The 112,500-nt window shown below is 41.5% G+C and overlaps 3 protein-coding genes and 1 long non-coding RNA gene across 10 annotated transcripts; 1 reads left to right on the top strand and 3 right to left on the bottom strand.

The window, feature by feature from the left end:
• The first annotated feature begins 8,938 nt into the window (after positions 1-8,938).
• On the top strand, positions 8,939-47,519 carry Rim2 (replication in mitochondria 2). Of its 3 annotated transcripts, none has more exons than XM_076178209.1 (9): positions 8,968-9,090; positions 10,888-11,048; positions 11,134-11,412; positions 18,814-18,992; positions 40,307-40,431; positions 43,295-43,404; positions 43,536-43,636; positions 43,757-43,946; positions 44,362-47,519. In XM_076178209.1, the coding sequence occupies exons 2-9, from the start codon at positions 11,026-11,028 to the stop codon at positions 44,414-44,416; spliced, it is 1,062 nt and encodes a 353-aa protein (XP_076034324.1). In that variant the 5' UTR covers positions 8,968-9,090; positions 10,888-11,025; the 3' UTR covers positions 44,417-47,519. The 3 variants fall into 3 exon arrangements, with proteins under 3 accessions (XP_076034323.1, XP_076034324.1, XP_076034322.1); XM_076178207.1 differs by having other exon boundaries at positions 9,032-9,090; positions 11,019-11,048; XM_076178208.1 differs by lacking the exon at positions 10,888-11,048 and having other exon boundaries at positions 8,939-9,090.
• LOC143021032 (uncharacterized) lies at positions 11,441-18,796 on the bottom strand. The gene is made up of 3 exons (XR_012965967.1): positions 18,461-18,796; positions 15,138-15,343; positions 11,441-13,975 (listed from the first exon to the last, which is right to left on the bottom strand). It is a non-coding gene; the product is annotated as an uncharacterized LOC143021032 (long non-coding RNA).
• Positions 47,520-50,975: 3,456 nt separating the features above from the next.
• Positions 50,976-72,915, bottom strand: mor (SWI/SNF- related protein mor). 2 transcript variants are annotated; one of them, XM_076178201.1, is made up of 12 exons: positions 72,721-72,915; positions 64,192-64,311; positions 60,361-60,465; positions 59,465-59,633; positions 58,490-58,692; positions 57,548-57,616; positions 57,229-57,437; positions 55,120-55,330; positions 54,775-54,971; positions 52,672-52,894; positions 52,199-52,405; positions 50,976-52,051 (listed from the first exon to the last, which is right to left on the bottom strand). In XM_076178201.1, the coding sequence occupies exons 1-12, from the start codon at positions 72,832-72,834 to the stop codon at positions 50,981-50,983; spliced, it is 2,898 nt and encodes a 965-aa protein (XP_076034316.1). In that variant the 5' UTR covers positions 72,835-72,915; the 3' UTR covers positions 50,976-50,980. The 2 variants fall into 2 exon arrangements, with proteins under 2 accessions (XP_076034316.1, XP_076034317.1); XM_076178202.1 differs by lacking the exon at positions 57,548-57,616 and having other exon boundaries at positions 72,721-72,913.
• Positions 72,916-77,500: 4,585 nt separating this feature from the next.
• LOC143021029 (protein zer-1 homolog) lies at positions 77,501-105,008 on the bottom strand. 4 transcript variants are annotated; one of them, XM_076178204.1, is made up of 13 exons: positions 104,866-105,008; positions 99,791-100,678; positions 93,822-93,981; positions 91,172-91,360; positions 90,868-91,070; positions 90,551-90,722; positions 89,458-89,619; positions 88,123-88,284; positions 85,258-85,407; positions 83,345-83,499; positions 82,817-82,914; positions 82,533-82,666; positions 77,501-79,656 (listed from the first exon to the last, which is right to left on the bottom strand). In XM_076178204.1, the coding sequence occupies exons 2-13, from the start codon at positions 100,591-100,593 to the stop codon at positions 79,600-79,602; spliced, it is 2,445 nt and encodes an 814-aa protein (XP_076034319.1). In that variant the 5' UTR covers positions 100,594-100,678; positions 104,866-105,008; the 3' UTR covers positions 77,501-79,599. The 4 variants fall into 4 exon arrangements, with proteins under 4 accessions (XP_076034319.1, XP_076034318.1, XP_076034320.1 ...); XM_076178203.1 differs by having other exon boundaries at positions 104,792-104,934; XM_076178205.1 differs by having other exon boundaries at positions 104,824-104,924.
• Positions 105,009-112,500: the final 7,492 nt, after the last annotated feature.

Genomic DNA, 112,500 nt, shown 5'->3' with positions numbered 1-112,500 from the left:
GACCAGACTGTGGTCAGTGCTGTGACTTCACACACACAGTCCATCCCTTTGCTCAATGAGGACAGTAACGGTTTGTAATGTCAGTGAAATGTTCATACTCGAATAGGGCTAGACCTCGGACCTCCCACGTGACAGGAAAAGGCGTTGGCCACTACTTCAGTAAGCCGTGTGTGTGTGTGTGTGTGTGTATTTACCTAGTTGCATTATATGGGAAGAGAGCTATGCTCCTAGTAACCCGTCTTTGTATCTTTCAGCATTTAGTTTGTTCTTATATTCTTGTATATTTTTGCACACACTGTTGCCTCATCCAGTTTGTTCCAGATATCTACCACTGTGTGTGTGTGTGTGTGTGTGTGTGTGTGTGTGTGTGTGTGTGTGTGTGTGTGTGTGTGTGTGTGTGTGTGTGTGTGTGTGTGTGTGTGTGTGTGTGTGTGTGTGTGTGTGTGTGTGTGTGTGTGTGTGTGTGTGTGTGTGTGTGTGTACGTGTTTTCATGGGGGAACTCGTAGACGGTCTTGTTATCATGCGAGGGAAGAGAAGAAGGCTGCGCAGATTCTAAAGCACAGTTAGCAAACTTCCTCCTCCATCATCATCATCATTGTCGTCGTCATTGTCTTCATCATCATCATTATCATCATTATCACCACCACCAGCGACAACAATGGAGGAACATACGCCGAAGGGCGTGTCGCTTCATACACACGCGAACACACGCCCGTCACTTTCCTTCAATGCATCCACCCTTCCTATTCAGCACAGCTCTCGGCTGGATCGGTCGACTTGTCTCAGACATGACGCCTGAAGTCTTCTCCTTCGTTCCCCACACCAAAAAGTGTCTCTTGCGGAGATGACCCTGTGATTTTTTTTTCGCATCCGACCTAGATATGGATCAAAAGGTCTCCTGCCGGTATGCTCCGCCTTTGTAATCCTTTGCATCAGGAAGCGCGTCACATACTCAAATGATTTTAGTTCACATTCACGAATGATGCTGCTGGCAACGGGCCTCGACAGAACCTCACGGAGTTGTCGACGGTTTGATGAAGTCATGGCAGCGATACCCGATAGTTCCCCGAAGATATTTAGTATCAAGGACGCCTTTTCACCTGAGTGTTCTCGTGTCCATGGCTCACAGCCGTACACGAAGACACGAGAGGCGCAAACGACTTGAAGATTAGGATATTGATCCAACTTTAAGCAATATAGCATATCGATTAATTTTCTTTCGTTCTCATTTATCCATCTGCTCCCTATTTACAGCGAGTCATTCAATAAATCAAGTTCTTAGAACTGAACATCATCCTTGCCAGTCTCACAATGCTTATTGTTCCTGCTTCTACCGACATAATTACATATTATCACGTAAAATCTTACCCATACATTTGAATATTAATAAAACACGGCGAGATGAATATAAGAAGCAGGAAATGCCGTTGCTTATATGATAATTCCTAGCGTTTCACAACAAATTTCCGATAAACAGGTTATGTAAATAATTCTAAGATTCCTCATGGTGGCTTAAACAAAGCCCATAGTAGTGAACACTAACCATCGAAGAATCTGTATTATGTATATATATATATATATATATATATATATATATATATATATATATGCATATATATATATATATATATATATATATATATATATATATATATATATATATATATCCTTAAAAGTGGCAGTTTGCCGAAAAGATTGACGAGATAAACACCATATGAGGACGGAGCCTTTATTTATACGACGTTTCGCTTATTACAGCTTTTTCAAGTACAAGTTGTGATACAAATGCTTGAGATTAAATAAGGGGAAAGGAGGGAACGGGGAGAGAAAAAGGGGGAAGGAAGAGGAGGAGGAGAAGGGGGGGGGATTGGACACTGGGAAAGGATGAGAATGCTGGCCCAAACGTCCGAGGGCGAAATGTCCACAAAGGGTGGTTTAGATATTTAATATTTTGCTGGCCATGGGTATTAGGGGAATAATGTGAGGCGAGATGTTAAACATGCCCCTGTTTTGTTCAATAGTGTTCGTTCCTTGAATGCTTGATGCTTCTAAACCAGACAATATCCGCAGGAAGTGTTTAGAAGCATCAATCATTCAAGGAACGAACACTATTGAACCAAACAGGGGCATGTTTAACATCTCGCCTCACATTATTCCCCTAATACCCATGGCCAGCAAAATATTAAATATCTAAACCACCCTTTGTGGACATTTCGCCCACGGACGTTTGGGCCATTATTCTCATCCTTTCCCAGTGTCCAATACCCCCCCATCTCCTCCTCCTCCTTCCCCCTTTTTCTCTCCCCGTTCTCCCCTTTCCCCTTATTTAATCTCAAGCATTTGTATCTCAACTTGTACTTGAAAAAGCTGTAATAAGCGAAACGTCGTAAAAATAAAGGCTCCGTCCTCATATGGTGTTTATCTCGTCAATATATATATATATATATATGTATATATATATATATATATATATATATATATATATATATATATATATATTTCTAGGGCACAGGTTCTCACGGAGACAATTTTGATTAAAATCAACTGCGCTAAAAGATTTAACTATTTTCAGTTGTATCTTCGTAAGTTGATAGGAAGTCCTTCCTTAAACTTAAGAATATATATATATATATATATATATATATATATATAGATATATATATATATACATATGTATATATATATATACATATATATATACATATATATATATACATATACATATATATATATATATATATATATATATATTTATTTATTGTTGAAAGTAACACTTGCAATTGGAAATATGATATATTTGTCTTTTTTTTGCTAAGCCCGCTGTTCGCCGGGAGCAGATAACGGAATTGCCGAAATTTCGCGATAAAAAACGAGAGTGCTGTACTGAGCCGTTCTGCTCCAAGAAAGGTCTTTTATTTTACAATTAACAAAAGAAGTATGATATACTCCATCATCGTTGTTTGGAAAAGGTTCCGGGAAATCCTGTGGCAAGACGATAAGATACCTCAACAAGGAAGTCATGGAACGGGCGGGCACCCCAAGCCTGTATGCCTTGCTCACCCAGCGCAGTCTGAGACGACTGAGACGTCTGGCGCGTCGACGCATCCTCAAGGAGACTCGTTGCAAGGAGAACTGACCAATGGCAGTAGACCAGAGGATACACACCAGCCCTGCGGTGTAGAGATGTCAGCGAGACATCAGACCAGGAGTCTGGGGAGAGCTCCGGAGCATGTGCACAGTGGCTGGAGAAACTGTCAAGGCAGGTATGAGAAGCGGAGAGGAGGAAAAATTAGTCAGAAAATGAGAGAGAGAGAGAGCGAGAAAAAAAAGGTGGGCGAGGTCTGTAGGCCTCAACTCAGTCGCAGACAACATTAGGCCCACGCTGCAACAGTGTGCCGACCAGCAAAGGACTGACCTGCTCAGAGAAAGAGATGTCATAGAAATTATTGACTGTGAGAATTACTAGACACCTTCTAGAAGTGAGAATAGCCGTTTGTGTTGAATTAGACAGATGTATGAACACACACACACACACACACACACACACACACACACACACATATATATATATATATATATATATATATATATATATATATATATATATACCAAAGGCTTTCCCCCCCTTACAAGGGAGGTAGCCAAAAAAGAAGAAAAAGGCATAATAACCATTCCCACCCATTCCATCCCGAATACACTCCACTCCCCTCCACCTACCACCCTCCTTCTTATCTTGGCATCTCCTGGATGACGGGTCATCCCTGCATATTGTCCACTGCCCTGGGTCAGTGTGTGTGTGTGTGTGTGTGTGTGTGTGTGTGTGTGTGTGTATCCCAAAGAATATTTTTCTCTTTATAGGGTGGTCGAGTCAAAGCTCACACTCACCCCACACACATCCTACATTCATCCAAAACTCATCCCTCCCATCTTAGCATCCCGTGGATAAAGGGTCATCCCTGTGACCCGTCACACTGCTCGGACCAGAGGCAATGCAGCAGGAAACAGCTCTTCCGCAGCAGTTCCCGGGAGCAAGAGTTGGTTAACCACCGCCGATTCTTCATATGGCGGGAACCCCGTCCTCTAATCTTCTCGAAATCTTTACGGAGCAGACAAGGACGTTCCTTGAAGCAGCCCCATTTCCTCATCAGTTTACAATCACTCTCCATTCACTCCTATCTTTTGCATTCTCTCTACCTTGCTCGACAGACATTCCTCTTGCATCCATACCCCCTTCACCCCGTCCATCCACCTCATTCTTTGTATTTCAAGTATAGATGTGAATATAGGTAGATAAGTTTGTAAGTAGATATTCGTATGTAGAAGATCATATAAAGATCCACTCTACACTATTGTATAGCCACGGTGGTTTGGATGTGTGGAGAATCATCTTATCCCCATAGAAAACGGTTAAGGACATCCTCCCCTACGACTTGACTCTGACAATTTCATCCAGGTTAATGTCACGTTGTCTCATTCACCTTGAGTGACTAGTCCGCTGGAGGCACGAAAATGTGGAAGGAGGAGAAAGTGGAGGAACAGGAAGAGGTGGAGGAGCGAGAGGTAGAGTGGTTGTAGTGGAGCATCAGGCGGAGTTGCAGAATGAGAGTTTATCGTGGAGGGCGGGAGGGAGGGATTGTGGTGGGGAAGAGTTGAGGATCTGAGAAGCAATTGAGAGATAACCTGCCTACGTCATGTCGTCTCGCAATTTTGAATTTCCCGCCAACGGCTCCCACGGCAACAATTAAATCTTCACCATACAAAGAAAAAAAGTTGTTATCTTTAAATATTTGTCCTGGCTAACGATAGATGATTTCAATAAGTTTATAAGAATCCCTAGGCAGTAAATAGTTTGTGTATTATTCGTCGTTTTATATATCTATTTTGAACACCATCTTTACCTTGGCAGGGGTTTCGCCGAACAATATAATATCGTCTGGCTATAGAAAAGAATATTTAGATATCTGGGATTCGTTGAAATAAGCAGTAAAGCGATACTTGGGTGGCCGTGGCAAGTGACAGTCACTGATTGACTGGCAGGAGTCGAACGGAAGCCTTTGTAAACACGAGATGAGGTCAATGTCGACTGCAAACGGAAGACAGAGACATACGACCGGATTCCTAAACATTGACGATCTGAGGCGCCACTGAAACTTTCATTAGATATCGACCGAATTCTCTTTGAACATCCGGCCATTTGGAGTCACATTGTGTGAGTTCGGGCTCCACATTTTCGTTCAAGAATTGGATTCATTGTGAAAATGGGTTTAACTATAGATAATCTAACCATTTAAGAATGTAATTCTACCCCCACCCCAGATAAAATGGAAGTGCGTCATCGCACCAAATATGATAAACCAGAAGAACATCACATGGTGGTCGTGATGGTCAAGGCAAGTCATCAGAATGGCTATAAATGCACATCAGACATGCCATTCCAGCGAAGTATAAGAATGTTGTTTGTGGTAACCAACAGAATCGTCTGACAGCAAGAATGAAACGAAAGGCAACTTTCCCCTCGTTGTAAGAATTGATCAAGATAGGTTTGATACATTCGTTGCTGAAAATGACTTATATTGTTGTGGATAGCGCCAGGTGATTTTATTCAGATATATGTGGTAATATTTTGGAAAGAAAGGACTCGGCATTTCGAATGACGTCAAGTCGCCTGTTTGACTTGAATGAGAACACCCGTGGTCGCAGGAGCACCGTCGTCGTTGTTGTTTACGTTGATGATATTTGGTTCTTGTGATTCTGTTGAAGTACACGGGGTTGAGGGAGCGTGGACGTGACAGATACTGTCAAGGAGTTCTGAGGTCTTTTCTGATCGTGTTGTGATTTGGCCTCATAACTTTCAGGCACCTTGCGAGGTTGTGTAGGCTGGAAACGACGATATCTTGCAGACCGTGTTGATGAATTGTATGATAGATGTAACCCTTTTTTCCTTGATCCGTATTCGAGAAGGTCCCATTGATACGCGCTGGAATTACACGGAAAATAAGTGTAACTGCAGTGATGTGGTCGTTCATGTGAAGGGTGTAAATCATACGATCACCTTTCATAAGATTCCAGTATGACAGATGAGAGGAAGGATTATGGTGGTAATTTCAAGAGTGAAACATTTTCTTCCGGCTTGCACGAGACGACTTTGTTCAGCTTAGGAATCGCGGGTCATAGGATGCTCGATGAGATTTCAGGAGGGCAGAAGAAACGAAATCGGACGTTAAAAAAAATCATAATTTTTTTTTAGACTAGTCTTCAGTCATACGTGACTCTGGTCCATAAGGATGTCGCTTAAAGTCATTTGCGAAGAGGCTGAGGGCAGCCCCATGAACACAACTCTGTGTGCAATTCTTTGCTATTTTTGTCTTTGCTGATGCCTGACGACTTTATTCAGCTTCGGGGACGACGTTATCATCTGTAGGTGAATCTTGATAGACGCCAGACGATGAATGTAACTAAACACGAACTGGAATGGCTGAGTATCTAAAGTCGTCGTTGTTGACGAATGGCCGGATGCAGAGTTTTAAAAATATCTACTACGGAGGCGCGGTGTCTTCTCTTTCCGGTGTTTCATACATCTGTGACCATATCCGTGGACATCAGGGCAGCTGGCGATGGGACTGGGGAGTGTCCTGTATACCTGTAGTGCCACTGAATGCCTAAGTTTTATGCGGGTAATATTTTAGAAACTAGTGACATCCCTTCAGACCAAGTCACTTAGTATTATTTCATAATTGGAGACTAATCTCAACTAAAAAGAAATATACATAATAATAATAATAATAATAGTAATAATAATAATAATAATATTAATAGTAATAATAATAATAACAACAACAATAATGATAATAATAATAATGATAATAATAATAATAATAATAATAATAATAATAATAATGATAATAATAATAATAATAATGATAATAACAATGATAATAATAATAATAATAATAATAATAATAATAATAATAATAATAATAATAATAATAACAGTAGAAATTGTAATTGTAATAATAATAATGATAACATATATTATAATAACGGTAATAATAAAAATAATAATTATAATAGTAATGGTAATAATACATGTACCAAAGGCTTTTTCCCCCATATAAGGGAGGTAGCCAAAAAACAAAGGGATAAAAACCATTTCCACCCATTCCAACCCTATCACACTCCAGTCCCCTCCACCCTCTTCCCTCCCTCTTATCTTGGCACCTTGATAATAATAGTAATAATAATAATAATAATAATAATAATAATAATAATAATAATAATAATAATAATGATAATAATAACAATTAATAATGATAACAATAATGATAATAATAATAATGATTGATGATAATAGTAATGATAATAATAATGATAATGATAATAGTAATAATAATAATAATAATAATAATAATAACAATAATAATAATAATAATAATAATAACAGTAATAATAATAATAATCACTGCGTTTCAGCTGAGTATTTAGTGGAGCTGTCGCCAGGCCATATAATTTGCCTAACGGAGGACAACCCCCCCCCCTCCGCGCTATACATTGTACGTATTCATTCACTGTCGTTACTAAAATAGATGAGTGAAAATTGCACCCCAAGGATAATAATTATGCTTCCATCTGTCTTGAATTTTATCATAAAGATAGAAAAAATAGAAGCAATCTTGTATGAGAAGTGTTAGAATTGAAAATTGTGAATGGTGACTATCAACCATGAAATGCGCGTACCATGTTGCCATGATTGTCCAAAGATATCCATGGACGAAGGGTTACCTAACTTACCTAAGGCAGACCACCCACTCACGTGGTATAGGTGTCCGTGAAAGAGAGAGAAAATTCTATGAAAATGAGATGATAGTCGTATATAAATGGAGGTTCTTGCCATTGAGCACTTTTGAGGGACTGTTAGGGCATGTGTCTCGGCTCAGAAGGCAGGAGGCTTGGATGTCGAGAGCTGCTACCACTGAATTTTGTGAATGATGAATTATATATTAACCGTGAGAAGGCGCGTGCCTTGTGACAAAGATGTCCAAAGGTATCTAGCAAGGCCCGACTGAGAAAGGATGTTATATCAACGATGGAGGGCGGCAACAAAACTCTAAACTGAAACACACAAAGTAGCCTGACAACATGCAATATAAAATGTCAACCAACACAGGAAGTATAACGTTATAACCTTATTGCTATCGGAGGGTTACGACATAGATGATTCGAATGGCCTGGACGCAAGAATTAAAAGAAGACGCATATGGAATGTGTTCAGTAAGCACATGGACAGCTAGAGCCCGACAGGTAGAGTGGTACCACTTGGGAGTGATGCATACTGCAAAGATGAATGTCATCTATGGCCAACAGGAAATGAATCATATCTATTTCCTCTCCTTGTCCCACGAAGTATTTCTTTTCCAATTAGGCACCACCTACCATGTTTTCTACTTATGCAACTTGAGGTACTATCATGGACGGAACTGTGAAAGTTAATAACACGGAATAAGTGAATAAACATCAAACATGCGGGAACCTGTATTTATTTCTTATCACCCCCATTCTTGTTCTTATGTTCATTTAAAAAATAATTCCTTAAGCTTTATCTGATCTAGAATGGGTGCCGCATGCCAAAGAACTTATTTTAGTTGAACTTCAGCATGCCAGGGAACCAAGTCGGTAGGGTATGTATAGACGCTTTATCATAATCCGTGAATATAACACGGGTTGTACCGTAACAAAAGTTTATAAGGAAAAATTGTTCAGCATATTTGTCATAACACATTAGAGTTATTTCTGATTTTTGTGGGGTAAGTTCTCTGTATCGATGTTGAAACGTTCACGATGTAAACAATATCACGTGGACAGTTGGCTTGCACCCAATATTTTCACCAATGAGAGCCCTTCTCGGTTTCTCTTGACCAATCAGGAGCAAGTGATCACGTGATGGAAACGAACTCAAAACATTCACGTCTTCTCGAGTCAGTAATGTTGATACCAGTGTTGAGAGCGGTTCTGTGCACTACGAATGTCTTATAGTAACATTTTATTAAAATGAGCATAAACAGAGATACTTGCATCCACCTATTTGCAGGCGGGTGAGTTCATAGTTGTGAACATAACCACATATATGTGGTGTGGCATTTAGAAAAGAAAATGGGTATGCTATCACGACTGCAAGTATTGAACGCAACGAGGCTTGGTGAATCTTGCAGTCGATGCATTAAAACCTGGTGTTATTTTGATTGCATTCGTGACGTTTTCACCGTATTTGTTTTAGTTAAGAGAGAATATTAGGATATACTCGAAAGGATTAGGTTTAACATAAATTGTGATTTCTTCAAGAGGTGAGTGGGGTAGGAGAAGATTCAAGATCATAAGGGCCGGCCGGTTGTATGGCCTAGTGGGGATTAACCTCGTTTTCCATGGTTCAGACTACAGTCGTTGCATAATACCAACTATGGTAGTGCTAATGTACATATAAGATGGTGTCTGGTTTAATTTCAAGTGTTAGTGTTTTCGCATTGATATAGATCACCCCTGTCAAGTGGAAATATTTTTAAGCAATTTGCTGTTGTCACAGGTCAAAATAACACATTTTGTTTTGCAGTTGTGCCATAGTTAGATATTAATTCGTTTGCTTTCTCAGCTAACATTCATTTCTTGAAGTGCTATCCTTAAGTGCCTAATAAAAGAATCAAATTTTTACTTTTATCCTGATATAGTGATGGAAATCCTGATGTGTCAATAGAAAACATAATTCTACATGTCATTTTTTAGTGAAAATGGACTGATAAATTCTCAGGATGATGCATAGTTGTTTTTTAAACGAAATAAGTGTTTTTCTGAATTTGTTTGGGTGAAATAAAGTCATTTGTCTCTTAAGTCACAAAAGAATTTATGTTGCCATGTTTAGCACCTGAGGCGTAGGTGAGGAAATTATATTTGCAGAGAGGACCTCAGGGATTCCTTTGCCTATCTAAAAAATACCAATAAACTACTGTTCTGGTGAGGTCAGAAGTTGGATAGTTGCGTCAGGCCTGTGGCTAAGGGTGTGAATGAGTTAAGAGATGGGTTAAACTTTGTTGCATTTGGTTAGGCTGGGCATGGGCCCTGCTCTTGTAGCAGGAAATGTACTGTGTGTATTTGGTAGTTAATAAGGGACTGGGATGCAGTTGATGGCTAATTTCTATCTTACCATTATTAATTAAGTTGTTGCAAAATCTTTTGTTATGAACAGTTTTGTCATTAGTCAGTAAATGCTTAATTTGGTGAATATTGTGTTGTGGGTAAGAATGGATCTATAGGTAGACATAGGCAACACACTTGAATTATGTTAGGCACGTGTTTTTGAATGATACAAGTATTTTATATTCAGTGAATAGTAATAGAATAAGTTCTTTGTAGGGTTGTTAATTATTTGCTAGAATTTTGCTTTATTAGTGATCAGTCACTGTGACAGCACATTATCACACAAGCCTGTCCTTAGTTTTGAGGATCAACCCTGGCAAACTGTAAGACAGAATCAATATCTAGTTAGAACACTTAACTATTTCTAACCAAATCTCATGTTGTGACCTAAACCTGGCCAACAAATTAAGTTATTGGGCCAATTTGTAAAAAATTAATGTGTGTACTTATACAGTGATACCAAGCATTATGCAAAGATTTACTTTTATTTATAATATGTTATGCCAGGGTTATTTAAAGTTTCTCCAAGATTAAGTTTCAATATCATTGTTCTTGATAGGTTTGCTAATAGGATTTTATTTTGCCAAGTTAGTGAAATTGTATCTGCTTAACGTGACTGTCCTCAGTTTAGTTGTATTGTGTATCAATATAAGTGCACAGAAGTGAGTGTTTTTGTATGTACTCCTCAAAAATTGTACTTACAGTTCAAAACATCACTACTGAGGAAGGATATTAGGATTAGAATGCACTGAAAAAGAAAGATCTTGGAAAAGTGTATTCAGAGATATACAAGGTGGTTCCATGTGTGGGTGAGAAAGAAATTTCTATTATTCAGGAAAATAATGACCGTGGAGGAGAGAAGGAGGTATATACCTTATGTGAAGTGTTTGTGAAAGCAAATTGCAAGTGGTTTTCAAAATGGGGATAATGACATTGGTTCTGTGTTGTAGATGTGGAGGTACGATGGGGGCCATTGCGACGTGCCCCCTAGAGGTGATCAAGACGAGGCTCCAGTCCTCTTCGTGCATGATGGGTCCATTGCCTCCCCCTGCTGCCCGACATGGCACCTCCACTACTTGTCCAACCCTTCCTTCACATCCACGGGGCTTCAGCAATGCGCGGAGATTGTGCACGAGTGCACTGCGCAAAGGGTCACAAATTGTGCACCTGTCACAGCTTCCAGGCCCTGGCCAGCAACCTAATGCTGTTAGTATACTTCATTGTCTTAGGTAAGTGGTGAATGGTTTTATGTATTTATTTTGCATTTTAGCATTAATATTGGTAGCTATTAGTTTACATTCTTGTATTTCATTCAGTTATATGAATTACCAGTAGTAGTTGCAGTGTGTTCCTGGGAAGATTTAAGTAGATCGATAAATTAATCCATTGTCTTGGTTCTCTCAAAGGAAAGCCCCATAGCCCCCAGGTAAATTGGCCATGGCTATGGGTTTGACCCTTGGGTCACTCATTGAAGAAATTTTGTGGAACTGGAGTGAGTTAATGAGTGAGTGAGGGGAACGCTGTAATGTGCACTATGTCTGTGTCGGTTGCACCTAGAGTATTTGATGCCTGTTGTCAGACCAGTTCTCTGTTGGTAATGTTTCACTCTGGGGTTGTTGCCTCATAGGAGATTGGGTTTACTGTTACTACTGTAACTAGGGGATAGTGAGGTGCAATTTTGGGTGGATCATTGTTCTTTAGGCCTAGTCTTGTACTACATTGTGTGGGAAGTCAGGATCATGGGTGACTAATCTTGTAGTATTCTTCCAGTGATTGGTGTATGTATTTCAGTTGCTGTACCAAAAATGTTTCTTGGTGTGACTGATAGCTTAGTATCAATAAAAATGTGATAAAAGATGTAAAAAAATGTTTCTTGGTGTGACTGACGGGTTATAAGTATCAATATAAATGTGATACAAGATGTAATATATTGCTTACAAGGTGATTGAAGTGATGTTGGAAAAGGAAGTATTGCCATCACTTCAAAATTTTAAGAGAGGATGCATAAAGAGGTAGATTTATATAGATTTGTCAGAATCCAGTGATGACAAACATTCAAAATGTCTTCAGTAGGCAACGGGAACTGGAATAGTGGTCTCACTTGGTGCCCTCCTATTTCTACATAAGAATTATGTCGTGGTACACAGTGTTAGGACTAGGTGGTTTTAACATAAAAGTTATCACTTGTAATAGCCATTAGGATATCAGATAATGAAATATGAATTCAAACCAGAGAATTGATGGGCCTCTTGATGGTGGAGCAGCATATAATGGAATGGGCAGGGAATTTTGGATTGATCTGAGTATATGATTAATCAATTATTTCATTGCCTAAGGGCTGATGGCTCCCAGGTAACCAGATTGGCCCATAAGCCACTCAAGGAAGGAATATTGTAGTGTCTGGGTATCACAGTGTAAGATGAGGTGTTTGGTGTCCTTTGTGATTGCTCCATCTAGGGCCTTTTATTGCATTTTGAATAAGATTAGATTGGGTATTCATGCAAGAAGATTTTAGAAAAGAATGAGGATTGGGTATAGTTGCTTGTGGTGTCAATTCATTGCAGGAGACCTATAGTCTCCAGGAATCTGGTTATGTCCACTGGCCTGGCCCATAACTCACTCAGATGATTTGGTTATAGCTGATGGGGGTGGTGGAATATTGTTTGTATCTGGTATGGCAGTAGGAATACTTGGAAATTGTAACAGTTCCTTTTTTAAAAGGTTTTTGAATGGGTTGTGATTTGGTTATGTTGTGTTATTGTTTGTTTTAGTCATAGCTGGTTTACCAAACATAAATGATGGCCTTTACATGATATATATTTTTTTGTGTGTGTAATTAATAAGGGAATAGTAAGATAATTTGCTGTTTTTTGCATAGATATTATGCTGAAGTTTGACAAATTCTAAAGTGCATGTGGTTAAAGGGGTTACCAGTATTAGTAGTAGTAGTAGTGTGTCTGGTTTGGTGTACATTTGATGATATATTCATATAGGTGTTGTTGCATCCTTATAATATTGAATAACCATCATTTCTGAATTGTTCACCTAATGCTAGGGTAAGAAAATAGGAGGATTGATCAAATATTTTTGTTAGATTTCACATTACATACAAGGTGTCTTCAAATAAGCACAAGACACCTAGAGAGCACAAAAGTTCACAGTTATATCATGAACTAGGAAAATCAAAAGCTAGGATAACATAGAGGCTTGTTTCTGTCCAGTAATATAATAATAGTAATTGTTGCCCACTGGTGTAAGACAGATAGCAGTCCAAATATTCAGTGCATATATATTGTTACTTATTGTTAACTAGCACTTCCATTGTTGGTGACAACAATGTACCAAGGAGTCATAAAGATAGTAAAAGAGACATTCAAGTAGTAATAAATGTTAAAAGTGTTCAACATTTTTTTGGTGAATACTGATCTATAGTCCTTAAAGAATGGTGCTTGATTGATTTTTGAACACTGTCACTGCAGTCCCTAAAATATGCATCCACTGCCCTGCATGTGCTGATCAACACAACTTGAGGCAGCAGTTATTATTCTATGTGCACTAGCCCAGTCATTTGTTTTCCACCATGGGGTAATCGTTCCATAGTGTTTTACATCTATTGCTGTATTGTTTTCTTTACCATTGTGGCACCTTCTAATGCTTTTAAGCTGTGCCTACAAGTTTGTTCCTTCCGTGGCCAGTGTAGAATCAAGCCACAGATACATATATTCTTGTTTTCTCTCTTGCCATCTCCTCATACAGTAGGACCTTGGAAACTTGGTGCCAGTTTCTTGAGTGCTGCATCCATAGATGATGAAAGTTTTGACGAGATTTTAAGACAAACAATGGGGAGATTGTTTCAAATGATTGTCTAGCAGCACCACTACTAGGAAATACCTATTGATGGTCCCCAGATACAAACTAAAAGCGTGTGTACATGCACACACTCCCTCTTCCTCCTGTGTATGTGTTATTTTGTGTAAGTTTGAGGGGGATGCATGGAAGTGTATGCCTATCATTCTCGTGGGAAGGATTTTAGTATGCAAGTGTAGATGTTTTATTGATATTTTAGTGTATCCAGTTCTTATTCTTAATTGTTTGTTTTGTGTTGTTTGTAGATTGTCAGTTTATCTTTTTAATTGTGGGGTATCATGCTCTGGGTGTATAGTTTTAGTTCATGTTAATGGTTTATATACAGTGAGTAGTATTTATGCTGTCTAACTGCTGTGCCTGTTACTGGTCTGTGTATGTTTAGTTTTTCATTTGCCTTCACTTTAATGTCTATTTGTCTATCAAGTGTTGATCTTAATATTTTTGGATTTTTGACCAGTGTCAGAATATGACCATTACATGTGACCATAAGGTACTTCTTAGATTCATGGAAGTTAGATTTAAGCAGTGTCATTGAGGACTGATAGGATATAGGTATTTATTGTGGCAGTCATAGTTCTTTTGATATCGAAGAAAAATAAGATATATGTGTATGTCTGTTTGTGTATGGTGCCAGTGTACATGAAAGGAGTATTGCTTGTGGGTGTCCTATCTCATACTTTCCAGTTTATCATACTTAGCTTCAAATTCATAAAGGTTTTCAACTTGGTCTGTATCTGTTTATGTAGGTGGTGCACATTGATCTGGTTATTTCATCCCAGTTTGCAATTTGCTGTCCCTTATTTTCAGTACTGAATATTGTTTTATTTTCCTCTGCCATACTTAATCTGTAGTATTAGATGTACACCACCAATAGATCAATTTAAAATTGTATTATCTGATGGTGAATGAACAAATTGAAGAATAAATGCCAAGCAAAAATACATAAAATTTGATCTCATATTTATATAGTATTTGTGATCACTTTCTAAGATTCATGCTGGAATGACGAGAGTAAGGCTATCTAGTTTAGTTTTAGAATTTATATATACATATATATAGTCTACATACTAGTACCAATGAGAAATACCAGCAAGTGGTGGTCCTGGGAAGCAGATGTCCATTTTGCCTGTCTTCAGAATCCATGAACACCCTAACCTTCTGGAGGTGCAGTCAGTGGCTGATGCTTGGTCTTTAGACTGGGTTTAGGCTCTAACTTCAACTATATTTCCTCCATGTTCTCGCAAAAGGAGAGCTGGCAGCTGATGACATCTACCCTCCTACTAATACTATTAGCTGTTGACATAGAGAATCTTACATTAATATGTAATATGACACAGACAACAGTTCACAGTTGTTAGAGAGGGATCCTAAGCCCTGTCTGTTGATGAGTGTTAGACCATCATTTTGCACCTGATGGAGGTGAAGGGGTTCATGAGTTTTGAGAAGGGGGAGTTCTGCTTTCTTGCAAGACCACCACAAAGTCACCTACCATTGGTTCCTCAGCCTTAGTGTATATAAAAGGGTCAGACTTCAGTCGCTGTCTTGAAATAATGTATAATATTATTTATAAGCATCCCTTGTTCCATCATTGGGCAAATGTATTGCTCCAGTATATTTTAGATAATTTCAGCCACATTGGCACTTCCTCTTACTATCCAGGGAAGCCTGTAGAATTGAATAGATGTGCTTTCACTACATTAAACAAATGAAAATAGATAATAAAATAATAATTAATTGCCTTTAATCATGGATAGTTGGCTTTCAGTACATCCACAGTAATTGGTTTCATACACTACCTCAGTTATACTGAGGGTGCAATGGAGTGGATGAAATGGATAGAAGACCATATATGAATTTAATGATGTTTGAGTAGCTAATTTTCAGTGAATTCCAATCAGATTTTAACATTAATAAAATGCTATTAAACTTAGACCCAAGGTTATCCCAAGTTGAAAAAGATCAATAGTAAAATTTGGAACAGGTTTCCATAAGCTGGATAGAATTGTTCGTCATCTGTCAGAACGAGGCCAGTAGATGTGGCAAGTTGTTCTAGTACCCCAGAAGATGTTAATGATTGGGTGTTTTTAGGTTTAATACATCACCAACTGTATTGAATAATTTTTAGAATGATTTTGAGTACAACAATATAGAAGTCTTCAGTTTTAGTGCTTAGGGCATCCTTGAAATAGGTATAAACTAAGCTGGGTCAGGTTTAAAGTATCTGTAAATTGTTTGTCTTTCTTATGTAACATGGTATTGATGAGCCAAGATAAGAGGGAGGGAGGTGAATGGGAGTGGCGTATGTGGGGATGGAAAAGGTGGGAGAAGTTTTTATGCCTTTGTTTTTTTGGCTATCTCTTGTAAGCCTTTGGTATATGTATGTATGTATTGTATGTACAAATATTGACCTCGAGGTGGTGCATTTTTTTAGCTGTTCTGGGTCCTGGTTGGGTGTTTAAGTTAAGCTTATCCTGTGTGAGGATTAAATGGGAAGAGGATGACGAAAGTAGTGGCAGATTGAAGGAGGTTGGAGGAGGTATATTTCTCCAGTTAGACCATTAACCCCCCTCCCCACACATGAAGTTTGGGGTGTAGCTTTTGTTTCTCGGTTGCATCTTTTCAAGCTATTTTGTCAATTTGTAATATAAATGTTGCTTAGAAATACAGCTTTGATTTGGATAAGGGTAGGGATTGGCTGTATCACTGTACACAAATCTGGGGTTGACCAATGTTTTGGGTACATTATCAGGTAGCTTGGTAGTTGAAAGTTCGTCTTGAGCCAGATTTTTTCTCAGGTGATATAATTTTGAAGGTAAAAAATCGTTAATGTAGCTTATATAATATAAACCTGAATCGTGCATAAGGTCTCCATTATCAATTCATAGAGCCACCCTAAAAGATCGAGTGTGGTGTCTAAATTGATGATATCCTAATGTATAGGGCAAAAAGTACAGTGCTTTGCTTAAGTCTTCTTGCTCTCCGAAGCTGACACCATTCCAACCGAGGCTACCTAACCTGGATATGTGGTTTAAGTAGGCCTCATGATTGAGGAAGAACTTCGTGCACTTGTACCGAAACGGTCGTAGATTGGGCGGGTATCGCAGTTGTTTATACGGTTTTTTGTATTGATGAGAGGAATCGTCTCGTCTGCATTAAGGGATGTAGGATAAAGGTATTGCTTTGTAGAACTAGTCGAGTTCGTTTTAGTGTATCACTTTTTTTCGCCCCCCGGGCGCGTTTTGCTAGCGTCTGTGAATGCAATTTGATTGTTCATTTGATCTCCCTCACAAAGGTTATGCCCCAGGGGTCTTTAACGGTACTAGCCGAGGTTGTGTTCAATTTTAAGACCAGCTGCTTCCACTTGTAAACACGGTTGTTCTCCAGTAGCTGTTACTGACCAGGGTTGCCTGTAACGTTGCACTCGTAGTTCAGATTTGATGCGAACCATTAGGTGTGCTATTGTTTAATTTTGCCCGTTTCTACGAAGGAGACCAAGGCTTCTGAAGAAGAAGAACTTTTGTAGCGTAGGTAAGACCGGTCTGATAAGATTACAAAGTTGGACGTGTAAATAACTTACCTCGAGTTGGAACTCAAGGTAGATGCACAATGGAGATGTTGCAGACGGTTGCCAAAGTCATATGGAAGGCTTGCGCGTGGCGGCACTTCTTCGCAATTTTTGCCAAAGCCTTGAATGAAACCCGGTAAGCATGGCCTTATCACGTGAGAGGGTGTATGCGTACGCGCTCGCGCTAATACTGCGGTTGCAAGTGAAAGGTGGTGAAGTTACTGGTTGTCCAGGCAAACTCTTTCGTATTTTCGTAGTTAAATTGGTAGTTTATTGCATTAGCTGAGGGTACTAGGCAGCAAAAGTGCTGGGTGACTGGCTGGCACATCATGAAAGCGCAGCCAATCGTGCGTGGTGAGACAGCATTGCATAAGCATGGCGTTTCGGTCGTTTATGGGCGACATACACAGTTGAGATTCAACTTGACTGCATGGCTGAGAAAGTTGGGATATCTAGACACTGATGTTTATATATTATAAGATATATTTAGTTCCCCAAATAAACAGTGTTAGTAAAAGCAGCCATCTAAATTGCGTTTCGCAAACCAAATTCCTTAATGCTGCTTCACTTTCCTTCTATTCCCAACCCCATTCTCAACCTCCACTTGATAGATGATTCACGGAAGTACTATTAATGTAGGTCGTTAAGGAGTTAGCTGTGGATTGGGAGGTATCGTTGCAGTTTTACGTTTGGGAGGACAAAACAATCATCAGATCAGTCATGTGTTTACAATAGCGAGTGTTTGACGCAAAAATAAGATATTTTAAAATAAATGGGCGGCACAAGAATGAGAATACACACCGCTCGGCAGGATAGCAAAATTGTTAAGAAACGTGCCATTATACCTTGTGAGCCGTGCCAAGAAGATATTATAGTCTGTCTCGTTGATTAGCTGACATCCGTGTGTGTGACGTCACAAATGCAGTACAGCGAGGACGGTGGAGCCCGACCCGTTGCCAGAAATAGCCTGGGGCTGGCAGGCAAACTGACTAACAGGTGTACGCACGCACGCTTTGTGCTTCAAAGTGGATCACTTTAGGCAACCGAGATATGATTGGGATAGCCAAGAGAAAAACTGAATTGGTACAATGTAAGATTTTATTTTTTTGGGGGGGAGGGTTGTTTGGTGTAGTATATGTTATTAGAACCTGGGTGTTTAAATACAAGATAACCTAGAGTGTGTTACCTTTGATTTCAGGTACATTATACATGTTGAGGGTCCCCGGGCGTTGTGGCGAGGCTTGGGTCCTAACCTGGTGGGCGTGGCGCCTTCAAGAGCCATCTACTTTTGCTCCTACTCACAGATGAAAAAGTTCCTCAACAATGGCATTACTCCCGACACACCGCTCGTCCACGTCCTTTCAGCTTCTTGGGCCGGTAAGTAATCACAAGTGGATTGCCGGGTCACATGCTTGGATGCGTGTTGGAGCAAGTGGTTTCCGATATTTTTTTAGTGGCTAGTTCTGCGGGACACCTAAGGTTCGTTGGTTCCAGGACTGAATAGCCTCTCAATAAGAGGAGTGCACGCACGCACGCACGCACATACACATCGAAGTGTTTACCTGTCAGGTATTAGAGACCTGTTTTGCCCAGAGTAAAGGGGAGGGTGTAGAGGGGGATGGGGGCTGCCACAGGTTTGATGATTCATAAGCTATTTGCAGTGGGCGAACATACCAAGAAACCACTTATTGTGTTACAGAGTTGTAACAATTGTCTAGGAGGTCGTGTGTATCAACATTCGATCCTGTATTATTTGTCAGTTCGTGGTAGTGGTGGAAGGGATTGAAGATCAGGGCAAATAGAAAGTAGGTTACTGGAGATTAATGCACACAAACATCTAGGGGAGGACAAGTATAACAACACATGGCGGGATGGAAAGGTAGGCAGGCGTGAGGGGAGTGAAAGTAGTAGGGATTTAGAAATATTCGTTGAAGAGAGGTTGAAATCTGCCTCCCCCACACACACACACGCATACACTATCGGTATCACTGACTACCGTACCCTTTCAAGAGAACTATCCACTCTTCCATGTAACTGTATTTTTGCTTGTATGTTATCGCAGGAAAATCCACGAATTGTTCCATATAATCGTTTAAAAATTGTAGTCGCACCTTTAACTTCTGTTCGATTGAAGAGAAAATAATGGGAACTGTCAGACGTTTATACACCAGTGAATACCTCACGATGACCACAAAAATATACATCGAATGAAGTCAGCTGGCGATATATTTCGCGGGCGAGGTTGGTAACACTTGCTGCAAATGACATCATAATCGTACTCAAAAGCCCCCATAATCCCTAGTACAATGATGAACCGGTTGTTCTGTGGCCAAACTGTCCTCCACCGTTTGTTTGCTGGGCCAACCCGGCAACCTGCCTCTCCTCTTCTCACCCTCCAGCACCACCCACCACCATCCTGCGTGCCTGTGACCGCTTATATCCGGATTTTACCAGTTTGTGCTCTCGGGTTTGTTTCTACTTAGCAAACTCAGCACGTGGTCAGTGGATGCTTATGCCTGGGGGTGGAGGTGGTGGGTTATGTAGTGCTGAATAATTATAACGGTGAGGGAGACTAATGACATGCACTTATTGTTGTACTGGCTTAACTTGTGGCGTCAGCTATAGTTAAGGGTGTGCTATTTCAAGAGATAGTTTTAACGTAACGGCGTTGTTGTTTACATAGTCCAAAGAAGTTGCTTGGTTGTTACAGGTGTCTGGGCGAGGTTTTGCCACCTCCTAAAGTAGTCGTTTAAACGGTACCGGATGGACTTTGTGGGGCTTGAGTAATTTGCCAGTACAGTGTGTGTATTTTCTATTGAGGTTTCGTGTTAGATATTTAATCTCTTGGCCACGATGATGCATCAACCATATTTTATCCCGGTCAGTACCGCATTAGCGATGTTATGTTTATTTTGATGCATTAAACCATATTCAATTAATGACGATTGAATTATCCGAAGGGACCAAGCGTGTTTTGACGAACGTTACGATGACCCCTTTTAAAACCTTATCAGTAAGGAACGCCATGTTCCCGAGAAACTTACAGCATTGTCGTATTGACGGGGTTCTTAGTGATTGGGGGTGGGGTGTCTGTCTCACCTGAACAAAATCATGTGGAACGTCTCAAACCCCATGCAGGTGTGGTTGTTGACGTGGCCAAGGAGATATGTTTTCCTTTTTGCTTGAGGTTTTGTCATAGATCGTGGGGATCGGTCACTCACCGTTCGGTCACATGGCGCAGCGTAGGGAATGAGAAAGCCAGTGCGCGCGCGCAAAACACGTGAACCTTGTATATGTATTTTTTTTCTTCTTCTTCCTCTTCTCTCTCCATCCTCAACCGGCAGGGCGTTGCATAAGTGAGCTTTAGTCAAAATAATAATATATTATTTTGATACATAACCTCATGGTGTACATGGGAAAGTATATTGCGTTGTTTCTGTGGGGATTTGAAATGAACGCATCCGTCACATAGCACGTACGCTACAGCGGTATATCATAAAATCATCCCTGTGTAGTTGCGTGAAGAAATGTTTTATAATGGCGGATGGGAAATAATGGATTCAGTCAGTCAGGACGTATGTCTAAAGGTTAAATTATATTTTAACAATCGCATAGCCAGTGAATGAACAAGGCGATGGAATGTGATAAGCATCAAATTGGTATTTGTATAAGCATGCAATGCGCTGATGGCAGCCAAATTATTTTGCTAGTTTGCTTGTTGTGTTGACATTAGTTATATTCATTGTTCTACCTCGTGAAAGGTCATCGGTCACCATATTTTGCTATTGTGCTCCATTGTAAGGATCCGAGTATGAGCCAAGTATGTATAACAGCTTTGGGTATATTTGTCAGGAAGAATGTGTTAAGTAGATTTTGAGGTCGAAATGAATGTATTTGCCTATTTAGGACGCTCGGGGTTCCGTTTCAGTATTTCCATCGGTTAAAGTTGGCTATTACGTCTTGGTTCTACAGACCAGTAAGAGTGTACGGAAAACTGCATCCTTTATGCACTTCCCTTTGTATTTATTTTTTGATTTATTTATATGCTCCACTTTCATTGCACGCTTACGTCTGTCGATTAAGTCCACTCCTTTTATAGTTGTTTAAGGGGGATGGGGCACCGCATTGCTGTAACCATCCGACTTTAACCAGACCAAAATCCAATGTGCGTAATTAAGGGTGTACAGTATATATAGTTGTGGCATTAGTAGTAGAATGGAGGACCTTGTGTAAATAAAAAAAGTAGCATAGCGGCATCATATTCGCGGTTCATATAAATTAATTTTTGATTTGTAATTAAAAAAAGTAAAATGGCCTTAGATATCGGGAGTAAAAAACCCATTTCTTCATTGTCTCGTCAAAATGCGAAAGTTTGGTCGAGAGTGCTGGGGAGGGGGGAGTACATGTGTGCTCATAGAAATATATATAGACATTTCCTTCCCACACTGTCCAATGTGTTTACAGATAACCTTCACATGAAGATGGGCATCTCTTCGTTTTATATCAGTTGGTTTTGTACAGACATCCTTGTGTGACATTATGTAATAGGGGCCGCTGTATGTCAAGGCCTGTGCACCATAGCTGATGCCATGTAACCACGGGCTTTGTGTGTATTGTAATTTACAAGATAAGAGCAATACTCGTAGTCTTTTGTGCTTCAGTCGTGTGTTTATTTTGGTCTTTGGTTCTTTATTTCTTGACTGGTATTAGGCTATCCAGTGATTATTAGGTTCTTGCTTAGATTCCCTCCGTCTCTGACTTCAATAATGTCTCCGAGACTCGATTCTCAAATTATCTCATGGCAACGGATTAGCATTTTTCCACGTGCCAGGAATTGCTAACAGATTTGTGACACATTTTGAGCATTTGGTGAACAGTACAGCAGTATTACCAGAAAAACTCGGATATCCCATATAGTGGTATTGCAAAGAAAATGTGTATTGAAAATATAGATGATTAAGTTAAAGCAAGGGTATATGGTAAAATCGAGACGCTTAACAAACCATACTTTCTAGAACCTTCTTCCTCACCGGCAGACTCACTCGGAGGCCGGCTGTGGTCCACGAGTCTTCGCAGCCGGCTTCGACCGTTGTCTTTTCATCTTGTAGCTTCTCCACTTCTTTTATCGAACTGCAATTGACATAGGTAGTTCAGGCCTTCTGGTCATTTCCTTAATTGAATGACTCGACTGGCGACAAGAGCAAGTATGGAAGCCACTAGATGAAAGGAAAGGTCGTCTTGTTTCTTATTAAGGGTCCCGCGAAAGCAGGCGCGTGTATATATATGTATCTGTGTGTTTGTGTGTATGAAAGAGAGAGAGAGAGAGAGATTCACCATGGTCTTGGATCACATGTTGGAGTCGTGTGTGTGTATGCGCGCGCGCGTGTGTTTGGGGGTAGTTGCAGGTTGGCACCATAACTATTGTGGAATGTATGCGGATAGCTAGTGCAGATAGTAGACACAAGTACTTGTGCGCATTGTAGATTGTGTGTGTGCGAGAGATTCACCATGTGATCTTGGGTCACATGCTGGACTCATGACCGTCAGTTATTACCCTCATAAACTGCATAGCTCAATGTGTGTGTGTGTATTTACCTAGTTGTATTTTACGGGAAGGGGAGCTATGCTCGTGGTGTCCCGTCTTCATATCTCATTTTATCTGAACTTTTTAAATTAATGTATTGTTTTTGCACACACCACTTTCTCATCTAACTTTTTCCAAATATGTTTATGTGTGTGTGAGAGAGAAAGATTCACCATGTGATCTTGTGTTACGTGCTGGACTCGTGACCGTCAGTTATTACCCTTATAAATTGCATAGCTCAATGTGTGTGTGTGTGTGTGAGAGAGAGAGAGAGAGAGGGAGATTCAATGTGATCTTGGGTCACATGCTGGACTCGTGACCGTCAGTTATTACCCTCATAAATTGTATACCTCAATGTGTGTGTGTGTGTGTGTGTGTGTGTGCCGTTGCTGCTGCGGCTTGCGACGATTAGTTGTCATGGTTACCGTGCTGCGCAATAGCGGGCTGGTTCAAGGACACACCGGGCGGACGCAGACGTCGTCGTTCTCGGATACAATAATTAAGTGAGCCTACAGACTGGGATTGTTTTGTGTCATTACCGTGGGCACCGGACCAATTACATGCATTTATTTTCATGCAGTCACATGCGAGTACACTGTGTGTGTGTGTGTGTGTGTGTGTGTGTGTGAAGGAGGGAGAGAGAGAGAGGAAAATTGGGTTGTGGGTTGATGTCATCCAGTTCCCACTGTCATGGAAAAAGTAATGTATAAGGAAATTTGTTTGTAATGGGTTGATGTTACCTAGCTCCCACTATGGGGGAAAGTAATATATGTGTGGCTGTGTGTATATTCACATGACGGGTGAATTTGCCTAGTTATGAGGAAACCGTTACAAGGGTTATGGGGTCTGCCTCCACCGCGCCTCACAACTACCCTCCCGGTCAGTTTGCTTGTGCAGAGCGCGCCGTCGCCCTTGACACAAACGCAGGAGTTGTATCACAGTCGTTGTAACGCAGCTCTCCACATGGTGGGCGATGAGGTACAACACAACCTGTTAAGGAGGCATGCAGAGCTTAATATAATCGCCTTGCTGCAGGTAGAGAAAAAATACAAATACCACCCGATGCAGATGGGATTGTGGTGAAGTTTTCCATGCTAGATGTTTTAATGACCACGATTTGACCTGGTCAGTGCAAGCGTGTGTGTGTGTGGTGTGTGTGTGTGTGTGTGTGATTCACCATGGTCTTAGATCGCATGTTGGGCTCAGTGTAGGGGTGTGGGTGTTCATCATGGTCTTGGATCACATGTTAGACTCGTGTCCGTGCGTGTGTGTGTGTGTGAGAGAGAGAGAGAGAGAGAGAGTCTGTGTGTGTGTGTGTGTGTGTACACCTGTTATTAAGATATCTTGATCGAATCGCTCTGCCCCCCCCCCAGCTGAATGAAATTAAACGTCACTCCGAACTTCATCTACTATTGTGTCGAATAATCGAGGTATTGTAAACCTGTCTTAGGTACAATCTTTTTTACTCCTGTTAAACAAACTTAGTTAACCTGAACCGAAATCAATCCAGAAACACCGCGCATTCTTTCCCCCCAACTGAGTTCAATCTTTCGGCGATAGAACAAATATAAAAACAACCGTGAAAGGATCACTCGAGATGAATCCCCTTTTGGTGCGCAATACCCTTGACTGGAGTTCCAGATGCAAAGAGTCATGAGCAGGAGTGAGCGGTTGGCTGTGTCGAAGGGAGTGGGTGGAGTGTATCGTGCATATTTTTGGTTTCCTTGTTGTCAGACCTATTGCTTGCCACCCGTCTCTCTTCGTTAGCGAAGGGAAGGTAAAAGCAAAATATGGTGGTCGTAATGACAGGATGAATTCCACTTGATGCAGATGCCCGTAGTGGGACTTACGTTCTATTCATTCTTGCTGCGTCCAGAATTTTTGATTCAGTTGTGTGGGGGAATGGAGAAGGGATTGCGCGTAGGAAAACCTCACTTTCGTAGGGCAAAGTGTAAAGCTGTTGAACTGGAAACTGACCCACGGAAACCGGTGTGAGGTGAGTACGGGGGTGGGGGGGGGGTGATCGGTGATGAAGGGGTGGAGTTGGGCCTGCTCGTCAGAATTCCTCCCAGGAAGGGGTGCGGAAATTTGTATTGGGGTGCTCCATGCACGTCTTGGGGGTGAAGTTAGGATGACTTAGTCCATCGAGGTGCAAGTTCGCAACTCAGGCCCCAGGCCTCCGGTTAGACGGACAACAAAAGAGACACATTTCTATGGGTTTCTACAAACTTTTGAAGGTATTGTTTTAGAGAGATTTTTTCCCCCTTCAGCCATGGCTTGCCCGCAAAATTCTTCAGCTGTGGGGATCCATGGGTAGTATTGGAGTTTTGATCGGCCAGGCTGTCTGGACTCGGGCTGCATAAAAGATATGTGACGTGTGTAGTCAAAATCCATACGTTGCTGCACGATATACACAGACTCTTAAGTAAAATTGAGCAACACGGAGGACTGTTCGGCTGGAGAACGACATGAGGTCCACATGGACGCCATGTGTGTAAGGTCCTTCTGATGTCAGACGCCGGGGCGACCTTGGTTCTATTGGCGGGAATGCTTCTGCCTGTATAGGTCCTGCCATTGGCGTTGGGGGTAGGGAAAGGGGGGCACGTTAGCCCCAACCGTTGTCCTCTTTAACGGGACGGTCGTTATTTATACCTGGCGGCTCACTCTCCCGCGTCGCAGCATCGGTGGCTGCCGCCAGGTCGGTGTGTGTATGTGTTGGACCGTAGAGTTGAACACGTGGACAATGCATGATTCAGTTTGGGAGGAAGGGTGGTGAAGGTGGGGGGAGGGGAGGGGAGGGTGGGCGCAGCTCAGTTACGCGCGCCTGGCCGGCAAACAGGATCATGTTTGATGTTGGGTAGGTGGTGGACGGGGGGCGGGGGGAGGGCGAAGGGTTGAGCACGGGTGAAGTGCGTGGCCTGGTCACCCAATGTGGATAAACACATACCTTCCCAGTTTTTTTTTTTTGTTAAACAAAAGCCTCACTCAGACTAGTTCGTGAATCGTACAAATGCGCCAGCCTCTGCCACTCTACTCGTGCAAACGGATCACATGAAGAAATGTCTCGACAGGGTGACAATTCTTCATTGGGGCCATCCTGGGTTTACGATTCGTTTGTATAAGTTCATGATAAAAAGCATAACCTCATTCAACCCAACCTAACCTAATCTTCATTCCACCACTATATTCGGCGTACTGGGGTGACAATTCTTCAGAGGTAGGATCTCATGGGGTGACGATTGCTCACGTGTGCGTTCTGGGGTGACAATTCTTCATGGGATAGGGTGGGTGCAGATGGAAGCTTGACCCGACCTTATTTTGGGCCATCACGTCTATTCGGGGCTCATGCTTTTTATGTAACGGTTTTCGAAGCGTGAAGGGTTACGCAATCCAAGGTGCGAGACCGTGAGCTTGGCTTGTAGTGATCGTTCACGGCCAACGTCGTGATTGGTGTTGGCGTGAACCTTGGCCAGTGGGGATTCGCCTTTTTTAAGTATGGGTTCACCTATACATCTCCGAAAACTTGCCTGTACCTTTCCTTGAAGCGCTGAGAGAGAGAGAGAGAGAGAGAGAGAGCGAGGCTTTTGCTCATGTGGGCGGGAAGTTAGGTGGTAGAAGCCAGCCACTCAAAAACAATCACAAGTGGTTCCTTAACCATAATACAGTGTGGTTCAAAAAGATGTATCCATTTGTGATAAAGTAGCATTTATTATTGTAAGGAAAACTTGATCTTTTCATAGACCTGTCTTATGTACTTTTTGTTTATATCCCCCCCCCCCACCCGTATACCACCATTTTGCTAGCACAGCTCAATAGTTTATAATTTGCATGATTCGAGCTCCTTGGCGCTGAATCACTGTAGCTACTCTCGCACATTGACGTATACAATTTGACCCTGTCCAACATGTCATGGGGGAATTCTCTTAATCTCTGTTCGAATGTTGTTCTTGAGCGCAGCAATAGTTTGGGGACTGTTAGCGTAGACCCTCTCCTTTAGGTATCCCCACAGAAAATAATCCAAAGAGGATAGGTCAGGAGAATGGGCAGCCCAAATGGTGGTCCGCACGATGGGAGATGAGCCTGTCTTCAGGGAAGTAGCGATGGAGGTATTAGAGGGAATCATTGGAGCAGTGCGGTGTTGCTGATAAATCACAGTATCGAGACTCCCTTTTGGATTGTTTTCTGTGGGGATACCTAAAAGACAGGGTCTATGCTCACAGTCCCCAAGCTATTACTGCGCTCAAGAATAACATTCGAACAGAGATTAAGAGAATTCCCCCGTGACATGTTGGACAGGGTCAAATTACAAACTTCAATGTGCGAGAGTAGCTACAGTGATTCAGCGCCAAGGAGCTCTGATCGAGCACATTATAAACTATTGAACTGTGCTCGCGAAATGGTGGTATCCGAGGGGAAAATTACACCACAAAACTTACATGTCTGTAAGACAGGTCTATGAAAAAAGTAAAAAATTCCTTTCAATAATAAATGCTACTTTATCACGAATGGATGCATCATTTTGGACCACCCTGTATTTGGTTGCGACGTCATTTTCGTAGTGAGGATGCGTGTACACACACACACACACACACACACACACACACACACACACACACACACACACGTACAATAGGTTCCTGCTACTTTTCACTCGGGGGATATATAGCTAAAGACCGTAAGTGTAGTGGAAAAAACCCACCTCTAGGAGGGTAAGCCCGGCATGCGTCGTACATGCGTTTGTGTTTATAGACGAGCCTCGCCACATGGGGCGCCGCGTGACTGACACGACCGCAAGTTTGCCGTGCAGCGTGACACGGGGCTGATCGTCTAACAACGGACGGAAATAGACTTGTCGGGTGCCTTACTACGCCGCAGGATTCTGGTGTCTAGTTAGCGAGCTTTGAATGGATTAAGATGATTGCGCAATGTGGGCGGGCGGGTGGGTGGGGTCGGTTTTTGGCTTCACGTCTGTGTCGTGTACCTAGTTGCTGGAGGTTTCCGAGATCTTCGATTTGAAGTCAGTCTTTTCTCCCTCCCTTCCTCCCTCCCTTCCTCTCGTTCTTCGAGTTCAAGGGGAACGGTTTTGGGGCAGAAGTCCTCCCCTCCCCCCCCCTCCCTCCTCTATCGATTTTGATGCGAGGAATGAGAAACTATGTGTCTGGTGGTAGACTCCATTCCCTCACTCCCTTTCTTCGCCAGCGACATAATATAACCGCCTGGCGGTGGCCGGAACATCGTCACAGAACGCCGCGGGAACCGCGTCCTTGGGGGAAAGCACCTAGACTAAATAAAGGGGATCTTTTCCTTGAAGTCGTCGAGATTAAGGTCGTTCAGGAATTATGTCACAGTTGCCTCAGGCGTGTATAATGGGAGTGGGTGCGTGTGTACGTACGTACATGTGCACATGTGCTGTTGCGTGTGTGCACTCTTGCACATAGAGAGAGAGGAAGAGGAAGAACAACGGCGTAGCAGACAAATCCATCCTTCGGAAGTGTTGCATCTCCCGTGTCTCGCAGCCCCGAGGAACGTCGTAGTCGCGGATCGATGTCCCTCGCAGCCCCGAGGAACGTCGTAGTCGCGGATCGATGTCCCTCGCAGGCGCAAGAGGAACCATGTAGGTCGCCCTTGGCCGTCCTCCTCTGCCTGCCCCTCCTCCTCTTCCTCTTCCTCCTACGGGTCGTTCATCCTCATGCGATGAAAGATATCCAGATACAGCGCCTCTGCCTACCTCTCACGGATTACAGATTGTTCCGAAAGAAGCTTAGCGCTCTCTCTCTCTCTCTCTCTCTCTCTCTCTCTCTCTCTCTCTCTCTCTATATATATATATATATATATATATATATATATATATATATATATATATATATATATATTTTTTCCTATCGTCCTTTCTTTCATGGGGTATTGATTGCTATGTACAATTGATGGGGTTTCTTGGCTCCAGTGACCAGTGTCTTTCCGTTATATATCACCGGACACTAGTTTCTAATCAAAGAAGACCGCTGATTACGTTAAACTTCTATCCTTCCTGTCTGCTTGTTTAGATTTCCTTTACCGACTTGGTCACTCCACTTTATCGGCGCGGTGTTGTTTCCAAGGATAGAATCGCTAATTATATCACATTGCATACAGGCGTGATACATTTATGCGGGCCCCGTTTTTTTTTTTTTTTTTTTTTTTTTGTCGGAAGAAGGAGGGGAGATGTCTGCGTTGGAGGTGCCACCCATCTCCGTAGAGGTTCCTCAACTGCGTAGATTCTGAAGTTGGGTAGACGTTCTGCTGCGTAGGGGTTGAGTTGCTGGGTAGAGGTTCTTCGACTGCCTAGAGAGGGAGTTTTGGACAAGTTTACGACACGAGTTGGCCACGTGAGGTGCCAGGCAACTGCGTAGAGGTTCCTGAACTAAGTACATTCTTTGGTTGGGTAGACTTTCTACAACTGCGTAGGGGTTTATTTGTTGGGTAGAGGTTAGAGTTTCTCGCTAAGGGTTCCGAGAGAACAAGTGAGACAAGCTAATGCACTTTTTATTTATTTTTTATTTAATTTCATATACGTAATATAATTAAACTTGCACGACATATTCTTGATTATTGTAATAATGTAATATAGACATCGTCTTGTCTAACCTATTATTACGATGAAAATAAAATGAGAAAGATATGATATATATTATATATATATATATATATATATATATATATATATATAAAAAGGGGATATATATATATATATATATACATATATATATATGCAAAGTAGACCACTTGGAAAAAGAAACTAACGAAGCAGAGCGCTTTCGTGTATTACATCTTCAGTTGCACTGAAGATGTAATATACGAAAGCGCTCTGCTTCGTTAGTTTCTTTTTCCAAGTGGTCTACTTTGCATAAGTGAACACACGTACCCGTGTTCTTATTAGCATATATATATATATTTTCGCAGGGGTTCTTTTGAGACATGCAATTTATTTTAAAGGTTACACAAGGGTAAAAAGGTTGAGAAACGCTGTCTTAGAGATTACTCTATTGGGTAGTTTCTTAACTACGTATAGGTTCTTCAACATCGAAGAGGCTTAAAGCCGAATAAAATCGCCGGGTCATTGCTCTGGCTCCTTCAGAAGTGGTTGCGGCCGAAGCATACGTTAACACATATGGTTGTGATGGTGGGTTGGTTTGGCAGGTGTCGTTCGCGGCGGTGAAAGTGACGCTGGCGGTGGTTGTTATGTCAGCACCTGTGTTCCCGCAAACGTAATTTGTCCTGTTGGCGCAGTGGGGCATCCCTTTGTCGTCGCCGAAGGAGCCGCGCTCGTCTGAAAAAAAATCACTTGTCACTCAGGAAGGATGGTCACACGCAGCAATGCGTGGGGGGTGAGGGGGCGTTGTTGTTGTTGTTGTCGTTCCCTAGACTGTCTGTCCGAGCAGTCCCGTCTCCCCAAGGAAGGCCACAGCCGAAACTGTTGTTATTGTTATTATTATTGTTGTTAACACCAGGATGGAGGATTGCTGTTGTTCTGGGGTGTGTTTTACCAGCTCTTCTGCCTATCAGGATGGAACCTATACTATATATTCAAGAGATACAGTGGTTTACACTCGCACATTTATTGTCTCCAGTCGATTTTATTTAACGGAGAGAATCAGCTGTGCAACGAATGGGTTGAATACTGCAGTCGCGTCCGTTCGCTCTTCGCATAAACATTCACCGTAGTACCAGTGTGTGTGGGTAGGAAGGGGGCTCGGCGGTGCCCAGACCGTGCCAGCGACATCGTTCTTGGCAAGATGAATTCGGGGCGTGAGATCGAAGTGTCCATGGCGGTTTCGAGGAATAGCAGGCTGGGTTCTCGGAACGCTTGCCGACCGATGACCTTCAGGGGCTTGGGTCATCCTCCAGTGTATCGGAGACCCACCCGCTTGGGGTAAAAAATAGTCGAAATGCTGTGGACTACGCACACCGTGTGTGTGTGTGTGTGTGTGCGAGCGTGTGTTCGCGTGCGCACGGAAAATGAACGGGTACCTTGTTCAACGCAAGGTCTAAATATACAGGTCAGACCGTTTACATTCTTCTGCGCAGCTTCTGACGTCATTTGGCTGAGTCCATTTTCTCTTTGTGATACACTGAAGAAAACTGTGAAACGCCAAGGAAGACAGGAACTATAATATTTTATATATTATATATATATATAAATATCATACATCATATATATTCATATATATAGACAGGAACTATAATATTTTATATATATTTATATATATATTTTATATAATATTTGTCAGAATATAACTAATTGCGTGGAGCAGTGCGAGCGTAGGCGACGTCATTTTCGAACGACGGACCAGCTTCAACTGACAGCTATAGGACCCGCTAACCCCACTTTGAACAGCCAGGTGACGTTCACGGGCCCGCTGCGCCAACTCCCTCGAAATTCGGTCGGAAGTGGTTAGACCTTATATTCTTAGATCTTGGTTAAAGAAATTACGGAAACCAAGAAGGAGTGATAGTAGCTCACCCCGGGGGGTGGATGGTGGAGCAGAGAAAGAGTTCATGTATTTCAACAACCTTGATGTGGTTTGGTTATTTTGTTGGTGTTGTGGTGGACAATATGAAACAGTTTAAACGTACAGAGGAAGCTGACTGGTCAAATATAGACACCCCTTGTTGTTGTTCTTCTTCTTCTTCTTTTCTTCTTTTTCTGGGCCAAGAAAAAACGATAAGAAACGAGGGTTGTTGAGTCAGGATCAGAGGGTCATGTGTACATGCGGTGAAGTTCTGAGAGGAAAAAGTGATTCAATGAGTATGCGGTAATGTCTCTCTCTCTCTCTCTCTTAAATATACACACTATCTCTCTCTCTCTCTCTCTCTCTCTCTCTCTCTCTCTTAAATATACACACTATCTCTCTCGCACACACACGTATTGACTGTGCCGTACTTGAGTTAATACTGAATCAACCACAAGTGCTCGAGCCCACGAGTGCACTGTTAGACGACCGCCCACCCATCCATCTCCAGTTGCTGCTGCCATAGTGATTTTGGCGGCGGCGGTGGTGGTGGTGAGTAGGGTGGGGCCGAGGAGCCGACCTTGTGTGGCCTTCGCCAGGCGGGCCATCCGCGGCTGCCCGCCGCCGGCTGCGGTGTGGGGCTTGGTGTGTCGCCTGCACCATGCCCTCCCCTCCCTCCTCTTCCTCTTCCTCTTCCCACGTCGTTCCCCTTTCTTCATGGCTCCTCTGACGTCGTAGGTTTATACTCCACGAGGGAGGCCTGTGTCTGCAGATTCTGCAAAAGTTGACAAAGCGTAGGGGAGGGAGGGAGGTTGACCTACAGACCATACCTAATCGGAAAAGACGTCCGGAGCAGAAGAAAGTGTCCGTAGTAGCGGCAGGTCCGGTTTTCGAGAGACGTGGTGACGTGGCGGGGTGATCATGTGATCAGGGCGTGAAGGTGAAGGTGGGAGGTGGAGGAGGTGGGATGGGAGATGAGAGTGGAGGGCGTGTGGAGGTGGGGGGCCCGCATAGTCTGCGGGAAACGTAAGACTAGTTTCGTGTTCGTGTATATATATATTTTTTTTCTGTTCTGCTCATGGTCGTGGAGTGTCTTAGTAATGTTGGTGAGTCATGGCTTGCGTTTTCTGTGGATGAACTGAGATGTCTTCAGGGAACTTATCGTGGCCGTTGCTACTGAAGTCCGTGCCAACTCTTTGGCAGTGTGTGCATGGACAAGCCCCACGTCATAGACTGACATATATATATGTATTACATTATATTATATACTGGTTTGGTCCACGTGAATCGTGGAAGGCTGGCGTCCTTCAGTAACACGTGCGCATGGACCCAGAATTTTGAATTCTGCTCAGCCTCGACTGTTATGGAATACTGTCTCTCGGGGAAGACTGTTGTACATTCAACCCTACGAAGGTTCACGGAGTTTGTGGGGCTTGGTGTAACAGCTGTTGAAAAAGAATCGCAGGACTGAATAGAATTGTCTGGCAGAAGCAGAATACTTCTGGTTGACCTCCGGAGGAGGCTTTAAGCTACGGCAGTTGGCAACAGCCCTCGGGGCCCAACCGTAAGGAAGAAACTGGTCAGCTCTCCTGCGTTGCTTGGATATGGAGCCGTTTCCGTGTCACCGGCTTGTGTGAAGAGGAAGGGGGGTAGAGAGGAGGAAGAGGAAGGGGGGCAGAGGAGGGGAGGGATGGCCATAGTGGTCAGCTCTCCTGTCAGTCATAGTGTTGGGAAAATGGTTGATAGATTTTTTTGAGGCCTTGTCTGGGTAGTGTCTACGCTTTTGGATAGTAGGGATTGGGAGTCGGGCACTGGTCTGTCCATTTCTTTGAACCACCTCGTGCAGGCTGGCTCCCATCGTTGGGGGTAGGAAGAGGGTAAATCATTGTTAAAAATTAACACCATTCTTCTTTCTCGAGCAGTGAGTTTGTTCCTAAAATAATGATGTGAGACTCTGGGCCGTAGGGGCGTCATCAAAGTCCTTAGAATGCTAAGATGGTCATGGCTGTAACGCACGCACACTGTCTGACGTGTGTATCGGGTGTAAGCCCTTTTGTGTTGTATTTCGCACAATCTTCCGCGACCTATGAGTCAACAACAATAACATTGATAATAATGATCACATAACTACCCGTTCATCGTTTTCTTTACACGAGTGTACGGAAGTACAGTACAGTACACATCTCGTGCGGTCCCCTAACCCCCTCCCATGAGCGTCTACGGAAGTCGTGACCTTGCAAAGCTGCGCAGCGATGGTGTTGCAGAACCCTACTCCACCTCTTCCTCTCCTCCTCGGCTGAGTCGAGTCTTCCTGTTCTTAGCCGGAACGAAAGGGTTGGTTCTGGGTTGACGGGGGTTGGGGCGTTCCATGGTGGGAATCACTACTGCTGAGCCTAAGTCAAGGCAGTCGCGAAGCCCATGTCTTCATGGACTTAACTTGCAAGTATTAATGAACTTGTTTATCTATTTTTCATTGCGAATAGGCTGGGGAATAACTGGAGAAGTCTTTGTTTTTCCTGCGAGGGTGACGTTAGCCTCGTGCGTGTTTGGGGGAACAAGCGGCGAGTGTCGTGTCTCGTTATTCGCGTGCGATGTAGGAAGAGGTGACCTCGGCTGGCTGAGATCCACGGAGATGTCGCGACCTGAAATTTACCGAGTTGGCGTGTCATACAGCTCACGGTAGGTTCTTGTCTGGAAAAGGGAGAGAGAGAGATATGCGCAGACCCCTTTAATCGGTGTGCTGGTTTAGTGTATATATTTAGACGCTGACGCGTGTTTTTATTCAGTATGGGGAAACTTAGGGGACCTATGGCGGATTCTTACTTTACGCGAAGTTGAAGGGGAACCGTCGCTGGTATATGACCTTCGTCGGTCCAGCCGGAAGTCGATCCTCATTTGAATAATATAGCCCTGTCGTAGCCAGAACAAATACTCTTATGTAAGTCACAATACTTCGCCTTCGTCACCCTTCAGCCCTTGGGAGGGGGAGGCAGAGGTGGAAGATGGTGCTTCTTTGGGGGTAGCCAGAAGGAAGTGCGCAAGGTGTTCCTCAATAAGCTAAATAAAATCGCCTTCAGAGGTATTTCTGGAGTCGTTATGGGATTTTTTTTGTGTGTGTGTGTGTTATTGGTTGAGGGTCATTAGCCTACGGGGTCTTGGGGGGTATTAGTGAAGAGTCGTTAAGAGTCTTGGGGTATTTGGCAAGGGTCGTCAGGGGGTCTCGGGGGGGGGGGTATTAGTTAAGAGTCGTTAAGGGTCTTGGGGTATTTGGCGAGGGTCGTCACGGGGTTTAGTGAATTTTCGTCGAGGGTCGTTTCGTAGTTTTAGGGGGTATTAGTCGACGATTGAAGCCGCAGGGTCGCGGGATACGAGTTTACTGTTGTAGCCCGTGGAAACTGTACAATTAGATTACTTTGGACTCCGCATGTCACACCAGACACAGCCTGGATTCGGCTTCCGGCTGGGTCTCGGGGGGTAAGTGACCTTTCGACAAGAGAACGACCGACTTCGGCTTGGTCTGGCCGAGGGCAGGGATCAGCACAGCACCTTTAAGGCGCTGGCAATCCTCGCTGCTTTCCTTCTGGCTCACGTCAGACGATCCGCAGGGGGTAGGGTGGGGTTGCTTCTCTGAATCGGGTCGTGGTGGTGAACTTCGGTGACCTGACCAACAGTCGTCGTGTGATTTTATTCACTTGAAGATGTGACTGTGAGCTTAAAGTTGTGTTTTAGTGCCGAGGGTTGAGCGGGGTTTTGATTATGTTTCTGACAGTTCTCCAGCGCCTCTGTTCAAACGATCAGTGTGTCACGTCATTCTCCTCCGCTCTTCCCTACCGTAAGGTCCTCGCACATGATGTCGAATAACGCTAGCCACCTCAGAGAAGAGATTCCGGCAAGGAAGAACAAGCAGAATAGATCAAACCATTACGAAACACTAACCCCCCCTCCTCCATCCCAGGTACGAGAGGGTAGAATGGAAATGAATCTTGTTACTGAGCATTTTCTTCCCCTTCCTCTTCTGTAGGACGGGAACCTCTGGACGTGGTATCATTCGAGGGGAGCGTGGAGGCCAACTTGGGATGAGGAGCAGGTGGTGACCACCTGTCCCTTGTTTGGCCTGCTGGGTTTGCATCACCAAAGGAGGTGTCTTTTTTACGTCCTCTATCCTCGTGGGGCTCCCACCGCAACTGAATCGAGATGGGCAGTTGTCGGGTCGAAATGTAAAACTGGTTTAGGGAGGATAATCGGAAAAAATGACAATCCATCATGCTCGATGCAGTATACCAACTTGTCAAAATCGTTGAACGTGAAGTTGGACGTAATGTATATGGTTTACCACATTGCTGGAAGGGGGGTTCGGGATTCAGATTTGTTCCTGTGCCTTGTATATGTGTTAGTTGAGAGCGCATGTACCCACCAACAGTGACTGGGTTAATGGACATGGGTCAGTTAATCCTCATCCCTCAGCTGATGAAAATCGCGTAGGGACAAGTTGCGAAAGGAGCTGAATTCCCGAATCCCACGGAACGGAACGGAACAAAGGACCGGACAGGTCCCTTCCTGTTTACGTTCAGGTTGTAGAACGTCCGCTTCCTGCGGTCCTTGACAGCTGGGTTGGAGGTGATGGCAGACCCGTTTGGAGTGGTGAGAGGGAAGGACATTGCGGGTCGTCTCGATTTCCGGTTACCCGGATGACAACACGTTTCACGCGACAGATCCTGCCAGTGGTGCCCCAGCGAGACGGACGTCGTCGAGGATTATCTCCCTATTCCAAAGCTTATCGATACCCTCGCATCTGGAGGTGCAGCCCCAAGGGGCTGGCCCTTTGTTCCTGGACCGGGTCCAGGATCATCTTCAATATTTCGACCTCCTCTCCCCCCTTCTCACACACACTGTTTAAAATAAGGAGGGGATTAAAACAGCAATTAACACACACACACACACACACACACACACACACACACACACACACACACACACACACACACACACACACACACACACACACTCACTCACTCACTCACTCACTCACTATTACTTACTTACTCTTTCCAAAGCCTGGAAGGGCAGGAGGACTGATGGTAGTGAGGATATCCAGTACAATTGTTTTATTGAAAATGCCAGTGGCTTCGTGCTCGTAAGAAATTGTAAAACAGAAGTAACTTCACACACACACACACGCACATACATACGCACGCACCTACACACGCGCACGCACATACACGCACCTACACACACACACGCACCTACACACACACACACTCACACACGCTGAGCACAGAAATAATTTTCTTACAGGGAGCTTTAAAAAAAAACCCAGGACGTCAGATTTCCTTGTAGAGGGAAAAAAATCCTGATAGTGGAAGAGATCTGAAGATCCCGAGGTTGGTAAATACTCTTGCAAGAAAGGCTTTATCGTCGGCAAACTTCGGAGTTCCTTGGAATCCCTGTTCGCCTCGTTGGCCTCCCGATCTTTGCCAAGAATTGAGGTGGTGGTGGTGGAGGGCTGGGCGGGCTTGGCAAGAGACTGTGGGCGTGGCAGGAAGACCGTGGGCGGTGGGCGATGGGCGGCCGACGGCGGATCATCAACCCGTCCCCAGTTCGGTTAAACTGGTATTGACCAGTTATTTGCGTTAACGTAATCTTGATGGCGTCACCAGTTGGAAAATATTCGCAGAGAAGTTTAACCCTGTATGTAGTGAGTGACATTCATTTGTTTTATTTTTGTTCTGACTCGACAGAGTGTTTTATTCAGTCGCACGTGAACCCCCCCCCCTATAGACAGCTTTGTATTGTGACAGAGAAACTCCAACAATTTGGTGTAATTACAGGAAAGGTATTGCTTGATTTGGCCTCTTGTGTACTGAAGTTCATACCTGTGAACAGGGTTGTGGTGAAACCACGTCCGTAATTAAGCATCGAAGCACAAGAATGGTAAAACATTATGACCCCAGTACGTAGGGGAGTGAAATACTCTTGCCCCACATAAGCAGTTGATTAAATATTTACGAGTAAAACATGGCCCCCCCGCGTGTGTGTTTCGTACTTTTGTTTAACCTTGTGTAAATACACCCCCCCCCCCCCAGCTCTCCTCAGCCGAGTGCCACGGAATGCCACAGCAGGGACGCCGCAGGTGCCAAAGGGGTCATGCCGTGTTATGATGTGTGTTGAGGGGAAAGCTGCCAGCTCTCATATCTCTCTCGTGACGTCATGTTACTGGCGCTGGTATCTCGTTATCGTCGCACGGTCAGCCAACCGGCCCATCACAAGTACCACAACGGATAACGATTCATAACAATAACTGCTTCAGGTTCACTGTCCGGGGACGGAGTGCCAGCCTATTGGGGCAAAGCCTTTAAGTCGGGTTTAGGGTCCTGAGATTTTTTTAGACAGGTGCCGGGAGGGGGTGATGAATTTGTCCTTGGTCCAAAGTGTAGATTCTCCTTCTTTAAATGCCATTCGTGTGTTGTTTATTGTAAGACTTCAAACGGGACTTTGAGATTTGGCAATGTCAAGTTCTAAAAACGACTTGTTTTCGTCCTAACTTTAACTGTAGGCCCTTATTTTATTTTATATGTGTGTGTGTATATGTATATTGTTTTCTCCGAGTTGTGTGAATACAGTGGGAAACTAAACCAGACTCCAGGAGACATTTTAGTACACACGAGTCGGACTGCTAAAGAAGTAGACCACATCGTTAAGGGATCTCTTCACACCTTGACCCATTCACCGAAATACTGACTAAAATCGCCTGGCGACAGCCGCGAGTACCACCGGGTACGTAAGGGCCTGGGATAGTCCCTTTCGCTTCCGTGGAAGTTGGGTTCCAGGGGGCACCCCCACAATCGAGAGGAAAAAGTGACACCCGGTAGGGAAGGGGTCGAGGCAACACGACTTCGCGGGGGAATCTGACCCTTTTGCTGATCCTAAGTGACACAAGAAGCGAAGAAGTAATTATAGTAACGGAGCTGTGTCCAAGTATTGTAAGTCTCTCCCCCTCTCTCTATCTCTTTCCCCCAACGGTAGCGCCTTTCTTTTGTCAGTGTCGGGTATCATGATTTCATGTTTGTGTGTTGAGGTGAGAAAAAGATAGAAAACTTAATTAGTGTAAGTTCTCTTGCCAGTGTTGTAACAACGTGTTCATGGGATGCCTTGAGAGTAAGCACGTCGGCTGGGCATCCGACGAAAGATATAAGAGTTGTCGCCGGTGCTGGGATGAGGGGGCAGTCGTGCCAAGAATCGGTAGAGATGATGCTGGGCGTGTGTGGGGGTGGGGGTGGGTCGACCTTGAAAAAGGAGACTACGGCGGCGGCGATTGCAGTTGGCTGGCGCTGCTAAGGTGTGTTGCCGAGCTGTACAGAGGCAATCCCATTGCATGAAACACACAAACACACACACACACACGGGACAAATTATCAGAATTAACCAACGGGAATGCACCCAGAGACTGAGGATAGCACTTATCCTGTGTATTGCAACTAAATAGATAAAATTATTTATACAAATTCTTGGTAACTACTTTGGCCTTCGCTGTACGCCCTGGCCAAAAATCTGTAACGAACAAGAGTTTGCGAACTCACCAGCAAGTCATGACCCTGCATAAAAAAAGCACAACACACAATCTTGCTCATCGGGTAACTATTAACACGATACACGTCGCAGGTACTCGAGTCGGAACATTCTAGAATATAATCGAGTAAAAGTAAACTGATCGGGTGTCTTTTACGGTGAAAAATCTCAGTGAGCGTATGTAGAGCAAATTGATTATAATTAGGGGTGTGTCAGCGAGAATGAAGTTTTGTGGACCAACTATTCTTTCTGCCGAAAAGTTGCGTTAACGCGTTTGAATCGGTTGATCTTTCCTGTCGTGATAATCGTCATGCCTTTGCAGAAAGATCACCATGGGCATGTTTGTGACAAACGGTGTGTCTATATATTTGACAGTTATTTACGTAGCAAATATTTCGAGTCTGCAATATTTTTTGTCTCTTAATAAATACCATTTCTCGGCCTTGAATCGTTCCATATGACAGGTTGTGCTGAAACAATAAGCACGCGCACGTACACACACACACACACATAATCTTACCTCGTACACATGTCAGCATGCATAAGTGTGTACATGTTTATATCCACATGAAATTAGAGTGGAATGAGTTAATAGTATGCTACCAGATTAAAAGTTAAATAGATAAGGAGTGGAAAGAATTCCAATATGATAAAATGGTGGAGGTAAACCATGTGAGGTTGTCCGGCCCTGTTGTGGGAATGCTGTGCCATGCTGCATTGCCTTCAACCTGAACAGTGGCAGGGGACAAGGATGACCTTCATCCTCAAGAGCTAGGATAAGAGCAGTAAATGAGTTTTAGTGTGTATGAAGTGGGCATGTGCTCCAACTCAGCCATCCCCTTTCCAAGGGTGAAGGCCCTTTGGTATGTGTATATTTTTATTTGAATGTTATTTTTGAATGTTACTCAAAACAGATTGAATGCCTTGTGATGGAGGGGCACTCCACTATATTGATAGAATAATTGCATGAAGACAAAAATATTTGAACAATGCCACTGTGTTGAACAGGGGTACGAGGTTATACTTTATGGTTTGCTTTTTCTGTTTTGCAGGGTTTACTGCTTGTACACTTACGAACCCAATTTGGTTTGTCAAGACACGCCTGCAACTCGACCAGGCTCGAACTGGCCAACACCTGACTGCCTTCCAGTGCATCAGAAGGGTCTACAGTGAACATGTAAGTAGCATTTCTTCAAACATGGATACCTTGTTACTGTGTTGGGACATCAGTGAGAATAAATGGTGGGTCAGCTCGAGTGTCACAATGACTGAGTTTTGTTTATCAAGAGATGGAAATCTATCCATGGTGAGCTGTATAGAATAGGTCTTGCATGAAAGAAGAGGCATAGATAAGCTTGCATGCTTTCACAGTTGCAGGACCCTTAACTAACTGGCATGACCCTGGTGGCAAAAGGGAATCTCATAGTCATATCATATTGATGACCAGAAGATACCCTTTTGTTGTACAAGGGGTTACCTTCAGCTGAATAAAACCATTTGGCAGAAGCAGGAACAAATGTGCATGTCAGTAGGAAAATGGTTAAATTGTTTTCTGTGAGAAAGAAGTACTCCTTGGTACTGGAAGTGATATATTGTATTCATTAACTTTTTTGCTGTGGTGGTGTTCTCAAACTGAGTGAAATAGTGTGGTATCTGCTTTAACAAGATTGTAAAGGATGTCACCGGAGTTGAAAGTAAAAATGTTTGTGGTAGGTACTGTGATGTCATTGGCTTTTGTCTGCATCTCTCAGTCCCTCTCCACCTTTCCCCCCTCCCCTCTTCTCTCTCTCTTTTGCTATGTTCTGTTGCTTAGACTGAATTTGGCCAGTATAACCACAGTCCAACTTAGAGCTAAGTTGCATATTTTGCTCAGGTAGAATTTCATTTTGGCAACTATTCACACTCGGCTTGTACTCCGTCAGAATTTGAGTAAGGTTGTGCTAAATCAGGGTTAGTGACTGAAAAGTGCTTGATTTTAAGAATCTTTTTATGTCCGTATTACTATAGAATTATATCTTCTCACATTACTTTAACAATGTATCCTCATTGTGTACACATCCTCCACTCATGTTACACTCTTTTACTCTCCTCTTCTTCAGCTTCCATTCTTTCTTTTCCCACATTGTCACTATCTTTCTTACTCTTCTCTCTCCTTTCTTCCCCACCTCTCAATCTCTTCTATTACCTTTTCAATACCATCCTATATCTCTCTTTCCTACCTTTCATTATCCCTCCAAGTCTCTTTGTATCATCCTACTTTGTAGTTCCAGCTTCTTTCCCTATCTGTGTTGGTACACAGTTGGCTTAAAGACAGATTGAAGTGGATTAGAAAGTAGATTTTGGTGTTTGACTGTCCTCATAACTAATCAGTACATACAAACAAATGTAGTTGGTATTTTGCCAACTTGGGTCTTCTGGTGATAAAAAAAAAAAAGGAATGTTGTTTACCGGTCCCTCTTGGATCCCATTCAGCTTGGCTTTGCACACGGCACATATAAGTTAAATGTTAATGCAGCACATTCTTTTTTTATATTCTAGCTGTATATTTGTAGATGAGGCATATGTGATGTTCATTTTAAAACAGCTGTTTACAAATGTTTGATCTAAATTCAGCCATTGTAACTTGGTGTTGTATTTGTTTGAAAACCACCTTATATATTGGAAGTAGAAGGTAGGATGATTTTAAGACATGTTTTGGGTCTTTCATCATGTGAAATTGATGTGATGGTGGCTTTGGATGCCAGACTGTCTGTGCCATCACATGCCAAGTTGAGAGGGAGGGAGAGAGAGAGAGGGGGCTGGGGGTAAAGACACCAATTATATATATGAATTACACATCTCCTGTTCTTTTCCATGTTAAGTTCTTTCCTGTTTCACGAGATTTTAACACACTTTCCCTTTGAGTTAACTTAGGAATAGGTATGGAAGGAAAATGTTTGTCTCTTGGTCCTGCTTAATGCCCAACTTTTGTATGGGCATCAAGTGTAAATTTATGTTGTACGGAATGCTGGTATACCCTGTAGTCCAAGGGACTGACCTTCATTAAGATTAATCCCAGAGTATGCCTGGCCCTCAGCTCAACATGTCTTGCATTAATCAGTTAGTCCATTGCCCCAGATCTCTTGCAGGAGACCCAAGGTAACTAACAGCTACATGATTGGCCCATAAGTCAGTGAAGAAATTTTTTGTTGTTGCCTGCGTATGGTTAGGGTGGGGCAATGTGATGACGAGTTATTCTGCGTTTGTCTTGTATTGAGATCCCAATTAGTACAGGGAGGTCAGTGAACTGAACAAATTAGTTGTTTTTATGCAAAAAAAAAATAAACAAAATAAAATAAAAATAATTATAATTTTATTCTGATACTGTCACAAGCCTCTTCCAATACCACAAGGGCCCAAAAAACATCCTTATGTTTTCCTAAAACTTTCTTGCATATCTGCCCCACCACAAAAATCTGATCCGCACAACCTCCACCTGTCCCAAACCCACACAGCTCCCCACCAACTATTCCCTCCGTCCCTCTTCCAATCCTCTCAACCAAAACCCTCCCCAACCACACTCAACAAACTGATCCCCCAAAACCACCACACTTACACCCGTCCCCAGCAGAATGGAACTACATAGGCACTCCTCTGGTACTCCCCCAGACAAACATCAAACAACCTCACCAGCCAGTCCACACCACTGCACCTCCCCCCTAGACACACTGCATGACACCATCCAACCCAGGTGCCCCCACCTGTTCCCATCATTTCAATAACCACTCTCATCCTCGCTTATACTTTCCTCATCCATCACTGTCACCTTCCCAGTGCCACCACCACAACCCCCCCACCTTCATACCCAGCAACTCCCCAAAATACTTCGCCCATTGTCCACCACCATCATCCCTCCAACTACGCTCTCCTCCACCTGATTTGACTCCCCATCCTCTGCAACCAACCTGTGATTGCTAGCCTCCCCCTCCCCCACTTATCCTCCCTGCTCCATACACCATATAAAAATATAATTATTAACGAATGTATATCTTTTCTTACAGGGTTTCTTTGCATTCTACAAAGGGATCACTGCTTCATATTATGGCATTTCTGAAACTGTTATTCACTTTGTTATATATGAAGCAATCAAAGCTAAGCTTCAGGCACGAAGGTGAGATGAAATTATATTTTATTTTTACAAAGTAATGAATGGATCCAGTATCTGTGTGTTTCTCCTTTCCATTTGTGCAAAAATCCTTCTTTTTCACCAAATTTCAACACAATTGTGTATTCTTATTGCAGGCAAGCTAACCCTGAGAACCGTTCCTACCGAGATTTCTTGGAGTTCATGCTCGCAGGTGCCACTTCCAAAACTGTTGCCTCGTCCATATGCTACCCCCATGGTAAGTCAAGGAAATCTGTGTCCATAATAGAGAATGAGTGTATTATTACAAAGTTTGAATATGTGAAACAACTACCTTTCTTCATTTGAGTATGTAATCATGTGATGTTCCATTTTGCAGAGGTGGCAAGAACACGGTTGCGAGAGGAAGGTAGCAAGTACCGTGGGTTCTGGCAAACCCTGAGTGTTGTGTTGAAGGAGGAAGGCTGGGCTGGACTCTACCGGGGACTTGGCACACAACTTATTCGACAAATTCCCAATACCGCAATCATGATGGCGACCTATGAGGGAGTTGTCTATTTGCTCACCCGGTAAGTATAAATTGATATTTGTCCCTTTCATCATGATATTTTTGATTGATTCTGTTTTGTTTAATGTGGAGTGCTAGATCCTATATAGTTGATTGGCATGCTGAGTAAAGTTGTCAAGACTACTAGAACAGAATTACAAAAGTACCATCATGTTAAAGGGACAAAGTAGTGTTTAGTCTGTTCTTGTACAAAATATTTCATTGTAATGTGCATCGTTTCCATTTCTAGATATGTCATGTATTTTATGAAATTTGTCACAAATTATGAATTTGTTAGTTTGCATTCTCTTTAATGATCTACAAGTTTGTTTTTCTTTTACAAAAGTATTAGTCAAGAAAATTTAATTACAATTTTATATTTTTAATAAGGTTGAAATGCAACCAAATTAAGACTGAAGGAAACATCATCTTTTCAGGTATTATGGTGAAAGTGAGTTTTACGAAGACGATTTCGATGATGATGAAGATTAAGAGCACAGATCAATGGGTTACATATTTTTTTTCATTCTGTTTTCATCCATTTTGCCAAGGAGACAAATTGGTGCCCTAAATAGCTGTGGAAATGCGATTGTGGCATTGGTCAATACATAAACAACAATTTCAATACAGTTGTTTGCCAATTAGTCACCCATTTGTCACAGCTCAAAGATTTTACATCCTCTAAGAGGAATTCAGACACACCTAGGAAGTCAGCACATTTTTAATAGGTGGCATTCAGTGTCTTGACTGTGAGTATGGTTGTCCTACTGTGGTAGTAATTGCCATTGCTTTCATTTGAGATGGTCACCTTGTGAAAGTTGTGAGAAACATGTTTTGACTTCACGACAACTAGGGTGCACATCATCAGACCCATGTATAGGTGCTCAAGGCTTTGTTCCTAGTGAGATTAGGTTACTCAGGTTTTGGGTTGGATACTGGCTGCTGCATCGGCACTGGGTTGATATGCAATGTCCTGTTATTGAAACCCCTGTATAGTAGGTAGTATGGAAGGTAATGGATAGTCTCCAGTGAATCCAGTACCCAATTCTGAAAATAGTCTTTTTGTTAAGTGGATAAAATATGCAGTGCCTTTGTCCATGCAACCTCTTGTAGTCAATTCCTTAACCATTTAATGTTTTAGGAACCAAGAATATCAAAGCTTTTTAGCATATGGAAGCTTTGGGTGTAGCTGTTTTGAGGAACAGGCTTTGTCAGGAAATATTTTGGTAGATAAAGAAAAAAAAATCCATGCCAGGCTTGTGGAACTGTTCCAGGTTTGGTCTTTGTATTATTAAATTTTGTTTTTTTATGACAATATTTCTGATTTTGTCTTAATGAGAGATGGTGAAAGGTTATTAATGTGTCAGCTAGTTTATGTTCTGCAGTGTTGCTGTCGTATTTAAATACCAGCTCTGTACTGTCTAGTCGCATGTACAGTTGTCAGGTTGGCTGTGAACATTTGAGTCAACAAACTCGGTAAGGTTGAAGTAAACATACATTCGTCATGTTCTCAAAGCTCATTTAGAGTATTTCTGTTGGTTGTGGATGTAGTTTGAATGGTGCAGGCCCAAATGTTTGATAACGTGAACATGTTGTAGTGATACAGATGGTAAACTATGGAGTATATTCAATAATTTTCAGATTTATTCAGATGTCATTTGAAAATTAAAATTTCTCCCCCCCCCCTCCTTTTTTTTTTCTGAGGTGGAAAATTTAGTATGAATCACGAAAAGTTTGTGGTGCTTCCGTTTTGAAATGATTTGCTCAACTTTGGTAGTTAGAATTCCACATTTATGCTGACTGTATTGTTTAGATTGATCATTTCATTTTTTCATCTGGATTTGTTTTCAATTTTATTAAATGGTCCAGGATAGTGATATGACTAAGTTTCACATTTTTTCAGATGGCTGTGTATTAATTTTCTCCAGGATGCTTGGTGGAGGGCAGTTCTTTTCTTGATCTATTCCGGTGAAAATTATTAAGGGTCCTTATTCCTTGCTAATCTATGCTCTAACAACAACCAGAACAAACCAGTTGTAATATTTTCCTTTCTTTGTTTTGGTGGAAATTATTACTAACCCCCATCACTCTTTGGCCGTACCTCCAAATGAAGCTGTGGTTAAACTACAACAAAAGCTTGTATGGAGCAAGATAAGGACAGATGGGTGAATCAAGAGCCAAACCTGGTTCTTCTCCCCCTCAATATAATCATCAGTTATCAGCCAAAACAGGGTCAGAGGGATAAACATGGAAGGTGAAGTTTTGTATTATTTTAAATGCGGAAAAAAAGCAACTTTGATGCAACTCCTCTATGCCTTAGTAGGAGTTTCTATCTCACCATGCCCTCGTTGAGCTAGTCTTTTGGTATTTGTTGAAGCTTCTTGTGGGGATGGTATTCAAAGTAAATAACCTTTACTACTGTAGTATGAAAATGCATACCCTTTATGTGCAACTTTACATCAATTCCTGTGGCTTACAGGAGCTTCACTTTCGCATTTAACATTTGAGATTTCATGTTCCTCGCAATCTAGTAGTCGAGCATCTCCCCCCCCCCCTTTTGAGGCACAAATATCAATATCCAGCACAGAAACCATTCATGTATTTGCCAATGAAAACAGCAGAAGGCATGTTTGTACTCCCAACTGCCTAGGTAGAGGGTAGAAACCTACGTAGCTTTTAATTCGTGTTGCAATGCTCCGCAAATGGTTTGCTCGTCTACAGTAAAGCATTCTATTATTCACATTCAATCATGAATCTTTTGTAAGTAGAGCAGGTTGGGAGACAACAATTTCAATTCATTGATCTGCAGAGCATAAACATTTTATGTTAACATTTTATGTCAGTTTGCAATACATGATATACTTGAAGGTGAAGCCTAACTTTGTATATTAGGTATGTATTCTATCCGATGAAGTGTGTTACTGTGCTCATTGCTTTGCCATGAACTTCTAAATGCTTATTGAAATGTATGCCAGTCTACGCTCATGGAAATGTGAGCTGAACTGAATAAGGTGCAGCTTTGCCCTCCAAGTGCACCATCCCACCATTACCATACTCCAGTCATCCTTTCTTGTTTGGCCAACGGTGTCACTAAACTTTGTCACTTCTCCCAATGTCAACTTTGACATGTTATCTTTAGGAACATTACTGTGATTAGTATTACTGTAATTAATATTGGCCTTGTTGTATTTAAAACATGTGGAAGAGTAGAACTGTGTTTGCTTATGACTTTCCAAAAAGTCTGTCCTTGTGAGATTGTCTGTATTGAGGAATTATAGCTGAAAAGAAAACTAAATTTCTGCCCAGATATTTTTTTTTTTGGCAGTTACTACTCAAACTTCTTGCTTCGTAATGTGCATAAAATTTTACTGAATGGGATTATTGGAATTCTTTTGGGCAATATATAAATTTTGTCAAAGTAAAGTTGCATCATGTTCTTAAGGTATTACTTATAAATTCTGTACCTGAATACTTACAAAATTTATGGCTATTTTATGTTATGCATGTACATATTTGATTGTAAATATGTTTATATTATTTGTTGAAGATGTAGCTTATTTGTAAAGATATTACAAAATAAATATTAAAAATATAATTATTTTCATTGTCCTGAATATGTTATACTTTGACACGTGTTGTCATTACCTTTGTTGCTCTTGCTACTGTTGTGGCATTTCTTTTGAACTAATGCAATGCAACTAACATGGGCTAAGCGTGAGGGCCCAGAGAAGGAAGTGGAGGCCTACAGATCCTGCAATCACATAAATGACTAGTTTCACAATTGGCCTTCTCAAAGAAATAATGCTTCAGTTAGTCTTCCCCAAGAAGGTAAGATTGAAATTGTTTAGCGGCCCCTCCCCACCAGTCTAGTTCTCACCCTGCAGCATTATTCCTTCGAAAAAGATAATAATTGTGAAACTAATCAGGAGTAAACTTCATTTCAACTCTTCTTTCCATTCCCAAACCTCACAGATACATGTGTTATGCAAAACACATTAGGATCACAAATCAATAAAATATCCACTGCTGCCAGTTACCTGGAAGCCAGGTATCTCCTGCAAGACCTGGATTGGACCGAATGATAACACACAAGCATATCTGTGAAGTTAAGAAGACTAGAGTTCATCTGAGTTTATTCACAGTCATTGTTTCAACTTGGCCATCCTCCTCAAATGGAAGATTATAATTACTTCAGATGTGTGCTAAACAGGATCATGAAAGTGAAATAAAGGCATATCACAATTGGCTGGAAAATCATAAATGTATGAACATCACAAAGGGCTTCCTACTTCATCTGAAATGCACCCTACAATTGGGGTACAATCTGAAATTGACTGACTGAGACAAAGCTATGGAGGAGAATGGAGATCAATGCTGGGAATATATACATGTAGGGACTGTGGGAGGTTTTGCAGATATATGTGATTGGGAAAAAGCTGTTAAGAGCAGTCAAGAGTTTTTATGATAGTAGAGCCTCTGTTACAATGGGAAATGGAGAAAGGTAGTGGTTTGAGGTAAAGGTGGGACTGTGTCAGGGATGTGTCATGTCACCACGGCTGTTCAATGTGTACATGGATGGGGTGATGCAAGGGTAATGGGTAGGGGACTGGAGATGGTTAAAGAAAAGGAGAAAAGTGGGGGGTAAGCCAGTTGTTGTTTGCTGATGACTATTTGTGGCAGGATCAGAGGAAGACTTAAAGGAGTGACAGAGTCTGAGGAGAAGTTGTGGGTAAAAGTAAAGTGATGTTATGTACAAGGGTAGCGGGTGGCAGTGAATTGGAAGCAAGTCTGAAAGGAGCGAGGCGGGGGTTAAAAAGTGGGAATGGATGCAAAGAGATTGTACTGACAGCATTGCATGAAGCAGAGACTTGGAATTTAAGAGAGGCAGATAGAAAAGTTTAAATGTTTGAGATGAAATGTCTGAAAAGTATGGTGCAGGTTACTAGGTTGGATAGAGAGAAACAAGGTGGTGAGGAGAGCAGGAGTGGGAAAGGAGATGGCAGATTGAGCTGATGAAAGATTATTAGGATGGTTTGGACACAGAAAGAATGAGTGATGAAAGATTATTAAAAGAGATGTTGATGGCAGAGGTGGATGGAGTGAACTTGTGGGGATGACCTAGGACGAGATGGATGAAACCGTTGTTAAAAGGATGAGGGTGGCAGGTGTATATGTGAATGATACTTTGATGTGTCCCCTTCTTTTTTTTTCTGCATGAAGTCACAGAGGGGGGTCGCCAATTAAGTGAAGCCACCTTGCTGTGGATGTACTGTCTTGCTGCATTGCATTTAACCCAGGGCAGATGCAGGGATGACCTGTCATCCACAAGGAGCTGAGATAAGAGGGTTGGTGGGAGTGAAATGGGTGGGAATAGGTACATGCCTCTAACTTGGCTACCTCCCTTATAAGAGGGAAAAGTTCTCAGTAAACAGATATGTAACACAATTCAGTAAACCCCATGAATGTAAGATTTCGCAGAAAACCACTCGGGAAATAAGATACTACGATCCAAACATTTTCATCTATTTAGACTTCTTTGGGGGTCTGAATAGACAAAATCGTTTGGATCATAGTTTCTTGTTTCCTGAGTGTTTTCCTGCAAGATAGGTATGTATATGTAAACTTGCCATCATGCAGTAGGAAGTGAAAAATCCCTGGTCAAACAAAGCCTTGTCATTCAGTAACACCCCCCCCCCTCTGATTTTGGATCACCTCCTCACCTGGCATTGGCTGTCAGGAACCAATGAGACATAATATAGGCATGCTGAATGGGAGAACAAACTGTGAGATATTGTAGATATGAGAAAGGACTGGAAGTGGAATCGGGCAGGGAAGGACAGGAGCCATGGAAAATAAAAGACCAGACAGGTGGAGAGATGATAGAAATTTGTACAAATGACATGACAGATGTTAAGGCAGTCATACAACTTCCAGAAGTGTTTGGGAGGCCTTTGTTCAGCAGTGGACTTGGAAGGGCTGATTGATCTCACGGAGTTGGTACAACTTACCCAAGCATTATTTATGTTATTTTTTGTTCTGAAGTTATATATATAAACACTGCACTTGGATAAATAAAATAATTATAAAGATTTAGTACAAAATTTTTCTTAATAAAATGAGACGATAATACAACTACAGCAATGGAGATTAAGTGATGAAATTGACAATGCTTAAGTCCATCAGAGATGACTATAATAATGGAAAAGAAAAAAAAAAAAAAAAAAAAAGGTAAAAGAAAAGAAAAGAAAGTGTGAATTCTCTTAGACCTGGAACCAGACTTCACTCTTTGGCAATATAAACTTGGACACATAGACAACAGTACACAGACCAGCGTAAGCTAGTGGTACTGATATACGCAAGAGGTGCAAACACAAGCCTAAATGCACAGGTGGAGCCTGCCAGACATGCAACACTGAGTCTTGCTTCCTCTTGACCGTTTACAAAATAAGTTGCTGCCTTCAGTGTCAATAGTACTTTCTACATTTCTGAAGAGCTACACTTCTACTATTTACAACTTGGGGTAAGGAACCAGGCACATTCATAGCCTTTCAATTATTTTTTTTTTCAATTGCTTTTTAAGTTCAAAATTGGTCAATATTTAGATCCAAGAAAGCACTTCTGCTTCCCTTGGATAAATTTTGTGCATGTATATCCTCATGAAAAATATGGGGTCATTTGTTAGATAGACTTGACTTAAGGAAAGCCTGCCTATTTGTGTCACTTTGTCACTTATATCTAGAAATGATGACTTCTGAATGTTATGCACCTTCCTGGTGCCAAATGCACTGGTACTTCCTGAAGTGGTAGGTACTATATCTGGCTGCCATTCATACACATGGGATATGGTCACTGAATGTCATCCATACACCCGTTTTGCTATGTTCTGCAGTTATGGGCTTCTGGTCCTGGGACTAACCTGATATGGAATGAGGAGCTGAACACAATCTGCTTGTCACTTGTCAGGTTGTGAAACCAGTTTGCCCCACCAACAGGTCACTTGTCCAACCACTCCTCTCCTAAATAAATCATATCAGTCTTTCACAGTTCTGACAATTTTTAATGTGCCATGGGCGGTGGTGCAGGTGAGTGTATGGGTGAAGGGCTTGCTCCTTGTTGTGACAGCTGCATCAATGCATGATGCCTTGCTCTGACTTCCGCAGCTTTAAGCTGTTCCAAATGGAACTGCTGTCTCTCCTGCAACAACTGCTGTCGTTGCATCTCTAAACTTTCCCTTTCCCTGTCCATAATGGTCTCCAGTTCTTCAAAGTGCCTCAACTTAATCTCAAGCTTTTTCATTTGAGTTTCAACAAGTAAGGCTACCAGGGACTTGATCTTTCTTTCCTCCACAGCTGCTAAATGTTTGGCCTTGACTGCTGCAGCTCCTAATGCAGCACTGGCAGCTTGTTGCAGTGAGGCATCTTTTCTTAGCCTCTCCCGCTCTGCATCCATTTTCTTCTCTTCAGGTGTTTCTTCCTTCTTTTCCTCTTTATTTTCACTTTTCTCCTCCTTTTTCTCTTCTTCACCTCCTCCTCCTCCTCCTTCCTTCTTCTCTTCTAGTTTCTTTTCTTCTGCTTTCTTGGCTTCAATGGCAGCAGTAGCAGCTGCTTCTTCTTTCTTCTCCTCTTCATTCTCCTTTTTCTCCTCTTCTTTCTCAGTTTCTTTAGACTCTTCCTTCTTCTGTGCATCTTCTTCTTTCTTCTCTTCCTCTTCTGGTTCAGTACCAGCAATGCCTGACTTCCCTAACCCAGCATTAGGGTCATACTTACCTTGATTTGTGGCAGCATGGTCAGCAACATTCTTTATATGTGAATCCAACAATGCTGAAGGTACTTCATCTTTGATTCTGCAGAACTCATCCATAGCAGCTTTGGCAGCTGATGATGCAATTCTGGGGTCTACAACTGAGGCCAAGAAGGCCACTGTAGACATGATGGGGTTGCCAGCTTTGCTGAATGGAATGGGCTGATAAGCAAGTGGTCCAAGGCAGGAAGGATTTGGACCTGAGCCAGCATCTGGATCCTCCAAGTACGGATCCTCGATAGGCAAACGAAGGAACTGTAGAATGCACTCGTCCTGTGTCCGTGTCCCGACATGCTCACAAACTTTGTTCCAATCATCCTTGTACATCTGAAAAAAATAGTCATATGCATCATTTAACCTCATTGAGGAAGTAATAACAATACATCAAGAATCCTAAATAAAGCAAATAAAAAATAAATCACATAAATATGTTACAAATCAAACGCATTTGTTAATGACTGGAGCTAAGCCTACCTCCAAAGCCTCTAGAAGCAAAAGGGTTTCCTGTTCTGTCCATTCACGTGCTTGACTAGCAGCAGATTTGTTCTTCAGGGCTCCAGTTTTCTTGGAATACTGGTCAAGTTTTAGCCCAAAATCTGTACCTATGTTGAATTCTGGCTTCTTTTCAGTCGTTTTCTTGTCCAAGTCTACTATGTGTTTAGCAGCAGATGGTTGATTCACCTAGAGATGGAGAAAATAGCATGACATGACCTCATACTTTAAATATTATAGATCACACACACACACACACACACACACACACACACACACACACACACACACACACACACACACACACACACACACACAGAGGGGAAATATAGAAAGGAGAAAGGGTGACAAAGAGAAAGAGGGGGGAGGGAGAGAGAGAGAGAGAGAGAGAAAAGAGGAAGTGAGAGAGGGAGAAAAGGGGGAGTGAGAGAGAATGAACTGAATTGCTTGCGCACCTTTGGTGGATTGATAGACTGAAGCCCAGCGGGTGTGTCTGCAAGTATGTGGAAATGAGAGGTTGGTGGGGGGCCCATGGGTGTGGGTCTGGCATCAGCATCCACCTGGTAATTGATGAGGCCCCACTGCTCTAAGAAGGCATGCACTCGCATAATAGCACAAACATCTCCTGCAAGGTTTCGTCTGCATGCTGTTGATGTCAAGTACTCAGTTGGATTCAGCCTGTAAAGAGAGAAGCAATTTTCTAAAAATTCATTGTACTTACTCCATTACACTTCTATTCTATCTATATACTGAGAGTTTCCCCCCCCCTTAAAATATAGGGCAGTGCACAAGGTGCAGGGATGACCCGTTATCTAGGAGATGCTAAGATAAGAGGGAGGGTGGAGGGGTGTGGAGTGTGTTCAGGGATGGTACGGGTGAGAATGATTTTATGCCTTTTCAAAGGCTACCTCCCTTGTAAGGGGGAAAAAGCCTTGGTATATGTATGTAAAATATAGGGAGGTAGCAAAGTCAGAGGCACATACCTATTCCCACCCATTTCACTCCCTTCCACCACCCCTCACATCTCAACTCCTCATGGACAATGAGTCATCCCTGTATGCACCAACTGCCCTGGGTCAAACACAATGCAGCTAGACATGCATATATCAAGGGGTTTTTCCCTCTTACAAGGGAGGTTGCCAGAATCAAAAGGCATAATTTTATTCCCATCCATTTCATTCCCACATCCTCCACTCCCTCTTTTCTTGGTTCCTCCTGGATGATGGGTCATCCCTGCATCTCACCCATTGCCCTGGGTCAGAAGCAATGCAGCAATACACAGGTAAGGATGCACTTTGAGTAAACTTTTTAAATGAGAGGGAAAAGGAGCAGGAGTACATAGAGACACTAACAGAAGTGTGGGAGGTGGTGATGGATGGAGGTAGGAGTGAAAGAGGAATAGGGGTGTGTTAAGAAGTTGCCCTCACTTCTAGTCCTCACTCCTCGGTCCTCATCGCTCATCCTGTCCTCACCTCTTCTCTGGCCATCCCACAACTTTTGACCCCCGAGGCTTCCAATTTGTTTATGTTGTTTGACAGGATTATTTCTTCAAAATCATTATATAAAAATCTGTATGGAAAGGCTACAGGAATGACCTGTCATCCACATGGAGTGAGGAATGACCTGCCATCCACATGGAGCGAGGAATGACCTGTCATCCACATGGAGTGAGGAATGACCTGCCATCCACATGGAGCGAGGAATGACCTGTCATCCACATAGAGCTAAGATGAGGTGGAAAGGGTAGATGGGAGTGGAATGGGTGGGAGTATTTATGTGTCTTTTGACTTGGTTACCTCCCTTATATGGAGGAAAAAGCCCTTGGCAAAGATATAGATGGATAGTATATAAAACTGTATTTATTTGTTCTTCCAACACCTTGTCCAATTTTTTCCCAGTGTGTTTCCGTGATTGCGTAGGGATGACCCGTCATCCAGGAGGTGCTCAGATGAGAGGGAGGGTGGGAGGGGTGTGGAGTGTATTTAGGGATGAAATGGGTGGGAGTGTTTTTATGCCTTTCCCTTTTTGGCTACCTCCCTTGAAAGGGGGAAAAAGCCTTGGTATATGTATGTATGTATGTGTTTCCGTGACCATTTTTCTGACCTGAGCTAAATCATGGTCAATGTCCAATTCCTTCGTAAATTTGACTGGACCAATGATGGGAGCCCTTGATGGATGTCGGAGAGAATCATCTCCCTATTACCTGTTTTCAAATTTCAACATCCTCGCCTTTATCTACAGGTGCAGCCTCACAAGTCTCGTATTTGATCTCTAGACCACATTAAAGAATTTTCTCGAGTTTAAAATTATTTTTCCTCTACTTTCTCACATATGGATATGACAATTAATCAATGTCTGTCCACCCTTCTCCCCCTATTAATGGATCACAAACATTCCCAAACTCACGTGGTACAGAAAACAGTCCACTATTTCTCTAGGGAGAAATATGTGGGAGGGCGCCACAGACTATTAGTGACTACTGTGGGGCTGTAGACTTCCAGTCAGTGAAACTTACAGCAACAACAATAGTAATAACCATGAGTTGTGTGTGATCTTACCTGTATGTATCAATCATGAAATTTCTGTAAGCCAAGTAAATCTCCGGTGTCTTTGACTTGTTCTTCCCATTGAAGAATTCTGGAAGTCCACGTTTTTCAATGGCATGGATAGCATTATAGTCGAACCAAGCTGAGTAACTTGGAACAATGATGTGGTGTGTTTGGTCAGTGGCAGTGTCCTCACTCTCCTGTGGTTGCTGTGATGACAATAAAAAAACAATGAATATATGGAAATCTTAAAGCTGGAGTACATTTCACGTACAGATCTGTACTAAAAAGATATGACTACATACATGGGGATTGTTCTATTTTTTAACATGACAACTTCATTCTGGTGTCCCTTACCTGTACTTCTGCTTTGCTGTCACTCCGTTCATGAGGATCCTCCTCTAATTCCATATAACTTCCTCCTTTCCCTGGTTGTACTTTTGAGTTACCACACACTTCTGTTACATTTGGTTCAGGTGCTGGGTCCTCCATGTCTCGTGTCAGATCATCCTCCTCTTCATCTACTTTAGGTTTCTTGCCTGGTTTAGCTGGTGTTGCACCCCGACCACTACATGAAAATGGAATTTCATTATTTCAAAGACAGTAAGTTAAGGTTCAGTGGACTTCACTAATATAATGAGTGCAAAAACATGTATACATAATTACAATGCAAAAAATGTGTACATAATTATAATGTTATATGTATAAACAGCACTTTACAGGGCAGAAACATGGAACATAAAAGAGGAAAATTTAAATGTTTTTGAGATGAAATGCTTGAGAAGTATGGTACGGGGTACTAGGCTGGATAATGTGAGAAACAAGGTGAGGAGAGTGGGGGTGGAAAGGGAGTTACGAGACAGGATAGATGTAAGAGTATTGGGATGGTCTGGACACATGGAAAGAACGAGTGAAGAAGAATTGATAAAAGAGGCGTGGAGAGCAGAAGTGGAGGAAGTGAACATGAGGGGGGAACCAAGGATGGACGGATGGGGTAAAAGTTGCAATGGGAAGGTGGTGAGAAGACAGAAGATAGGGGTGAGTGGAAAATGGCTGTGTGATGATGCTGTGATACATGGAAGGGGCATGGATGGGGGATGGGGGGTGAGGGAGTATGTGTCGATGATATTTTGACATAGCCTAAAGGGATTTCTCAGTCTTCTGTTTTTCTGCACTAGGGGACAGGGGGTCACCAATTAAATGAAGCAGCCTTGCTGTGGATGTACTGTGTCTTGCTGCATTGCTTCTGACCCAGGGCAGTGGACAAGATGCTGAGATGACCCATCATTCAAGAGGAGCTAAGAAAAGAGGAGGGAGGAAGGGAGGGAGGGAGGGATGATGAATGGGAGTAGAGTATATGGGGATGAAATGGGTGGGAGTGGATTTATATCTTTGACTTTGGCTACCTCCCTTGTCTAGGGGAAAAAGCCCTTGTATATACGAGGAGGTGAGGAGGAAAGTGGGAGTGGAAAAGGAGTTGGGAGATAGGGCTGAGGAAAGAGTATTGGGATAGTTTGGACACATGAAAAGAATGAATAAAGAAAGATTAGTAAAAGAAGTGTAGAAAGAAAGGTGGATGGAGTGAACGGGAGGGGGCAACTGAGGGTGAAAGGGATGGATGGGGTAAAAGGAAGGGAGAAGACAGAAGATAGGGGTGAATGAGAATGATTGAATATGGATGATACTGTGATGCATGAAAGGAAGTGGTTATGTGTGAATGATATTTTGATGCAGCCTGAACGGATTTCTCCTTGTCTTTTCTTTCTCCGCAGGAGGGAATGTAGGGGTTGCCGATTAAATGAAGTGGCCTTGCTATAGTTGTGCTTTGTCTTGCTGCATTGCTTCTGACCCAATGCAATGGGTGAGATGCAGGGATGACCTGTCATCCAGGATGAGCCAAGAAAAGAGGGAGGGTTGGTGAACGGAAGTGGAGTGGGTGGGGATGAATTGGGTGGGAGTGGATTTACGCCTTTTCACTTTGGCTACCTCCCTTGTAAGGGAGAAAAAGCCATTGGTATATGTATGCATGTATTAACTACAAATCCTCCATTCAGAGAAAAGAAACACTGTTGAAGGCAATCTGTATATTACAATCACTGTCTATTACCCTGAGCAGGTGGATGTGAATATGTAGGATTGTATCAGGAAGTTTTATGCTTTTGGTGCTTTAGGGACCTAGTGACACCTGTACAGACCTGAGACACAATAGGCTTTATTTTATAATTACAAAATAATCTCAACTCAAACAAGAATGCTCTTCACTTTTAATTTCATCCACAAGAAGCTAAAATGGAAGGGATGGGTGAAGGGTGCATATGATTTGACTGCCACCACCCTCGCAAGGGGGAAAGGGTGTTTTGGTACATGTATGTATTGTACATATGTGTATATATAACCATACATAGACACACACACATACATAACAACAGGATGCTAGTACATAAGCTAATCATTTCAAATGCCTACCTCTTCCTTTTGTTCGTCCGTGGCGATGGCGGTGATCTTGGTCGTTTCTTTGCTTTTTTCTTTTTGTCTGGATCACTGAGAGCCATAGAGTCATCCACACTCATACAATTTTTGTGCCGCTTTTTGGTTCCATTTTCATCCACCTCATAATCCTCTTCATTCATCCATTCATTGTAGGACTCCAGGTCTTGTAGCCAATTTGCACATACCTGCAATATGTTCAAAAAGTTTTTTTTAGAATATGACCTCAGTATAAATTAAATCATGAGTACATTTAGTAATTTTCAATAGAACATACAATTCATCAATGAATTTTTACCCTTTTTAGCACTGCTTCCGACCCAGGGCAGTGGACAGGGTGCAGGGATGACCCGTCATCTAGGAGGTGCTAAGATGGGAGGGAGAGTGGAGGGGTGTGGAGTGTTTTCAGGAATGGAATGGGTGGGAATGATTTTATGCCTTTTCCTTTTTTGGCTACCTCCCTAGTAAGGGGGAAAAAGCCTTGGTATATGTATGTATGTATATAGTAATTCGTTGTGTCTATCTTAACAAACAATTTAACTCAGTTGAAAGCTGGACAATAAATTCAGTATTTAGCTTGAGACTCCTCTTCAGTCTGAACTGTACTTCAATTGTATATGCATGTTTACTACAAGCCCTTTCCTTTTATATACAGGGGTAGACAAGTCAAAGCACACATCCACTTTATACATATTAAAATCCAGTTATCCCTCCCATCTTAGTACCTCATGGATGAAGGGTCATCCTTAAACTCTGCCACATTGCTATCAGAAGGCAATGCAGTTAGGCACAATATTTCCACAGGTGGGGCTAATGGCCAGAGCTGGGTTACCTTCACTACTGTATGTACATCTATTTGTCTAAATACCAAGGGCTTTTTCCCCCCTTGTAAAGAGGGTAGCCAAGTCAAAGTCATGCACAAATACCCACCCATTCCAGCCCCATCCACCACCCGTTTCTCTCTCATCCTAGGCCCTTGTGGATGAAACGTCATCGCTCTCTTATGCATATACCAATAGGCCCCATTTCCCTTGTATGTGGAACAGCAAATGCCTCACAAAATAAAAAAATATCATGAGAAATAGGCACCTGGGAATGGATGTAAATAGATTATATGAATGGTTGATTGTGCTGAAGACAACGTATGGGGTGGAGACTTGGAATTAACGAGAAGCAGAGTTTACACTCTACCTCTCACAAAATCTAAAATATACAGCAAATAATAGTCACGAGAGGTTACCTTAAAGGTTCCTTCATAAAACTGTGGTGATTCAGGTGGTTCATAGTCTAGCTCCACATTAGGCACCCATGTGTCATATGAGTCTGGCATGTAGAAGAAGTGGAACAGGGTCTGCTTATCTCTTCTCATGACTGGTCGCACAAATTCATCATCCAGTGGGTCATTCTCATCAGTCACAATATGTGTGGCTTCTTCTTCTTCCTCTGTGGAAAACAATATAATGTCAACTCAGACAATAAAATCATAACTCTAGTCTGATTTAAGGTACACATTCAAAACCACCCATTCCATATACCAAGGGCTTCTTCCGCCTTATAAGGAAAGTAGCCACCCAAGGCATATACCGACATCCCCCCAAAAAAATCCACTCCCATTCATTTCCTTATCATGGGTGGGGTGTTTTAGTGAAGGCTGTGGCAGGTGTTTCTGTGCCTCTGTTGTAGTAGGTATCAGACAATTTTATTTAATAAGGCCATCCATCTCAGTTGGTCTAAAATCTATTCTGGGTGGGGTATACCTAAACATGGGTAGGGCAATCTGCATTTGTCACAACAAAATCTAGTGTGCCAGTGCTGATTGGGTGAAAAGAAATTGGAGCATTCACAATCAAGCTTGGCAAAGGCTAAATTTACCTCTAGTACTCTATGTACCAAAAAGCTTCTTCCCCCTTATAAAGAAAATACCATCCAAGGCATGCACTCAGCCCTACCCATCCCAATCCCATCAGTTACCTATTCATTTCCCTTTTATCCTACTTCCTTGTGGATGAAGGAGCATCCTTGCCCCCTGCCTACTGAATAAGTTTATGCAACTGTAGTTTTCTATAACAAAAAAACTAAGGTACATCCAGAGTAATTAAATACATGCATCCACTAAACTGGCCATCCCATACAGTCCAAAACTGTTATCTTTATTTCAAAGGAGCACACTAAATTTACAAATAATTCCACATTAGGAAATTGAGAACACACGTACTGGTAACTTTGCCGTTGTGTCGTTCAATAATTTCAAGTAGTTCTTCCCGCAACTCCTTGTCAACATCATTGTGTATGTAGACAATGGGCTTTGTCCAGCACTTGCTGGCTATAAGAGCCTTCTCCACTTCTTTGAACAAATCTACATTGGCATCCTTCTTTGATGGGGACTGAAACAATGAAATACATTTTCAAAACATATGCACATCAGCATCTGTTAACATATCAGTCAAACCTGTTATCTTAAGGCTAATGTATAATACATCTTTCATAACATAAAGACAATTCAACAAAATGTACTTAGCCAATGGAGGAAAGTATAATGAAAAGAGTGTAAAACAGAAATGGTATGATGAAGGGAAACATTCCTTTCCCATTCATGCCACAGCTATAACTAGTAACAATACATGCATACCAAAGAACCATCTTCCCAATATAAGAGGAATGGTTAAATCAAAGCATACACCCATCTCACACCAATTATAATCACCAAAGCAGGTCAATAATAATATGAACAAATATTTAAGGCACACTTCTGCCAATGTGCTTGCACTCTTGTAACAATACATCTAGTATGAGGAATGAACAATTGCAAAGCTTTTATTCCTAGGGTGAGGTTTTGCTCATTAAAGCTTGATAAAGCACTAAGGGTAAATGCTTCTTTCTTACATGGGTTTCTTCTGACTCATGTACACCATAAAGCTCAAATGAGCAAAACACACCAGGAATAAAGAATTCATTCCCACATGGCCTTGACCAAGTTCCTACAAGAAACATTGTACCAGGGATAAGGGCTTCCATCTCAAAATGAGTTTCTTTTGACATGCACTTGATAAAACTAAAAGTGCCACACTAGGAATAAAGAGACCCAGGGCAAGTTAATATTACTTTGCATACCTGGAAATCAAAGCGGCGCCATCCATGATCACTTTTGAACCTGTACACTGTGCTTAGAATCTGACACAACCCTCCACCAGGCTTAAAGTCCAGAAAACATTTCACCTGAAAAATAACAAATACATTAATGTTATCTAATCTCCTCATAAATTCCTAATGACAACAAAGCTGAATGAAAAGGTACTCATGAGTAATATATGTGGTATAGTGTTCTCATGGGCCCTGGCGCTCAACTCGACGAGCAGGGCACCATAGGTTTACAAGGACTCTTAGGGCACAAGGCCCTCATTGATAAATATGTAGGACGTGGCATAGATTTCCCTCTGCGTAGGGAATACGACGTTACACCCAAGTCAGTCTAGAACTGTCCGTCCCACTGAGAGCATGTAGCTCTCCTATTGTGACTCACCTCTGTACGCATAACCCACTTGTTAATAAAGACTCCAAACGTCCTCCCCGCGTTTCTGTTGCACACGAAGATGGCGCAGTGAGTAGGATTGCTTGCAGTGTGCAACAATGAAACATGGGACAATACGTGGATCAGTGGTGCGTACTGACGGAACTAGACCGATAGGCGACAGTGAACACGCTGGACCGTGAGTGCAGTGCCGATACAGTGAGCATGCACGGGACCGTGCAAAATCGTGTGATAGTGATAGTGGCGTGCGTTCGCGCACGTAGTGGGGCAAACAAGGAGGCCTTTGTCTCACTGCTCCGCCCTGCTAGCCGAGGACGCCACCCCGCACGCGGCCCAGGCCAAAGTAGGCTGCGCGAACAAGGAGGCCTTTGTCCTACTTCGCCGTGCTCACCGCAAGTGCCACCCGCCCAGCTGACTCACACAGGCCACACCCACCCAGCTTAGGAACTGCCACACTGCCTCTGCACACCCGTGGCAATTACGTCACCACAGGTGGAGGTGACACCACTGCCGCCCACCGGAGGCATTGAAGGGGACCGTCTCAGACGCCCAGTAGGACCTGCACGCATGCACCGTGTCACTACGCAAGGGGTCCCCTGCCAGATGCATGCACTCTCCTCCCCTTCTCCCTGGAGGACTGGCACCCGCCGTCCTAATGACTTCCGGGCTATCGCCCTCCACCACCTGTCAGCGCTCGCAATGTGCTGCCCATTGCAGGTGTGTAAATCATGGGGATAGGCCCACGTGGTCGACGTATCTCACGTGACCCCCCCCCCCCCAACGGGACACTCCTGGGTGACAGCCCTCCACCACCTGTCAGCGCCCGTGCTGTATTACCTGACAACACAGGTGCGGAATCACAGGGATAGGCACTCGGCACGTTGAAGATATCCGGAGCCAGCCTACAGACGCCGCTCTTGGCGTCGACGACGCGCTCGACGTATCTCCCGTGAACCCCCGAAACGAACGCTTCCTGGACCCTGTCCTGGCGATGACATACGCAAACAGGTGCGCCGAGCTGACATTGCCCATGGACAGCTCCCGGCCGCCACACGCGACTGCTTCCTACGGTACTTTAGTGACGTGCTGGTCTCCAAGGATGACCCCAGCATCCCCTGCCCTAGGAAAGACCATGGTTCTCCCCTCCTTTTTGTGTGAACCCACCTGCAACCCGACGTGACGCCCCATGCCACCCACATGCCCAGGCCGATACCGCTCGCATTTCAGGTTCAAGCGAAGGAAGACTTGACTCAATGGTGCAGCAAGGTATCGTCACGCCCATCATGAGGCGAGCTCTGTCGCCACCGCCCATGCTGGCGCCCTTCGAGCACCAGGCTGACCTCTCCACTCGACAAAGGATTTGTCGTCCCTGTGCGTGGACCCCCTTCGGTTCCGCCCCCGACGCAGTTTATATGCGTGACTGAAATACTGCGCACTTCCGCCTCGTCCAGTGTGGCTTACGGTTTCCGACGGATGCCGAAACCTGATATGCCACTACCACTGTAGACGCTTGCTGCCATCTGGGCCGCACCCAATTGCAAGCCATGCCCGTTTGGATGGGCCCACTTCTTGTGGATGACGGACCATCGTTCGCTCATCCCCTTCCTCACGTCAGGAACTCCGTCACCGGCAATACCGGCGCTCCGCAGTGACGACCTGTTGCCAGCCGCCGACACCAACGGAGCGCTCTGAAGACTACGCCGCGGCACGGATAAGCCCCGCCTATGGTCACCCGCTGACCTGCGTGACCTCCGGGCTCCCGTCCAACTACCGCCCCCTACCCAACTCCATCCCTCCGTATTGGAAGTTCCGCACCACCCCTTCCGCTGACGAGGACCGGCGCTGTCCGACGGCGTGTTGACGCCCCGCCATCTCCAGGAGCGACCACAGGTCTTGAAAGAAGCCGCCCCGTCGCGTCCCTTCCTTTGGTGGAGGACATGTAGTCCTCATGCACGGATCCCCCACTTCCGCTTCCGCCGCTCGCCCAGGCTTGCGAGTAAGCATTCCCCTCGCCGTGGTCGTGCGAGCGCGGAGGGTGGGGAGGTGTGGTATAGTGTTATCATGGGCCCTGGCGCTCGACTCGATGAGCAGGGCACCATAGGTTTACAAGGACTCTTTGGGCACAAGGCCCTCATTGATAAATATGTAGGATGTGGCATAGATTTCCCTCTGCGTAGGGAATACAACGTTACACCCAAGTCAGTCTAGAACTGTCCGTCCCACTGGGAGCATATAGCTCTCCTATTGTGACTCACCTCTGTACGCATAACCCACTTATTAATAAAGACTCCAAACGTCCCCCCCGCGTTTCTGTTGCACACAAAGAATATATATACATATACCAAAAAGTTTTCCCTTTACAGGGAGATGGCAACGTCCCAACTTGCACCTATTTGACATCCCTCCCATCTTAGCTCCTTGTGAATGGAGGCAATGCAGCACCTCCACATCAGGGCCTTACAACCAAAATTGGTTTACTTCTAATACTTCATTAAATGGCAACCCCACCCCATCCAGTTGAGAAATACACAGAGCAAACAAGAAGACATTTATTCAAGCAAAATCATTTCCTCATCTATCTATAACTATTCTCCATTCACACTTATCTTTTGCCCTCTCCTTTCATTGCTCAACAGACATTCCTCTTACAACCAAAGCCTACTCCACCCAATCCATCCACCTCATTCTTCATCTTCCTCTCAAATCCCTTCCATCTACTTATGGTATCCATATCCTTTCTTTTTTTCTACTCTCTTCACTCATTCCTTCCACATGCCCAAACCAATCCAGTATTCTATGAATAACTCTATCTGCCAATTCTCTTGCCACACTCACTCTGCCTCACCTCTACATTTCTCACTCTATCCATCCTCATAATCCCCACCATCCTTCTTAAGCACTTCATCTTCCACACATTATAGCAGTTCCTTTTTTACTGCCTTCAAATCCCAAGTTTCTTTTCCATATATTACTATGGACACAATCACCCTCCATGAGCACAACACCCATGTAGTTTTCTCTTTGCATTCCTTCCCAGATATTATTTTTCATGACACTTTTCATTTCTTCCAAACATTTACTTGCTTCAATTCACCTCCATTCTCACTGCTCCATTCCCCTGCTATAACTGATCCCAAATACTTAAAGCCTCTTCACTTCCTCCAGCCTCTCATCCATAGAACTCACCTTCAACCCTATGCCACCCTCACCTTTTGTACATATCATTACCTTACTTTTTGCCTTCATTTACCATCACACACATACACATCTACCTATATATCAAGGACTTCTTTCCCTTTATAAGGTAGGTAGCCAGTCAATGCATGCACCCACCCACACTCATGACCCAAATTTGAATATACACACACAACAAAATATAATAATGATAATAATAAATAAATTACTTCACTTACCGGTAGCTTTGTAAGAGGAGCTTTAACTGCTTTTGGTCCAAAGTTTTCCTCCATAAACTGTAACATCTGGATAACCAGCTGCGACAAACTTTTGTTTGTCGGAGGATCTGTAGCAACATGCTGCAAAGGAAAATATTGATGTGTTACATCTAACTGCTTAATTACCCATATCATTTATACAAGACACAGACACACACACAGGTATAGGGGAAGGCAAATTATGGTTACTAAATGAAGATGTTTCTGCTTGGAAAGAATGCCAAAATTGAAACAGCAAATTACCTTGATTTTAAGGGGAAACTAAAATCATATTAACACCATAGTTTCATAGAGAATAGGCATTCACCTTAGCTTATATACAATATGTACAGGGAGGTCTTGGCTTAAGACAGTCTTGACTTCCGCTATTTTGTGGTTACGACAATGGCAGTATGTCCTTGTACAATCCCCTTTGCTGATGGTCTTACTTTTTTTTTTATAATACAAAGAACTACTTGGTAAACACAGAGGAGGAATAAATTGTTGTGCAATGATAGACTGAGGAAAGAAGCACAATTCTGGATGACTATTGTCACTGGCTTTCTCTCTTCTTTTGTGTGTGTGGTTTGCCCTTCATTGTGGCTCCCAAGTGTAAAATAGAATAGACTTTTCTGGTGGCAGTGCATTGAAGAATAAGAAAGCAATCGCCATTGAAGGTTCTTACTTAGACTGGTTCCGTCCTACACCAAAAATTGGTTTACAGCACTGAATAGGAAAAGAACTCCATTGTAACTCAAGGATCCCCTGTACATATAAAAATAAACAAACAAAAGGAATAATAATAATATTTTTAGAGTTTGGTTCCCTCAACTCTTGGCATATGATAAACCTGATGTTGGTGTCATGAGGCAAGGGTGGGTAAACAAGGATGCTAGCATCGGCATCCTGATTAAATTTATTTTGTAGTTGTTGCCGAGTGACCCCAATATTTTGTGAACTAGCTTGATCATATTTTCTATGGCTATCAATATTCAGGGTGAAAGAGAATGACTATTACAGTTGTAACTATCTTTCATAATGCAGATATTGTGATCCATTATCAAATCATTGTACATCAGTCAACCTAACAGTGCGTGTGAGTATTGGACTTGTATTAAAGAGGTTAAATACTGTATATCTGCTAAATATATATGCCCATGCAATTAGGTGCAAGAACACTGAAAATCATTGCAGACACATTACTTTAGGTCTACCACTATCCATCCACAACATCTTATACCATGGATCATGGGGAGTCCTGACAACCCTAGAGCCAGCAGCATCCTCACCCATAAACAGCATGATAAAGCCCATGGATATCTAAGTTTCTTTCTGTTGGTATGGTAAAAAAAACATACCATAAATTAAAAGAAAATAAATAAACAAATAATAGTGCCCTAGGTTTAGATGGCAGGTGAATGCTGCCATGAACAGAGAGAAACTCAGCCCCTTTAGCAAAGCTGGTGCTTTTTGCCACTGTTGGGTATCTACATGGTAAGACCATTCTCCACAAACTGCAATAATATCCCAAGGTAACACCAAAACAGCTCAATCTGGGCATATTCTCAAATTAAAGGGGGATGAGAAGGAGGGAAGGAGGGAAGGGAGGAAGGAGAGAAGGGAGGAAGGAGGGAAGGGAGGGAGGAAGGTGGGGTGGGGTGGGGAGGGGAGGGAAGGAGAGAGAAAAAGAGAAATATTATATATATATATATATATATATATATAAAATACACACACACACACACTCTAAACAATTAGAATTTAATAAAATCTTACCTCCTCCCCTTATATTGACATTATTCACGAGAGGAAAGGCTAAATAAGCATGAGAAAAATTCTATACTGATAAAGTTACAAAGCTCAATATAAACACATTTGTTTATGGTTGTATTTTGATGATATTCACTTCATTTAAAGGCACAAATCCACAACAGAAGTAATCCAGCATATAAGCAATGCATATGTTATTAGGTGCCTGGACATTTGGGCCACAGAATACAATATTGTATTATCTTGTGTGTGTGCATTTGTCCCACGACCCAAATGTCCTACTCCCCATGTCCAAAACATCCTACATTCAAGTTATTTGAAATGATTGGCACCTGAAAACAAAGTTGGACCAAGTAAACTTCAAACCAACAGTTTTCTGCTCAACCACTCACTGTACTACCAAGTTACTGCTATTTTTCATGTTATGAAATATATATACATACATACCTATACCAAAGGCTTTTTCCCCCTTGCAAGTGAGGTAGCCAACATACAAAGGACAAAGGCATAAAATCCACTCCTACCCATTCCATATATACACATTAAAAGAAGTTTGCCATTTCTGGCCTGATGGAATTAGGGGTAAAACTCCAGAATCACATAAACCCAGATATCCAACATGAGACTCACACTGTCCAGCTCCTAACCCAATGTAACCTAATCTAACATAACCATTACATAGATACAACAGTCTTTCAAATATAAAAAAAGAAAATGAAAAATGCATATGCATGATGCATACATACATACAAATACCAAAGGCTTTTTCCCCCTTACAAGGGAGGTAGCCCCCCTATAAAAAAAAAACATAAAATCTACTTCCACTGGAATAGAACCCTGGATTGATGCATTATCATATACAGTGGATGTTTTAAAAACATACACCAGTTAGAGATATGGCAGCTGTACTCTGAATTTCCATGGCTAGAAGTATGGCACATTCCTATGCATGATCAAACTTAATTCCACTTCCATGGCTCCGCCCACCTTTAGAAATTCAAAATGGCTGAAGCTGATGAGCCACTTACACTTAGATGACTTCTGTCGGTGATCGACGCAGCTAAACTGGGGTCCCACTGTGACCAGGCAGCTCCCTCACATCAGTGGTCCAATCGATAAGTTGATTGGCGTTGGGGCTGGTGTATCCTGGTGTTGGCGGCTGGTCTGGTATTTTGGCCAACCATACATCCAGATGTTTTTTGAAGGTGTCTGGAGACACCCCTGTTATGTTTCTCAGTTGAGGCGGGATGCAGTTGAACAATCTTGGCCCACTGAACGAGAAGCTGTTATGTATTCTGGACTTGATGCTCAGTGTTGATCCGGGAGTGGTCCTCACATAACACAACCTCCCTCTTCTTTGGTGGACTGTTACTTGAATACCAGTGTTGGGCACCCTCTTTTCTAACACCTTCCAGATGTAGATGATGATGTAGCGTTCCCTGCGCCGTTGAAGAGAAAACAGCTGCAACTCCTTCAGCATCTCCCAGTATTTCAGTTCCTGGAGCCCATGTATTTTGCTGGTGAAGGTCCTTAGGGGCCCTTCAATCTCCGTGATTTCTGATATTTTCTGGGGAGACCAGAGTTGGCAGCAGTATTCTAGGTGTGGTAAAACTAATGATTTCCACAGGGTCAGCATACATCTTGGACTTCTTGTCTGGAAGGTACGTAGGATCCACCCTGATAGATGCCTTGCTTTTAATGTTGTTTGGTTTATGTGATGATAGAAGGAGGCATCACTGCTCATACTCACTCCCAGATCTTTCACTACATCCTTTGCAATGATCTCTTGTTGGCCACAATAGTAATTTGTTGAGTTCTTGAGATCCAAATGGTGGCCATAGCGTAAAAGTTCAAACTTGTCTCCGTTCAGTGCCATGTTGTTCTCCTCTGCCCACCTCAGGATTTCATTAAGGTCTTGCTGCAGGTCATCGGCGAAGGATGTAGCTGTAGAGTGTTTAAGGTCTCTGTCTATGTCCCCTATCATGATGAGGAACAGTAAGGGACCCAGTACAGTACCTTGGGGAACACCGCTAATAACACTGCTTGCCTGTGAAGGATTTCCCTGTACGTTGACTCGCTGTTTCCTATCAGATAAGAAGCTGTGTAGCCATTTACCTAGGACTCCGCATATTCCAAGCGCTCGTATTTTGTGTAAAAGGATCCCATGGTCCACCTTATCAAACGCTTTTGCAAAGTCAAGGTATATGACATTGACGTTGTTCCCATCTTTGGTGTTATCCAGTATTCTGTCATAGTGGACAAGTAGTTGCAAGAGGCATGAGCGTCCTTGTCTGAATCCATGTTGGCCATTGTTAAATGCCTCTATGGTTTCCAGATATTTAATGATTGCTTTCTGCACTACTCTTTCCATTATTTTTATTAAATGGGATGGTTGTATATGGATGATGTTGTGATAGCATGAGGTGGAATGGGCGGGTGGATGGGGGGTGAGGTAGTATGTGTGAGCAAAATTTGACGCAGCCCGAAGGAATTTCTCCCCGTCCTCTCATTTTATGCAATGGGGGGACGGAGAGGGGGGGTCGCCGATTTAATGAAGCGGCCTTGCTGTGGATGTGCTGTGTCTTGCGACATTGCTTCTGACCCAGGGCAGTGGACAAGGTGCAGGGATGACCCGTTATTCAGGAGGTGCTAAGATAAGAGGGAGTGTGGAGGGGTGTGGAGTGTATTCAGGGATGGAATGGGTGGGAATGATTTTATGCCTTTTTCTTTTTGGCTACCCCCCTTGTAAGGGGGAAAAAGCCTTGGTATATGTATGTATGGATGTTAGTACCACTGGTCTGTAGTTTTTGGCAATGCCCTTGCTACCCCCTTTGTGTATTGGGGTGATTGTGCCATATTTGAGGGCTTGTGGCACATGTCCTGCTTGTAGAGACATATTCCATAGCAGTTTCAGGGGTAGAGCTAGCTGATGTTTGCAGTTCTTTAGCAATTGGGAATGGAAGCCATCTGGTCCTGCTGCTGCATTTGGTGCGATCTTGTTGATGGTCACTATTGTTTCTTCTGTAGAGATCTCTACTGAAGATAATTGGTGTGGCGTCACCTGGGGTTCGTTGAAGAAGGTGTGTGGATCAATTACCTTCATATGGTCTTTCGGTTGGCTAAACACACTCTTGTATTGCAGTTTGAACAACTCTGCCATTTTAGTTGGGTCGCTCTCGAGTTCCCAAGCTGGATTTATAAGTGGTCCTATGGTTGGTGTACTCTTTAGTTTCTTTAGCATATGAGTAAAAGAACTTGCTATTTATTTGAATATTAGAGATAGCTCGTAGTTCTTCTTGAGCCCTCTGGTCTTTGTGGGACTGAATGAGTTTTCTCTCGATTTCCTCTAGTTCTCTTTGGATGTTGGTGGTGGTTGGCAGATGGATGGTCTTTTGGAGTTTGACTCTTAGCTTTGTTCTCCTCTTCATCAAGTTTTTCCTGTCTCTTCGGATAATTCTTCTTTGTTTCTTGGTATTTGTTGGTTTGGGAGGCACCATAGTTTTACAGATTTCAAAGCATCTTCTCTGTAAGATGTCTAGGGCTCCTTCAGTGTCTTTGTCTTGGAAAAGAGTTACCCAGTCGGACTGGCCTATTTCTTTTCTAATCTCGTCCCAATCAATATCTTTGTTGAAGAAGTTCAGGTCATGGAGAGAGGAACAAGAGAAGTGTGCCTTTTGTTGAGCTATTTGTTGTTTAGTAAAATGTGTTGTCATAACTTTGATAAGACCGTGGTCAGACATTGTTGTCTTGGTAACTTCATATGAATGTACTAGGTCGTAGTTGTTACTGAATAATAGATCAAGTATGTTGTTGCCTCTTGTTGGATCCTCAATGAATTGCTTGAGATAGGCTAGATCAGCTAGGCTGATCAACTCCATTGCTTGCCTCTGTTCATTTGTTGTTCCTCCTCGTATATTCCTAGAGGGCCAGGTTATTATTGGTAAGTTTAAATCACCTGCAAGTATGACTTCAGTGTAGGGGGATGGCAGGTGATGAAGAAGTGATTGTAATTTCCCTGAAACTTCTTTGAACATTTCCTCTGTGGTGTTTGGGGGTCGATACAGGGTTGCAATGAATAGGTCAAGCTTCTTTACATGTACAGCTAGTAACTCTGTTGTGTTGATAGAGAAAGCAGTAAGAACTGCTGTGTTTGCTGCTAAGTCCTCCCTTAAGTATAATGCTAACCCTCCATGACTTCTATCTACCCTATCGGCTCTGGATAGTGTGAAATTCTGGATATTAATTTCTGCATCTAGGATAGCATTATTAAGGTGAGTCTCTGTGAGGGCAATGAAGATAGTGCTATCTTCTGCTGCTAACTCTTCGAGCATTGGTACTTTACACTGGTTGCTTTGTGGGTAAAGCCCTCTTATGTTACCCACAAAGAAACAGTTTAGTGGCAGTTCCACCTCCCCAACGGCTTCCGTTCACGTTTGTCCGCTTGGGCTAGTAGCCTTGTCATCATTAATTGTGACTGCTTTTCTAGTGCTATCATTCTTTCCATGAGTCGCTCTAAAAAAGCGCAAAATTTTAAGTTAATTCCAAATTTGTTTCATTTTGAAGTGTTGCTAAATGCAGTTCAAGCCTATGAACAAGAATACCAGAGACTTAGAATGATTGAATCTGCATTAAAACATGCTCAGAAAAGGTGGTTCAATCACTGGTAGAAATTTTCTAAGCAGGAGTTCCATTGCATTCATTGGATTACAATGCACTGCATTGTATAGTAGTGTTCTGAGCTTACATAAATATAGAACCAGACTTCTGTTTACACCATTGGCATTGCCCTTTTCTTAGCGATATCTGGTCATTTCACTACCAACCATTTTAATACATTGTTTGGTTGTTTTGCTACATTGTTCCGGTTGTTTTGCTACATTTGGCTACACCATTTTTTTTGCGTTTGAGTCGAATATGATAAAAAATACAATGTGTGCAGGTTTATAAGTAATTTTGTAGGTGACAGAAAAAGTATTTGCCTAATAAGGCGATAGGCAAAATTGTTCTTACTGGGCCTTGTTTTATGCAATCATCAGGCAGATTATCCGGCAGATAATTATAAAACAGTGACTTATCATGCACATTACTATTCAAATGCCCATTCATTTCATGTACGAAATGTAGCAAAACGAATGAACAATGTAGCAAAATGCCCTGTAACCTTACTTAGCTTATCACAATAGCAAATATGGCACAATTGATATAATGCCATATTTGCTATTATGATCGGCTATGAATACAGCACTAACATAAGCAGTGATGTTGCATTTATGGGTAAATCTTTAGTTTCGACCATGGAAGGAATATAGCAATAGAAAATTAAATATTAATTTTGTAAATTAAAATGTATCAACATAATATGCAATTTTGTGTGCGGAAATGAAAATAAAAATACCTCGCTACAAACTAAATATGCTAATGAACGAAGTCGGTAGCATAGGATCGGGACGCCATGTTTGTTATGGTAGATGCCAGCGTCGAAGAAATGAAAGGATGATAAATTTATCTAAGGCAAGGTAAGGTAAACTAAACTAAACTAACCTAACCTGTAAATCTTTAGTTTCGACCATGGGAAGAATATAGCAATAGAAAATTAAATATCAATTTGTATACTCCGCAAGCTGAGAGAGTGGTTGAAAAGCCCGCCAACGTCTCTCACTACGACGACGAGGACGAGCCGGATGACATCTAATTTGCAGGTAATGATTAATTAAACACAGGTCAGGAGGTGCTCAGATGAGAGGGAGGGTGGGAGGGGTGTGGAGTGTATTTAGGGATGAAATGGGTGGGAGTGTTTTTAAGCCTTTCCCTTTTTGGCTACCTCCCTTGGAAAGGGGAAAAAGCCTTGGTATATGTATGTAGGTTAGGTTAGTTTAGTTTACCTTAGACGAATTTATCATCCTTTCATTTCTTCGATGTCGGCATCTACCATAACAAACATGGCATACCATTCATCGTACACGACTTTGTTATTAAAGAAATCTGTTTTAGCACCTTTTTTTTTTGTTAGTCAATTCCGCACACAAAATTGCATATTACGTTGATACATTTTAATCTACAAAATTAATATTTAATTTTCTATTGCTATATTCCTCCCATGGTCGAAACTAAAGATTTACCCATTTATGAATGCTCAGAACAGTGTTGTACTAAAAGCTTTTTTCACTTTTCTGGAATTGTTAGGTTAGGAACTATTGGACAACATAAGTTTGATGTCAAATATCCATGTCATGATTCTAGAATTTTCCCTTTTCCTACACAATATTCCAGTATTACCCTTGCATTTTTCGATTAAGCTGAAATGATTCCAGGCAATTTCTTATTCTTCTTGGATGGTTCCCCATACTTGCTTACAGTGAGGTAGTTAAATTAATGCTGTCTCATGAGATATTAAATATTATGGGTTACAGATGAAGTTAAGGACAACATCTACGTATATATATTGTGAGTTAATCGAGTTACCGGTTGTGTGCAAGTAGTAAAATTGAACATATCAGGCACATTGCCCCCATCATTTTGGCTAATAAACAGACTTAAGGAATACCTTTCAAAACAATGACAATCTATTGTTTTTTGAAACTTCTGAATCTCTACAAATTATATGTAGATGAATGATAAGCGTGTATAGTACATATCTATCTTTATTTGTTGCTTATGAACAGTTGCGGTGAGTGGTCGGGAAATCTTGCCCATTTTTAATTACTTATATCTATGATAATACGAATAAGAAACACTACATACCTTTTTCGCATTCTTCATAAGCCATGTCCTGACCGAATCAAACTGAGAAATAGTTTCGGGGGACTCGTAGTACTTAGTATTTGGTCCCCCATCTTTTCTTGGATTGATGGCCATCTTATTTTGAAACTAGACGCTATCACAAAACAAAGATGGCGAAGAGCGTCGAGTTGTTGTATGAAATGCATAGTACTACTATGGCATTGGTAATGTATCAATTGAAGTATACAATTAAAATGAACAGAAAATAAAAAATAATTCATTTATATAGTAAATACGACCTCCAAATATTAAGTGAAATAACTCATAACAGACCACCACTTTCCCTCTGAAATGCACCTCACAGAAAATGTAAAGGCGGGTGACTTTAAATTAAAATCGGAAGTAATATTAATGTAATATTTTTAATCAACTGGTTTATAGTATTGTCAACATATAATACAGTTGATTATAATTTACTTTTTTTCTGATGGGTATCTATATTAATGTTCTCCCACCCCCCTTTTTGTTAAATTTCATACTATGCCTTCTCGTATTTCAGTCTGAAAAACTGTTGACGTTGTGGTCTGAAATTCAGACCACAACAGTTGTAGTTACTGGATGTGGTCAAGTTGGTCGAAGAACTAGTATTTTACGGGAAGGGGAGCTACGCTCGTAATGTCCCGCCTTTGTATCTCGCAGTGTCTAGTTTGCTCTTAAACTCATGACTGGTTTTTGCGCACACTATTTTTTCGTCCAGTTTGTTCAAAGTGTCCACCACTCTATGTGGAAAACTGCTTTTCTTCAAATCTCTTCTATAACTGTTTTTTTCTTTTTCTTTCCATGTCCTCTTGTCCCAGTTTAACAAGTCCTTTCTATCAAGTATTTCTGTAGATGGTCAGTAGGTCACCTCTCTTCTTTGCTCCTGTTTAGCCAGTCTCTTCTCATATGACAAGTTTGCAAGTGCAGGGGGCATTTTTGTGACTGCTCTCTGGATTCTATTTTCTTTATATTCTTTTTGGTACTGGGTGACCACAATGTCGCCCCATGTTCTGGTCTAAGCCTTATCAGTGTGACCAATATTTTTTTAATAATTTCTTCATCCAAATATGTGCTAACAAACATTTGAAATATTCTTGAAGTAGGTTATCAAAAATTATAAAACATTCTTGTTCTTGTATCAATAACATTACCACTCACACCAAAGTATTTTACACTGAAATGTCGATTTGGGGTCATTTTGATCACCTTATCCGATTTACCCACCCTCTCGCCCACAGGTCAAGGGCGGCCAGGGCTCCTCTGGAGTCTTGTCTTACTTTTCATAGATTTAGGTGACCTCACCATGGCCAGTCTGGTACCCATCACTTCCACACTTCTGCTCGCACTTCAGGTATTGAAGCTGATCAATGATGAAGATTGATGCAGCTCCCCATGAAGTCAGGCCGTGTGGTATGGGAGGCTCATCGGGTAATGATGTCAACAACTTGTCTTGTCTCCTCTTGAAAGCCTTGGTGCCGACTCCTGTTTAGGTCTCTTATGTCTCTGGGTAGACAGTTGAAGAGACATGGTCCAGCAGCAAAAAAGTTCTCTGCCTGGATCGTTTTTATGTGTTGAGAGTAACTGCTTACAGCTTTCCTTGCACAGGTCTTACCAAATCTGGGGTGGTGTTGTGCACTGAAGACCCCGGCGATGGGTTTGGTACAGTGCCCTCAAGTATCTTCCAGGCATATATAATGATGTAATGCTCTCTGCGTCTTTGGAGAGAGTATAACTGGAGGTTTTTCAGCCTCTCCCAGTAGTTATTTGAGTCTCTGTCAATCCACTCTTTCAACCTGTTACAGCTCTTGGATCTCATTGATCCACTCGGACACCGCTCAGGCCAACAGTATGGGCACCAGAGGCCCAAAAATTAAAAAGGGGGGGGGGGAAAGACCCAACTTTGGAGGGGCACCACCGCCATGCCCTTGGGCCCAGGCTCCTCCTCGCATCTACCTCATCGTGCACTGTGCCCAACTACCTGTAGGTTGAGTTTGGGCGAAATTGGTGACCTTCGGATTTTTGGCAAAATGCATGGGAACACCCCTGGATTTTTTTTTTCGATTTGGGAGTGGAATGGGTGGGAATGGGTACATGGCTTTTGGCTCGGCTACCTCCCTTGTAAGAGGGAAAAAGTCCTTGGATTATTGATAGATTTCATTTACATTCAGGGTCACAATTATCACTATAGGTGTGTCATTTTGTGTAATAAGTTAGAAGATAATTATATGGCTGGGCACCAACATTAATGGATATAAGGCAAAGTTTGATCAAGAGAGATAAAAGATGAAAACCCATGAGCACAACCCTGACCTTACACACCGCAAATGGGTAAATACCTAGGCAATGACGTAACAATGGCAGGGGGGGGGGGGGCACTCCAAGGCACAACCCAGTGGTGTAGCCTTTCCAGTCCCCAGCCACTAGACATGTCACTTACCTGATTTCAGCAGGAAGTTGCCTGAATACCTTTGTTATGTCACTAGTTTGGTTTACACAGTCTGTTCCTGAGTGGCAAAGGACCTGTTTGGGCAATCACAATCAACTGTTGCCCCAACTTTCACTAAGGGGAAAACTTACGGAACCACAGTGGTTGGCAACGGTCCTCAGAACCTACCTCAGATCTCTCTGGGAAGAAACTCTGGACTGCTATCTGAATTGGATCAGTGTGGGACTTTTTTATTATGTTATCAGCTGTCAAGTAGTGGGAAGAGGAAAGCAGTTGCTGGTTGTTAGCTCTCCGTGTGTGAAAAAGTGCATTACAATTGAAGTTAGCCAAGAGAGATCTTAGGCCCAATCTAGAGTGTCACTCCCTCAAGGCTACACCTCCTGATAGAGGTGAGGGGACTGACAGGTTTTGGAAATGGGCGGCTTTGCTCTCCGTCTTCCAGGACCATCACATGCATATGTATGTACTCGTCATTTGTCTCGGCAATTATAATAACTTCCACCACTTGCAGTAGCTTTCCTCTTGCATCATTCATCTTTAACCACTTCAGCACAACTCAAATTCTCGCTTGCAGCATCGACTGCCATATGTAATTTCCATCACACTACTCGCATTATAAAATATAAAGTCACTGCTGTATTACTCATTCTCTTTTACTCTGAGTAATAATAAACAATTTTTTTTTATCAAACCAGTTTACAGTATCTGAGGGTAACACATGTACAACTACAAAAAATATAATCAAGATGCTGATGCTAGCATCCTAGTGTACCCATTTGCGCCTCATGATGCCTATGTAGGCGTCATCATACCAAAGTGGTTAACATTCTCAACATCCACTCCAAACAAAACCAACACACAAATAACATTCTACATGAGGGACATTACACTAAAAACATGTCACAACTGCACAACTGCAGACAGAGATTCATGGACTATGACCGAGATCGCCAGAGTGCCTCTCTGGCACCTCTTGTTTACTGCTAAAATAGAAATAACATTTGTCATCACTTCCAGTATATATTTACATTGTATGGATACAACAATATTTCATATTCTCTAACCTTATGTGAAAATTTAATTAATCTAACCACGTAGTAAATGGTGTATTGATAGAAGTACTTGTAAAACTCACACTGTAATAGTGAGGAGCACTATCCAAGTCCACAGTCACTTCTCCCATGGGTGAAAACCATCAACCTTAAGTTGAACTGAACAACATACATGTTCCATGCAGACACACCAGACAGAGTATTATTCATTACACAAGATATTTCTCGTGAGACAGAACCAGGATGGGAAGGAAGTTGTTGGATAGGATAAGTTAGAATACTAAGATGGTTTGAGAATATACATACATATACCAAAGGCTTTTTTCCCCCCTTACATGAGAGGTAGCCAAAAGACAAAGGCATAGAAACCACTCCCACCCATTCCATCCCCCACATACTCCACTCTACCACCTTCCCTCCCTCTTATCTTGGCACCTCCTCGATGACGGGTCATCCCTGCATCCTGTCCACTGCCCTGGGTCAGAAACAGTGTTGCAAGACAAAGCACGTCCACAGCAAGGCCACTTCATTAATTTGGGGACCCCCCCTCTCTGTCCCCTCATGTAGAAAAGGAGAAGACGGGGGGAAATCCCTTCGGGTTTGAGAATATAGGAGGAATAAACAATGAAAATGAACAAAAAGTGTGTGGAGAGCAGGAGTGGATGGAGTGAGCTTGAGAGGAAGACCAAAAATCATATGGATGAATGGATGGATGAGGTGAAGGGACCTTTAGGTACATGTGGAATGTCTGTTGAGTCGTAAGCATGCAGAAGATAAGAGTGAATGAATAGAGGGATGATGTAGCCCAAAAGGATGTTCTCATCTATTTCATAAATTATGGTGTTCCTCTGAGACTCACTCCATCCATTTCCGTTTCCCATATCCTGTCAGTCTTTCAATATGCCCAAACCATCTCAGCACTCTGAGCTACCCTGTCTGATAGTTTCCTTTCCACCTCAGTTCTCTAGCTCATTCTTATAAGACCTCTCAAACACTTCACCTGAAAAAGTATACAATCTTTTCCTCTACGCCTACCTTATATTCATCTCAGTTTCACACAGTGCCACAGTTATAGGTGCTCTATACAATGTTCTCTGCTTATGTCCCCAAATATATCAGTATCTTCCCTTCCTTGGCATCACCTTGTACGAAGCAGTGCTTTCACTTTCCTTATTTCCATTGCACAGTTAATCAGACTTACTGGAGCGATATTATCGTCTTCGTTACAAAATTTTCCTTTTTATTTGGGGAAAAGAAATGCCACTTCAAAATCAATCCTATCAGATATTTTATATTCTTCTTTGCAGCAATAGGGTCAACACATTCTTATAGGATCAAACGCCACATGACTCTGATGCTGATTTGTTAAAGTTTTATACAGATGTATGAGAGGTAATCTAACCTACTCATGTATATCAATACATTCAGAATAAAAAGCTAAGGCAATTGGAGCACTGTTAAATGTACAACAAATAAACAAAGTAAAGAACAAGGACAGAGGGAAGAGGAAAAGTTATACATAAGCTCAAGGTAGCAGCAACCTGCTTCTTGCCACCATATGTGTTCACTGCCAAAGTTATAGTAGAGAAATGAAAGCTCACCAACCTAATGTTTCAGTTCCCCTTTAAAATACATATCTACAGTTTGATTTGAGTTTTACTTAATGAATTTACTGTATGAAAAATCAGAAATTTCACCCCGGACTGATACAAGATTTTCACTCATCAGCTTACAGTATAAAAAGGAAAACTGAAACTGTAACAGAAGTTATTAAATAATTTATTGGAAGGTAAAAGAGATTGCCCATGCTTTGTAAATATATATGTATATAAATATACATATATATGAATATATGAACAGCCCTTTCCTCCTTATATAGGGGGTGGCTTAAGGGAATACATCAGCTACAGGCAAAAACCCATTCTACTTTGCCCTCTATCTTCACTCAAAAGAATTTGTCACAAAAATAGGTACCTGTACTGATAATAGCTGCAAATTTGGGTGGCTAAATAAATATATAAACATTTGTTTCATAAACAAAATGAGCTGGTGTTAAACTTTAGTACAATACAAATATCGAAAACAGCAAAGTTGAAGACACTACGTGCACTGGAAAACACCGTAATACACAATGCCTGCTCACTTAAATTTCTTTACTTTTTTTTCTTCTTCTACTCTGCATCTAACATTTCAATCAAATCAATCATCATTGCCTCGAGTTTCACCAAGTGGAAAACCCGCAGCCCCACAGTGGCTGGTAATGGTAGCTGGAACTTCCCACAGATCTCTCTGGGAAGAAACTTTGGCCTGTTGTCTGTGTTGTATCAGTGTGAGAGTGTTTCTATGTCACCAGCTGAAAAAGGTAGAGAGAGGAGAGCAGTTGCCAGTTGTCAGCTCTCCATGTGTGAAAAAGTGTAAGAAATATAGTTGAAGTTGATAAAGAGAGACCTTGGGGCCCAATTGGGAGACTGAGAGTCAGCCCCTCAAGAGCTGCACCTCCTGACGGAGGCAAGGGAATTGACGGGTTTTCGAAAATGGGCAGCTCGACTGTCCATCTTGCAGGACCACTGCATGCTGGTACCCGTCATTGGTCCCTCCGATATTTCACTCGTGGCTAAACCGACAAATTTATATAAGGATTTCTATCCTCCTACTTCACCTCTCTGCTTACCTCCAGTCATGTCTTTGGGTTGTGGCAACTTCATCCTCTAAATGCCTTACATTCCAACTCACTTTTCCACTAAACAGTTTCCGTTATGTTTGTCCCCCCACATTCATTTTCCACCACCAGTTCATTCAGAAATGATAAGTGGAGGTTACAAAATATGCAGAAAACTGAAAAGAAACCCTTAGGTCAATTTGGACAATGCCTTGGCTTTCAGACAAAGCTGGCTTGTCAATATTAAGCAGAGCTTGCAAGATCACTGCAGCTGATGATGCTGACAACTGTGTAGGCAGCTGAAAACCTCAACTATAACATTTGTAAGTCATACACAAAACACACAAGCCTATATATATATTTTTAACATTTCACTAATGGACTATAGGCCAATTTGACAAGGCCATACAATAAAGAATTATAAGTTTGTTGAAGTGACATATACTTCTGCAGTACAAACTAAAATAATAATCTCCCTTTAGCTGTGTTTTATGACTTTAGAACTTGTTCCAGCTGTTTCTAGAACATTTTATTTCGCAGGGGGAAACCCGCTTCACAGCAAAAGGGGGGGGGGGGAAATAATATTTCTTTGTGAAAGAAAGACACTAAGAAAGAAGACCACACATTCCTGCACATTTCTGTCCTTAGGAGAAGCCATGGTTTTCAATGTGCCTTGACTATTCACTCATGCTAAGTCCTGGTAGTCAGTCTCCCATGCTGCTCATACTTGTCCAGTCCATGTCTTCTAAGGTGCCGTACTCCTGCAAATTAAAAAAGAATCACTTAAGTCAATTAAGCAGCTATAAAATAAGTATTAGTGCAATACTACTCTTCAGCCCCATTGCCCATTCTAATGATATAATGATTACCCTCAGGCTGACGCATTCTACTTTTTTCCCAATCGCATCTAAACTCATATGAAAGCAAACATTAGCATCAGGAACAAAGAAAACCCATTCAACCACCCTTTCCATTTCAGGAAACTATAATATTAATTGTGAAAATGTATAAAAATGAGTAACCTATCTATCTCTATACAAAAGGCTTCTTCCCCCCTTACAAGGGAAAGGGTGATCCATAACAATATCCCTAAACTTTGAGTTACGTTATCCTCAGGAAAAGAAGTTATGCTATAAATTCCATCTATCCAACTATCTATATACCAATGGGAGGTAGCCAACTCAAAAGGCATATACCCACTCTCACCCACCCATCACCCTTTCCTCCCTCTCATCTTAGCTCCTCATGGATGACGGGTCATCCCTGTATCCCAACCACTGCCCTGGGTCAGAGGCAATGTATCAAGACACATCACATCCATAGCATGGCTGCTTCACTTAATTGGCGACCCTCTCTGCCCCCTCTTGCAGAAAAAAAGGAAGACAGGGAGAAATCACTTTGGTTGCATCAAAATATCATTCACACACAACCACTTCCTAGCCCCCTCTCTTCCTTTCATCACAGTATCATATATACACAGCCATTCTCCACTCACCACAATCTCCTGCCTCCTCCCTTCCTTGCTCAACCGACTTTCTCTTCTTGCTCAGCACCCCCTTTCACCCTACCCATCCAGCCCATCCTCTCATATTCACTTCATCCACCTCTGCCTTCAACACCTCTTTTACTAATCTTTCTTCACTCATTCTTTTCATGTGTCCTGATCATCCCAAAACTCTTGCATCAGTCCTATCTGCCATCTCCTTTTCCACCCCAACTCTCTCCCTCACCTCCTCATTTCTCATCTTATCCAACCTTGTAACCCTTACCATACTTCTCAGACATTTCACCTCAAACACATTTAAACTTTTCCTCTCTGGCTCTCTTAAATTCCGATTCTCTGTCCCATACAGTGCCACTGGCACAATCACTCCTTCATATAATCTCCTCTTTGCATCCATTTCCAAATGTCTATTTCTTATGACATTTTTTAATCCCTCAAGTTATTTACTTGCTTCTCTCAGTCTACAATATATCTCCACTTCTACTTCTCTCTTTCTTGCCACATGCAACACCAAATACATAAAGCTATCCACTTCCTCCAGCCTCTCTCCTTTAAGACTTAATTCCATCTCTCTGCCATCCTCTTCCCTTGTACATCTCATCCCCTTACTTTTACCCACATTTACTTTCAACTTTCTTCTACCACATACCTTCCCACGCTTCATCAGTGAGTTCCTTAATCCCCCCTCTGACCCTGCTACAAGCGGTGTCATCGGCAAACAACAACTGGCTCCCCTCCCATTTTTCTTTGTTTTCTTTAATTATCTCTAGTCCCCAGCCCATTACCCTCACATTTACCTCCCACATTACCTCATCCATGTAAACACTGAACAGCCATGGTGACATGACACATCCCAGATGCAACCCCACCTTTACCTGAAACCACTCACTCTCTCCATTTCCAATTCTAACACAGGCTCTATTACTCTCATAAAAATGCTTGACTGTCCTTAGCAGCTTTTTCCGAATCCCATATAATTGTGAAATCTCCCACAGTGCTTTCCTGTCTACCTTGTCATAAGCCTTTTCTAAATCCATAAAGGCCCAAAGAACATCCTTACCTTTTGCTGAAGCTTCCTCAGATATATTTTACTACAAAAATCTTATCCACACAACCACTATCTTTCCTAAACCCACATGGTTGTTTACCAATTACTCCCTCTGTTTCTCTCCTAATCTTCTCAATTAAAACCCTCCCATAAATCTTTCCAACTATGCTCAATAAACTGATCCTCCTGAAACTACTACACTCACATTTCTCCCCTTTTCCCTCATAAAGCAGAGCTATACAGGCACTCCTCTGGCACTCTACCCTCCCTCAGACACACTAAACAACCTCACTAGCCAGTCCACTATTACCGTACCTTTCTTCTTCATACATTCTGCATGACACCTAACTCAGGTGCCTTATCTGCTCTCCTCATTTCCAAAACTACTTGCACTTCGTCTTTTCCTATTTCTCCCCTATTTTCCTCACCCATCACTGTCATTTTCTTAGTACCTCCCACTGCTACCACCAATCCCTCCCAATCCTTCTCCATATTTAACATATACATAAGCAGTGTCGCAAGACACAGCACATCCACAGCAAGGCCGCTTCATAAATATTCTGCCCATTTTCCCCTTACTGCCTCCTCTGTCCATCTGCACCTTTTATCTTTTCTTCTTTACTTGACTCGCCTCCTCTTCCTCTCTTTACTTCCTTCCAAAACATATTTTTATTAATTTCAAGTTTTTCTGTCATACTCCTTCCCCATTTCACATCTGCTCTTCTTTTTGCTTCCTTTATCTTATATTTTCCTTCTCTTTTTTTCTTTGTATCTCTCATATGTTTTTTGTCCTATTTTGCAACCAGTTCCCAAATGCTTGCTTCCCTTCTACAATCTTCTTTAAATCATCATCCCACCACTCTCATCATCCTTGTTTCACCCACCATTTTTGCACACCTTGTCATACCTTCCTTGAAACATCCCCATTCCTCTTCCTCTTTGTTTTACATTCCAATTCAGGAAAAATAAATCTAGATTTGTTACAAATTCCCTGTAAAAACTAAGAAATCTATTTTCCTCATTTAAAGGCTACTATTCAATTCAACTGTTTAAATCATATCCATAAAAATGGCCTCTTTCCTTACCTTAAATATTTCGCACTGTTTGATGACTATGCTAGCCAAGTCCTTGATACGCTGGTATGAGTTCACAAAGAGCTCCTGATTACGTAGCAAGTCCAAGCCATGTTCCTCTTCCACAAGTGAACAATACTTATCGGCTGAAATCAATTGCTTCATTATGATCTTTGACATTAATGCTTTTAACATTAACAAAATATCTGTGCATCAACTAAATCATAACCAAAAGTATTCAGATATCAAAATATTAACTCAAGAGTAACAAAAGTGTCTCGTATTGCACAACTTACGGTATACACGGGTGAGGTTAGCAAGAGCCCATACAGCCCAATGCTGGCACTGAGGTGTGTGTGTCACTTTAAGCAGCCGCAAGATTGGTTCAAAGGATCTGGAAACACAATGATCAGTTTAAAGTATCTAGATTACATACATATGTATACCAAAGGCTTTTTTCCCCCTTACACAGGAGGTAGCCAGAATCTAGATTACATGATGAAAATGACACAAAGGCATTTACTTTGTTTTTCTGTCACAATCTCTACCTTCCCTTTTACACTGACCTTGATCTTTGCTCTTAAGACCTTCCTTACTTGGTAGCACTTGTTTTGACCAATACACGACTACCTTGTGTGTGCAATCTTCAGCAGCAAAGGGTTAGACTCTGAACAACTTATCTTATACTGATTCACCCTAACCATACCCAAAACAAAAACGCAATATTTCATCCTTGAGAGATTCATAGGCCAATCCAATGGATATTGCTGGTTACCCAGTAAAGTAAGAGAAGCAAGGGGAGGTGCTTCCACAATATGACCTACCTGTAATTAATATTTCTTTTGGCTGAAAGATTCCATCGCTCAATGGCTGCCACCATGCGTTCCAGTACTTCCTCACGTGTTGGTGACTCAATGGTCCACGTATGATGACCATCACTAGCAATGTGTGACAGGACACCAGCTGCATTATAGCTCACCTAAAAGAAAAAGTATGTATCAGTATCCCAACACCTATATAACACCTATAATTCATCTAACTCTACCAGAGTCCGAGTATTACCAATTCCTGACATTCATAAGTTCAATATTCACTAGCTTGACTTTTTTTTTCAATTAATCATAAAATCATTATATTTCCTGCAATTCTTAGAAATAGTTAGACAACTTTATGGATGGGGATGACAGGTGGTAACAGACATGGAACTGTCTAGCGTAGGGCTTATGGTCTCTTGCAGTCTCCTTCATTCTTATGTTCTTGTGTATTCACAGTTCTCTAATTGCATGTTTTAAGTGAAAATTACAATAGCATGATTATAGTGTGCAGCTGCTTTGAAGATGTGCTCTAGTAACAAGAAAAATGAGTTACAAGGTTTGTGATGTCCTGCCTACTCCATACATTGTGAAATAGGGCAATAAGACCCAGATGTTTAGGGGCCCATGTTTTGGCATGGCCATTTGGATGCTAGTTAATTTGGTGCCAGCCATTTGGTGACAAACATTTTGAAGAGATGAAAGAAAATAAGAAACAAAGGGAAAAAATGTGTATTTTGCTTCATCATCAGTTCAACATATAAATATGTGAATTTCTTAAAGTTTAAAATATATTTATTGAAAAATAAAATCAGTGATGTAGCATTTTCAAAGGTACTTATATTTATTTATTTATTTTTTTATCTTATTTATTTTCTAAATACCATGGCTAAATATGGGTTTAGAGTAAAGGGTGGTGGACTGGAGTGGAATGGATGGGAGTGAAATAGGTTGAAGTGGGTGCTTGCCTTTTGATCTCGCTACCTCCATTGTTAAGGGGAAAACCCTTGGTATATACATACATACATATACCAATTTACTTTTTCCCTCTTACAGGGAGGTAACCAAAGTCAAAGGCATAAATCCACTCCCACCCATTTCATCCCCACATACTCCATTCCCATTCACCACCCCTCCCTTCCTCTTTTCTTGGCTCCTCCTGGATGATGGGTCATCCCTGCATACATACACACATAGAAATAATATATAAATGTACATACATGACGCAGCCCTAAGGGATTTCTCCGTGTCTTCTCCTTTTCTGCATGGGGGGACGGAGAGAGGGGGGTAGCCGAATTTATGAAGCGGCCTTGCTGTGGATGTGCTGTGTCTTGTGACACTGCTTCTGACCCTGGGCAGTGGACAGGATGCAGGGATGACCCATCATCCAGGAGGTGCCAAGATAAGAGGGAGGGAGGAGGGTGGAGGGGAGTGGAATATATAGGAAATGGAATGGGTGGGAGTGGTTTCTATGCCTTTTTCTCTCTGGCTACCACCCGTGTAGGGGGAAAAAGCCTTTGGTATATGTTTGTATGTACATACATGCATACATATACCAAGGGCTTTTTTCCCCCCTTACAAGGGAGGTAGTGAAATTAAAAAGGCATAATTCCATTCCCACCCATTCCATCCCTTCCTCCCTCCCTCTCATCTTGGTTTCTGGATGACAGGTCATCCCTGTATCTTGCCTATCACCCTGGGTCAGAAGCAATGTAACATGACACAGCACATCCACAGCAAGGCCACTTCATTCAATCAGCAACCCACCCTCTCTGCCCCCTCATACAGTAACACTAAAGATGGGGAGAATTCCCTTTGGGATGTATCAAATTATCATTCACACATAACCAATAGATAAATTTACTATATTGAAATGTTCAAAGGTATTCCTCTTCCTGTCAAAAAGCTGATATATATATATATACCTCAATTCCATCAGATGGGGAGTCTAGTAAATCGGCAAATGTTGTAATAAGAGTCGTAGTCATAAGTCGACCTCGTAAAGATGACACCTCCGCTACGTTGCCAAGCAAACCCATCATGTTACGAAGGAGTTCAGGCTTGTCTTCAAATTTCTGCAAAAATTAAAAACAAAAAATTTAATACAGGGCTAATGATTTACCAGAAATTAAACTGTCAGAGTGGTATTGTCTTGTATATCTATTGCAATCCACCACTTGATTTCTTGGGTAAAGCCCACATTAAACAGTATATACAAGTACACACACACACACACATATATATACATATTTATATAAGATACACATAGACCTCCAAGATGCACTGTACAAAAACATGATGATGATATGGTTTTACATCACAAACTCCCCCCTATTGGGAGTCTAGGACGGTGCCCCTTATAGGACTTTGTAGCATAGAATTAATGAACCATGCCTTTGGTTCAACTTTGCCAGTGGCAGGGTTCGAACTGCCATCCCCTTGACATCATCTGCAAGTAAAGACGCCCTAACCAGCTCAGCCAGCGAGCTTTCCAGTACAAAAACAAAGGAGCAGAATCAGATTGCGGAAAGATTCTGGCCAGCATCCTCCTTACTAGGGTTATCACTGGCATTGCTGAGAACAACTTGCCTGAAGCCTTGTGTGACTTCTGTCCTAGTTGGAGTACCACAGACATGGTGTTTGCTCTGTGGCAAGTTCAGGAGAAGTGCCCTGAGCAACAGATGTACCTGTACAAAATTTTCTTAAGACATAACACAGGCATTTGACACTATGAACAGAGAAGTCTCATGGATGATTTTCATGTAGCCAGGCTGCCCGCACAAGTTCACCACCTTGGTAAGGTTCATGCAGGTACTACTCCACACTGTGAAAGATCTTGACTTTGGTGTGTATATATATATATATATATATCAAATACCAATCAGATGGGTCTGTCCTTGACCTCTACTCTCTCTCTCTGCTAAGACAAAAACAATGTAAAACTTTTCCTTGATGCCCTATTTCTGGACAACTGTGCCTTCATGGCACACATGGAACATCATCTGCAGGTAACTGCTGATTGTTTTGCAGAGGCATCAAAGTTTTTTGGTCCGACAAATAGTATAAGGAAGACTGAATTCTTGGTCCAAACAGCTCTGAACACAACTCCTCCCCAGCCAAACATCACCACTGATGGGGGCCAGGCTTAAGTGTGTAGAGAGCTTCAAATACCTAGGAAGCACAACCTTTGCAGACAAATCACTGGACATTGAGATCACATCAAGAATCCAGAAAGCTAGCCAAACACTAGGAATACTGAAAATGAAGGTCCTCCTACAGAAAGGCATTAGAGTGACTACAAACCTCAAGATTTACAAAGCCATAGCTGTTTCTTCACTACTGTATGGATGTAAAACCAACTGTAGGCACATCACACAACTAGAACAGTTCCACATGAGAATGCTTCACATGATCATAAAATCCACTGGCAGGAGAGTCACCACTCAAGAAGTGCTTGACACTGCGGACTTGAAAAACAATGAGTCTATGTTGCAATACAAAAAGTAGCATCATTCCTATAGGTGTTTTTCTCTAACATAGACAAAATAAGTGAGGCTCTAGTTTGTTGGGATACCCCAAAACAGTCCTTAGAGTATTAGCTGCATGGTACATACATATACCAAGGCTTTTTCCCCCTTACAAGGGAGGTAGCCATAAAGGAAAAGGCATAAAATCATTCCCACCCATTCCATCCCTGAATACACTCCACACCCCTCCACCCTCCCTCTCATCTTAGCACCTCCTGGATGATGGGTCATCCCTGCACCTTGTCCACTGCCCTGGGTCAGAAGCAGTGTCGCAAGACAGCATATCAACAGCAAGGCCGCTTCATTAAATTGGCAACCCCCTCTCTCCGTCCCCCCATGTATAAAGGAGAAGACGGGGAGAAATCCCTTCGGGCTGCGTCAAAATTTGCTCAAACATACTACCTCACCCCCCCATCCCCCCCGCCCATTCCACCTCATGCATCACAACATCATCCATATACAACCGTTCTCTATTCACCCTTCTTCTGTCCTCTCCCGTCCTTCCTCAACAGACATTCCCCTCTTCCCCAAAGCCCCCTTCACCCCATCCATCCATCTCATCCTAAGATGTCCCTTCATGTTTACTCCCTTCACATCTGCCTTCCCTACCTCTTTTACTAGTCTTTCTTCACTTATTCTTTCCTTGTGTCCAAACCATCCTAATACTTTTTCATCAACCCTAACTCCCAACTCCCTTTCCACCCCTGTTCTCCTCCCTATGCTGAATAAAACTGCTTTGTACAAGCCAAAACAAAATCAATAAATGACAAGATAACATTGTTGTTTAGCTTCTGTCCTTATGGATAATCCCATGCATTAGGTCAAAGGGGTTGATTATAGAGAATGCCCTATCAGTTCTGTGATCAAACAGTAAGGAAAAAGTACCTACATACATACATATACCAAGGCTTTTTCCCCCTTACAAGGGGGGTAGCCAAAAAGAAAAAGGCATAAAATCATTCCCACCCATTCCATCCCTGAATACACTCCACACCCCTCCACCCTCCCTTTTATCTTAGCACCTCCTGAATGACGGGTCATCCCTGCACCTTGTCCACTGCCCTGGGTCAGAAGCAGTGTCGCAAGACACAGCACATCCACAGCAAGGCCGCTTCATTAAATTGGCGACCCCCCCTCTCCGTCCCCCCATTGCATAAAATGAGAGGACGGAAAAAGTAAGGAAAAAGTAAAGAAAGAAAAGGAAAAGAAATAAAAAATTGCTTTGAATGGTTATAGTTAACACTAGTCTATATCAAGTAATACCTTGAGGCACTGCTGGAAGTAGGTCATGCCTTTGCCATCCAGGAACCGTTTGCAGTTGACAGGAGTTTCATCCGTGACATTCCACATGGCTGACCAGGCAATCTCCAGCACATCATCACAAACATGCTGATCTAGTCGTCCCTTGATCAACTTCAGCATCGTCTACAGTAAATTTAAAGTGTGATTAAACACCTAGCATGGCAGTTAAAAATGTATGCAATACTAAAAATCATTCTTTCTACTACCATGATGATATATCTGCTGGCAGATGATATTTGCAAATACAATTGGCTATCACTATCCCTTACAACACTGTCACTTATAATAATAATAATATTAATAATAATAATAACAACAATAACACATACATATACCAATGGCTTTTTCCCCCTTACAGGGAGGTAGCCAAAGTCACAGGCATAAATCCACTCCCACCCATTTTATCCCCACACACCACTCCTTACTCTCTCTTTTCTTGGCTCCTCCTGGATGATGGGTCATCCCTGCATCTCACCCACTACCCTGGGTCAGAAGCAATGCAGATAACAATAATAATGATATTAATAATAATAATACATATATACATATACTAAGGTCCTCTTCCACCTTACAAGGGAGGTAGCCAAAGTCAAAGGCATAAATCCACTCCCATCCATTTCATCCCCACACACTCCACTCCCATTTACCATCCCCATCCTTCTTTTCTTGGCTCCTTCTGGATGATGGGTCATCCCTGCATCTTACCCACTGCCCTGGGTTAGACACAATGCAATAAGACACAGCACATCCACAGCAAGGTCACTTCACTTAATTGGCAACCCCCACTCTCTGTCCCCTCATGCAGAAAAGAGAGGACAGGGAGAAACCCCTTTAGAGTGCATCAAAATATCATTCACACATACTCCCTCACACCCCCCATCCCCAACCCACTCCTTTCCATGCATCACAGCATAATAATAATAGTAATACATATATATATCAAGGGTTTTTTCCCCTTTACAAGGGAGGTAGCCAAAGTCAAAGGAATAAATCCACTCACACCATTATCATTATTTATATTTTATTATCATCATTATTATTATAAGATAATAATAATAAAAAAAATATCTGTTAACATTACTTCCGAATAGATTTGATCAAAATTTTACCCTAAAATAGAAAGTAGTACAAGATAAGAGGAAGGGAGGGGGGTGGATGGGAGTAGAGTATGTGGGGATGGAATGGGTGGGAGAGGATTTTATGTATTTGTTTTTTGGCTACCTCCCTTGCAAAGGGGAAAAACCCTTTGGTACATAAAATTCATCTGAACATCTTTCTGGCTTTTTCAGCCCATACCTGAATGGCTCCCAAGTCTCCGACTAGTTCCTTCTGGTCACCATCCACTTGACAAGCAAGGGAATTCAACAAGTAGATGGCAACTTTACGAACAAAATCTTCTCCTTCAGTGCCTCCCACAAGCTTCAGCAGCAGTTGCACAAGCCGTCGGTATTCAAACAGCTGAGGAACAATTACAGACAGGAAATAAGCTCAACTGTTTACATCAAGGGAAGAGAAAATGATGGTAAAGACTACTCAGTAAATAAATTAATAACTTTAATTGTGTTTTATCTGTGCGGAAGAGTTCCTATGTTAATGGCTTATGGTTGAAGAAGGAGAGGGAAACAAATGCCCTCATGTGAAAAGAATAAAGAAATACTTTTCAAGTTGATACAGAATGATCTTGGGCCTGATTCATATACAGAGTGTCAGCTCCTTAGGTGTTTCTCCAGATGGAGGTTAGGGTATTGACAGGTTTAGAAGATGAGCAGGACCTCCACTTAAAGCGGGCCCTACACGATCAATATTATTGCGCAATATTCCGTATTGTACAATATTATTAACGGTGTAGGGATAGTATTGAAGAATGATACAATATATTGAATACTTCAAAGAATGATACAATATGCTGAAGACATCAAATACATTCCCTACACCGTCAATATCATTCAATAAAGAATATTGCGCAATATTATTGATCGTGTAGGGCACGCTTAAGGTACCTGTCATTGGCCCTATGTGGCAGAAAGCTACTGTCAGACAGACAGTACTCCTCCATTCCCTTAGGAGTAGATAGAATTTCAGTCCCTTCTCCTTCAAAGGGCAGACACTTGGTACAGATGTTAACTAAACACATGAAAAACATCTACATAATTTCAAGAAGCTGAAAGTTCAATAGATTTCGAATTCAATATTGACCAAAGTCCTCAGATCAATTCTCTCTCACATATTGTTTACAAACAATGACTTCAGTTCCTACTCAGGTTTTGATCTGGGCAATTTACATTGTGATATTTTATAATGAAAAGTAAAAGATAACAAAATGCATGAACTACCAGATAACAGAAAAAATAATCAGTCATGGAACAAACAAAAGCAAATTTCCTCTTACAACATCTTGTGGTATTCTGAAGTGGCAGAGGGTGAGGCATCCATTACGCATCATGGTCGAGTCACTCAAGTGCGTCTCCATGGCGTCAAGAAGGACAGAAATCATCTTCTGTCTTGCCCGCACATTCAAACCACCCTTGTCTTCACTCTTGGCAATGTAGAACAATGACGCACTGACAACAAAAAGTTTAGCATTATCCGGATGCGTGATCAAAAGCTACCCCCCATGTAGGGGGAAATAGCCTTTGGTGTATGTTATATGTGATCAAAATCATGGTTATCCTCAAAATCTAACTCCACCAATCTCAAATGTTTTACCTGCCAGAGATCTGAATGTGCTTTTCATGACGATGGCTGAGCATTGCTTTGATAATAAGATTGAGGGCACGATGTTGGTCACGGCAAGTTTCAAACCGAAAAATTTGAAAAAGCTCATTGAGTGCATTGACCAACATTTCAGGTCTATCAATGTACGCTGAAGTTGCAGCAAGAATCTGGGCTTCATTAGCATCTCCTGTAATCTATAATAAAAACCAAAAGAATTATTTTTACATAACAATACCTTTGAACCCCATTTTAATAAACACTTTTTTTTCAATAAGACCCTGAAAATATTACTTACCTCTACAGCTGGAATATGATGTCTAAGACAAGCATCATGTGCAGTATTATACAGACCCAGGAACTCGAGATGATTGTCTGCCCTACTTCGAAGGCCTGGGATATCACAATTGGGCCTCTCAGGTAAGACAGGTAAGACTGGTATGGGCTCCAGCCCTTTGGCCTTCACAGAGTCAGGGTATCTCTCCATCTGGACAGGAAGGTGGAGAGGTCCTTGGATTAAAGATTTTGAACCAGAAGGAAAAGGAACACCAGGAAAAACTGAGAAGTGTGGGAGGTGGTGCAAAAATGGAAAAGACGAGGTGTGCAAAGATGGTCTTTGGAATGAGGAGGATGGAGGGAATAGAAGGAAGGGGTCACATGAAGAATTGTCACCCCAGAATGCCCACATGAAGAATCGTCACCCCATGAGATCCCACCTGAAGAATTGTCACCCCAGTACACTGAATATCAACAGTGGAATAAAGATTACGTTTGGTTAGGTAAGGGTTAGGTTATATTGGATTAGGTTATGTTAGGTTAGGTTAGGTTAGATTTGATTTGGTTTGGTTAGGTTAGGGTTATGCTTATTGTTATCAAATTATACAACCGAAGAATTGTAAACCCAGGATGGCCCACATGAATAATTGTCACCCTAGGATAGCTAACATGAAGAATGTCACCCTAGAATAGCCCACATGAAGAATTATCACCCTGGAATAGCCCACATGAAGAATTATCACCCTGGGATAGCCCACATGAAGAATTGTCACCCTGTCAAAGACTGGAGTGACAATTCTTCATGTGATCCACAGGAAGAGTAGTGAATGGTGGATGATGAGGTGAAGATGGTAGTATAAGAGAAGTGAGCACATGTGGTTTAGTTGCACAGTAGGACTCAAGAAGCATATGAGAGGTACAAGTAAAAGAGAGGAGAAGCATGTAAGAGTATGGAGGCAAAGAGGAGAATAGATGTAAAATAGGGTAAGAGTATGAAAGAAATTTTTGAAAAGAATGAAAAAAAATTGAATAAAGTTAAGAGATTCAACGGGGTGAGTCAGGTAGAGAGGAAAAGGTAAATGACGCAGATGGACAGATGTTAATGAAAGTAAAGTTGGAAAGAGGAAGATGGATAGAGTATTTTTGAGACTTGTGGAAGAGGATAGGGAGGGATTGATTGTGGCAGTGGGAGAAACTAAGAAAATGACTGTGATGAGAGAGGTAATGAAAGAGATATAGGAAAAGATGATGTACAAAGAGCTTCAAAAATTATGAGAGCTGGTAAGGCACCTGGGTTAGATGGGTGTTATGTTGATTATCTAAAAATGGGAAATACAGTTAATTGGTTAGTGAGGTTGTTTAATGTGTGTTTCATGTGGGAGGGGAAAATGCTGGAGGACTGGAGGAGTACCTGTATAATTCCACTTTACAAAGGAAAAGGGGACAAATGTGGATGTAATAGTTTTAGAGGGATCAGCTTGTTGAGGGTAGTTGGAAAGTCTTATGGGAGGGCTTTAACTGAGAGGATTTGTAGGGAAACAGACGAAAAAATTGGTGTGGTGCAGTGTGGTTTTAGGAAAGGTATAGGGTAGCATAGATTAAATTTTTGTGGTAAGGCAGATTTGAGAGAAGGCTTTGGCAAAAAGGTAAGGATGTTTTTTGGGGTTTTTATGGATTTGGAGAAGGCTGATGACAGGGTAGACAGGAAGGCACTATGGGAGATATTGCATGAACATGGGATTGGGAGGAAGCTGTTAAGGGCAGTCATGAGTTTCTATGATAATAGAGCTTGTGCTAAGATTAGGAATGGAGAGAGCAAGTGGTTTGAAGTGAGGGTGGGGCTGCATCAGGGCTGTGTCATATCGCCATGGTTGTTCAATGCATACATGGATGGAGTGGTATGGGAGGTAAATGTGTGATGGGAAGGGGATTGAGATGAGCCAGTTGTTGTTTGTGAATGACATTGTACTTAAGGCTCCCTCCCTTGTAAAGGGGAAAAAAACTTTGGAATATGTATGTATGTATATACTTGTGGCAGAGTCAGAGGAGGGTCTAAGGTGATACAAGAAAATTGAAGGTACATACATATACCAACGGCTTCTTCCCCTTTATAATGGAGGTAGCCAAAAACAAAGGCATAAAATCCACTCCCACCCATTTCATCCCCAAATATCCCAATCCCATTCACCCCTCCTTTGCAGCAAGACAGAGCACATCCACAGCAAGGCTGTTTCCTTTAATCAGCGACTCCTCCCTCTCCATTCCCTCATACAGAAAAAGAGAAGACAGGGAGAAATCCCTTCAAGCTGCATCAAAATATAATTCACAAATAATCCCTCACCTCCCATCCCCCACCCACTCCCATACATACATACATATATATATATATATATATATATATACAGGTGAGATGACAAATGAGACTGAGACTAAAGTTTGGAGTTTTATTCAGAACAAGATGTTTTGACCTCTTGGGCCTACTTCTGCAGATTCAACCCCTGAAGAAGGCCCAAGGGGTCAAAACATCTGGTTCTAAATAAAACTCCATACTGTAGCCTTAAAGATTTGTTTGTCACCTCACCTCCATATTCTGTCAATATATATATATATATATATATATATATATATATATATAATGTATACACACACCCACAATATATGAAAGTACTGACCATGTCTGGTTCCCTCTGAAATGTGCCATCTCCTGGAAGATTTGTGCCTGAGATGTCCAGCCCAGTGAGTAGAGGAAGGCTAGTCACAATGCGAGTTAGCACAGCATTTGGGTTCTCAAAATGGCCAAACTTCTGGTTGGCTTGAGAAATATCAAGAAATCTGGAAATATTATTTTTCTTATTAGAATCTATACAAGAAATTAGGCATCACCAAGGGTTTTTCCATTCAGTAAGCCTTTAATCTTGCCCATCCTTCTCATCCCATAACATTAGAAGAAAAAAAAAAGTACTCAAGGTCTATAACAACCTACTACCTGCACCATGCAACACATCCATACTAGAATACACTTGCATTACAGCAAAGAATGAAAGGGACCACAAGACTGGGAAAATGCCGATATTGTGTCAATATATAAAGGGGAAATAAGGAAGACCCAACAAACTATAGACCAGTCTCCCTTACAAGCACAATAGCTAATATATGTGAAAAAGTTATCAAAAGTGGATGGACTAAACATCTGGAAGAAAACAATATATTGAATCCAAAACAATTCAGTTTTAGATAAGGAAGATCATGTGCCACAAACTTGATTTGTTTTTATTCAAGGTTAATAGATATAATACAAGATAGGGATGGATGGGCAGATTGTGCTTTCCTGGATTTACAAAAGGCGTTTGATAAAGTACCACACAAGAATCTATCAAGAAAACTCAAAACAACAGGTGATGTAGAAGGAAAATTATTGACATGGATGGAATATTTCTTGCATGTAAGAAAAATGAGGGTGGTACTTAGAGATAAAAACTTGACATGAGAAGAAATGATAAGTGGAGTCCCAAAAGGTTCAGTATTAGCTCTGATAATGTTTGATATATATATATATATATATATATATATATATATATATGTATATATATATGTATATATATATATATATATATATATATATATATCACAACAAAGATATGTCGTAGCACATATGTAAAATAATACTGATGACCCACTTTCGGAGAAGAATAAGCGAAGATGTAGAGATCTGTATATTTCGATCACTTACTGTGATCCTCTTCGGCAGATATAAGTTACAAAGTACAGAACAATATGTTTTTATAGTGAAGCAGTGAGGTAACATGAGGGGACGAGGCTCAGGTCAACACGCCCGGCACGCATGCTCGCATCTTGGTGGCTCAGGTCACATGACCGGCGTTGTATGGGCCTTGGTGAGTTTTGTCCACCGTTAATGTTGATGGTAACATTTTATTTATGGCAAAAGAAGAGGATCACAGTAAGTGATCGAAATATACAGATCTCTATATCTTCGCTTATTCTTCTCCGAAAGTGGGTCATCAGTATTATATATATAAATGACATGGATGAAGGTGTAGAATGTTACATGAACTTCTTTGCAGATGACACAAAACTACTAAAGAAGGTAAGTACAGAAAAAACTGTGAATCACTACAGAGAAACATGGACAATGGGAATGAAGCCAAAAGTGGGAAGTGAACTTCAACATTAAGAAATGTAGTATAATAGAGCTTGGAAAAAGTAAAAAAAAAAAGAACATCAGGACAACAACAAAAATCAAATTGGTACAAAAGAAGTAAAGAAAGTTACCTCCAAAAAGGACCTAGGAGTAATCATCATCAAAGACATGTCCCCAGACAAGCATATAAACAAAATAGTCAGAGAAACCTACAATTTACTAAGATCAATAAAGGTGGCTTTTAATTGCTTGGATGAAGTAAGGGTAAAAAAATTATTAGTCACACTGATAAGACCAAGATTGGAGTACACTGCAACACTATGGACACCCAGTACAAAAAATATAAAGAAACTAGAAAGAATCCAAAGAGCAACAACAAAGATGGCCCCAACACTTTCAAAATTAACATCCAAGCAAAGATTGTCTAAACTGGAACTACCAACCCTGGAACAAAGAAGAGAAAGAGGAGATCTATTGGCCATTTACAGAATCATGAAAGGCATGGAAGTCCTTGACAGAGAATACTTATTAAAGAGGGATAAAAGAAAAACAAGAGGACATGAAAAGAAACTCAAAAAGGAGTTATGGAGAGAAAAAAAAAAAAAAAAAAAAAAATCCTCACAGAGTGGTGGATGTCTGGAACAAATTAGATGAAACAATAGTATGTGCAAACACCATACAAGAATTTAAGAACAAACTAGATGCTAAGAGATACAAAGTCAGGTCACTATGAGCATAGCTCCCCTTCCTGTATAATAAAACTAGGTAAATACATGGCTTGATGATGCAGTGGTAGCATTCACAACCACTACTGCAGTTCAATTTCCACCCAGGGGTGAAATGATTTCAGCATTGCTGTGCTGCAAGCCCTTACTCCAACTCTTGTGGGCAGGGAATTGGGGCTGTGTGTGCATTTAAGGTCACAGCATTACCCATAGATTAGTCATATATGAGCTCTGAGCTCTCATCCGGGAGGGTAATTGCTGTTGATCATGAGTCTGACACATGATACAAGACCATGGTGAATCACAAGCATTCAAAACTACCAAATCCCCTATCCTACCAAACTTCTTTAAACATAACCTCTACAGAGAAATCTTTCCTACAAGCAAGAACCAATCTGGCACAAATACTTTCAGGTCACTATCCAGCCTTTAAGAGTAACCACTTTGTAAATAAAAGATGGCTAATTTTACCGGAATTAGTCGTTAATACCCCCACAGTAAATAATTGCTACATATATTACAGACGAACTTTTTCATTTTTTATTTATTGAAATTTGAAATCACTGATCCATCACCAAAATGTCATATGCTTCATTCTCTGAAAACCTACTTGTGGCACAACCTACTCCACAGTGACATCATGAATTGTGCTCATTCTTCATGCAATGTCATTGTATTTGATCATGTCATGTGCCACAGGCAATTCAATATAGAATTTAGGAATTATGAAAACAAATAAAGAGCAACTGAGGATAACACATGATTAAGACAAAAGGAATAGAAAAAAAAAAAGAGGTGGAGAATATAATAATAACAACATACAGAACTCAGAGAGAAAGGCAGGAGAAGAAAGCTTATGATAACTGCCGAGCAACAATTATATTATTCACATACAGAACATACACAGGGAACTAAATGATGGGGCTAAATTCTCTTACAATAATACTAAATGGCCTATTTTAAAGCATATGCAAAACAAATGATAATAGATATTTTTGGGGGAAATTCTGATTAAATTGATCAGGTAAATAAGCTTAGAAAAATAAAACCAGGAGAAACAATATGTGAATAACAAAGAAAATACAGACTAAATATAACAAAAAGGAAAATAAAACAAAGCAACATAAGATAGATTAATTAGGAAGATAGGGTGTTGGAACTGAGCTGACTCATTGATGAAGTTGGTGCTTACAACATCGCATATAATTATGTAATTCAAGCTACGTAAAACCACATTCTTTTTAACTTTCTAATTTTTTAAACTGCATTTTTTAATTCAGAGAAAAAATACTAACTAAACAATATATGAAACAGCATTTTGTGTAGGAGCACACTGCAAAAACATTAAATGAATCACATATACCCTTGATTTTTTTGAGTGTCCAAAGACAGCATTGCAAAACCAACATGCACACAGGTAAGAACTAATGATACACCAATATGAAAACTTCAGGGAGATATCCTGGTTCAGACATAGACATATTTAGGGAGTTTAAAAAAAAAAGAAAAAAAAAAAGGAATTACCTATTTCCTTACAGGATACGTGGGTAAACAAGTCATGACATTATCAGAACTAATACCAAGAGATGGCCCTGTAAGCTGTATTTTAAAATACAAATTAGCATACAATGAACATTTTTTCAAAAAGTACCTCAGATAGTATTTTTGAGATAAGATATTTGTTTTAAACATGGTTTTTGAGAAAATAAATATCATAAAAAAAAATGCAAGTTTTTACCTGGATTTGGTGGCTATTCTTTAAAATAATACCAACTCACACCAAATCTGGTAATGAATTGACTGAAAAAGATGCAGACCAAGGGGTGACTTGATACAGGACTTCTTGATTTTTTCAGGACTGGTAACATCAAACCAGAGTAGTTTCAAATAATTATTAATGGGGTGAGAAACAATAGCATCAAGTATATAAAGAATTTTTGCCATCTATTTGGAGGAATGAATTTTCCACAGAGATGATGGAATGTAGTAGATACAGGTCAAAGTTTTTTTAAGATGCACTTGGATAAACACTGAAGCAAGAAACTGTAACATCTGCTAATCAGTAATTTTGTTTATTTTTACTTATTATTACTATTATTATCGTGATTTATTTGTTCATAAAAGCTCATTACACTCTGAAAACATATACTCATTGATAGGGATCATCGGTGGGTACCTGCAGGCTGTGGTTTTGAACTTCTGCAAGATGGATAGCAAAGCTGCCCATTTTCAAAACCCATCAATACCCTCACCTCCATTAGGAGGTGAAGCCCTTAAGAGATGGTATTTGGTCTCTTGACTGAGCCAAAGATCTCGCTCTAATGACTTACACTTTTTCACACATGGGGAGCTCACAACCCATGACTGCTCTCCTCTTCCTATCACTCTGAGCTGATAATACACAAAGTCTCACACTCATACAAGACAAACAACAGTCCAAAGTTTCTTCCAAGAGAGATCTGTGGGAGTTTCCAAGGCCAAGTGCAAGCCACTGTGAGGCTGCAGGTTTTCCACTGCAACTTGATGAAACTCAAGGCAACAAGTGACTGACACTCTTTTGTATACTCTGAAATTGTAATTTGTTGGAAATTATAGTAAATTATCATTCTCTTCAATTGATATAAAAAAAGTTAAATTGAGAGGCCTCTTTTTTTCTCTTTTACATACTTATATAAAATATCTAGCAACTTCATTGAGTAACAGCTACAACGTTGAAAATATTCTATATCTGAAAAAAAAAGTACTAAATCCTACATAATTCCTGCTGCATCCATAGGCTGACTTCAATTATGAGTACAATCTAGAACTTAAAATCTGGAGTGAAAATTTTGTTTACATTTACTTACTCCTACGATTACTATAAGTACACTTTGGAACAAAATCAAGTATAAAGTGTAAAGAACAGAAAGATAAAATTGCGGAAAATTGTGAATGGAACAGACTTCTGTAGACTGTCATTGGTTGCCAACCAAAAAGGTGAAACATCAACTATAGTTCCTGCATATACCAATACATGCCTCGGTGAAAGAAGAATAGAATACACCCTCAGGCCTCCAGGGGTTCTCTACTAAAGTGAGGGAGTGTCCATGTTACAGTGTGATAGGCTACAGATTACCAACTGCACATAATGCCATACACAACAAATCCATAAAAATTCTATATACTATTTAATCTAAAATACTTTCTAGTGCCGTGATGAATAGTCATCTGGCAATGGGCGAAAAATTGTACATGAAAGATGACTATTATTTATGGGCTGACTTAGATGAGTTTTAACCCTAAAATGCTTGGGAGGGAGGGAGCACTCCTCAGATTTTATGGGTCAACTTTGAGTTTTAACTCTAATATCCTTGGGCATGGAGATCACTTAGTTAAGTTAAAAAAAATATTGGCAATGACTAGAAAACACATACATGAAAGATCACTGCCATTTATGCGCTGGGGAAGCAGGTGCTTTCACACAGAATATCATATAGCAACCACAGACAATAAACATGCTCATATTACTATCATATTTAATGGTTTTCCACTATTGTAGACCTGATCTATTTTAAAGGCACAGATATTCTTAGCACAATAAATTTCATACTTTTGCTACAAAATTTTCATATCTAAGATTCTGTGAATGTGGCCTAGTGATTTATGTCCTGCATCCAAGGTTTTCTTTCCTGAAATTATGTAATAAATGGGTAAAAGTTACACTCCCTTTCAATATGGAAACAATCACTATACAAAAGAAACTGCAATAGTCACTGACCTCAATGTTTTCAATTTACAAATGGTAGAAATTGTATCCTGAATGCGCTGGACATTATGCAGTTTGAGGGAGATGAGGTGGCCCAGGTGCAAGATGTAGCTCAAGTCATCCAAAGAATAACATCCAGAGAGGTCTAAATGAGTCAATTTTGTCAAAGGTTTCAGAAGAAGGGAGAAATATTGCAGCTCCATTGGCATATACAGTTCCCGAACAACGAGCCTTTTCAGATTAGGAGTTTTGAGAATGTAACCTCTCTTTTCAAATTCATTTCCAACTTCAGTTCTAGACATGCCTTCTTTTGATTTATTCTGAGGAGCTGGTGGTGGTAATGGTGGTGGTGGTAACAAAAGATGTAGCGAGTCTGTGGGCATATTCTTGGTATTGGCTATAACTAGAGCAGTTAGATTTTCTCCATATCTATTTAGATTATCCAATGTTCTATTTGTAATTGTTGCACAATTACTGATATCAAGTTCCATAAGGCTGTGAGACAGAAGCAGCTCCATTCCATCGTCGGATATGGAGGAATTGCGCACATTGACACGTTTGATGCGAGTACTGGCTAAGTCTCTAAAAATGTTTACAAATGAATCATCTAAAGCCCCAGGGTTATAGTCTTGCCAAATATTGATCAACTTCTCACAAATTTCTGTGGGGAGGGCCAACCCAGTCCTAAGATTCCACTTTCCCTCATCAAAGTAGCAAAATGTATGAGGGTGAAGAATAACATAGCGACTACAAATATCAAGCAGGGGTTCTGGGCAGCTGTCATCCCAAGGGTATTGTTCGTTTGGGTGCCCCATACTTGAGGTGGTAACCAGGACCGCTTCCTCCACCAACAGCACTGACTATAAAGGTCACTTCATGGACGATGCCAATACTGCTGCCCTGGAACATTAAACATACAAAGTATTAGTTTAATCACATTAATAAAATGAGAAATATATTATACGAAGACCCTCCACATTTACATCACCTTATACATGAAAACCAAAGTCAATAGCACCTGCTCACAGGTAGAGCACATCTTGTGACTAAAATAAGTTTCCATACAACCTTTAGTCCAGGTATACCTTTGGAGTGAGCAACTAATGAAAGCTATACCTACATATCTACTCACTGTTCTGTACACCTTTTACTTAGAACTATAAGGGCTGGCCCTGAAAATTTGTGCCACTAATTGGTTTCCCAATGTGGATGAGCTACCTCTATGTATGAAGATATGAAAACAGCCTTTCTGTTGTCACACTTAGCTAACACTTTCTTAAGTGACTGACACTCCACCTCTCTGGATCAGGCCTAAGACATCTCTCTCTTTGTCAACTTTGACTATTTCTCCCACCTCTTCACATGACAGCTGAGAACTGGCAACTGCTCTCCTACTAATACTACAAGTTGGTGACACAAAAACATTCCCATGCTGATAATAACAATTAATGCCTCAACTTTCACAGACTGGAAACCCACATCCTCAGTAACTAGCAACAGTCCCTTGGTCCTCCCACAGACCTCTCCAGGAAGAAACACTGGTCTGATGTCTGTCTCACATTAGTGTGAGTCTATTTCTGTTATATCTAGTAGGACGAAGAGGATGAGAACAGGTACCACTTTTATTCAATCAATCAGTTGTTGCCAAGTCTAAGTGGAAAACCCACAGTGGCTGGCAATGGTCCTTGAAACCTCCCACAGATCTCTCTGGGAAGAAACTTTGGACTATTGTCTGTGTTGTATTAGAGTGGGACTGTTCCTATGTCACTGCCTCAAAGTAGTAGGAAGAGGAGAGTAATTGCCAGCTGCACAATCTCCATGAATGAAAAGGTGTAAGAAATACAGCTGAAGTTGATAAAGAGAAATCTTGTTTCCAGTCCAAAGATTGAATGCCAGCCCCTCAGGGCTGCACCTTCTGATGAATGTGAGGGGGTTGACAATTTTAGAAAAGAGGAAGGATTGCTGTCCATCTTGCAGGACCACCAAATGCAAGTCCTGTCTCTTTATGTTAGAAAATGGGCAAGAGTCAAAGCTGATAGACATCTTGGGCTTGTCCACAGACTGAATGCCAGTCCTTGGGGCTGCATCTCCAAATAAAAGTGATGGTGTTCATAGGATAAGAAGACACATGACAGGGACATGCTTGTTGGTAACATGAGCCGTCTGGCAGTCCTGCTTTATTGCCTAATGGGTTCCATAATCTTAATAGCCTTTTTCTTGCACTGATCTATGAGGAAATCTGGGAATTTTAATTCTAAAAATGTCCCCTTAATATACCAGCACTCTTCCTCTAGGTACTATTCACTGCATTACCAGTGCCCTAAGGCTCAATATTTTTCACCCCCACCTGATTCCTTTGCTTCCAGTTGCCAACAAAATTTTAGAAAGTTATCACTAGCTGTCCTCCACACCTTTTTCCTCTCATGGCCTTTGTCCATCGTTGTTTTCTTCTTTTTGTTCAACAGCAGCAAACTAGTGTCCTGCACCTAAACAAGTGATACATCTTCTCCTTACCCTTTCCTGCACCCAGATAAATGATCCATTCTCTACTTAACCTTTCCTAGACTTCAATGAACTCCCTCCATTCCCTATAATCATCTAATCTCGGTCATGTGTATCACGACTATGCACTGGAAAAAGCTGTAACAATTGAAACATAGTACCAATAAAGGCTCCGTCTTCACATGGTGTTTAATTCGATAGTCTCCTTGGCGATTGCCAATTTCACACATAATCTAATCTACCCTTGTCTACCTTTTGGACCCTAGCCAGACTGTGCTCCCAGATATCCTACCCTCCTCCTGCCTAACCTTGCTGAAGAACCCCAACTAAGGAGGGATATGCCTCTAGATCCTCCTATATAGTCTCCCCTAGTTGAGACAGGTGTACATGTTCACAACCTAATTTATTTCCCATATGAGGTATGACAAACAATTGTTCATATTTTCCCTTGTTCCAGGGTTCTTTGGTTGGATATTTATAAAAAGAAAATCTCAATAATTTTCTTGATTCAATTGTAATTTTCTTAACCATGTCAGTATGAGTCAAATGTCGACGCCGGCATTGTCGTGTACCCACTGGCACCTCATGACACCTACATAGGTGTCATCATATTGAAGTGGTTTAAAAAGGGTAATCTTTTCCTGCTACTACTATTATTTTTTATTTTAATTATTCTCATATCATGGAAACACCTACTTTTTGCAATGCCCCACCCAGATTCACCATTACTGATAAAGTTGATGGCAGGTAGCAACTCAACAATTATTGTTAGAATTGTCTGAAAGACACCAAAGACAAACATATTTTCATTTCATAAGAAACTTGTATTGCCTTCTCTTTTCCCTGAACTTATTCATTTTATTATGCAGATTACTGATCTTTTCTACACATGCCCATTTGCAATAATACATTTTTTTTAGTTTTATCAGTTGTATTAAATGATTATTCATATACTAATAGTTCTTAATTTCATATCTTTGCCCATTAAAATAGAAACTATCTTTTCTAATAGTTTCGGATATCTTAATTCATTTTTACTTTGTTTTTATCACCATCCACAGCAAACTTCCATTTCTCCACCAAACATATGTGTAAAGTTAAAAAAAATGCTATTTTTTTTTCTGTAGCTTAAATTACCCTCAGATGTTGATGTGGGAAGGGTGGCTGAGTGGATTTTACTTGTTAATGATATAGATATATGGTATGATGCTGTCATTCCTCTTATAATAAGAGAGAAAGGGCCTTTGTTACCTATAAGTTATCTTGGCCTTTTCCTTATTACATTAAAATGGGAGCTTGTACACCTACTGACACCATAAAATCCCATAATCCCTCCATTCTGCTCCCTTTCCTACATTTTTTCTATTATCCCCTTCTATGACTCCATCTCTTTGGCCTAGTTTTGTCCCTAAGGGTAGAAACACTGGTTACTGCTAACATAATTATGTATGTTTATCACAGACAGGTTGAGGGCTTATGAGTTATGAGTAAATATACATGAACACTCACATCATTCCTATTATAAAGATGGAAATATAAATTTTTACTTTCCAGCATATAAAGCATTTAAATACTATAGATCACTACAAAGCTACAAACTAGTAAAACTATACGTTTTTCCTGATGGTTTGGCAAGCATGAACTATTTGCCCCTCATATCTTACCATAAACATTGGAGCTTTTATCATTAGTTTATGACAATTTTCTGGTAAAAAAAAAAAAATAATAATAATAATAAATAAAAGAAATAAATAATAATAATAATAATAATAATAAAATAAAATACCTCTTTAGAGCAAAAGAAAGAAAAAAATCTTGCATATGGAAAAAAAATCATACCAATGGAAATTTGAGAAATACATTAATAAAAGGTGTAAAGATTTAGAGTAAGGGGTGCGGCTCTATAACAAATTATTTGCTGAAGAAATGGTTAAACTTGAACAAAAGAACTCAGAAGGACAATATAATGGGTTATCATTTTGACATAAAAATTTTGGCTTTTCCAAACAAGTCTTAAAATCTAAGTTTATATAAAAACATAACATAATCTAATGCAATTAAGCCCTCAGGCTACACAACATTGGCATTGAAGCTCTAGTTCCTACGTGTGTATCAATTATACGTGTTAAGTATAATTTAAAAACCAACTTACAATGACTACTCAAATTAACACATCTGTCAAAAATATGCGTGGGCTGTATTGAGTCTGGAAAGAAAGACTCAAGTTAGGCTACAAATGATACAGCCTTCCCAGTAAAACTTAATGAATCCTAGCAACTGATAATTGCATAAATATTCTTAATAAAATCACCTTGAATTGCAATTAAGCAGAAATCTCTCCCAAACAACGAAAATCTACACTTCGAAAGTCTACGCACTCGTATTGTAGAACTAATTCCTTACATCAGCTGTTCAGAAAAGGCTTAAACATTCTAAGTTTTCCAAGAACATTACAAAATCTTTCCTTTCTACAAACACCTTAGATACCGACTATATGCTTTAAACACTCACATAACTGTAACACAGTGACTTAGAAACTTAACAATGCTTGTAATTGTTTATCTTTCAGTATTAGCCCCGATTACCTCGAAATCTGAGACATACTGCGATTCGAGAAAAAGAATTGTTGTTTCTTCCAGTCATCGATCACGTCAGGAATTACCTATGAATCTTATTGCTTGTCAAATGCTATCCTAGAAATATATTTTTCATCAGTTGTAAAAATCAACTTAGTATGGCTTTATTCAGTTAATTTTAGTCAATCCTGATCAATCACACTCAATATTTACTTAGGAAAACCATTTTTGTGATCAAAACAGAAGTCGAACAAGGAACTTCAAGAGATGTACAAATGCAATTGGATCCTACAAGGATGAACGGCCTTCATCAAAACTTCTTAAAAGGTATTCAATACTTAGTGGAATTGTCATAATGTCCCATTTCCAACTGCGATTACCGTACGTGACGTGGTGTGATATATAAATTAGAACTGGTAACTCAAGGAACTAAGGTCATAAGGTGCATTCGTCGATGTCATGCTCGGACTTTCTTGGAATACTTTGCCCCACTCATATTAGCTAAAATTATTAATGAAAAATGAATCAACCCTCTTTACTTATGTTTCTCTCGATTGAAAAACAACAACAAAGCGTAGCTTTATTTGTTAGTTTGGTTAGGAATGAAGTCGTGGGTAGCACAGTAAGCGCAAGAAAACAACTACTGATGTGTATCTCATTTTTTTCATGTTTCATTAGCAATTCTTTGTACACGCTGATACGAGTTGATAATCCACAACAGACCACCTCATCGAGTTCTACGGAAATTTGAAGGCGGGGCGAAATTTTTATCTGTTTCAAATCTAATCTGTTGGTATCTGAACGTTCTGCCCAAACTGCGAAACAGCAAGTGGCGGCGCCAGGGCTGGGCTTGGGGGAGCTTTAGCCCCCCCCCAAAAAAAAAGTGGCCAGCCCCCCCCTTAGCCCCCCCCCAACTGAAATGAGCAAATTTAAAATACTCATTGAAATAATTTTATGAAGTGGAATTTTTAATTGCTAGGGCTAAAGATTTGTCAGCCATCAGTGCTAGCCCAACCATTAACCCCCTCCCCTTCTGAAATGAGGATAATATACAGTATGTGTATTATCATATTACTATTAGCCCCCGCAAAAATTTGCTCAGCCCCCTCTTAGCCTCCCCAACTAAAAATTCCTGGCGCCGCCGCTGGAAACAGCACAGGGAAATAATAATAGTAATAACAACAACAACAACAATAATAATAATGAAAATAATAATAATAATAATAATAATCAATAATAATAATAATATAACAATAATGATAATAATAATAATAATAGTAATATAATAATAATAATAATAATAATAATAACTAATAATAATAATAATAATAATGAAAATGCAAATATATATTCAGCTTTAGCTGACGCATCATTGTATTTAAAAATTATTTCTAAGTAGGTAGATAGGGAGAGATAGATAAATGTGTGTAAAAGTAAGGTGATGAGATGTACAAGGGGTGAAAGTGGCAGCAGACTGGATGTGAGTATTAAGGGAGAGAAACTGGAGGAAGTGGGTACTTTTAGATACTTGGGTGCGAATGTGGCAGGAAAGGGAGGAGTGGAGGTGGAGGTAGAATGTAGATTGAGAGAAGCGAGTAAATGCCTTGGTGGGTTAAAGAGTGTAATGAGAAATAGACATTTGGGAATGGATGATAAGAGGAGATTGTATGAAGGAGGGATTGTGCCGATAGCACTGTCTGGGACAGAAACATGGAACATAAGAGAGGAAGAGAGGAGTTTGAATGTGTTTGAGATGAGTTCTCTGAGAAGTATGATAGAGGTTACTAGGCTGGATAGAGTGAGAAATGAGGAAGTGAGGAGGAGAACGGGGGTGGAAAAGGAGTTGGGAGATAGGGTGGATGAAAGAGTATTGGGATGATTTGGACACATGGAAAGAATGAGTGAAGAAAGACTAGTAAAAGAGGTGTGGAAGGCAGATGTGGAAGGAGTGAACATGAGGGGGCGACCTAGGATGAGATTGATGGATGGGGTAAAAGGGGTTTTTGGGAAGAGGGAAATGTCTGTTGAGGAAGGACGGGAGAGGACTGAAGACAGGGGAGAATGGTTGTATATGGATGATGTTGTGATCCGTGAGGTGGAATGGGTTGGGGATGGGGGATGAGACAGTATGTGTGAGAAAATTTTGACGCATCCCGAAGAGATTTCTCCCTGTCTTCTTTTCTGCACGAGGGGACGGAAAGGGGGGGGGGGGTCGCAGATTTAATAAAGCGGCCTTGTTATGGATGTGGTGTCTTGCGACACTACCTCTGACCAAGGGCAGTGGACAAGATGCAGGGATGGCCTGTCATCCAGGAGGTGCCAAGATAATAGGAAGGGAAGAGGGTGGAGGGGAGTGGAGCGTGATTAGGGATGGAATGGGTGGAAGTGGTTTTTATGCCTTTGTTTTTTGGCTACCTCCCTTATAAGGGGGAAAAAGCCTTTGTTATAAATATATATATATATATATATATATATATATATATATATATATATTTGTGTTTGTGTGTGTGTGTGTGTGTGTGTGTGTGATTCACCATGGTCTTGGGTCACGTGTTGGACTTGTGATCGACAGCTAGTTCCCTCCCGAAGAGAGTTCAGAGCTCATATGACCGATCTATGGGTAATGCTGTGACCTTACACGCACATGAGAGTTGGAGTAACGACTCGCAGCGCAGCGATACTGAAATTATTTCAGCCCTGAGCGGGATTCGAACCCAGATCGCTGTGGTGAAGCCGAGAATTCTACCAACTGCGCCACGAGTGTGTGTATATGTATGGAGAGAGAGAGAGAGAGAGAGAGAGAGAGAGAGAGAGAGAGAGAGAGAGAGAGAGAGAGAGAGAGAGAGAGAGAGAACATACCTGAGCCGCTCTCTGCTCACTCTTCGTTTGTTTTATTTCAAACGTGGCATTAGCCGCCAAAATAACCAACTACATTAATTTAGTTAGACTCATTTCAAGGAACATCCTCAGCTTTTCAGCTAAGATGTATAAATTCATACATTAGTTTTTATTTCCATGTCTTCAAGTGGATAAGGGATGAGACTGAGTGAGTTGAAACACTGTCTTCAGCGCCATTCGAAACCTTCACTACATTTTTTTTTTTTTTTTTGTAAAACGACTCACGTTTCTAATTCGAATTGCAACGGGAACACTTGGTACAGCAGGCATTGCATACCACAGCGTCACGACAGTGTTTGCTTATCACAGCAAAACGGGAAGACCAAATATACACGAAGAATATCATAAGGCGGTTCCTTTCACGAGTGCTTCAGAACGCGCATGCGCATGTATGGTGAAGTAACCGCGGTACTTGGAATTTGAGGTATCAGACGTTCTTTTCCATGGTACTTTGTAGTAGTTCGTGTTGTACGCCCTATCATTGGAACAGATTTCTAAATTGCTAAATCACTGGTGGTAGACTGTAAAAACCAGTGTGTAATTGATCCATCCACCGGATGTACCATTTCCCCTAAGATTTCAGATAAATATTTTCACACGCGGTGTATTATGGGGAAAATGATTCAAGAAATATTGCTCTTTCAGAATTCCCTTCATATCGAGTGAAGAAGATTTATCGGATTTAGATGCCCTTCCGTGTTCCAATGTGGATCAACTCAAGCCTAACCATGCTTGTTAACGATTGTTAGTGACAGCGTAGATAACACAGGCCTACATGATCAGTGCCCTCACATGGGGGGGGGGCATATGCCCTGGGGCAGCACATTTAGGGGGCCGGCAATTCTAGTCTGAACATGCCGCCCACAAGGCTGACGTAATAAATATAATAAAAAAAAAATCAAAGGAACCCTGAATATTTTACAGCAATATACGAATTTTGCCTTAGAATCAACAGAATATGAAATGTTTTTCCCTTATCTTTTCTGTAATAGGGACATTAAATAAAATTGTTAAATCTGTTTAATTTTTTCGTAAGCCAATAGCTAAAACAGGCTGTAAGGGATGGAAGTGGAGATGGGAAGTGATGGGGAAGGTGGGGGGGGCGTCGCTTTTTTTTTTCTCGAAATTCGGGAGTGAAGAATCACTCCCACAAACGGTTGCCCCGGGGTGGCAGTTAGGCAAGAGCTCTGCACATGACACAGACTGATACACCTATCTCTAGGCGTTGTCTTTATTTTCAATGGCAGTGGTCCTTCGACGGTGTTTGCTTACCGAACCTGGGGTCTTGTCAATGACAAAAATTGTCGGTGTTACATCTTCTTTTAGAATGGGCTTAATGCTAATTCCTAGTGACTCGGCAAGGCCAGGGTCCCGAGTGTACTTTTTGTTTCGAAATGTTTCGAACAGTTTCGCTTTCAATCCAGGCTTCCATGACTCGTGCCGTCTGCACCGGATGATCCAGTCCTTTTTTGCGAACAGGATCTTTCGGAAAAGAATAGAAATGTGCAACGGCGAGCCACAAAACTGATTCCAAATATCAAAAATAAATAATTCGAAAATCGACTAAAACATATGAATCTGTTTTCCCTAAAAAAAGCGTAGACTCAGAGGTGACTTGATACAGGTCTTTAAGATTCTGAAGGGAATTGACATCAAAAGTGAAAACATTTTCACACTGAATGAGATTCCGACAAGAAATAATGGTCTCAATCTGCCAGGAAATAGATTTAATTTGAAACTGTGTAGAAACAACTTCGCCAACCGTGTAGTTAATTAATAGAATAAACTTCCTGCAGAGGCAGTGCAATGTAGTTCAATTCGAAGCTTTAAGATTCGTTTAGATCAGTGGTTCTAACCTGTGGGGAATTCCCCACTGTGGGGAATGGCGGAGTTGCCAAGTGGGGAATGACCGGTCGGACAGAAGAACCACTGTCTTTTTTTTTTCTTTAATCGATGTGTTTTTGTTTCTTTTTGTTTGTTTCTGGTGTCTTCTTGTTGTCACATTTCGTGCAAACAAAAATTAAGGGCCGTAAAATGGCACAAAAAAGGCAAAGCGTATATTTACGTACTAAACACTGCATGGGTTAAAATCGAATTTGTCAAAGACCGATGCTGTGGTGGGAAATGGAGAGTTGGCTCACTAAAAAGTGGGGAATTGGAGAAAAAATGTTAAGAACCCCTGGTTTAGATAAACACCTAAGCAAGATGCTGTAATGCCTGCCATTTATTTTACATAATTTGTTTCTTATTATTTGTCTGTTTATTATTTGCTCGATTTTCATTTATTGTTTTTAATCGGTCAATTTATTATTTACTATTAACCTGTTTGTTAATTATTTAACTATACCTGTGCATTTATTAATGAATTTATTATCATTTATATTACTATATTTTTTATTTATTTATCATTATCATACTTTTTTCGCATCCGATATAGTTATGGACCAAAAGGTCTCCTGTTGGCATGCTCCTCCTTTGTAATCCTTTGAAGACCATCCGCAGCAGAAATTTTCGTCGAATCACTGTTGCAATTTGCGGCGACGCAATAAACCATTTTCGAACTAAATACTTGATAAAACCTTGCTAACACACGGAATATGACAGATCACTGATCAAGTTGAAAACGCAGCACGGCATTTTATAGTGCACGCATATGGCATGCATCAGAATGTAAACAGCAGCATTGACATCACAGCCAATAGAGCCTTACGAGAACAGCAGAAGATCGGCAAAGGAAAACTTCGTCTGCTACCGATATTTTGATAGGCCTTTTTATCACACTGCGTAATAATTAGGATTTATTTTTGCATTATTTGATCAAAAAGTGACTAAGCCATACATCTAGCAAATATTCACCACCTCTTTGAAAACCTTCTCAGTTGACCTTTAAAGATAAGACTATCTTTTCAAAGATAGACTTACAATGTGCATATCTGCAGATTCCTGTCGCTGAACAGGATATATCTAAATCTGCGGTATACACACCATTTGGTCTCTTTGAATTTCTATACATGCCATATGGTCTTAAGAATGCAGGTTCTACCTTTCAGCGCTTCATATATACTATTCTTGCCAATGTAAACAACACCTTTACTTACCTAGATGACATCTAGGTTGCTAGCGAGACTCTTGAGGAGTATAGCACTGATGATCAAGCTGTCCTCTCTATTTTGGCTAACAATAATATGAGACTTTCCCTCAGTAAATGTGAATTCCTCAAGTCAGAACTTACTTTCTTGGTTATGAACTTAGCTCAAAAGGGATTAAGCCGCCTAGTGAGCATGTTGCAGCTATTTCAGACTTCCCTTTGCCGAAGACTACACCGACTTTGCGCCGTTTCATGGGCATGTTAGATCTCTTATATCAATGATTCCTAAATTTTCTACTGTAGCTTATCCCTTTATTGAACTTCTCAGACAGTATCAGTCTTCAAAGTGTCTCACTTGGACAGACGCAGCAAAGGACTCCTTCAACAATTTACTCTATGCACACGTGTAATCATGGTGAACGATATCATAGTTCTTACGTCGAGTCTGCCAAGAAACTTGCATGATTCTTTTTATTTGGTTATTTATCAATTTACTTATTTATCTATTTATTTGTCTATTTCATTATCTATATATTTATTTATTTATTTACTCATTTATAAATATATATTTGTTTATCTACATAATTCATCTATTTTTTGGGGGTTGAACCTCAACCTTAAGGCGGTCCGGAACAGTTCACACATGAGGTCAAGAGGCGGTTGCTACTGTTAGGAGTGGCGGTACCCGGAGGAGATCAGGAAGGGAAGGCACCCCTCGACTCTAGACAGCGTCAGTGGGAGGGTGTACCCTTAGGAAACTGAGAGTTGTTTCGAAAAGGAATACGATAGGTGCCGCGCCACTCCTTCCGAGGTGAGTGGTGGGCTAATGCCTAGGCGAAGAGTGGGTTGTACTCTAGCAGGTAGTGGTGGAGGGATTATTGAACCGGAGTCCCACAAAGTTTGCGTTGTTCATGATTATCTCTCCCTGCATATAACACTTGCTACCCATAACGATACTCAAGGTGGATTCTGTAGAAGATAGACTCTGCTCTTCTACCAGGAAGCGAGTGGGTAGCCTCGTATTTAGTGATGAGTTAGTACCACTGTTTTAAGACCTAAGTAGCAATAAGGCTGCTATGGTCGACCCTGGCCATCAATCTGGCCTTATTGAGGGTTATACCTTTGATTTGTGTGATCGTGGGCGCCAGGGGCAGGGTGATCCTGCAGAACCTCGTGGCAGCCTTGACAGCAGCATCCGCAACAGCGTTCCCTGGAACCCTAATACGACTGGGGATCCATTGAAACTTTGTGGACCTGTCGTCGGTGTAAGAAGCGAGTGCTGGATTGACGGCGTTGAGTAGACATCATCTGTTCTTTTTCCCAATCTGATGACGTCAATAGCACTCCTTGAGTCTATGTGGACCACGGCTACACCCTGCCCAACAGAGATATCCTGGTCCAGGGCCTTGGAGATGGGAACAAGCTCCGTCTGTAGAGTGGAGCTGCCGTCACTCATTCTCAATAGCGCGGTCGCCACATCATCGGTTACAAAAGCCACGCCTCATCTTCCTGTGAGGGGGTTCGAAGAGCCCTCAGTGTAGTACGATGAGCTTGCTAGGAGGGGTGATGGGCCTTATGGTCTCAACGACCATGGACCGTAATCGCACCGAGTCGCAGTCAGCTTTTCTTCTGCTGTGGCGGTAGATTTGGAAACTGAC

Source organism: Oratosquilla oratoria, chromosome 41 (genome assembly GCF_046742065.1).
Source record: "Oratosquilla oratoria isolate Oo_2021 chromosome 41, ASM4674206v1, whole genome shotgun sequence".
Classification (NCBI taxonomy): Eukaryota; Metazoa; Arthropoda; class Malacostraca; order Stomatopoda; family Squillidae; genus Oratosquilla; species Oratosquilla oratoria.
This window is presented reverse-complemented; position numbering and strand designations above follow the sequence as displayed.

Bases quoted from the DNA above. Each gene is read 5' to 3' on its own strand.
- Rim2 (XM_076178207.1), top strand. From the start codon at position 9,047: ATGAGCATAAACAGAGATACTTGCATCCACCTATTTGCAGGCGG. The intron at 18,993-40,306 runs GTAAGTAATCAC...TCTGTTTTGCAG, and splicing joins CCTTTCAGCTTCTTGGGCCG to GGTTTACTGCTTGTACACTT. The intron at 43,637-43,756 runs GTAAGTCAAGGA...TCCATTTTGCAG, and splicing joins GTCCATATGCTACCCCCATG to AGGTGGCAAGAACACGGTTG.
- LOC143021029 (XM_076178204.1), bottom strand. From the start codon at position 100,593: ATGGGGCACCCAAACGAACAATACCCTTGGGATGACAGCTGCCCAGAA. The intron at 82,915-83,344 runs GTAGGTCATATT...TTGTGTTTCCAG, and splicing joins AAAAGAAATATTAATTACAG to ATCCTTTGAACCAATCTTGC. The intron at 82,667-82,816 runs GTAAGTTGTGCA...AATTGATTTCAG, and splicing joins TAACCTCACCCGTGTATACC to CCGATAAGTATTGTTCACTT.
- mor (XM_076178201.1), bottom strand. From the start codon at position 72,834: ATGGCCATCAATCCAAGAAAAGATGGGGGACCAAATACTAAGTACTAC. The intron at 60,466-64,191 runs GTAAGTGAAGTA...GTTATTTTTCAG, and splicing joins CTCCTCTTACAAAGCTACCG to GTGAAATGTTTTCTGGACTT. The intron at 54,972-55,119 runs GTAAGGGACACC...TTGTCATCACAG, and splicing joins ACAGCAAAGCAGAAGTACAG to CAACCACAGGAGAGTGAGGA.